Consider the following 144,179-nt stretch of genomic DNA (forward strand, 5'->3'; position numbering starts at 1 on the left):
ACTTTGATTGCTTATGACACCCCTGAAACGAAACGGCAATCGATGGAATGGAGGCACACTTCATCTCCAAGAAAGATTAAACTGAAGGAACTCTTGGCACCCAAAAAAATCGTGTGCACTGTGTTTTGGGACTGTAAAGTCATTTTACTGACTGACTTTTTACTACACGATGAAACAATCAGTAAGGATTCCGAGACTCTAAGAAACTGCGCCGCCCAATACAGAACAAGCGCAGAGGAATGCTCTCAAAATGTATGGTTTTAATTCATGACAACGCCTGACTACACACTGCGAATGTGACAAAACAACTCCTTCAGAGCTTTGGCTGGGACTTTTTTTGGAAATCCTCCGTTCACTTCCAACCTCTCTCCCTGTGATTTTCATATCTTTCGACGTCTGAAATCGTTCCTTGGTGGTAAGCGCTTCAACAACGATGAAGAGGTAAAAGAATATGCTACCATATGGTTGACAACACAGACGGCAACATTCGATAACGAAGGAATACATAAAATTATATCAAGCTATCATAAAAGTATGGAAAATTACGGAAAGTATGTTGAAAAAAGTGTAAATGTAATACATTTTTATGAAAGAAATTTCTTTATCTGTATTCGATTCTTTTTTTATTACCAAACGGAACATACTTTCCTAACTTCCCTCGCATTTTTCAAAGGTATGCCTTAGGATTACGAATATCATTTACTACTTAAAATGTAAAAAGAAAATATGGTTCTATGTTTTAAGTACACTTTCATATTTATGTTCTTCTGTTTCTCTACATTCCTGAAAATTATCGGTAATGAAACAAAACAAAAACAGATAACGTTTCCCGGTGCTAATTTAGAAATTTGCGCTCGAAGTTTAACACACGCGATATAAATACATATTTTTACAAGTCATGCGCCATCTTCGTTCAAGAAAATGTCATCAGAAGAAACCTTAATAGTCGCTCATCTCTCAGCAGTCTCTCAGCTACCGTGGCCAGCATTCTCGTATTTACTGACGATGCTGTTGTGAATAAGAATAGGTGAGCGTGAGTAGCTGCATAGCTATCCGGAACAGCTAGTGCAAAATTTTCAATGAGTGTGGCGCAATTTTTAATATTCGACCATAAAAAGTTCAAATTTCATAAAATATAATCTGAAAGATAAAATTATTGAAAAAACTACTATTTTTTGTTTTGAACAATACTATATTTTGTAAGAAGATTGGGCACTTTAAAATAACATCCAAATACGGTTAACGTTACGAAGCGATATAAAATATTATAGAGACACAAAGTGAGTTTCAGGGGGAAGGCGTAGTCGGTTGGTTGGTTGGTTGGTTGGTTTGGGGGAGGGGGCTAAACAGCGAGGTCATCGGTCCCATGGGATTAGGGAAGGATGGGGAAGGATGTCAGCCGTGTCCTTTGAAAGGAACCATCCCGGCATTTGCCTAAACCAGGATGGCCGTGCGCGGGTTTGAACCGTCGTCCTCCCGACAAGGCGTTGCGTAGGGTTATTCTGAGGAAGTTTAGAGAATCTTTCAATCGAACAGCGTATAAGCCTCATGCTTACTCTGTTTTTGAGTATTTCAAGGATATCTGAATAAACACCAGCTCGGACTGGAGAAACCGCTGGAAAGAATTTTGAAAATTATTACCTCCCTCTTGAGTCACCACGGATGGGTCACGGAGAAGGTCAGAGGACAAACATGGGACCGTTCAAAGTAAGACGGCATTCTTATCGCAGTTTTCTGAGGAATAAAAGATAAGTAATCTTTCCACATTCTGTTCGTGACGGAAATGGCGTGAAAAACGACTAAATTGATAAGGAAACTAGCTTAGTTACTCATCGAGTACATACGTACATGTAAAAATAAATAGGTGGTAATCTATAGCGAAGGTGATTCAGCCGACAGCTAGATGGTTTTCTTAGCATAATCACTGAGATAAACGTTCTATCCCAGTTGATTCTACGAACAAGTGTTCGTTAATGTGAATGACATCCAATAATGAATCGAAACTGCGTTCTTCCTCTGCAGGTGCTCTATTTCATCCCAGTTGATCCTTTTTCTATGTATCATGATATTTCATTGTCAGTACAGAAAATCATGCGTGTAGACTACGTGAACACCCGTCTGTTACAGTATAGTGCAATGATATCCAATAAACGAAAGAATAAAGATCTGCAATATAGAAAAAATGCCAGTACTATGACCGTCATGGCTGTCACTGGCAGTATTATAACCAAATGTGAACCACAAGACCTCTTCTGTAACAACTTCGCAATACTCTACACTGAGTTCATGTACTAGCAAAGGACACCCCATCGCAACATTGTGTCAAATGGTTCAAATGGCTCTGAGCACTATGGGACTCAACATCTGTGGTCATAAGTCTCCTAGAACTTAGAACTACTTAAACCTAACTAACCTAAGGACATCACACACATCCATGCCCGAGACAGGATTCGAACCTGCGACCGTAGCGGTCACGCGGTTCCAGACTGAAGCGCCTTTAACCGCACTTGTGTCAAATGTAAAGGGATACTTTGCTGCCGGCCGGTGTGGCCAAGCGGTTAAAGGCGCTACAGTCTGGAACCACGTGGCCGCTACGGTCGCAGGTTCGAATCCTGCCTCGGGCATGGATGTGTGTGATGTCCTTAGGTTAGTTAGGTTTAAGTAGTTCTAAGTTCTAGGAGACTGATGATCTTAGAAGTTAAGTCCCATAGTGCTCAGAGCCATTTTTTTTTGATATTTTGTTCTTGGACCATTATAGTGGGGGTACACTACGTGAACAGACCGATGGCTATATAATTAAGAGTTTTCTTTACTGTTTCCGTTCACGTCTTTGAGGACCTGCAGCTGGTCAGTGGCACCTGAATTACTGCCGCTAGTACGTCACTGTATTCTAGGGAACCTCTTCCGTTCGCCGAACCGAGTTACGGAGAAGAACATAACGTGAGGCTCCGGCAAGGAGAGAGCAGCAGATAACCCTGCTTAGTATGTAGCCGTGGTAAAACTGGTAAGAGTAAGAACAGGGATAATTTCACGCTTAAAGTCGCAGCGGCACACTTAACGTCACGGAGGGGAATAGCCTGCGTCACAAAGGCCTGAAAGGCGTGGTCCGCGTCAGGGCGTACTTACACAGTTTTGAAGGAACTTCGCAACGAGTCTCTGACACTAAGCCATATTTGTCGCGAATCGTATTAATGAATTGCCATTGTGTGGAACGTCTCCCCGCAATTCGATATCGTCGTACTCGCACAGAACGTCAACGTGTACGTGGACCGGGACGAGATTTGTGACGTCATAATGTGGACTTTCGGTTGCGGTGCGTCCTCGAGAATGAACGTGAAAACAGATCCCGTCGTATTTGCGCAACTTGCTACTAAACGTGAACCAGTCCGATGCAATGTCGCACGTCATACTGCAGTACAGCTTTCTCAAGTAAAGCTGTAATATTTCATTTCTCCGTGTTAACCTTAAACAGTGTAATGCGATGTTGGGTTTCGGTACTGTAAAGTAATCTATTTATAAAACACGGAAACAATTTTGCTAATGTACTGTACATCTCGGGCAACGGCCTTGCCGCAGTGGATACACCGGTTCCCGTCAGATCACCGAAGTTAAGCGCTGTCGGGTATGGCCGGCACTTGGATGGGTGACCATCCGGGCCGCCATGCGCCGTTGCCGTTTATCGGGGTGCACTCAGCCTCGTTATGCCAAATGAGGAGCGCCTCGACCGAACAGTAGTGGCTCCGGTCCCAAAAAACCATCATAACGATGGGGAGAGCGGTGTGCTGACCACACGCCCCTTCTATCTGCATCCTCATCTGAGGATAACACGGCGGTCGGATGGTCCCGATCGGCCACTTGTGGCCTGAAGACGGAGTACTTTTTTCTATTGTACATCTCAGTAACTGTAAAACAGGTTCTGAAATGACTTTAAAATACAGTCATATGTAGGAAAGGTGTAGTTGTTGAGTTAGTGTAGGCGGATACACTTAGACGAAACTTGTAGTTGGTGTGATGAATGACAGCTTGCTCTACATGCAGAAAAATAAAGTTAATGAACAAGAGTGCGAAAAACAATCCTGTAATGTACGTATACGGCATTAGTAGTGTGCTGTTTGATACTAACTGGCGTCGATAAAATATGTGAGCCTAACATTGCAAAGTGATATGCAGTGGAAAGAGCATGTAACTATGGTAGCAGCGATGACTAATGGCCGACTTCAGTTTATTGGGACAGTTTTGGGAAAGTGTAGTTCACCTGTAAAGGAGATAGTATATAGAATACTAGTGTGACTCATTCTTGTGTACTGCTCGTGCTTTTGGTATGTTCGCCAGGTCGGATTAAAGGAAGACAATGAAGAAATTCAGAGACGAGTTGCTAGATTTGTTACAGGTAGTATTGATCCACATGTACATATTACAGAGATCCTTCAGGAACTCAAATGGGAACACCTGAAGGGAAGGCAACGTTCTTTTCAAGGAACACTACCGAGAAAATTTAGAGAACCGGTATTTGGAGCTGATTATAGATCGATCATACTGCCACCAACATACATTTCGCATATGGACCACAAGGTAAGACAATCAAGATGATCAGGAAAGGAATACAAGGTTTCCTCTGTCATGCACCATACTATGGCTTGCAGAGTGTTGTATACAGATGTAGATATATCTCCACTGGGCTTCCTGACAAGAAAGTTTCACAGATGATGAAACAATTGGAAGTGTAAACCATTGGTTGAGAGTCGGATATAGTTCCACTGGGAATCCTGTTGATGGAATTTCATAGATGGTGAAGCTGTTGGGATTTACGAATCCAGTTGCAATTGGGTCTGCTTCCTCTGGGCTTCCTTCTGACGAAACTGATGAAGCAGTCAGGAGCGTAATCTATACTTTTGTAAAGGCATCTAGCTCCACTGGGGTCCCTGCTGACGGAGTTTCACAGCTGATGAAGTAGTTGGGAGTGTAAAATAATTTAGAAATGAGCCTACTTCCTCTGGATTACCTACAGCCGAAACTTCACATCTGAAGAAGCAGTTGAGAATCTGATCTCATCTTTTGAATCGGATCTCGCTCCACTGCTTTTCCTGTCGATGGATTCTCACACACGACGAAGCAGTTGGGACTGTAAATTCACTTACAATTGGGTCTACTTCCTCTGGGCTTCCTACAGACGGAACTTGTCAGCTGACGAAGCAGTTGTGAGTGTAACATACTCGTTCGCTACGCTTCCTACCGATGGAGCTTCAAACAATATTGGCTAGGAACTAAACATCTATGGTCCATTGCACGCTAAGACGACAGTACTGGCGAGCCCTTGAAACACAGCTACTACTGGTAACCCCAGATGCTCGACCCGCCGAAAAACGGGCAACCGCAGGGAAACCGTACTGTACACAGCACGCAAACCAGCCACAGACACCTCCTACACTGTGAGCCGATCTATGACCGATCGCCCACTAATGTATAACGACCTTTAACTGTTACAGGGACGCAGCAACTGCAGCAAGCCCCACAACAAGCTTCCGCAACGACAAAGGTAACGATGCACGATACCTCGCACTAACACAACCACACCTTGCATGCACTGTCGCAGCTAGCAAGCCGCTACTGCCCTTTCTACCCGTCCTACTGCCGCAGAGGTTTTTTTTCCCTTCGCGCTTGCCTTGGCACTTCTTTTCCTCTGCCCTTACAACCGCTACCCTTCAATCGCTTTCGTCTACTTTCTATCTCCTAATGGAGTAATGAGTAATCTTACCGAGACGCATGGATAACTCCTGATTCAAAAGCTAACATGTTATACGGATGTGACAGCAGAACTTATGGTTTGGTCACCATGCTGGTGTAGGCGTGGAGGGGCCCGATCCTTATTGCCCAAAGCTTCAAACTGGTGAAGGAGTAGTTGTTGTTGTCGTCTTCAGTCCTGAGACTGGTTTGATGCAGCTCTCCATGCTACTCTATCCTGTGCAAGCTTCATCTCCCAGTACTTACTGCAACCTACGTCCTTCTGAATCTGCTTAGTGTATTCATCTCCTGGTCTCCCTCTATGATTTTTACCCTCCACACTGCCCTCCAATGCTAAATTGGTGATCCCTTCATGCCTCAGAACATATCCTACCAACCGGTCCCTTCTTCTTGTCAAGTTGTGCCACTAACTCCTCTTCTCCCCAATTCTATTCAATACCTCATCATTAGTTATGTGATCTACCCATCTAATCTTCAGCATTCTTCTGTAGCACCACATTTCGAAAGCTTCTATTCTCTTCTTGTCCAAACTATTTATCGTCCATGTTTCACTTCCATACATGGCTACACTCCATACAAATACTTTCAGAAACGACTTCCTGACACTTAAATCTACACTCGATGTTAACAAATTTCTCTTCTTCAGAAACGCTTCTCTTGCCATTGCCAGTCTACATTTTATATCCTCTCTACTTCGGCCATCATCAGTGATTTCGCTCCCCAAATAGCAAAACTCCTTTACTACTTTAAGTGTCTCATTTCCTAATCTAACACCCTCAGCATCACCCGACTTAATTCGACTACATTCCATTATCCTCGTTCTGATTTTGTGGATGTTCATCTTATATGCTCCTTTCAAGACACTGTCCATTTCATTCAACTGCTCTTCCAAGTCCTTTGCTGTCTCTGACAGAATTACAATATCATCGGCGAACCTCAAAGTTTTTATTTCTTCTCCATGGATTTTAATACCTACTCCGAATTTTTCTTTTGTTTCGTTTACTGCTTGCTCAATATACAGATTGAATAGCATCGGGGAGAGGCTACAACCCTGTCTCACTCACTTCCCAACCGCTGCTTCCCTTTCATGTCCCTCGTCTCTTATAACTGCCATCTGGTTTCTGTAAAAATTGTAAATAGCCTTTCGCTCCCTGTATTTTACCCCTGCCTCCTTTAGAATTTGAAAGAGAGTATTCCAGTCAACATTGTCAAAAGCTTTCTCTAAGTCTACAAATGCTAGAAACGTAGGTTTGCCTTTCCTTAATCTTTCTTCTAAGATAAATCGTAAACTCAGTATTGCCTCATGTGTTCCAATATTTCTACGGAATCCAAACTAATCTTCCTCGAGTTCTGCTGCTACCAGCATTTCAATTCGTCTGTAAAGAATTCGCGTTAGTATTTTGCAGCTGTGGCTTATTAAACTGATAGTTCGGTAATTTTCACATCTGTCAACACCTCCTTTCTTTGGGATTGGAATTATTATATTCTTCTTGAAGTCTGAGGATATTTCGCCTGTCTCATACATCTTGCTCACCAGATGGTATAGTTTTGCCAGGACTGGCTCTCCCGAGGGTGTCAGTAGTTCTAATGGAATGTTGTCTACTCCCGGGGCCTTGTTTCGACTCAGATCTTTCAGTGCTCTGTCAAACTCTTCACGCAGTATTGTATCTCTCATTTCATCTTCATCAACATTCTCTTCCATTTCCATAATATTGTCCTCAAGTACGTCTCCCTTGTATAGACCCTCTATATACTCCTTCCACCTTTCTGCCTTCCCTTCTTTGCTTAGAACTGGGTTTCCATCAAAGCTCTTGATATTCATACAAGTGGTTCTCTTTTCTCCAAAGGTCTCTTTAATTTTCCTTTAGGCAGTATCTATCTTACCCCTAGTGAGATAAGCCTCTACATCCTTACATTTGTCCTCTAGCCATCCCAGCTTAGCCATTTTGCACTTCCTGTCGATATCATTTTTGAGACGTTTGTATTCCTTTTTGGCTGCTTCATTTACTGCATTTATATATTTTCTCCTTTCATCGATTAAATTCAATATTTCTTCTGTTACCCAAGGATTTCTACTAGCCCTCGTCTTTTTACCTACTTTATCCTCTGCTGCCTTCACTACTTCATCCATCAGAGCTACCCATTCTTCATCTACTGTATTTCTTTCCCCCATTTGTGACAATTGTTCCCTTATGCTCTCCCTGAAAGTCTGTACCACCTCTGGTTTAATCAGTTTGTCCAGATCCCATCTCCTTAAATTCCCACCGTGGGAAGTGTTGGGAGTGTAAATTCATATGGAAATGGGCCTGCTCCCTCTGGGCTTCCTACTGACGAAACTTCGCAGACGATGAAGCAAGTGAATACGCGGCGAGACTGCAGCTCGCGGGTCGGCGGCGAGGTCCTTGCCGGCCACTTCCCCGTTGGCCGGCGGCTAGCCCAGCTGGCCAGGTGCGCGGCCATCCATCAGGGCCTGTGACGTGCGCGGCCCGGCCGGCCGGCTCTGCAGGCGTGCCCGCAGCCCGCACCTCCGCCTTGTTATAGGTCGGTCCGCGCCGCCGCCGCTCGCCAAGGACGACTCGCGCGCCGACCACGTCCAGGTGCACCGCCCTCGCTCTGTCACCGCCGCCATGGCCGACCCGGACCACTTGCCGGTGCTTCGTCGGCCGTACACACTCGCGAGACGTGTCATTACGCCCGCCGGGTAATGGCGAAATTAAACGTCGCGTGCACCACGGACGCCGACTACACAAACTGCGAGTGACTTTTAGATCCTGCTGCGTCGTAAAGACGGCGTAAAAAAAAGACCACATTAATTGATGATGCTGAATCACAAAGGCAGACGTTTAAAGACTGCACGATCAAAATGCCAGTGATGAAAAAAAAACTCAGAGTTGTAATGTACGAGGCGTGTTTTTTAAGTAAGTACCGTTTATATGCCAACTAGCTCTGCAGATGACGAACAAATTGATGAAATTTGTGATGAGATAAAAGAACTTATTCAGGTAGTGAAGGGTGACGAAAATTTAATAGTCATGGGTGACTGGAATTCGAGAGTAGGAAAAGGGAGAGAAGGAAACATAGTAGGTGAAAATGGATTGGGGGAGAGAAATGAAAGAGGAAACCGCCTCGTAGAATTTTGCGAAGAGCATAACTTAATCATAGCTAACACTTCGTTAAAGAATCACGAAAGATGGTTGTATACATGGAAGAATCCTGGAGATATTAGATTCTAGAAGGTATCAGATAGATTATATAATGTTAAGACACAGATTTAGGAACCAGGTCTTAAATTGTAAGACATTTCCAGGTGCATATGTGGACTCTGACCACAATCTATTGGTTATGAACTGTAGATTGAAACTGAAGAAACTGCAAAAAAGTGGCAATTTAAGGAGATGGGACCTGGATAAACTGAAAGAAGCAGAGGTTGTACAGGATTTCAGGGGCAGCATAAAGGATAAATTGACAGGAATGGGGGAAAGAACTACAGTAGAAGAAGAGGGATGAAATACTGAAGGCAGCAGAGGATCAAGTAGGTAAAAAGACGAGGGCTAGCAGAAGAAATATTGAATTTAATTGATGAAAGGAGAAAATATATAAATGCAGTAAATGAAGCAGGCAAAAAGGAATACAAACGTCTCAAAAATGAGATCGACAGGTAGTGCAAAATGGCTAGACAGGGATGGCTAGAGGACAAATGTAACGATGTAGAGGCTTATCTCACAACGGGTAAGATAGATACTGCCTACAGGAAAATTAATTAGACCATTGGAGAAAGGAGAACCACGTGCATGAATATCAAGAGCTTTGATGGAAACCCAGTTCTAAGCAAAGAAGGGAAAGCAGAAAGGTGGAAGGGGCATGTAGAGGGTCTATACAAGGCCGATGTACTTGAGGACTATATTATGGAAATCGAAGAGAATGTAGATGAAGATGAAATGGGAGATATGATACTGCGTGAAGAGTTTGACAGAACACTGAAGGACCTGAGTCGAAACAAGGCCCCCGGGGTAGACAACATTGCATTAGAACTACTGACAGCCTTGGGAGAGCCAGTCCTGACAAAACTCTACCATCTGGTGAGCAAGATGTATGAGACAGGCGAAATAACCTCAGACTTCAAGAAGAATATAATAAATCCAATCCCAAAGAAAGCAGGTGTTGACAGATGTGAAAATTACCGAACTATTAGTTTAATAAGCCACAGCTGCAAAATACTAACGCGAATTCTTTACAGACAAATGGAAATGCTGGTAGAAGCAGAACTCGAGGAAGATCAGTTTGGATTCCGTAGAAATATTGGAACACATGAGGCAATACTGAGTTTACGACTTATCTTAGAAGAAAGATTAAGGAAAGGCAAACCTACGTTTCTAGCATTTGTAGACTTAGAGAAAGCTTTTGACAATGTTGACTGGAATACTCTCTTTCAAATTGTGACGGTGGTAGGGGTAAAATACAGGGAGCGAAAGGCTATTTACAATTTGTCCAGAAACCAGATGGCAGTTATAAGAGTCGAGGGACATGAAAGGGAAGCAGTGGATGGGAAGGGAGTGAGGCAGGGTTGTAGCCCATCCCCGATGTTATTCAATCTGTATATTGAGCAAGCAGTAAAGGAAACAAAAGGAAAGTTCGGAGTAGGTATTAAAATCCATGGAGAAGAAATAAAAACTTTGAGGTTCGCCGATGACATTGTAATTCTGTCAGAGACAGCAAAGGACTTGGAAGAGCAGTTGAACGGAATGGACAGTGTCTTGAAAGGGGGGTATAAGATGAACATCAACAAAAGCAGAACGAGGATAATGGAATGTAGTCGAATTAAGTCGGGTGATGCTGAGGGGATTAGATTAGGAAATGAGACACTTAAAGTAGTAAAGGAGTTTTGCTATTTGGGGAGCAAAATAACTGATGATGGTCGAAGTATAGAGTATATAAAATGTTGACTGGCAATGGCAAGGAAGAAGAAAAATTTGTTAACATCGAGTATAGATGTAAATGTAAGGAAGTCGTTTCTGAAAGTATTTGTATGGAGTGTAGCCATGTATGGAAGTGAAACGTGGACGATAAATAGTTTAGACAAGAAGAGAATAGAAGCTTTCGAAATGTGGTGCTACAGAAGAATGCTGCAAATTAGATGGGTAAATCACGTAACTAATGAGGAGGTATTGAATAGAATTGGGGAGGAGAGGAGCTTGTGGCACAACTTGACTAGAAGAAGGAATCGGTTGGTAGGACATGTTTTGAGACATCGGGGGATCACCAATTTAGTATTGGAGGGCAGCGTGGAGGGTAAAAATAGTAGAGGGAGACCAAGAGATGAATACACTAAGCAGGTTCAGAAGGATGTAAGCTGCAGTAAGTACTGGGAGATGAAGAAGCTTGCACAGGATAGAATAGCATGGAGAGCTGCATCAAACCAGTCTCAGGATTGAAGACCACAACAACAACAACCGTTTTGAAATTTAAAAAAAGACGTGCTAAGATACCTCAATAATTTTATTTTTACAAGAAGCCTGTACCTTAATCTACTTTTCTACGTAATTTTCGTCAACATCGAGGCACTTGTCATAACGTTGTACCAATTTTTGAATACCCTCCTTATAGACGTCTGCCGCCTGATTTGTTAACCACTACATCACCACCGTTTTGACTTCGTCATCGTCTTGAAGACGCTGGCCGCCCAGGTGTTTCTTCAAGTGCAGGAACAGATGGTAGTCACTGGGCGCAAGATCGGGGCTGTACGGAGGAAGATCTAGAGTTTCCCATCGAAAAGATGTGATGAGATCTTTGGTCTGATTCGCCACATGCGGACGGGCACTGTCTTGCAGCAAAACGATGCCCTTGCTCAACTTCCATGGACTGTTGCTTTGTTTCTGGTGTGACAATTTGGCGTAAGAAATCGTCACCGTCGTTGTGGTACCGCTCAATATTTTCGGTATCCTAGGTGCGCACAATTTTCGGTAATTAAAGTGCTCGGTCACAATGCCATACAAAACACTACGAGAAACTTATTGTCCACTTCCTGCACCAAACTTCCATTAACGACCGAAGCACGCCCAGTCCGTTGTTCATCATGCACATGTGTGCGGCCATCTTTAAATGCTCTCACCCACTTTCTTACCATTCCACAACGCATAATGTTTTCTCCGTAAACTGCACAGATCTCACGATGAATATCGATCGCTTTTAGGCCTATAGCACTAAGAAATCTTATAACAGCCAGTATTTCACAGTCGGTGGGACTCACGATTATCGGAGGATTGTTGAACACTCAGTACACAACGTAAACAAGGAAGAATCAGACTGTAATGGCGTCAGTGCTTAGATTAAGGTACAAACTTTCATGTAGAAATAAAATTATTGCGATATATTTTCACGTCTTTTTTAAATTTCAAAACGGTACTTTTTTAAAAAACACGCCTCGTAACTTTCAATATTTGGAACGCAGCCAAACTTTACAGAAAAGCGTAATGAAATCGAAATAACATTGTCAGGGCGTCAAAAGTACACAAAGAGAAAGTTTGGGCGAGGATGGGCGTAGGAGGGGGAGGGCAAAATACTACTCGTTATTATTCTTGGCATTCTGCAAAATATATTGTTATTTTAAGCTTCGCTGTAAGTATTTTTAGAGTGTTATATATAAGCTATGCAACCAGCTGATGAGTTTTAGCTCCGAGGGCAGTTGAAAATAATGATTAGACTGGTAGAAAAAGAAATTAACGTAAGAGTAAAACTGACAGGATGTGTTTTCGGTACACTAAAAAGAGCTTTCAAAATTAATCTCACACTGAGTAAGCACAGTAAAGTTTCTGCTAGTGTCTGCTGTCTATTTTGACTTGTAGTCATCGACATTTTCAGTCCGAAGACTTGCTTGATGAAGTTCCCCACGCCAGTCTCTCCTCTGCAAGCATCATCTCTGCATAACCCACAACCATTTCATCCTGTTTACGGTCTCCACGGTCTCCAAGTCCTTTCGTCCCTCTATAACCTTTGCCTCCTTCACGTCGCTCCATTACTATACTGACCAGCCCTTGATGCCCCAGAGTGTGTCCTACCATCCAAATCAATATTTTAGTCAAGTTGAACCTCAAAAATGTATAAGATGCGATTGAGTCTCGAATTAATACAATGTTCCAGGAAGTACAGAATTTACATTATTGGAATTAAAGTAGGGAATTGACCGACAAATCACTTTTTTCTCCCAATTCGATTCAGTGGCTACTCATTAGTTATTCTATCTACGCATTTAACATTCAGCATCCTTATTATCTTCCTAGTACGACACTTCATAACCTTCTATTCTCTTCTTGTCCGATCTTGTCCGAACTGCTCATCTTTCGCGTTTTACTTGCTCTATAAAGTTGATATGGACTTTTAAAGCAAAAAAACACCAGAGGTTTTCTTTGCGAGAAATGGAAGCATACGTGTTGGGATTTGCTAGGAGAGCCGGCAGCGGTGGCCGTGCGGTTCTAGGCGCTGCAGTCCGGAACCGCGGGACTGCTACGGTTGCAGGTTCGAATCCTGCCTCGGGCATGGATGTGTGTGATGTCCTTAGGTTAGTTAGGTTTAAGCAGTTCTAAGTTCTAGGGGACTGATGTCCTAAGATGTTAAGTCCGACAGTGCTCAGAGCCATTTGCTAGGAGAAACAGGAAAACAAACAAATGCGACAGCGAACAGACTGGAACGGAACACCTAATTATCGCCATTATAAAAATTAAACTCGAGTGTGTGGGACACGAAGGCTGGTGAATCGAAGGCAGATGGGCGAAAAAAGTTTTCCGTTGGATTCTAGGAGAATCTTCTCTGGCTGTCATCCGGTTAGCTGCGTCGAAATTTCAAGAAATTTCCATCGGTAAAACGATTAATTTTATGTACATCGACTGAAGTGCCGAGTGAAAATTTGTACCAACGCCGGGATTCGAACGTGGGCAGTTGCGTTAGCCTCTAAGCCACCTTGCCACAGTGGCTCACACAACTGCACAAATTACGCTGGCACACCTCAGTCCTCGATCAGATTGTCACTGCTACTCTACTTTAACTTAACTTTCTGTGTTGGGCTGAAATGCGTCCTATATAGTTTAAAAATAGTAACTGTTTGTATCTAGTCAATAACAATTTTTTTGACAAAACTCGTCGGTGGACGAGAAAAAGGTAATGTCCCCTACCCTATTCTTGCTGTGGGAAGCTCTCAGACTGGCTAATTCCAAAAACGGGGTGTGGCTTAGGGAGAACTTGAAACATGTGATTGGACAGCTGGTACATCACTAATAAACTGAACTACGACTGGGAGAGCTAAATACGTTATGTGCAGTGCAACTGGCTCACAGTGCTGTATACTACTTTACTCACAATGGTAAAGAGACGTGGGCTATAGAGCTGTGTGGTAGCTGTCGTCGTAGGAAATGTGGACAGGAACAGAAATGGTAAGGGAACAAGTTAACACAGTAAACAGAAGATTGGCTTAAGTTGTATATCTCCAAGCGTACGAAGACTCATTACAAATATTGATGCAAGAATTATAGAGTCCAGCTCGTACAGTAGCAACAAGGATGAGGCTTTCTGAACCCAGGCACGAACGACGGGGTCACAGCCGCGCGAGGCAGCATCCGTGTGGCATCGTGTAGCGAAGAGGCTCGAAATGCGAGTGGGCTGAGTGGTGTGCCGCCAGCCATCCTACGAGTATATTGCGGCAGCGGAGGGCGCTCGTATTCTAGAGCTGCTGGGGCGTGGCCCAGTGGGCGCGCACCACTGGCTCCTCCAGACCCCTCAGACCCTGCTGTCAGCGTCCGACGGATACTTGCGATTCCATTGCCAACCTTATGACACCAGTCGGGAGGTATCGACAAGTGGTACCACATACAGACTCAGTGACTGGTCCATTTCCAAGAGATTAAACACAAAAAGTGTGGAAGATACTAGGAGGCGAAGGGAAGGGGGAGGCGCATGGGTTAGGGAGGGTATGAGGAATGATGACATCATTTAGTTGCTTCCTGCCCTGCCCTGTCCCTGCATGTAGGCAACCCAAAGGTCAAATTTGATCCAAAGCCGCTATTGCATTCCCACTATTTGTTAACGTCCAGTATAAATGTTAGCAAGTCTTTTCTGAAAGTATTTGTCTGGAGTACAGTCTTGTATGGATGTTAAATTTGGACACGAGAGAGAATAGAAGCTTTTGAATTATTGTGTACAGAAGAATGCTGAAGTTTAGATGGGTAGGTAGGATAGCTAATGAAAAGGTTCTCAATCGAATTTGGAAGACAAAAGTTATGACACAACGTGTGTAAAAGAAGGAATCAGTTGATTAGACACATCTTGAGGCATCAAGGAAGCAACGCAATGGAGGTAAGTGCGATAGATGAAAATTGTAGACTGACACCAAGGGATGAGTACAGCAAGCAAGTTCAAATGGGTGTAGACTGTAGTAGTTATGGAGAGGTGAAGAGGCTTGCACAGGACAGACTGAAGAACTGCATAAAATCACCCTTCAGATTGGAGATTTCATCAACATCACCTTACTGCGTTTTCGTAACAGCTACTCGATAGTACCTTTGCGGATCCGTTAGACAGTAGCATGTTCCGTACATGATTTGAAAGACTCTTTTATCAAAGTGTTGTGCACTGAGTCAGTTCACAGGATATGTATAGGTAATCAGCCTTAATATTAACGAATATATACTTTTACTGTCGTAATCAAGCAACTACCTTTAAAAACAGGTTTCTTTTACAGGCTACTAGTTTTTAAACAAAAATTCGTCCATGGAATAGGAAGAGTTGACCAAGAGAACTGATATTATGCTGGAATTGAAACTTGCTTACTACCTGGGTCAAAAAAATTACACTTATTTAAATGATAAAATATTTTTGTTGCTATATACTGAATTATTTTCTGAAACACTGACAGCTTCGAAAATGGTAACAATGGTCACTTTTTTCTCTAGTATTGTAGGTCCAGAAATCACTATTCTTCTGAAATTGTGATGGATTATTTATGACTAATTTCATTAGGGCTATATTTGTATTGTGTTGATGCAATTAAAATGTCTAACGGCTTAATGAAGTGCTTACATGACCACCGCGGGTAAATATCACATATTACTCTTAACGCTCACTTTTGTAAAACCAGTAATTCCTTGCTAAATGACGAGTTAGCCCAGAAAATTATTCCGTAAGACTCTATTAAATGGAAATTTGCGAAATACGTCAAGAGGTGGATCTGTTTCTTTCCACAGTTAGCAATTATACGAAGAGCAAAACTAGCTGAATTTAACTGTTTGCGGATCTCAGTAACACGCTTCTTCTATTCAAGGTTTTTGCAGTATGTCCACCCAAAAATCTAGAGCGTTCTACTATGTTCACTGACTACTATTCGCGCGCTACATCGTTTGCTGGTATGTCTCTGTTTGTTGTACAGCACTGGATAGGATGTGTTTTGTCAAAATTAAGAGACAGTCCACTTTCAGAGAAACGGTTAATAATTCTTCGAAAAACGTCATTAGCAATCTCTTCTGTTGCTTTTATAAGACTAATACTGTCTGGAAAGAGTACAAATTCTGCTTGCGGAATGTTAAGAAAAAGGACATTTACGAATATGAGGAGTAGCTATGGACCCAGAATTGAAACTTGTGGTAGTCCTTTCGGGACTTCTCTGCAGTCACTTAAAATTCTCTCTCTATTCGACTTTGTTTGAATTATTCAGCACAGCTTAGCGCATTCTGCGTGTTAACTACGAATGTGTGTGACCCTGTCGCACAATAATTTACGATTCGCCGCAGCGCAGTAGCGTAGCTGTCCACAAGGCGACCTGGCCGAGGAGTCCGCAGTGGTGCTCCTCTGCGCGCATGCGCACTGCGATCCCATCTCTGACTCACTGCCAGCCTCCCACGGCTTTCTCCGCCGCGGTTCCCCGCAGCAATAGATCCTAGCGACACACTCCGCCGAGCAGGCGCCCCGAGCCGCAGTGTATAAAACGTTGCAACCTCGCAGTTTATTTCGCACAAAGACACATGCGCGCGAGATAGGCCGACCACGTGTCACGCTACCCTCGAACCCGGCACTGCATATATGCAGCCGAATACAGTTTCCTCGGCGGATGCAAATTCTTGAAAAGCAGACAAAGGGGACCGAGTGCGCCGGACACCCACCTGCCGGGTCGCGCGTTCGACAGCCGCTCGTATACATTTCAGTTTACGCCGCAGTAATCCCCACGGAACTGTGCCAAGGTCCAGCAATAAACATGGCGCACACGTCCGCCCGCCAGCCACTGTGCCACAGACCGAACAACTCACGGCACGGCCTGCTGCGTACTCACTCACATGCTATTCAAATGTTATTCTCCGAACAATGGCTCATTAGTCTCTCCCCGAGGTCCTTGACTATTCCGTTGCACAAGAAATATGCATAATGCAGAAGACTTTGCTTAAGCGACCTAGCATTCCGAGAAATGTTCAGCTGACTCCATTCGAAGACGTGGAAATACTAGGAAGTCGCGCCCTAAACACTTCGGAATAATGTCGCCATAAGTGCAAATCTAGAGACTAAAGCCGATACTCGTAACAAAACACCAGTGCACTCGTTATAATAATACCCAAGCCTACAGTTTAAACTTGTACTCGCCGTACATATATTTTTTTAGCTCAGCGAAATACTGAGTTGAAAGGTGAACTTCGGTTTCTGTGCCATATTTAATTAACGACATGTTTATGGGTTACGTGATGGTTCAAATGGCTCTGAGCACTATGGGACTTAACATCTGAGGTGATCAGTCCCGTAGAACTTTGAACTACTTAAACCAAAATAACCTAAGGACAGCACACACGTCCATGCCCACGGCAGGGCTGAAGCGCATAGAACCGCTCCCTCACCACGGACGGCTGGTTACGTGATGAATATTACTGCAGATTTAAGTATTTCACTGGGAGTTGTCATCTTTTGATGAACTCACTGCTGAGAAATCTGTTATATAGAAATCTTAATCACAAAGCAACTCCGCAACAGCTCAAAAAAAGAACTAGTCGCTTCGTGAAGTTTACCTACGCACATCCAAGGCAAAATAAGAGTGAAATGAGAGTAAAAAATATTACATAGGTACATGCACGTACATGTGTGCTCAGACGTAAGCGTAAATACACACACGCGTACACAAGCAGACAGGCATAAACAAACGCACGTGGGCGAGTGAAAAATCCATTACGAGCTCGTCAGCACATTGCTACAGAACCACGAGCTTGCGTGTGAGGCAGCAACAAGAAAATCTTCTTCCTCAGGGAGGCTCGCGAAATAAATTTACGAACACATACGCTGACCTGTAGAGGAAGTTACGTGAACGAGACATTCCGATTGTACTTTGTGCCGTTACGAAACAAAAGTAGAATTTTGTAGTAAATTTTTCGTATCGGACAGAGAATGCAAAAAGCTTCACTGAATCGGTAACTGCATGACGACAGTCAGTGTGCTGACAAATATTCAGTTCAAATGGTTCAAATGGCTCTGAGCACTATGGGACTCAACATCTCAGGTCATCAGTCCCCTAGGACTTAGAACTACTTAAACCTAACTAACCTACAGTCATCACACACATCCATGCCCGAGGCAGGATTCGAACCTGCGACCGTAGCGAAATATTGTCACAGGTACCTTCCACAAAATGAAAGTGAAAATCAGCGATGAATGCAATTACAAATAAGACATGTGCCCCCTGCAACAGTTATTGGTAGTAACTGTGAGAGAAAATCCTGGGGAGAGGACGGCACAGTTCTGGTAATGAATGACAGCTATGTTGGGAGTTCCTTACTTCCGAAATAAAGTCGGTACTTACAGACGGTTGAATAACGATAGGATCACTGTCTTACAACAGTAGTGTCTCCCAAAGCGTGCATGTTCGTAATGAATGTGTCTCTTACTGTAACGCTGAAGCTTTTCATCAGGCTGTGCATGCTTTCAACAGTCGCGAGTTTACTCAACAGGAGTCACTGCAAGCCGGCCGGTGTGGCCGAGCAGTTCTAGGCGCTTTAGTCTGGAACCGCGCGACCTCTACGGTCGCAGGTTAGAATCCTGCCTCGAGCATGGATGTGTGTGATGTCTTTAGGTTAGTTAGGTTTAATTAGTTCTGAGTTCTAGGCGACAGATGACCACAGATGTTAAATCACATAGTGCTCAGAGCCATTTGAACCATTTTTTTTGAGTTACTGCACGTGTGGGAGAGACAATGGATTCAGTCCAAGAGCGAATGACTAGGCACCGTTCTAGCGACTTGTTTGTTGACCGAAGGCGATGCTAGTGCTCGTGAGGTGAATGCCGTACTCACAGTCAGATGGATAAACGCCTTCCGAAAGGGCGGCGTCGAGTGAAGTTTCTTCCGAAGGACGTGCTGCAACTTCCGTAAATACTCACGGGCTCAGACAGGACGACACTGCACACTTGATCGGTTGGTCACCTGGCAGGAGAGAGACGACGCACGTCTAGCAGCGGGGGAGCCGCCGTCACAAAGCACGCGGGAACACAGAACAACACCGGCCGCACACAGAATACACTTGTTGCACACAGCTAGGTGGGACGGTGCTTCCCGGAGGCGACGGACACTACCTGTCGATCTGGTCGGAGCTGGCCCAGGGGCGCGCGGGGGCGGAGGAGCGGCAGCAGGAGGGCGCAGAGTCGGGCGGCGACGTCTTCTGGGCGGCGGGGGCGGAGCTGCCCCGGAGGCCGCGGCACTGCTGTAGCCAGCCGAGCGATCGCGCGCGCTTCATGTCGCACCGCGGGACGGAGCAGGCGGGAACGCTCCGGTGAGCCGGCTCGCCGCTCGGCGCAGACTGAGCTGGCTGGCTGCTGGAGAGGCTGGAGCGGCGGCTGCTGCTGGAGTGGCGCGCCGGCTGGACGGCTGGCAGGTGCCGCAGGCGGGGCAGAGTCGCGGCCGCAGCTTTCTCCGGCACCGGGCTTCACTCTGCGCCTGCATCGCTGCCGCCTCTTCCAGGCCGAGAGGCGGGCCAAAGATACGCACACAGTTCCAGAATGAACCTGTCAGTCTGCAGCGGAGTGTGCGTTGTTTTGAAACATCCCCGGCCGCGGTGGCCGACGAGCATGGAGACATAATAATACTAGAATGAAATTATCACTCTACAGCTGAGTGTGCGCTGATATGAAACTTCCTGGCAGATTAAAACTGTGTGCCGCACCGAGACTCGAACTTGGGACCTTTGCCTTCCGCGGGTAAGTGCTCTGCCATCTGAGCTACCCAAGCACGACTCACAGCCCGTCCTCACAGCTTTACTTCTGCCAGTACCTCGTCTCCTACCTTCCAAACTTTACAGAAGCTCGCCTGGGAACCTTACAGAACTAGCACTCCTGGTTAGAGCACTTGCCCGCGAAATGCAAAGGTCCCGAGCTCGAGTCTCGGTCCGGCACACAGTTTTAATCTGCCAGAAAGTTTCATATCAGCGCACACTCCGCTGTAGAGTGAAAATTTCATTCTAGAAACATCCCCCAGGCTGTGACTAAGCCATGTCTCCGCATTTCCTTTCTTTCAGGAGTACTAGTTCTGCAAGGTTCGCAGGAGAGCTTCTGTAAAGTTTGGAAGGTAGGAGACGAGGTACTGGCAGAAGTAAAGCTGTGAGGACGGGCCGTGAGTCGTGCTTGGGTAGCTCAGATGGCAGAGCACTTACCCGCGGAAGGCAAAGGTCCCGAGTTCGAGTCTCGGTCCGGTACACAGTTTTAATCTGCCAGGAAGTTTCATATCAGCACGGCAAAAACAATCCGATCGAGGTAGTCTCACAGTTTTTCGATTTGGTTTTAACCTGTGTAGTTTGGTGGGCAAGGGAGTGCGGTAAACCCATTCTGGTGCTATTCGAACCACCATAGACCCACAGGATGAGCTTTGTGGCAAGTCGCATTGTCCTGCTGGTATATGGGATCGTGCTTTGCATTTAGGTGTAGACACGCTCTCTAATAATACATGGTGAAAAGTATTTAAACCGACAAACTCTGGGAGGTTGTAGGGGACATCAAAACAAATATTTTTCTCCTAATGTCATTTTCTCCTATGAGGAGTATTTAAACCGGTAGAGAAAGATTTCTCTGGCGGCAAATTACCAGAGGGGGCATATCTGGGGATCGAGCAGGCCACCTCTGCCATTGCACTTTTCTGGGAACCGTCGGTCCAGGAATCGACGCACACGTCGACTGAAATGCGCCGGCGTCCCGTCATGTTGGAACCACATGCGTTGTCTTGTAGGGGGAGTGACGTCTTCCAGCAATTCTGGCAATGCTTTGGCGAGAAAATTGTAATAGTGGCTGCCATTTAATGGCCAAGGTAGCAGATACGGCCCAATTAAACACTCCCCAACAACACCGACCCACACATTAACGAAGAACCGCACTTGATGAGCGCTAGTAACTGTGGCATGTGCGTTACCCTCACTCCGAACATGCGAATTGAGCATGTTGAAGACTCCATCACGCCAGAACGTTGCTTCATCGGTAAACAACACAGAGGATGGAAATGTAGGATGCATTTCACACTGTTCCAGGTACTGTGCTCTGGGTGAATAATCAACTGGTTCCAGGTTGTGGACACTCAGTAAGTGAAATGGACGTAACAATTGCTCTCGAATGACTGTTCTTACATTCGTCTGATTCGTCCCCATGTTACGTGCAATTGCACGAGTGCTGATTGAAGGATCCCGCTTCACATCCTGCGAGACAGCTTCCTCGAATTGCAGCTTTTTTACGGTGCGACGGCGTAGCTGTCCAGGTAATCTGCAAAATGACCCGGTCTCACGCAGGCGTTGGTACACAGCAGCAAAGGTCGTATGATGCGGGATACGGCGATTAGGATATTGTTGTTGATGAACCCGCTGTACAGGTGGTCCGTTGTGGTGCGCTACGTAGTACACACCAACCATATCAGTGTACTCGCTCCAGGTGTATCGCTCCATTAGTAAACAGAGACGATGCACTACTACACTGGTGGACGGCAGTTGCCTACAACTGAAGAGCGTAATCTGCCTTCAAACAATTGAAGATCGTAATACGGCCTCTAACAACTGAAGAGAGTAATACGGCCTCCACCGGTTTAAATAATACTCATAGGAAAAAATGACATCAGGGAAAAATATTCGTTTTGATGTCCGCTACAACCTCCCAGAGTTTGTCGGTTTAATTACTTTTCACCCTGTAGATGCCTACTTGTGTTGATCCACTGCACCTTCCAGAATGTCGACGTCACCCAGTGAATGCCACGAAAACATTCGCCTTCCGACGATTTTTGTAGGACGTTTGATTTAAAACGTTACACGCCAACAGTCGTCTGTCCGATGGAACGTAAAACATGGTCCATCTGGAAAGGCTACCCGTCACCACTCTGCGGATGTCCAGCTGCGATATTGGCCTCCACACTCCGTGACGAACACCTGTCTGCGTGGGTGCATCCATCAGCCACCAGCTGCTGAGGCCCTAAAGCAGCAACTTTCGCTGAACGGTCGTCGAGCAGACTCTGCTGGTAGCCCCTTTGTTCATTTGGGCGGTCAGTTGCTCAACAGTTACACACATCTTCGCAGCCGTCGTTCACCCCTACCTATCATCTATAGCCCGTGGTGTACCACAATTGCCTAGGGGCCGGTTCTGCTTCTGATAACGCCATTTTGCCACGCATGATATACTTTAACCACTACAGCGTGCAGACGTTCGCCCACGGTAGCTGAGTGGTCAGCGCGAAAGACTGACAATCCTAAGGACCCAGGTTCGATTCCCGGCTGGGTCGGAGTTTTTCTCCGCTCAGGACCTGGTGTTGTCCTGATCATCATCATTTCATCCACATTGACGCGCAAGTCGCCGAAGTGGCGTCAAATGAAAAGACTTGCACCTGGCGAACTGTCTACCCGACGGGAGGCCCTAATCAAATGTTCAAATGTTTGTGAAATCTTATGGGACTTAACTGCTAAGGTCATCAGTCCCTAAGCTTACACACTACTCAACCTAAATTATCCGAAAGACAAGCACACACACCCATGCCCGAGGGAGGACTCGAATCTCCGCCGGGACCAGCCGCACAGTCCATGACGGCAGCGCCCTAGACCGCTCGGCTAATCCTGCGCGGCAGGCCCTAATCACACGACATTTACATTTAGCATGCAGACAGTTTGCATACTTAGCCGTTTAAGAAATCTTTGCACTTTTGGCCGGAAAGCCAGTAATCATGCTCTTTTGGACGTCAGATAGATCGCTCCGTTTCCACACATTACGACAATGACTGCACTGTTTACTCGCGTCCTCCCTCCCCCCCCCCCACCCCCCCCACCCATAACCCCTCCCAGACATGCTTTATGTTCCCTCCACTGCGAGTGCTGCACCTGTCATTTGCAAGTCGTTATTGCACGTTGACAAGAAACATAGGCGGTGGTAAAACTAACGTGACTGGACCGTGCATTGAGCAAATGTAGCTGGTCTGTGAAAGAACTGACTTATAAACACTTGCTCGACCAATTCCTGAAAATTGCTTCTGCCTTACCTGGTAGGAGTAATAGAAGAGATAGAGAAGATCCAATGATGAGCATCGCGTTTCGTCACGGAGTCCTTCAGTCGCGGCGAGGGTGTTACAGAGACGCTCAACAAATTCCTTTGGCAGATACACAAATTCTAAACATGTGTAACTATATAACACAAATACAGAAATGACAGTAAAATGTTTTTATTAATCCATATATAAAACATAAATAGTTTGGGCAAGAAGAGAATAGAAGCTTTCGAAATGTGGTGCTACAGAAGAATGCTGAAGATTAGATGGGCAGATCACGTAACTAATGAGGAGGTATTGAATAGGACTCAGTAGAAGAGGAGTTTGTGGCACAACTTGACTAGAAGAAGGGATCGGTTGGTAGGACATGTTCTGCGGCATCAAGGGATCACCAATTTAGTATTGGGGGGCAGCGTGGACGGTAAAAATCGTAGAGGGAGATCAAGAGATGAATACACTAAGCAGATTCAGAAGGCTGTAGGTTGCAGTAGGTACTGGGAGATGAAGAAGCTTGCAGAGGATAGAGTAGCATGGAGAGCTGCTTCAAACCAGTCTCAGGACTGAAGACCACAACAACATGCAAAACATATTTTACCTTTAAAAGTCGTGCCATGCCGAACGGCAAGGTTGTTTTCCCCACTTCCAGAGAGCCACTTTGAGCGAAGTATACGCAATAGTTTCGGTAAATACGTTGACGTCGCAAGCTCAAAATGTGGAAACTAAAGGGGTCAGTAAGTATATAAAGGAAGATGTAAATGTAATGGTCTTGGGGGGACTAGAATGCGGTTGTAGGATAAGAAAGGATTGCTGGAGATTGTGGGCTTGGTACTTGGAATGAGAGAGAACAAAGATTAATTGAGTTCTGCAATGAATTTCATTTAGTAACAGCGATTACTCTGTTCAAGAATCACAAGAAGAGGAGATATTCTTGCAAAATGCCGGGAGACGCGTAAAGATTCCAGTTACATTACATCATGGTCAGACAGAGATTCCGAAATCAGATACTGGATTGCACGGCGTGCCCATGAGCAGATGTAGACTCAGATCATAATTTAGCAGTCATGAGAAGTAAGCTGAAGTTTAAGAGACTAATCAGGAAGAATCAGTGCGCAAATAAGCGGGATACGGAAGTACTAAGGATGAGATACGCTTTAAGTTCTCTGAAGCTGTAGATACTGCGATAAAGAATAGACCAGCAGGCAGTTCCGTTGAAGAAGAATGTACGTCTCTAAAAAGGGCAATCACAGAAACTGGAAAGAAAAACATAGCTACCAAGAAGGTAAATGTGAAGAAACCATGGGTAACAGAAGACGTACTTCAGCTGATTGATGAAACAAAGAAGTACAAAAATTTTCGGGGAAATTCAGGAATGCAAAAATATAAGTCGATGAGGAATTAAATAAATAGGAAGGCCAAGTAAGCTAAGACGAAATAAACAAAGGTGGTAACATTAAGAGTGCAATAAGAATGCCACTGTTAAATGCAGAGGCGATAGAAGATACGAGGAACGAGTACACTAAAGGCTTGTACGAGGGGGAAGATATGTCTGATGTGATAGAAGAAGAAACGGGAATCGATACAGAAGAGACAGGAGATCCAGCATTAGAATCAGAATTTGAAGGACCTTTGGAAGACTTAAAAATCAATTAAGGAAGAATGGATAGATAACGTTCCATCTGAATTTCTAAAATCATTTTGGGAAGTGGCAACAAATCGATTATTTATATTTATGTAACTATGAGAGTGGCGATATACCATTTGAATTTGGAAAATATCATTCACGCAGTTGCGAAGACTGCAAGAGCTGACAAGTGAGAAAATTATCGCATAATTAGCTTCACAGCGCCTGTATCCAAGTTGCTGACAGGAATGTTTGTAGCCTGCTGTAGTTTCTTGTGGTAGCTGTCTGGTGATGGTAATAGTAGCAGACCAATGTGCAGTTGTGTTATGATCCCATACTAGTCTAAAAGCTGTTTTGCAACCTTATGTTTAGAAAAACTGAATGATTTATTCAAGGGAAATAGCTTCACAAATTGAGGAAGTCAACAATGCGTTGGCGTACACTTAACCATTATGCAACAGGCATTGACTGACAGTTCTTGGATGTCCTCCTGAAGGATAAATGCCCAAATTGTGTCCAATTGACGAATTGGATCTTGAGAGTTGCTAATCGTGGGGGGTCTGAACTTAGGAGATAGCCGGTGATCTAACTGGCCGAGGTAAAATTTAGCAAAGTACGAAGACAAGCAGTAGGAACTCTCGCAGTGTGCTGACGGGCATTGTTGTTGTGGTCTTCAGTCCTGAGACTGGTTTGATGCAGCTCTCCATGCTATTCTATCCTGTGCAAGCTTCTTCATCTCCCAGTACCTACTGCAACCTACATCCTTCTGAATCTGCTTAGTGTATTCATCTCTTGGTCTCCCTCTACGATTTTTAACCTCCACGCTGCCCTCCAATGCTAAACTGGTGATCCCTTGATGCCTCACAACATGTCCTACCAACCGATCCCTTCTTCTAGTCAAGTTGTGACACAAACTTCTCTTCTCATCAATCCTATTCAATACCTCCTCATTAGTTACGTGATCTACCCACCTTATTTTCAGCATTCTTCTGTAGCACCACATTTCGAAAGCCTCTATTCTCTTCTTGTCCTAACTAGTTATCGTCCATGTTTCACTTCCATACATGGCCACACTCCATACAAATACTTTCAGAAAAGACTTCCTGACACTTAAATCTATACTCGATGTTAACAAATTTCTCTTCTTCAGAAACGATTTCCTTGCCATTGCTAGTCTACATTTTATATCCTCTCTACTTCGACCATCATCAGTTATTTTACTCCCTAAATAGCAAAACTCCTTTACTACTTTAAGTGTCTCATTTCCTAATCTAATCCCCTCAGCATCACACGATTTAATTTGACTACATTCCATTATCCTCGCTTTGCTTTTGTTGATGTTCATCTTATATCCTACTTTCAAGGCACTATCCATTCCGTTCAACTGCTCTTCCAAGTCCTTTGCTGTCTCTGACAGAATTACAATGTCATCGGCGAACCTCAAAGTTTTTACTTCTTCTCCATGAATTTTAATACCTACTCCGAATTTTTCTTTTGTTTCCTTTACTGCTTGCTCAATATACAGATTGAATAACATCGGGCAGAGGCTACAACCCTGTGTCACTCCTTTCCCAACCACTGCTTCCCTTTCATGCCCCTCGACTCTTATAACTGCCATCTGGTTTCTGCACAAATTGTAAATAGTCTTTCGCTCCCTGTATTTTACCCCTGCCACCTTCAGAATTCGAAAGAGAGTATTCCAGTTAACATTGTCAAAAGCTTTCTCTAAGTCTACAAATGCTAGAGACGTAGGTTTGCCTTTTCTTAATCTTTCTTCTAAGATAAGTCGTAAGGTTAGTATTGCCTCACGTGTTCCAACATTTCTACGGAATCCAAACTGATCTTCCCCGAGGTCCGCTTCTACCAGTTTTTCCATTCGTCTGTAAAGAATTCGCGTTAGTATTTTGCTGCCGTGACTTATTAAACTGATAGTTCGGTAATTTTCACATCTGTCAACACCTGCTTTCTTTGGGATTGGAATTATTATATTTTTCTTGAAGTCTGAGGGTATTTCGCCTGTCTCATACATCTTGCTCACCAGATGGTAGAGTTTTGTCATGACTGGCATTATCTTACTGAAATGGAAGCCCAGGATGGCTTTCCACGAAGGGCAACAAAACGGAGAGTACAATATCGTCGACGGTGTTGCTGTGCTGCAAGGGTGCAGTGAATGAAGGCCGCCGTGAAAGAGGTCCCGCTATGAAAATACCATTATTCCTGGTTGTCGGACCGTATGGAAGGCGACAATCAGGCTGGTATCTCACCACCGTCCGGGGCGTCTCGAGACACGTCTTGGCCGGGGAGTCATTGACTGGAGCAGAATTGTCTTCAGTGATGAGTGTCGCTTCGAACTGAGCCCTAGTACCGGCGAAGACGTGACTGGAGATGCCCCGGACACTGGTGGGACACGAAACTGACTGTCGCCCGTCGTGCGTCCAAGAACCAAGAGCGATGATCTGAGGCGCCATTTTTTTTTTCACAGCAAGACCCCTTTGGTTGTGATCTGCGGCATGTTACATCACATCGATATGTCGACGGTATTCTACGCACCCTTTCGTTGCTGTTCACGGTAAGCGATTCTGGGCTTACATTTCAACAGGATAATGCCCGTCCGCACACGGCGAAAGTTTCTACTGCTTGTTTTTGTGATTGCCAAACCCTTCCTCGGCTAGCAAAGTCGCCGCATCCCTCCCCACTTGAGAATGTTTGAAGTATTATGGGCAGGGCCCTCCAATTGTAAGTAGGCTGTTTAGGTTTTCTTATTGGCAACGTTACGTAGCGCTCTGTATGAAAATCACTGGCTGTGCTGTGTGCAGTCTGTGGCTAGTTTGCATTGTTGTCTGCCATTGTAGTGTTGGGCAGCTGGATGCGAACAGCGCGTAGCGTTGCGCAGTTGGAGGTGAGCCGCCAGCAGTGGTGGATGTGGGGAGAGAGATGGCGGAGTTTTGAAATTTGTAAGACTGGATGTCATGAACTGCTATGTATATTATGAGTTTTCAACACTGTTAAGGTAAATACATTGTTTGTTCTCTATTAAAATCTTTCATTTGCTAACTATGCCCATCACTAGTTAGTGCCTTCAGTAGTTTGAATCTTTCATTTAGCTGGCAGTAGTGGCGCTCGCTGTATTGCAGTAGTTCGAGTAACGAAAATTTTTGTGAGGTAAGTGATTCGTGAAAGGTATAGGTTAATGTTAGTCAGGGCCATTCTTTTGTACGGATTATTGAAAGTCAGATTACGTTGCGCTAAAAAATATTATGTGTCAGTTTAAGCACAGTTATGTATAATTTATCAAAGGGGACGTTTCACAATTAGCTCGGATTTTGACGATCTAACGGGCCAATTGGACGGAAAAAAAGGCTCTGAGCAGTATGGGACTTAACTTCTGAGGTCATCAGTCCGCTAGGACTTAGAATTACTTAAACCTAACTAACCAAAGGACGTCACACACATCCATGCCCGAGGCAGGATTCGAACCTGTGGCCGCAGCGGTCGCGCGGTTCCAGACTGTAGCGCCTAGAACCGCTCGGTCAACCAGGCCGGCTACTGGACAGAATTCAGCGCGATATCCCTCAGAGCGACATCCGACAATACTATGAATAAACGCCAAACCGAATAAGTGGTTGCATAAAGGCCACAGGTGACCAACGCATTACTGACTTGCTCAGTTATTGGAGCTCTTTCGCGTGGATCATCCAACTGCTCTGCAAATTTAGCCATTTGTTTCCGTGTACATGTACATCACATCCACCGATTTCTGGGCCATTTCAATAACTCTTTCGTCATGCGTCGTCTTTTTGTCTTCGAATGTATCACTGCAAATAGTAGCCGGCCGAAGTAGCCGCGCGGTTCTGGCGCTGCAGTCTGGAACCGCGAGACCGCTACGGTCGCAGGTTCGAATCCTGCCTCGGGAATGGATGTGTGTGATGTCCTTAGGTTGGTTAGGTTTAACTAGTTCTAAGTTCTAGGGGACTAATGACCTCAGCAGTTGAGTCCCATAGTGCTTAGAGCCATTTGAACCATTTTTTTGCAAATAGTATCACCAGTGAAATACCAGGAAGTAAACGTCAGGAGTGACCGAAAGAGTGTAAGGTGGTTATAATTTCACACCTTACAAGCACTCATCTACATACTTTTCAGTGATTTACAACCGCAATTAGGTGTCGTTTGATAGGTTGTACATCGAATATATGAATATTTAAAGAAGACTGACATTGTCACGTACACATTGCAAATAGTTGTTAACGCTTATTGCATGAAAGGTGACGGAGTGTCTTTATTATCAAAACTGCGTAATAAATGATTGCCTATACTAGTAGAGGCTGGAACGCCAGTGGAAATGAAACGGTAGACGTTACTCAAGTCCAAGGTGGAAAAGCCCACACAGCTGTGTTGGTCGTGCTTAATACGGGAAGGAGCCCAAGACGCACGGTCGGTGTACCTGAGCGCTGAAGCGCAATACAGCGGCGGCCGGCCGGTTTGTAGCGGCGCCGGAAGGATAAAATGGTTCAAATGGCTCTGAGCACTATGGGACTTAACTTCTGAGGTCATCAGTCCCCTAGAAGTTAGAACTACTTAAACCTAACTAACCTAAGGACATCACACAACACCCAGTCATCACGAGGCAGAGAAAATCCCTGACCCCGCCGGGAATCGAACCCGGGAACCCGGGACCGGGAAGCGAGAACGCTACCGCACGACCACGAGCTGCGGACCCAGAAGGATAACCGGATAATACTTTAGAAACTCTGAGAATCTTGAACGCAGCAGAGAGGAACGAGGAAGCGTTACCTTGGAAATCACGCAGGCTGGGTTATTTCCGAGGATTTTTACTCTAAGAAGCATATCATTGTATGCCTTTCTAATTAACGAGGATAGGTATTTCCTCGCAAACTTTCTATGCTGGACGACAAAAGACTAAAATATGGTTGGTCAGCGTTCGGAAGAACCTTTAGAGAGGGAGAATATTCCGTGGTTTCTAGAATATGATTCGCCTTCTACAGTTACGAGGGAGGGGAGCCGAGCTTTGCTGGGAAGCCAGCATGGAGAGGAAGAGGTCTTCCGTTTTGAGCGCCCGTGTTTGACGGTCATTCAGTATCAGCTTTTGTTGGTACAGACGGACTTGCTGTCTTTGCTCTCAGGAGATTTTACAGTTAGAACGGTTAGGCACTGTACTGTTGCGAACTTATACGATTCTGGACTTCGCCTCCGGGTAGGGAGTCGTCGCTGAGTATGCAGCGTTCAGTGACTGAGAACACTTATTCTGCCTATACTCACGTTCAGACCTTATCTGAACTCCGTCCTTGTGACTCGGAGTTCGCGTTTCTCTTCTGTAGAACACAGAAAAGAGAAGACAGTATTACATTGTACTAGTCAGATGACCGTCTTTTTCCGTCCTATGAATGAGCTTTTTTTTAAATATTGTGTTGCTAGAATTTTCCGTCGAGGCAGACGTGTACGAGAACCATCGTTCCGACGCACCGGACGCAGTACATATAGTGATATTGCTAATTGCTTCGGCTTATTAGTGCTATAAAGCTAAACATCTGTGAGCACGTACATTTTTTTTCCGCTGAGGTTGCACACCTCTGTGGATCATCTGTGAAAGTAGTGTCTTCTAGTGTTTCGCACGTAGGTGATGTCAGTCATATCGCGTTATTTATATTAGGTCGCGTAGCCAAAAGAAGGGGCATATTTGGGCAATTGTTCAATCATATTTGTTAGGAAATCCAGTTGTAACTCTTTCTGTCCATTGGATAACATTTGTAATATATAAAGGGGTTTTAATCCACAGTAAATGTATAAGTAGAAACAGATCTATCATTTGTAGTTACTAGTTCCCTTTATGATTCATTTATGTTTATGTTGCAACTTACATGTTGAAGCCCAAAAACGGGGAGATAATATCACCATTAAGAGATTCTAAGATCTGCTTCAGGGGGTAGTCAGACAGGGCCAAATGTTCATTTTCGCATTCAGTATTTCCCGTTGCGCACATTCCCTTTACACGCGCCTTGGAGTAACATCTTGGAAGAGAAACGACCATATAAAATAAATTGTAGAAAAATCATATGCCGGGTTGAGACTCACTGGAAGAATTTTAAAGAGATGTAAGAGTAATTCATCCGCGGGGAAGTGAATCACAAAACACCTGTTTGACCGACTGTTGATCAGATGAGGCTCTTACCAAGTAGGCTTAATGGAAGAGCTAGAGGCGATCCAACGAAGAGCGCCACTTCTCGTCAAGGGATCGTTTAGTAGGCGCTACAGCAGTGGCTCCCAACCTTTCTTACAGTGTTACCCATGAGTGCAATTAGACATTAGCTGCTACCCTCGCTCTCCCCCCACTCCAGTCTCCTCCTCCCCACATTATCACCAACTAATTATCATCATCTAAGTAAACTGGAGACTGAATATTTTTAAGATGATGGAAGACGAATGCGCGCATTACTCCTCTCCACTACGGCACCTGCTTGACCTGCACACTGAAACACCACAGAAAATCAACAAAGTTAAGACTTGCGCACTATACTTACTGTTCGTCAGTCACTTGTTTGCTGCACTCTTTACTTCTGGACTGGCAGACATTAGACGCCTACAGATTGATAATGCCTTGCATCTAATTACTCTAATAATAATAATAATAATAATAATAATAATAACACTGTTACAGAACCATAGTAACCCTTACGGAGTTACTGGTGTGTCGTGGTCTCAATTAATTCATTTATCTGTTTCGAAGCGAGTAATGAACCAATTCCTGGATTACTGCAAGTGCTATCTGCAACTTGGAGAAGACATTTTCTTGAGATATTTAGCATTGGTTACGTACGAGGATTGGAACTTAAATAGAGGCAACTATTTATTCACAACCGATACAAAAGAGTTACATGTTTGCACCTGTTACTGTCCTTCGAAGTAGTCACCAGAGTTGTGTAGAACCCTTTGCCAGCGATGTGGAAGGCGTAGTATACCGTTAGCAGAGCCTGTTCAGTTGATGGTGCGAATGGAGCGGTCTAAAGTTATGGTGATTCTCGTGTACGACTGTGATGGTCTTATCCTAACACATTACGTTCCTCCACGACAGACCGTCAGTACACAGTATTACTGTTCGTTTTAGGAGCATCACCAGCGACCAGCTTTGCGAAAGAAGCGGCGACACTTTCTGCACAACCCACCCATCATTCTGCACGACAATGCGCGGGCGCAAACAGCGCAAGCTGTGGCTGCTCTGTTCGGTCGATGGGACTGAGAAGTACTGTACCATCCACCATACTCCCCAGACTCAAGACCTTGTGACTTTGATTTCATTCCGAAGATGAAGGAACCACTTCGTGGCATTCGCTTCAGTACTGTTCCAGAGATTGGACAGGCAGTAGACCGCTCCATTCGCACCTTCAACAGAACAGGCTCTGCTAACGGTATACTACGCCTTCCACATCGCTTGCAACGAGTTCTACACAACGCTGGTGACTACTTTGAAGGACAGTTAGAGGTGCAAACATGTAACTCTTTTCTATCGGTTGTGAATAAATAGTCGCCAATATTTAGTTCCAACCCTAGTATACGTCTCACTTTCATCGTCAGCCATGTACGGACAAAGCAAAACATTGTGTGTAGTGGGTGGACTATGTGAGGAACCAGTAATCTTCACCGTATTAATGCTACTAAATGAGCAAAATTAATTATTCATAACTCATATAATGACAAGTATAGTGTTCCATAATTGTGATAATAGTAATGATCTTATGAAAATAATTTACTTTCGTGACAAACAATCGAATCGTTTAGTTTTTACCCCTCAGCAAATTTCATTTTATCCCTGCGGGGGATATTATCCGCAAGTTGGGAACTACAATATTGGCCAATAAAAATTGCTACACCACGAAGATGACGTGCTACAGACTCGAAATTTAACCGACAGGAAGAAGATGCTGTGATATGCAAATCATTAGCTTTTCAGAGCATTCACACAAGGTTCCCGCCGGTGGCGACACCTACAACGTGCTCACATGAGGAAAGTTTCCAACCGATTTCTCATACACAAACGGCAGTTGACAGGCGTTGCCTGGTGAAACGTTGTTGTGATGCCTCATGTAAGGAGGAGAAATGCGTACCATCACGTTTCCGAATTTGATAAAGGTCGGATTGTAGCCTATCGCGATTGCGGTTTATCGTATCGTCACATTGCTGCTCGCCTTGGTCGAGATCCAATGACTGTTAGCAGAATATGGAATCGGTGGGTTCGGGAGGGTAATACGGAACGCCGTGCTGGATCCCAACGGCTTCATATCACTAGCAGTCGAGATGACAGGCATCTTATCCGCATGGCTGGAACGGATCGTGCACGCACGTCTCGATCCCTGAGTCAACAGATGGGGGCGTTTGCAAGACAACAACCACCTGCATTAACAGTTCGACAACGTTTGCAGGAGCATGGACTATCAGCTCGGAGAGCATGGCTGCGGTTACCCTTGACGCTGCATCACAGACTGGAGCGCCTGCGATGGTGTACTCAACGACGAACCTGGGTGCACGAATGGCAAAGCGTCATTTTTTCCGATGAATCCAAGTTCTGTTTACAGCATCATGATGGTCGCATCCGTGTTTGGCGACATCGCGGTGAACGCACATTGGAAGCGTGTATTCGTCATCGCCATACTGGCGTATCCCCGGCGTGATGGTATGGGGTGCCATTGGTTACACGTCTCGGTCACCTCTTGTTCGCATTGACTGCACTTCGAACACTGGACGTTACATTTCAGATGTGTTGCGACCCGTGGCTCTACCCTACATTCGATCCCTGCGAAACCCTACATTTCAGCAGGATAATGCACGACCGCATGTTGCAGGTCCTGTACGGGCCTTTCAGGATACAGAAAATGTTCGACTGTGCCCTGGCCAGCACATTCTCCAGATCTCTCACCAATTGAAAACGTCTGGTCAATGGTGGCCGAGCAACTGGCTCGTCACAATACGCCAGTCACTACTCTTGATGAACTGTGGATAGTGTTGAAGCTGCATGCCGGCCGAAGTGGCCGTGCGGTTAAAGGCGCTGCAGTCTGGAACCGCAAGACCGCTACGGTCGCAGGTTCGAATCCTGCCTCGGGCATGGATGTGTGTGATGTCCTTAGGTTAGTTAGGTTTAACTAGTTCTAAGTTCTAGGGGACTAATGAGCTCAGAAGTTGTCCCATAGTGCTCAGAGCCATTTGAACCATTTTTTGAAGCTGCATGGGCAGCTGTACCTGTACACGCCATCCAAGCTCTGTTTGACTCAATTCCAAGGCGTATCAAGGCCGATATTACGGCCAGAGGTGGTTGTTCTGGGTACTGATTTCCCAGGATCTATGCAACCAGATTGCGTGAAAATGTAATCACATGTCAGTTCTAGTATAATATATTTGACCAATGAATACCCGTTTATCATCTGCATTTTTCTTGGTGTCGCAGTTTTAATGGCCAGTAGCGTATTTTGCGGAAGAGAGTCACGCAGTTGCCCTACAAACTCCAGTGGCAGCCGTTATAGGAAATGAGTTGTGCATAAAGGAGAGAGTTTGTGTTGAAATGCCAAGAGCGCACTTATGAAGAATAGTCAGGCCACATACAACTTCCTGCCTCAAACGTCTCGCGGATTAACCATGACGAGAAAATCCGAGCGGAGAAGCGCGAAAACGATAGTAGTACCAGAGAAACCCTCTGCCGCATCCAGAAGTTTGGCTTGCAAGGAGTGAATGTAGAAGACTGGTTTCATGCAAATCTGCATGCTCGTCTATCCTGTGTAGGTCTCTCCAAGTCTGCACAACTCCTGCAGCCTACATACCCTTGAAACTGCTTACCGCAGTCACGTCATGGGTTTCCTAAACTCCTAAACAATTTTTACGCCTCCCCGAACTCCCTAGTCCCATACTCCCCACCGTTCTAATTTTTTCCTTGATGTACGTTCCTAGGAGGTCGCGGTTGGACACAGGCCATAAAAAAAAACTTCTGGGTTGTGGATTGTCATATTGTAGGAACCATCCTCTGTAGTATTAGATTGCTTCTACACGAAAAGCTGGAATCTGATTACGTCAGTATATATGGTGATATTCTCCACCGCGTACAAACTCAAGGGAGTGATCAATGAGAGCATACGGAACAAGAAAGTTCTAATGACCTAACGTCAGAAAATGCATGGTTTCCATGTTAGAGACCACTTAGTCAATCATTCATTCTGCGGTCTAATAGCGCTGTAATGTGCAGCCACTTACAGTATGTGTTGAAGGCGGTTTCCATGTAACACAATGGATGCGTGTACGAGCCGCAGTGTGTTCTTTCTCACACGTTCACATCGGCCACGCTGCATCGGAACTGCGTCAAAGGCAGCATGAATTCGTTGCTCCAGTGCCTCCACATCTGGAATGGGCTCTGCATACACGGTACTTTCGAGATGGCCCCATAACCAGAAATCGCTCGGGGTGAGGTCCGGTGAATGAGCACGCCATGCAACTTGACGCCCTCGTCCGGTCCATCGACCAGGGAAGACACGACTGAGATGCGTCCGAAGATTAATGGCGAAGTGGGCTGGAGAACCATCACGTAGCAGCCACATAACCCTTCGAATTACTAATGACGCGTCTTCCAGTAGGGGAGGCAAAGTCACCCGCAAGAAACACCGATAGTTCCGGCCTGTTAGGCGACGTGGAAGGAAGAGTGGACCCGAAATACGGTCGCCAGCTGTACCGGCCCTACCAATTACTATGGCAGAAGAGGGCGCTAGATCGTGACTTACGAGTAACGGTACCACCCTCTAGGAGGAAATCTTGCATACTGTAACTGTGTCTGCATGATACAGCGCGTAATAGACCACAGCCTCTGTAACAATGTATGACTGAATAAATGGTCTCTGCCATGGAAACTATGGATTTTCAGACCTAAGTTATTTAGGCCTTTTTTGTTCCGTACTGCTCCCTAGAGTTTGTACACGGTGGAAAAAAATCACTCAGTAATCTTATTTCATTTCACGGCATAGTAACAAAGTTGCCCAACACGTTGTTGCAAATAATTTTTATAGGGTAAACCTCAACCCCTTGACATGGCTTATTTCGTGATAGCAGACACATTCTTTGCCCTTAATTACTTAAGGCTTTCTACTCACAGTTGCAACCGTCCTCATCAAATGGCAGCAATGTCTTCGCACGGAAATAGCATTCTACATCTACATTTATACTCCGCAAGCCACCCAACGGTGTGTGGCGGAGGGCACTTTACGTGCCACTGTCATTACCTCCCTTTCCTGTTCCAGTCGCGTATGGTTCGCGGGAAGAACGACTGTCTGAAAGCCTCCGTGCGCGCTCTAATCTCTCTAATTTTACATTCGTGATCTCCTCGGGAGGTATAAGTAGGGGGAAGCAATATATTCGATACCTCATTCAGAAACGCACCCTCTCGAAACCTGGCGAGCAAGCTACACCGCGATGCAGAGCGCCTCTCTTGCAGAGTCTGCCACTTGAGTTTGCTAAACATCTCCGTAACGCTATCACGCTTACCAAATAACCCTGTGACGAAACGCGCCGCTCTTCTTTGGATCTTCTCTATCTCCTCCGTCAACCCGATCTGGTACGGATCCCACGCTGATGAGCAATACTCAAGTATAGGTCGGATGAGTGTTTTGTAAGCCACCTCCTTTGTTGATGGATTACATTTTCTAAGGACTCTCCCAATGAATGTCAAACTGGTACCCGCCTTACCAACAATTAATTTTATATGATCATTCCACTTCAAATCGTTCCGCACGCATACTCCCAGATATTTTACAGAAGTAACTGCTACCAGTGTTTGTTCCGCTAGCATATAATCATACAATAAAGGATCCTTCTTTCTATGTATTCGCAATACATTACATTTGTCTATGTTAAGGGTCAGTTGCCACTCCCTGCACCAAGTGCCTATCCGCTGCAGATCTTCCTGCATTTCGCTACAATTTTCTAATGCTGCAACTTCTCTGTATACTACAGCATCATCCGCGAAAAGCCGCATGGAACTTCCGACACTATCTACTAGATCATTTATATATATTGTGAAAAGCAATGGTCCCATAACACTCCCCTGTGGCACGCCAGAGGTTACTTTAACGTCTGTAGACGTCTCTCCATTGATAACAATATGCTGTGTTGTGTTTGCTAAAAACTCTTCAATCCAGCCACACAGCTGGTCTCATATTCCGTAGGCTCTGACTTTGTTTATCAGGCGACAGTGCGGAACTGTATCGAACGCCTTCCGGAAGTCAAGAAAAATAGCATCTACCTGGGAGCCTGTATCTAATAATTTCTGGGTCTCATGAACAAATAAAGCGAGTTGGGTCTCACACGATCGCTGTTTCCGGCATCCATGTTGATTCCTACAGCGTAGATTCTGGGTTTCCAGAACCGACATGATACGCGAGCAAAAAACATGTTCTAAAATTCTACAACAGATCGACGTCAGAGATATAGGTCTATAGTTTTGCGAATCTGCTCGACGACCCTTCTTGAAGACTGGGACTACCTGTGCTCTTTTCCAATCATTTGGAACCCTCCGTTCCTCTAGAGACTTGTGGTACACGGCTGTTAGAAGGGGAGCAAGTTCTTTCGCGTACTCTATGTAGAATCGAATTGGTATCTTCTGTTGAGTGATTCCAGTTGGTTTTCTATTACTTGGACACTTATTTCGGGAATTAACGCTGTGTGCGGAACAGGTAGTTTATTTACTATTTGTTTTGTGGAGGGAAATACATCGTTTGCTGCGTTCATCCTGTAGAACGAGTTCATTAACGTATGTTGTTTAAGTAATTAGTCACACACTTACATGCAATTGCATTACCAGTGGACGTACTTATAATCTTAGTCATCATATCTAGATTTAAATGCTTTCGCTTACGAAAACGACAACTTTTAAGTTTTGTGTACATTTCAGGAACAATGGCTTTATCTCCAAAGCAAATGTGCGAAGAAGGACAAGCCAATAACGGGTTATGGGAGGAACACAAGACAGTGCTTCAGAAGTTTTTGAAAGAGGAGTGGTCGATGCACCACTGGATAATCCACTTACCATTCTGGCACAGTGAAATTAGAGTCTCAGGGAAAACAGAAGTGAAAGAACAAAAGAAATAATGACATCTGCTCCATTGTAAAGAGAGCTACAGTTTGGATTCACTGTTAGTTTTATCTGCGCTGTTTCCATGAAAGTTGTATCCGTCGATTCACCTGATGCTACGGTATTTGTGCATAATATTTGTGCAAATGTTAGTGACTGTGACATCGATGACAGCGATGCAGAAAATGAATGAAAAATGCGTCAAGTGAATTTTAACACGGCAAAAAAAATTTTATCAGAGGTAAACATAAAATCACGAAGTTAAGTATATAGTGTCACAGAGTTAGATATGCTATAACGAAGTTAAACAGCATGCTCCCTTTGTTTACTAAGTTTTTCATTTGTCAAATGTTCTTTGTCGTGGGTTAGCAGAGTAACGTATTGACTTACGATCCTTAATATCACGAAGTTAGGGAGGTTGATCCCATTACCTGACGATTTATCAGGAGACTTGAAACCGGTAGTAAATATCAGCAGTTCTTCACGGTTTTGAAGGACTTTCTCAGATACTTACGAGCCATGGGCATCACTACTCAACAAGGGTATACAGCGCCACTGCAGTGAAGGAGATACGTCGTCTTGATAGTAATAGATAACGTGCCAAATAATACGTGAGGTACATCCAACCGTTAATTTTGAGTAGTCACAGCAAAGAATGAAATAACCCTGTTTGAGGGTGACGAACACTTGATACACTTCCTCTCTCGCCATTTCGAGCACGTAGGAGTTGGTCAGTTAATACGTGTTCCTTATCGCCCGGCGAGATGGTACAAGGCCGTCTTGTTTCCTTGCCGAGCAGAATATTGGTCTTTTACAAATAGCATACCGACACATGGGGGCACCCAAGACTGTGCTAAAGTTGTGGGGTACTTCACGTCCACGTGAATGTGATTTATCTGTCGACAGCAAGGTGGCACTTCATTTCTTTGGGGCTAGATCTATTATGTACCCCGAAGAGCACCCAACAAGCTTTCTATCCTTTAAGACAAACAAGCACATAATATGAAAGGGTGAATCATCAATTTGTTTCTTTTCTTTGTCTGAGCAGCTGCTTTCTTTTAGCTGGTACATTATTTATTGCGACCTGTTGCTGCTGTAATGTGATAATGTGATTTCCCCCCCCCCCCTCTCTCTCTCTCTCTCTCTCTCTCTCTCTCTCTCTTTCTCTCCGTGTGTGTGTGTGTGTGTGTGTGTGTGTGTGTGTGTGTGTGTGTGCCTGAGTCAGTCAGAAAGGAAGAAAAAGATTTACAGATTAGGTACCAGTGTTTCATTATATATATATGTAACTAATACAAAAAATATTTGAAGTGTGGCCGTCTCGTTTCAGGACGTGGGTTGACAATCTGTAAATCTGATGTTATTTCTACATTAACAGCGTACACGTAAGAATTGCTTTCGAAACACAGCGTCTCTCACACTAAATTAGGCTATCAGTGACTCAGACTAAATTTTGCATCAATTATTTCTGCGCTATTTATCGAGATAACTTTTCGCCACACACACGCTGGACGAAGTGTTTGTTTGTTAAAACACTTATCACGTGGTAACGCAAGTTACTGTTCCTTTTACCTTGTTAGATGCACCGAAAAGTCTTGATCAGTTCTCCTTGTGCGCGGTATTAAACAAATAAACTCTCACACGTCAAGTGTGTAAGTTATAATTTATACTACAGGGCATTTTTTTTTCCTTTCTCCCAGACTCTCACATCCTTTCTACATTCCATTTATTTTGTGCATTTAGTATCAGAAGCTCTTCCTAATGACCTTTTATGTTGGTACGAAGAACTGTGTGATAACTTATTTCTCCTTTAAAGGGTTAGGCGGAGCACTTATCTGATAGGATCTACGAATATGTAAAAGAAACTTCCATTTGTAAAAGTAAATGATAATATTCGATACATATCGGCGTTTCTCTTGGAATGCAAATATTCTCCTCAGACACCTGTTCTTGTTTATTTTGTTTTCCTCACGAACGTAATGGGTTTAGAAATTTCTAGTACAGAAAAAAATTAGACATTTCTAAATGCACCTACTTATTTAGCTATTATCATTACTAACCAGTATCTGCATGTCGTAAGCGATATATTTAATTCCATTGGACTTATCACGCGCGAGCGATCGCCCGGCGAGGAACAGGTCTGACCAACGGGCCGCTACTCGCAGTCCACTGACGTGGTCTCTGAATGAGTGGGGACACCAGTCTACACTTGGACTGCTTCGAAGAAAAGAGCGCTGCGTGTGGACTGCAGACTCGGCCGTCCCAAGCCCTAAGCGTTCTCCGAAGTCGAACAACAGCCGAATCAATTAAGTATCAAAAACAGAAAGTCACAGCTTACTACCGGGAAAACATCAACTTTTTGTAGTACTTCACATATCTCAACTGAACATTTACAGCTTCCTTAAACAACGTGCTTTTTCTTAGGTTTCCATGCCCAATTTCCAGGAAGTAGCATAGGACACAAAATTAGTCAGTCCCAGGAGAAATACCGTGTAATGCCTCCTCTAGTCTCGATAAAACCCCAAAATGGCGACGATGAGTATCCGTAAGTTTCATCAGATATGCCATATCGAGGTGAAGCCTCTAATTGATGATTAGATCTTGTAACTTGTAAATTTACGAAATTTTGGAGATCTTGATCTACATTTTATCCGCTGTTTCAAACAGCCTATACGCCGGCCGGGTATCGAACACGGGGACCGTAATTCAAGAGTCAGCACCGCAAAGTACATGACCACGAGCTGCTAAAGGTTTTCCCGCTGTCCATTACTTACTTACGAACGACTCTGTGCCCCACAGGTACGTCCTTGCTCAAATTAAACTGCACGTTTGACGCAAGTGAACTTCTCTTAGCGACGAGGGACCACTTTACTTGTTCTAGTCGTCTTCTTAAGTCCTCCTTGCTTCGTCCGTGTTGCATTACTTTACTTTCAAGGTTGCAGAACTCCGTCTCTAAGTCTATTACTTCGTCCCCCATTTTGATGTTACGTTTAACACTGCTCTCGTATCTGCTACTCCTCATTATTTCATCTTTCTTCGGTTTACTCGCAATCCGTAATCTGTGTTCTGCAGACTTTCTCCATTCAACAGAGCTTTTATTTCTTCTGTACTTTAACAGATCATATCAGTTTAATCAGTAAATCGCTTGACAAACCTTTACCTACATTTAAATGTCTAATTTGCGCTTCAAACTGATTTGCCTCGCAGAGGGTTCATCGAACCACTTTCGGACTATTTCTCTCCCCTATTTTTCTACCGTAATTCTCGAAAATCGAGCGAAAAAAAAACATTTAAATCCGTCCGTGCTTTGTCTGATTTCCCTTATTTTGTTACGACGATCGTTACGCCCTACGTACGTTGGCGCCAATTAAATATATTTTGGTATTCAGAAGAGGAAGGTAGTAAAAATTCATGAAATGATCTCGCTGTAAAATAAGATGCCTTTGTCCTAATGATTGCCTCTCCAAATATCGAATCATATTTCTGACACTCTCTGCCGTGTTTCGCCCAATACAAAACGAATTGCCCTTTCTTTGAACTTTTTCTATTCCTCCGTAAATACTGTCTGCTATGGTTCGAATTCCGCGCTGCAATATTCCTGAAGAGGACGAACAAGCTTAGTGTACGCAGTCTCTCTAGTAAATCTGTTGCATCTTCTAAGTGTTCTGCGACTCTTTGGTTTGCTTTACCCACAACATTAAGTGATGTTCCAATTGAAATGTTCGTAACTGTAATACCTAGATACCTTGCTTAAATTATTTTCCAATTGGTTTCGATCTTCTAATGACTTCATTAGGTGGTAAATAACAGGATTATCTGCAAACGACCTAAGAGGGCTGACCAGGTTGTCTCCTAAACCGCGTTTATATACAGAGTGGTCCATTGATAGTGACCGGGCCAAATATCTCACGAAATAAGCATCAAACGAAAAAACTACAGAGAACGAAACTCGTCTAGCTTGAAGGGGGAAACCAGATGGCGCTATGGTTGGCCCGCTAGATAGCGCTGCCATACGGCAAGCGAATATCAACCGCGTTTTTTTTAAAAATAGGAACCCCCATTTTTTATTATATATTGGTGTAGTACGTAAAGAAATATGAATGTTTTAATTGGACCACTTTCTTCGCTTTGTGATATATGGCGCTGCAATAGTCACAATCTTATGGCTCACAATTTTAGACGAACAGTTGGTAACAGGTAGGTTTTTTAAATTAAAATACAGAACGTAGGTACGTTTGAACATTTTATTTCGGTTGTTCCAATGTAATAGATGTACCTTTGTGAACTTATCATTTCTGAGAACGCATGCTGTTACAACGTAGATTAGGAACAGTAGAGAACCAATAGTAGTTCCTTGGGGAACCTGACGTATCACTTCTGTTTAACTCGACGACTTTCCATCGATTGCATTGAACTGTGACCTTTCCGACGCGAAATCACGAATCCAGTCGCAGAACTGAGGCGATATTCGGTAGGTTCGTAATTTGATTAGAAGTCGCTTCTGAGGAACAGTATCAAAAGCCTTCTGGAAATTTAAAAATATGCAAAACAATTTGAGATCCCCTATCGATAGCATTGATTACATAGTGTGAATAAAGATCTAGTTGTGTTCCACAACAACGATATTTTCTGAATCTGTACTGTTTGTCAATAGAGGTTTTTGTTCGAGGTAATTCACAATGTTCGAACACAACATACCGGTACGTTTCAGAATCCTATTGCAAATCGACAGCAGTGATATGGGTCTGCTGTTCAGAGAATTACTATTTCTCTTCTTACGTACTGGTGTCACCTATGCAACTTTCCAGTCGTTAGCTAGGAACTTCCGTCGAGCGAGCGGTTATATACACAATGTGTCGCAGACCCGTTAGGACTGTGGCTGCTAAAAATAAAAGACATGGATTATGTTCACAAAATCGTTATATTCATTCAAAAAAGCCTCCACCTGAACCAAAGCACAGCTGAAATAGTTTCAAAAATGTTTTGAAACAGTCACTGTAGACCTTTTTCGGAGGAGATGCATTTAGTAGTGCGTCATAACGATGTCCTTTCATTGCCAACTTCAATTTGCGGAACAACTAGTAGTTGGCTGTGGCCAAATCCGTCGAACCCAGCACTGTGATCCATTTGCTGGCCACAAACTCGAGCACGGTCTTCACTTTGTGGGCTGGTGTGTCGCCATAGAGGAGCGACAAGGAACCTGTCTCTCGTTACTCGGGTCGAATCGACAAATTCTCGCCCACAACTCTGGAGGACTCAAAAAACTTGATGTTGCCTCACTTCTCCACTGCCATTTTCCAACAGTGTTAAACACGCACTGTTACATTCGCGGCCAGCATGCCGGCTGCAGCTTCAGCAGCGCCAGCACTTTGGTTTTCTACACAGCTGGTTTTGAAACTCGAGGATCGCAACGCCACACTCGCCTCGAGATAGCATCGCATTTTGAAATTTCACGCAAGCAGTCCTAACCGAACTGGGTCAGACTTTGTATGATTGTTAACTTCAGACCTATTAGCAGCAGACTCTGAAAGGAATCTAAATGCTATACAATCTGCACCGGAAGACTTGCCATTGTCAAGTGATTTAATCTGCTTCACTACACCTAGGATACCGCCTTCTCAGTTACTCTTCTTAGCAGCTGTTGTTGGTCCGAATTCTTGAACATTTAGCTCGTCTTCTTCGGTGAAGGAATTTCTGAAAACAGTATTTAATAATTCCGCTTTAGTAACAATGTCATCGGTAACATTACCATTACTGTCACGCAGTGCGTACTTTATATACACGACCCGAATATCTTTGGATTGTCAGCGAGATTTGGAGACAGAGTTTCGTTGTGGAAACTATGAAAAGCATCTCGCATTCACGTTCGGGCTAACTTTCAGGTTGTGCAAAACTTCGCCAATCTTGGAGGTTTTTGAGGTGTTTGAAATTGGGCCTGCTTTTTTCGTTGCTTCTGCAACAACGCTCTGGCCTGTTTTGTGTACCATGGGGAATCAGTGTCATCTCTAATCAGTTTATTCAGTGTATCTCTCTCAACTGACGTTGGTGCCATTTCTTTGAATTTATCTGCTCAACGCTATCGTAGTCAAATTGGAAGGAATGAAGACTGTCTCTTAGGAAGGCGTCAACGAATTTTTATCTGCCTTTTTAAACAGACGTATTTCGAGGCCATATTTGGTGGGTTTTGATGTTACAGTATCTAGTCTCGCTATAACAACTTTGTGGTCACTAATCCCTGTATCCGTCACGATGTTCTCTATCTGCTGAGGATTATTTCTTGCAAAGTGGTCAGATATGTTTCTGCAACCATTTATGCTTTGGGTGGGCTCCTGAATTAAATGTTCAAAATAATTTTCTGATGAAGTATTCAGAACGATTTCGGATGACGTTTTATGCCCACTACCGACTTCAAACATATCATGTATTTTCGCCAACATACGGACTGAAGTAGGCCTAACTACCAAATGTAATTATATGAGTGTAATACCTATTTGAAATGAGGCAGTAAGACTCAAGCGCTTTTTCTTATTTTTTTTTTATAGTGAGGCAGGGGTCGGTAAAAGGAACCAATTTTATAAGGTTGTCAAATATAACCCTTACCCAAATTATCTCATACACTTTCTACTTAAATGTCTCTAGAAGATGACCTACTACTAACAGCGACATACACGTTACCACCAACTGTATTTACCCTATCCTTCCCAAACACCTTGAGGTCCTTTGTAAAGAATTCGGTTGAACGGTGGACTTTAGCCGCCTTTCAGTACCTATAACCATTTTAGCTTCAGTGTTTTCTATTGGCGCTTGGAGTTCTGGTTCTTTTGCAACACGACAATTTACAACTACAATACCGGTTATTGCTGGGGCTCCCCTCGTCCCCTGTTTGAACTACAACCTTTGAGACTGGACCTCCTTCCGTATTTTCCCGATACCCTTAAACCTAAAACACAGCCCAGTCCATCCCACACAGCCCCCGCCACCACGTTGTCGCCCCCTGTATGTAATGGACCCAGACCTATTGATTAGGACAGGTAACACCGACACCCTGTTGCAGAAGTAGATGAATCTGCAACCTGCACGGTCGCAAAACCGTCTGAACCTCTGATACAGACCCTCCGCATGGCTTTGTACCAAATGTTCTCTGTCAGTCTTGTGGACGATGCTATTCCTAAGATCCCAATCTCGAACAAAGCTGAAAATTTTCTTGACATCTTTATCCTTTCCGAGATACAGAGGCTCCAGGTTATCCTACTTCTATACGTAAAATGTCCACATAAAATCCGGTATGAGGTGAAATCTAAATAATAATAAATAACCGCAGAAAATTGCTCAAATTTTAACTGCATATTCTCCAGGCATTTACCTAAAGTGCCGTTTTCACTTTTTCAAACATTTTTGCCCGCTATCGAAAAACACCGCAAAAACTTGGCTTTTTAGGCATCAAAACCGAGCCGCTGATACCAAGACGGCTATGCACACCAAACGGCTGTAATTTTTGCGATATACTCCTAAGACACCGATCTCGAACAATCTCGAAAATTTTATTGATATCTTTAACCGTTCAGAGATACAGAATGTCACAGTTAGCCCACTTGCACACGTAAAATCCGGTGTGAAACGAAATTTAGTTGACAAAGCGCCACAGCACGTATAAATATGTTGCAAAGTGCCTCCGTTATCATCTCAAGGCTTCTGGGAACCCCAAGTTGTAGTACTAAAATACATTCAAAAATTTGTTTGGTCATAAAATCCAATCTGAGGTGCAAAATTAGTTGTGCCTTATTTCAGTATGACAAACGTGAACTACATTTACTGTCCCATCAAGTTCTTTTAGTATGAGTAACGTGCTCTGTTTTAGCGGGAAAAATAAGGGAATATCCTAGTGGAGCACGAAAAGGTTAAGCTTCTGTTTAAAAGATTGACTGAAAAGTGGGGTACCACATGCCTCGTTCTACCGTCCTATGCAGCCTTAAAATTTTTTCCAGAACTTTTGGCTTTTTATGCTAAGAGAGAAAGAAGCGATGACAGTGGGAAAGAGAGGGAAAAATAATAAATACTTCAATATAGTAGACAGTAGTTGTGATGTAGAAAGAACGTAAGAGACAATGGCAATATAACAGAAAGAGAGGGATGCAGTGGCACTGGAACAGTGCTAAGAAAAGAGTGAAGGAGACAGTGTCAGTGGGAGAGGAATAAAGAGAAGAAGAAGATGGATGCGGTAGAGAGCCAGTGATGATGAGAGACAGAGTCTAAAGATTGCGCCAATATGTTCGCATGATAAAATTTTTGGGAAAAATTTTAGAAGTGCAGAGGAAGGAGCAATGAGGCTGCCGGTACCCCACTTTTCAGACAAAAGCTTTTAAACAGTAGCATATTAGCTTTTTTGTGCACCGATAGGAGCGTTTATCCGCTGGCATTATTACTGCTTCGGCGTATTTAATTAAAATCAGCTTTGGTAACGGACGCAAAACAACTGAACCCAACATCAGGAGGAGAACTTACTGTAGCTTCACAGACAATATGAGCGCACAAGTGTTCGATGGTGTACCTGCATAGAGACAGTATTTAAATCGGACTAAATCATTCTTCCCAAAATAGAGAAGAATGATAATTGTTATGATGGTTTAGACATTTTAACTTTAATAGTATGTTTCCTGTTATGCAAACATGTGGATTCCAGCTATCATTGCGTTACTTAAACATCAACACTGCGAGGTACGTTGGATGGACTGACCAAAATATTTATTGATAATTTCTGGATTCGTATCATCTTTTTTAATACACGATTTTAAATCGTCGTTTATTCATTAAACCGTAACATTAGGACGATCTGTGGCGAACTGTTCTTGCAGACTGTCATGCACAACTTATACCAAGAAGTCAGGGCTGCGAGAAGATGTATTCGTTCGCCACATACACCATTGGCAAGAAATTGACGTAAGTCTTACGTTAGAAACACCACTATCACCTTCAGGCTCGTAGGAAATAATTTCTGTTACATACAAAGCCATTCAGAAGTTCTTCCGTCTTGTGTTCTGTCATTATTCATTCTGGTTTCGGGTGGGCGATTGGCAATTTCCATTTATTGCAAATATTTCTAATTTTGCTTAGATTTCGATGTTGTTTCACGCATTATAAATGAAAACATGTATGACACTGGTGTAACATTCTATACCAGTGTCATGTGTGTTCTCATTCATAATGTAGAAAACATTCTAGTAAGAACCGATGGAACAGTCAACCAATTATTCTTTTATCCTGATCTTGGTGTGCATGTTACGCGGTGTGTCACAGAAAACACTACAGAACCACGGATACATGATACTTTTGATTTTGTTACCAGTCACATCTTAATTACAAACATAAAGGCTTCTTTCTATGAAGTTTTATAAAATTGTATAAGGTGATAATTTTATTTTGCGTTTTTCTTTTTCTTGTCGTACAGCCTCTCGCGTTCAATTTTTCGATTTTACGAGAGGTAGCCACAGGTTCAAACAACACCTCGAAAAAATAACGTAATTAAGTTTCGTTTATTTATAAGCATATATCTTTAGTCCTAATACGCATTCAAATCCCTGCCTCCGTTTCTAAAGTGATCTAATGCCTCGTTTCCATTGACGTAGTTGTCGATGTGATTTCAAATCGTGGGGAAAAATTAGAAATAATCCGCATCAAAAAAATTAAAAAGCGAACATTTTTTTTGTCACTGTTTATTTGATGTTAAACATTTACGGAAATGACAAAGTTACGTCCGCATATACGAAAGATGTATTCAGAATTTTGATAAAATGCGCAAACCCCATTCTTTCTGTAGCGTATTAACAAATGCCGCCTAAATTCGCACAGGAAACTCAGCATAAAGTTCTGTGTTCGTTATTTGTAAGGAAAGACAACCGTTGACCACAGCATACCACGAAAAGGCTGGCTTTCGGGCACTGCCCAAAAAACGTTATAATACCAATTGAAATTACCTTTGTTTTGCACGGTTCTTTTCACAAGTTTCTTCTCAAACAGATGTGCAAGTAACTCCTGCCTAACTTTTGCCATCCCGCGATTAGTGCAAAAAAGAAATTTTCATATCGAACAAAGATTATTGTTTCTAAAGGCAGTGCAGTATTTATTTATTTATTTATTTGCTATTTTCTTTAGTCTTATCTATATGAAAGAACAGTCCGAATGTTGTACATTAATTAGCATAAATATAGCGCATAATATTTTAACGTGATTTCAAATGTGTTAGTAATAACTATTATGCTATTTAAGATGAGGGTAAGAAACTACATAGAACAAACAGCCAGTACACATGCACCGTAAGAAAATTGGTTATGTTGTTACGTAATGAAAAATAAACGACGTTTTAATAGCTCTGTGGCAAGGATAAGTCGCCGACAAAATGTCATGCGAAAGAAGAACATAAATGTCCTCAGCAGAAGCGCATTATTGTAAGATGCAAGTCACTTCTTTTTTTTTTTTTCCTTGGTGCAGCTTTCTAAATTCATGTCTTTATCGCCTTCTTGTTGCATAAAGTACAGCTTAGTTTTTTACGAGCTGTCGCCGGATCTTTTATGTCTTCGTATGTTTATTTGTGTATTCGCGCTAAATGTGATCATTACATCGTAGCTGTGGATCGCTATTACTGCTAAATTTCGTTGTATTCGTTGCGCAACTTTTTACTGTCATAACTTGATTTTTATCCCAAAATTGTGCCGGTAGAGAGAGAGAGAAATGTGCGTTCTTAGACCTTATACATAGCAGCTAGTGATATCTTAATATTCACGTACAATTGTGAAACAATTTTGTGTCGATGTGACGTTTTGCGGGCAACACCGTAAGAACGCTCTCCAAGGTTACTAACTGCTTTGCTGCTTTTGTTGAAACACTTCCGCCGGCCGCGGTGGTCTCGCGGTTCTAGGCGATCAGTCCGGAGCTGCGCGATTGCTACGGTCGCAGGTTCGAATCCTGCCTCGGGCATGGATGTGTGTGATGTCCTTAGGTTAGTTAGGTTTAAGTAGTTCTAAGTTCTAGGGGTCTGATGACCACTGATGTTAAGTCTCATAGTGCTCAGAGCCATTTTTTGAAACACTTCCAATGTATGGCATTTCATTTGCAAATGATACCTTTATTCCGTTGCGCAAAATTGTTCAATGGCTGTCGCTGTCATTTATTTTTTAATTAATTACACATAGAACTTCTTTAATTGCACCTCAGGATGCAATCCAAACACGTTTCAGGATGTAATACTTGTTCAGGGTATTAAAAAAAGCGTTCCATAATTTGAGAGGCGGTAGTTTGGACTAAAACAAGAAAAAATATCCAGTAAAAAAGGGCTGTAAAGTGCAAATCTTAAGAACTACGAGCACTTGTGCATCTTCGCTACTGTAAAACACATCAGCACTTTGCTATTATCAGTGACCTACACAATGAAGTAATAGAAATAGGAGAGCTTCTAATGTAATCTGCTTCCTGTTACATAGGATCAGCACTTGTGAGCAATAGCTAAACAAGATGCTATACACGGTGGTCCACTGATCGTGACCGGGCCAAATATCTCACAAAAAGCGTCAAACGAAAAAACTACAAAGAACGAAACTTGTCTATCTTGAAGGGGGAAACCTCAGATGTTAAGTCCCATAGTGCTCAGAGCCATTTGATCACAATCTTTTCGAAGAGTCCAACACTAGCCGTACGGAGGTGGTGCAAACGAACAATTAAATTTGCCGTCACATCTTGTAATGTCTCAACGGAAATGCATTCATATGACGCACAGATCGCCGATCCAAGCTCGTCCAGCGTGGTGGGTGGTTCAGTAGGTAGCGTCTTTCAGTGTGCCCCCAAAAAGTAGACACGAGGAGCGTTATCTGAAGAACATGGAGGCCAATACATCCCTGTGTCTGCAATAATCCAACGCAATTTCGAATGGACACATACGTAGCCTCGGTCTCAGTACTTTCTGAGTGTTGGAACGCTTCAAACCAGTCTCAACTGCAGTTCTTTGGACGGATTTCCTTGCATTTTGCTGAATAATTCTACAAAGAGTGACGACATTTTCAGCAGCAACGATTCCCGAAGTATTCATCAAGAAAACTAAACCCCTTTTCGGTGTGGTGTGGTCTGCCCCATCTTGTAAGAACCACTCGGAGCCTGGTCGAATTACCAACACTAGCTGTGTGGCAACAAACTGTTCCAAAACTGCAACGTAACGTTCACTAGTGATCGTTCCTCTAATGAAAAAAGGGCCAATAATGCCTCTGGTGCATACCGCAGCCCAAAGAGTAAATTCAGGAGAATGCAGTGGTATCGCTTCACACAAATGGGGACTTTCGGAACCCCAGAATCCATTCTGTTTCTTCACGAAAAACGCATTGTTCGAAGGAGTACATGATTTCAACCTCTTCATTCGATGTGCTAATCTTCTTTCACATTCCCGCTGTGGAACTAATCGCTCTAAGCTCCGGTGCACTATTTATAGACACTATGGATTGTGATTACAGCACCATATGTTACCAGGTTTTCAAACTATTTCGAAACTTCTGCATAAAACTCTTACGGCTTTCACAACAAACATAACGTCTGTTGCACTCTGATACTCATTTCGTAATACTTAAATGTGTATTTGTCGTTGATGAACTTCTCTTTTTCAGAAACGCTTTTCTTGCTATTGCTAGCATGCATTTTATGTCCCCTCTGCTTCGGTCTTCCGTAGTTACTTAATTGCTGAAATACAAAAATTCATCGACTAGTTTCAATACTTCATTTCCTAATTAATCAGTGTCATCCGATCTAATTCGACTATATGCCCTTACAAGTTTTTTGCTTTTGTCGTTATTTATCGTATACCCTCTTCTCAAGACACTAATCATTCCGTTCAACTGCTCTTCCAAGTCATCGGACCACAACAAAGTTTTTATTTCTTCTCCCTGAACTTTAATTCCTTTCAAAATTTCTGTTGGTTCCCATCACTGCTTGCTCAGTACATCTACATCTACATTTATACTCCGCAAGTCACCCAACGGTGTGTGGCGGAGGGCACTTTACGTGCCACTGTCATTACCTCCCTTTTCTGTTCCATTCGCGTATGGTTCGCGGGAAGAACGACTGTCTGAAAGCCTCCGTGCGCGCTCTAATCTCTCTAATTTTACATTCGTGATCTCCTCGGGAGGTATAAGTAGGGGGCAGCAATATATTCTATACCTCATCCAGAAACGCACCCTCTCGAAACCTGGCGAGCAAGCTACACCGCGATGCAGAGCGCCTCTCTTGCAGAGTCTGCCACTTGAGTTTGTTAAACATCTCCGTAATGCTATCACGGTTACCAAATAACCCTGTGACGAAACGCGCCGCTCTTCTTTGGATCTTCCCTATCTCCTCCGTCAACCCGATCTGGTACGGATCCCACACTGATGAGGAATACTCAAGTATAGGTCGAACGAGTGTTTTGTAAGCCTCCTCCTTTGTTGATGGATTACATTTTCTAAGGACTCTCCCAATGAATGTCAACCTGGTACCCGCCTTACCAACAATTAATTTTCTATGATCATTCCACTTCAAATCGTTCCGCACGCATACTCCCAGATTTTTTACAGAAGTAACTGCTACCAGTGTTTGTTCCGCTATCATATAATCATAAAATAAAGGATCCTTCCTTCTATGTATTCGCAATACATTACATTTGTCTATGTTAAGGGTCAGTTGCCACTCCCTGCACCAAGTGCCTATCCGCTGAAGATCTTCCTGCATTTCGCTACAATTTTCTAATGTTGCAACTTCTCTGTATACTACAGCATCATCCGCGAAAAGCCGCATGGAACTTCCGACACTATAGAGACCGAATAATAGGGGAAAGAGGCTGTAGCCCTCCCTCCCTTCCTTCCCAAAGTGGTTCAATTTCATGTCCGAATCTTATAACTACAGTCTGATTTCCGCATAACCTGTAGATACCTTTTTGCTCTTTCTGTTTCACCCCTACTACTTTCAAACTCTCAAAAAGTGTATTCTATTTAACACTGTCAAAAGATTTATCTAAACCCACAAATGTTATAAATGTAGGTGTGCTTTTCTTTATGCTGCCTTCTAGGTTATGTGATATTTGCAATGTGACCTCGCGAGTTCATACATTTCTACGGAACTGATCTTCGCTGACAGGCCAATACCGACTCCGTCGTTTCTTCAGCTGAGTAGAGCCATGGTCAGTGGGAGGTGCGGTGCACCACAGCGAGTGGTGGCAGAAACAGGGAGCAGACGCGATGAGGTTTTGTAATCCATAGTTTTATTGCGGCGACAAAAATTAATTTTTATTGAATTTTGATATTGTTTTGTTTACGCTAAAAATAACTATAGTCTAAGTACATTTTCTGGTGCGTCTTTTACCATGCGTTTTGTAACTTTTCGAGAGTTAGCTAAGACACTAAAGTCTGGTCTCCGCTATGACGTCCGCGTGGAGTAATATTGACAGACGAATATAGGAGAATGTCGACAGTGAGTCATTATTTTCGCATGGTGTAAAGTTCAGGAAAAAAGGTGTTTAGACTCGAGTAAGACTTTATATCTAATTTCAGATGTCGAGGAGAAGAAACAGTCAATTAGAGAGTGCTAAATGGACTGAAAAAATTCCTGAAAAACGCATTAAATTATTAGGTTTAGTGAAGTCAAGGATATCAGCCATGTGACTACATCGGCACAATTACTCTGTGTAATTTCCGTAGCTGAGTTGCGAAAAATTGCCTATGACCTTGCCCGAAAACTTGACCTTAGGCACAGTTTCAATAAAATTATCAAAACGGCTGGAAAAGACTACATTTATTGTTTTAAAAAGGAAACCCCTAAAATAAGCTTAAGGAAACGAACGAACAAGTATCAAGAGAGTTCTAGTTTCAATGAAGCTGGTTTAATTTTTTGCAGCTTGAACACCATTTGCGAAAACTTGGCGTACATGTGATTTGACACATGTTGAGCTAAAAAAATGTGTCACTTTCTTAGAGCGCCGGCAACAGCCTTGCCGCAGTGGTTACACCGGTTCCCGTGAGATCACCAAAGTTAAGCGCTGTCGGGCGTGGTCGGCACTTGGATGGGTGACCATCCAGGCCGCCATGCGTTGTTGCCATTTTTCGGGGTGCACTCAGCCTCGTGATGCCAATTGAGGAGCTACTCGACCGAATAGTAGCGACTTCGGTCAAGAATACCATCTTACGACCGGGAGAGCGATGTGCTGACCCCACGCCCCTCCTATCCGCATCCTCCACCGAGGATGACACGGCGGTCGGATGGCCACTCGGTTGGCCACTGGTGGCCTGAAGACACGGATTACTGCCTTAGAACAGGAATTTTATTCACTGTACTTCATACCGTTGCCTTGTAAAAGTCTCAGAATTACCCTGGTACTTAGGGAAACACCGACAGGTTGCAGATTTGGGAAATGTTTATATAATTTCAAAGATGTTCAACATTTTTCGATTTTCCTGGTACTGCAATAGTCTAACAATCTGGGGCACAGAGGGTGTCATGAATTTTTCCATGAAAGTGACAGATTCCCTAACGAAAGGAAAAATCTCTTAATGTGCCAATATTTCCCAGATCTGCAGTACCCCAAATTTTTCCCTTCCTCTGTAAGTAATTCGTGTCAGTCTTTTGAAATCACGACTTACGAAACTAAATGTCAAATCAAAAACACCTTCGCCATCTTTATTTCCAATTACATTTTATTTTTCTACCATTCTCGGCGTTACATAACACCATCTCCAGGCCCCTGACCGACGTGTAGGAGGAACACACCTCTTGTACAATTCAAAGAGGGGACAGCCCATATCCGTAGATTTCTTTATAACAACGCAATCCCTTCGATCATCGCTTGCAGACTACTCATTGGATTTTACAAGCGGTGGCATTCTTCCTACACGTCGATCAGGGACCCTGAACACGGCGTAATGTAACACTGAAACTGGCGACAAAATAAAATATAATTGTAACTGTAGACCGCTTAAGGTGTTTTTGAATTGACATTTTATACTGAACAGCCGAGCTCTAGGTATCCCAAACATCCAGGATAAAGATGGGCTTACAGAGAATTAAGCTGATGGTTCGATAGTTTTCACACCTGTTAGCACATGCCTCCTTTGGAACAGGAATCATCACATGTTAATTACTCTTAGTCAACAGGACGCATTTGAATTTTATTGTAACCCAGGAGAATATCAAACGCGCAATTTTTTTTTCATAGTGGCGTATATGAAGAAAGACGGTGTAGCTCAGACAGAGAAAATACGAGGGGAGACCAGAAGCTGCAGCATTGATCGCGACTGCCGTCGGTTTACGACTGCCGGCGCCTGGAAGCCGGACGCCGCGGCGTCGGCGTCGGGACGCTGCTGGGGGTCTGGCGCCGCCGCTGGAGCCGGCGTTGGCGTCGGCGTCTGCAGTGGCAGCGGCGCCCCCCCCCCCTCCCCACTCTGGGCCTGTCCTCTACTGTTCCACCCCAGCAACAGCGGAACCCACTCTCGTGGGACAGACAAGCCCTCTGTATCCACTGGGAAAACAAGGCCCGTGACACAAGCTGCAGCGGTAAAGTGTACACTCCTGGGGTTGTGTTAAGCTCCTACAGTGTGGTGTCAAAAGTCACTGGGTGGCGATATGCACGTATACAGTTAGGGGTGGTATCGCGTACACGAGACACGAGGTGTAAAAGGGCAGTCCATTGGCAGTGCTGTTTGTGGTAGATTCTTTTATGTGTATGTCTTTTTTTTGTTTGTCTGTTGTCGATGTATTATGCTCGCAGTAAAAGGTAGTAACAACGCGATAAAATTTTCTCTGATAGTGCTGTTAAAAGAATTACTGTGTATTGCGCGTATGAAGAGTCTTGGGAGAGACGGCTGGATATTTTTAGCAACTATTCATACATGAGATTGCAGGTTCGAGTGCTGTTGTCCACGTCTCTTCCCATACACGTCGCATTCAATCTGAAACAATTCTGTTATTTCAATACTTCCAAAAATACTAACAAAGGTCGTGACGCTCACCTTCGTTCTCATGAAATAATAACGGTTTATTGTGTCTCTTGTACAATTCTCCACATAACATCAAAAGAAGCGAACAGAAAATTCTAGTTACCCTTAGTTACGAGTAAACCACAGAGAGAGTAATATTCCGAGTCCACGATATAATTATCATAGAGTCTCTCAGATAACGTCTTTGCCACTTAGTTTTCTCACAGTCGATTCAGTACATTACATATTTATTACACTACAACATTTCTTGCGGTTTCGCCTGTGTCTACAGTAGATTTCCGTTGCGCGTGTCGATAGTCGTTTGTTTGTTTGTTTCGAAAGCTAGCGGTCGCTCGTGGGCAGTGGTCAGTCAGACAGCACCCGCCAGCCGAGACACAGCGGGAACAGGGTAGCAACCGATTTTGCAACATTTTACCAGTTCCTAATTAGTAGCAAGTTACATTGTTTTATCTCTGTGCTTTAGTAGTTCCGTTTTTGAATCTCTGAGTGTTGATTTAATATTTAATAAATACGTGTTTTATATCGGATAGTAATCGTTTTTGTGACATCTTTACAAGTTCCCAACCAGGAACGTATTATTAAGTTTCACCTGTATGCTTTGTTAGTTTAGTTTTTGAATCTCTGTGTTTTAATCTGATTCATTAGACACAGTTCTTGCCTTTTCGTCAGTTTCTTAACAAGTGTCGATTGTCGTTTGTTTGTCTGTGTAGTGTACTCTTTCAGGGTCATTAGTACGAATAGGGACTGCGAGCGCTGTGTGCGGACGCGAGCTGAGTTGGTGACACTTCGCTCTCAGCTCCAGGCTGTGTTGGCTTTGGTTACGCAGCTTGAGACTGCAGTGGATGGGCACCACTGTTGTGGACCGGCCGTGGGGATCCAACGGACGGGCAGCACGACTCACGAGTCCGCCAATAGGTCTGCACCGGTGGCCAGCCCAGTTGCTGTTCGCACTGACGTTGACCCCTCACCTGTGGTCGAGTGCGAGGTCGCGCCGGAGCGTGGCTCACTGCAAAAGACTTCACGTGAGTCCAAACATAAGGCCTCCCCGGTTAGTCTGACAATCAGGTTCTAGGTGCTGCCGGTTCTTAGCAGTGTCCCTCAGCCAGATGCCATCGCCTGTCCTGTTCCAGAGGAAACCTCTCAGCCTGGAAGATCCAGGCAATCACAGAGGGTGGGACTAATGGTAGCTGGGAGCTCCAACGTTAGCCGCGTTATGGGGTCACTTAAGGACATGGCTGCCAAGCAGGGGAAGTAACCCAGTGTGTACTCCCTGATGGAGTCATTCCAGGCGTGGAACGGGTCCTTCCGGATGCCATGAAGAGCACAGGGTGTAGCCTACTGCAGGTGCTGGCTCATGTCGGTGTGTATCGCTTTGGCTCGGAAGAGATTCTCTCTGGTTTCGAGCGGCCATCCGAAATAATAAAGACTGCCAGTCTCGCTTGCGAGATGGAAGCAGAGCTCACTATTTGCAGCACAGTCGACAGGGCCGACTGCAGACCTCTTGCTACAGAGCTTAGTAAAGGGACTGAATCAGAGGCTCAGACGGTGTAGGCTGCAGAAATTTCGACTTGGGCTATAAGGTAGCGGGGTTTCGGATTCCACTAAAAAGGCAAGGAGTCCATTACGCGCAGTAGGAAGCGACGTGGATATTGGTGCTGTGTGGCGTGGACTCGGCGGTTTTTTAGGTGAGAGGGTCTCAGGAAAACACAATAAGGACTTCAGTTTCAAAGAGTGCAGCTAGAACACAGGTTGGACGTAGATCTAGGAACTATCGGTAAAACTTTTGTAAATTGTTGCAGCTGTGTTGGGAAAGCACCAGAGCTCCAAGCGTTGATAGAAAGCACTGATTCTCAAGTCGTTATACGCACTGAAAGCTAGCTATAGCCGGAGGACTTTTGCTAAGAACCTAACGGTGTTCAGAAAAACAAGCTAAGTAGAGTTGGCGGCGGCGTGTTTGTTGCTTTTAGAAGTAGTTTATCTTGTAACGAAATTGAAGTTGATAGTTCTTGGCAACTGGAATAAAACAATTGCTGAAAGCCACGATCATTCCACTTTCCAATTATAACAAATGGCTTTTTACACAACTACTACATCAGTGTCTCCAAATCTGTAGACGTAACTGTAGCGAACAGTCAAGACAATACAACTCTGAAGCGCTGATGCATGCATCAAAGAAACGAGGACAACGTAACATCGCGTACAGCCAACAGTACCCGGACTAGAAGGCTTTGGTACAGCCCGGCCGCGAGGTTAGCACGGTTCCAGAGTTCGTCGGAAGCGAGGCAGGTTCCCGCGTGACCGGCCCCCACCCCTGCAGTTTCCACAACATTTCCTTCCGATCCGCGGACGGCCGCCTTAAGTGGGGGCCGGTCCTCGCCCGCCGTCAGCTCTGCCACGCCCAAGGCTGTCAGGCGAAGCGATTTCATCCAGTGTGCGCTGCGGGTCGGCAAGTCGACTGGCTGACTCACTCCCAAAGACGTCGATGGAAGCCGTGTTCACCAGAGAAATAAGCTCAGCGGATAAAATATTAGTCATCTTCGTAACAGAGTGTACTGGTCGCTGTCGAGTGCTGTGACGAGATGGAACTACAGTCGTCCAGCCACAACTGTGGGTTCTCTGATTGCCCTGAAAGAAGGCTCATCATACTAAAACACATGAACCATTAGTTGTTATTAAATAAATTAATAAAAGATTTACATAACTTTGGTTGGTTGGTTGGTTGATTTGGGGGAGGGGACCAAACAGCGAGGTCATCGGTCCCATCAGATTACGGAAGTATGGGTGAGGAAGTCGGCCATGCCCTTTCAAAGGAGCCAACCCGGCATTTGCCCGAAGCTATTTAGGGGAATCACGGGACGTGGGCCGGGTGTGGGTTTGAACTGTCGTCCTCCCGAATGTGAGTCCAGTGTGCAAACCACCCTGCCACCTCGCTCGGTTACTTAACTTTGACACAGATGTTTGTCACAGGGTTGCTTGATAAGTTACAACTGTAATTGACTATTAAAGCATCACTTGCTGCACAGATAACAAAATGTTCTCTGCAGTAGAATGTTCCACATTTAAATGAACCAGTCCATCAGAAACTTTAACCGTCACATTGATCCTACATCAAGAAGCTGACCACTTCAGATGAGGTCAGGGTTCTTGTTAGCTCGACACTATACTGACGTCTGTGTGAGGGCGCTGTTGTTCCTGAAAAGGAGGCGTCGTCTTCTGGAGCGCTTCACGAGCATCGTTGCGGATTTCCAATGAGCCCACGCCAATGGCTGTGGTATCTATTCGCGATGCCAACTGAAAAGTAACAGCCCATTAAGACCGATTTAAAACGAACATTTCCCAGTATACTTCAGGATCGCACATGTAAACAAAATATGTAACTCGCCTAGCAAAATTTATATCTGAAAAAATAACTGTTTAATCTATTTCAGTTCAAAGTGTAGAATCTCTGTAAATGAAGGGAATAATTCCCACGAAGGGAGTCTCTAGTAATTAATAAAAAATATAAATGTATTATTGTAATTTCTTATTTGAGAGTTTAATCTCTAATGAAATAACAGACATGTACTAGTATCATAGTGTACTTATTGTCCTGAGCAGACATACGTTTATATATATATTTTCAGTTTTTATATGTAAATTTTAATTGTTAATTAATCAAAAAAATGATTTTAAACAATTTGGTGATTGGTAAGAAATTATAAATAGTGACTGACATGTTGGCAGAGTCTGTCAGCTTGGTTTTGGATTTTAGACAGAAAGCAAGTAGCTTGTTGTGCATGATTTATTTCATTATTGTAAGTATATTACAACTTGTTTCACATTTGTCAAGATTCTTTTAATTAATTTGAGATTATAACAAATTTTCAGTGGAAACAACGAACAGGATTAATTATTTTAAAAAATGGTTCAAATGGCTCTGAGTACTATGGGACTTAATATCTGAGGTCATCAGTTCCCTAGAACTTAGAACTACTTAAACCTAACTAACCTAAGGACATCACTCACATCCATGCCCGAGGCAGGATTCGAACCTGCGACCGGAGCGGTCACGCGGTTCCAGACTGAAGCGCCTAGAACCGCTTGGCGACACCGGCCGGCCTTAATTATTTAAAAAATAACTTTTTATATATATATTTTTATGCTGCGACAGATTGCCAGATACCATGAGTAAAACAACTCCTAAGAATGTTATACAACTCTGATGTGGTAACGCGATCTCCGTATGATGTCACACAAAATGCGGACACGTCTTTTCTGGAAAGAATCATCATCGATGACAAGACAGGGTGCTACCAGTACGAACTTACAACAAAACGACAAAATGCAGATGGTTACATGAAAGGTAAACATTTAGACGATGTAACAGTCATTCAAGTCAATATGTCGTGCGAGTTGAACAACATTCATAGAAGGACTTTTCCGACACTTCACATGTCGTATGAATGTTTTGTGTGTTGTACTTAATTGGGGGAAGAGAATGTAGAACACCTGATGCACTAAAACCACAATCATAATGTTTCTCTATTTCTTTTTTTATTAATCTAGTCTGGAAACTCTTTTGAACGTATGAGGAAGGACGCTCTTTGAAATCAGCATAGAAACGAGCTGTCGTGTTCGGACGTGGCCATGGCCAGACAGTGAATGCAGCTGGTCATTTTGGCGGCGTGCCTACGCGGATTGTCCAACGTACCTACATCTACATCTACATCCACATCCATACTCCGCAAGCCACCTGACGGTGTGTGGCGGAGGGCACTCTGAGTACCTCTATCGGTTCTCCCTGCTATTCCAGTCTCGTATTGTTCGTGGAAAGAAGGATTGTCGGTATGCCTCTGTGTGGGCTCTAATCTCTCTGATTTTATCCTCGTGGTCTCTTCGCGAGATATACGTAGGAGGGAGAAATATACTGCTTGACTCCTCGGTGAAGGTACGTTCTCGAAACTTCAACAAAAGCCCGTACCGAGCTACTGAGCGTCTCTCCTGCAGAGTCTTCCACTGGAGTTTATCTACCATCTCGGTAACGCTTTCGCGAGTACTAAATGATCCTGTAACGAAGCGCGCTGCTCTCCGTTGGATCTTCTCTATCTCTTCTATCAACCCTATCTGGTACGAATCCCACACTGCTGAGCAGTATTCAAGCAGTGGGCGAATAGGCGTACTGTAACCTACTTTCTTTGTTTTCGGATTGCATTTCCTTAGGATTCTTCCAATGAATCTCAGTCTGGCATCTGCTTTACCGACGATCAACTTTATATGATCATTCCATTTTAAATCACTCCTAATGCGTACTCCCAGATAATTTATGGAATTAACAGCTTCCAGTTGCTGACCTGCTATATTGTAGCTAAATAATATGGGATCTTTCTTTCTATGTATTCGCAGTACATTACACTTGTCTACATTGAGATTCAATTGCCATTCCCTGCACTATGCGTCAATTCGCAGCAGATCCTCCTGCATTTCAGTACAATTTTCCATTTTTACAGCCTCTCGATATACCACAGCATCACCCGCAAAAAGCCTCAGTGAACTTCCGATGTCATCCACAAGGTCATTTATGTATATTGTGAACAGCAACGGTCCTACGACACTCCCCTGCGGCACACCTGAAATGACTCTTACTTCGGAAGACTTCTCTCCATTGAGAATGACATGCTGCGTTCTGTTATCTAGGAACTCTTCAATCCAATCACACAGTTCGTCTGATAGTCCATATGCACTTACTTTGTTCATTAAACGACTGTGGGGAACTGTATCGAACGCCTTGCGAAAGTCAAGAAACACGGCATCTTCCTGGGAACCCGTGTCTATGGCCCTCTGAGTCTCGTGGACGAATAGCGCGAGCTGGGTGTCACACGATCTTTTTCGAAACCCATGCTGATTCCTACAGAGTAGATTCCTAGTCTCCAGAAAAGTAATTATACTCGAACATAACCTAGAAAGAATGGTGTAATAACCGCAGCTACGTAACACGCTGTAAGAATACAAGCCGTAAAAATATTCTATCTGACGGGGACTGGAGACAAATGTCTTGCCTCCTCAATTATAATCAGTTTCATACGAAACAGAACTTGCCGCCGACAACGAATGCAAGTACAGACATTGCGGATGGAACTGCACCCAATGGATATTTGGGAGTCGGGTGCCTTTTAAATGTCACGGCCCAGAGGGGGGAGTAAAATTACAAAGTTACATGGCTCCAGTGGTCCAAACAAAACAGAAACTTTACAGTAGCTGATCGGAGCACTGCACAGTAGTCCAACGACTCGCAATTTCACTTCTTTTCAAATGAGGCAAAGCCACGAGAGGCGTTTAATCTACTATGTGCGGTGGGAATAACTCAGACTGAAGGTAAATGGAAATGAGCGTTTGGCGTAATTGGCCGGGAGACCCCTTACTGTGTAGGTCCGGCCGCCTTGGTGCAGGTCTTATTACATTCGACGCCACAGTGGGCGACCTGCGCGCCGGATGGGGATGAAATGATGATGAAGACAACACAACACCCAGTTCTTGAGCGTTGAAAATCTCCGACCCAGCCGGGAATCGAACTCGGGCCAGTAGGACAGCAATCCGTCACGCTGACCACTCAGCTAACAGCGGACAGACAAAAGGTGATCCTGTGTTGGCGGTGTTTCGTACCCTGACTTCAGTTCACTCATTCAGATTACAAGGATTTTCGGTGACCCAATGTGTGCTTTCTTCTACATCTTCGCGAGGAGTATGTCTTGTACACTCCAGTCGTCCAAATGACAACAGTCGTTTTCATCAGGTGGCACGCATACGTCCGTGGTTCGACAAATATTCAGGCATCCTTTCGTTCCTCGAATCGCCCGCTAAATCACTTGATCTTAATCCCACACGAATTTTCTGGAACTACTCTGCTCTGCAAAAATTAAGGATGGACAGATAATGTGACCACTCCGCGGAAATCAATGAAAGAGCTTGTGGGTGATGTTGCCTGAGGACTGCTAGCCACGCACAGAAACGTGGCTGTCAGCGTGAGATCAGCGTAACTATTCCGCCAAGGCTGGCCGAAGTGGCCGAGCGGTTCTAGGCGCTACAGTCTGGAACCGCGCGACCGCTGCGGTCGGAGGTTCGAATCCTGCCTCGGGCATGGATGTTTGTGATGTCCTTAGGTTAGTTAGGTTTAAGTAGTTCTAAGTTCTATGGGACTGATGACCTCAGAAGTTAAGTCCCATGGTGCTCAGAGCCATTTGAACCATATTCCGCCAAACGGAACTGGTTCCGCAACACGAGGCAGTTGAAGGAACAGAGAAAAGAGAGACTGTATCAATCAGCGAGTAGTTAGCGTGCACTGTGGCTGTGTTCTTCAGTACAACTTGGCCCGCAGACAAAATTTGAAAGACTTCACGGGGAGGGAAGGGGGGGGGGATCATAGGGAAACTGAAAAAAGGACTAAGTGTGACGAGTGTGGCCAAGGAATTACCGAGCGAGGTGGCGCAGTGGTTAGCACACTGGACTCGCATTCGGGAGGACGACGGTTCAATCCCGCGTCCGGCCATCCTGATTTAGGTTTTCCGTGATTTCCCTAAATCGCTCCAGGCAAATGCCGGGATGGTTCCTTTGAAAGGGCACGGCCGACTTCCTTCCCCGTCCTTCCCTAAACCGATAAGACCGATGACCTCGCAGTTTGGTCTATTCCCTCAAAACAGCCTAGCCCAGCCAAGGAGTTACATAAATATTGCTTACAGCATTGTTTCACGTGCATGGGGAGCGTTCCGAACCTCGGGCACTGCATTCCGAAAGAGATGAGATGGTCAACTACAGTAGCATATGACCGCTACATTGAACAACACGCAACACGGGACCCACGTCAAACAGCGAGCGAAATTGCAACCACATTCAGCAGGAGTGCAAGGCACGCAATCTCACGTTCCTCAATGGCACGGAGACTGCATGGGGGTGCTCTCTTTGCTGGATGACCAGTACGTTGTGTTCCGCTCACACCCCCACATCGTCGGCACAATTTGCGATGATGCCAAGAGAAAAAGGGACTGGACTAACGAGAAACGATGTCGCAGGCTATTCTCGAATGAGAGCAGATTCAGTCTGAGTAGTGATTCTCGACGTACCCCACATGTGGAGGGGTGAGAACTCGTAATCTACCCAGGGACATTGTCGAACGTAGTCATTTGGTGGTCCACATATAATGATCCGGGAGGCATAACGTTTTTCGGGCGAAGTGACTTTGAACACGCTACACTCACTCCTCAGCGTTATTGTGACGCTGTACTCATTGGCCATGTGCGTCTTTCCAAGGGCATTTTTAAGGATGACAAATGCACGACCACATCGATCAGGGCAGGTGAAGGAGCTCTCGGAACGATGTAAGGTGGCTGTAATTTCGCAACTTACAAGCGCTCATCTACATACTTTGCCGTGATTTACAACCGGAATTAGGTATCATTTGATAGGTTGTACATCATATACAGGGTGAGTCACCTAACATTACCGCTGGATATATTTCGTAAACCACATCAAATACTGACGAATCGATTCCACAGACCGAACGTGACGAGAGGGGCTAGTGTAATTGTTTAGTACAAACCATAAAAAAGTGCACGGAAGTATGTTTTTTAACACAAACCTACGTTCTTTTAAATGGAACCCCGTTAGTTTTGTTAGCACATCTGAACATATAAACAAATACGTAATCAGTTCCGTTTGTTGCATTGTAAAATGTTAATTACATCCGGAGATATTGTAACCTAAAGTTGACGCTTGAGTACCACTCCTCCGCTGTTCGATCGTGTGTATCGGAGAGCACAGAATTATGTAGGGATCCAAAGGTAACGCTGATGGACCTTAGGTACAGGAGAGACTGGAACAGCACATTACGTCCACATGCTAGCACCTTTTTATTGGTCTTTTTCACTGACGCACATGTACATTACCATGAGGGGTGAGGTACACGTACACATGTGGTTTCCGTTTTCAATTACGGAGTGGAATAGAGTGTGTCCCGACATGTCAGGCCAATAGATGTTCAATGTGGTGGCCATCATTTTCAATCTCTGGCGCAATGAATGTCGTACACGCCGCAGTACATCTGGTGTAATGTCGCTGCAGGCTGCCACAGTACGTTGTTTCATATCTTCTGGGGTTGTAGGCACATCACGGTACACATTCTCCTTTGATGTACCCCACAGAAAGAAGTCCAGAGGTGTAAGATCAGGAGAACGGGCTGGCCAATTTATGCGTCCTATGAAACGCCCGTCGAACATCCTGTCCAGGGTCAGCCTAGTGTTAATTGCGGAATGTACAGGTGCACCATCATGCTGATACCACATACGTCGACGCGTTTCCAGTGGGACATTTTCGAGCAGCATTGGCAGATCATTCTGTAGAAACGCGATGTATGTTGCAGCTGTTTGGGCCCACGCAATGAAGTGAGGACCAATGAGGTGGTCGCCAATGATTCCGCACCATACATTTACAGTCCACGGTCGCTGTCGCTCTACCTGTCTGAGCCAGCGAGGATTGTCCACGGACCAGTAATGCATGTTCCGTAGAGTCACTGCCCCGTGGTTTGTGAAACCCGCATCATCGGTAAACAGGTAGAGCTGCAACGCATTCTCTGTTAATGCCCCTTGACAGAATTGCACTTGATGATTAAAGTCATCACCATGTAATTGTTGATGTAGCGACACATGAAACGGGTGAAAGCGGTGACTATGCAGTATACGCATGACACTACTTTGAGTCAGTCCACCGGCTCTCGCAATGTCCCGTGTACTCATATGTGGGTTCATGGAAACAGCAGCTAACACACCAACTGCACCCGCTTCTCCTTTGACGGGCCTCTTACGGACCCGTTTGCGTGCTACGACCATACCTGTTGCATGCAGTTGGCGATAGATGTTTTGCAATGTGCGGCACGTTGGATGCTCTCCGTCCGGGTACCGTTCTGCATACACCCTGCAGGCTTCAGCTGCATTTCGTCAAAAAATGGTTCAAATGGCTCTGAGCACTATGGGACTTAACATCTGTGGTCATCAGTCCCCTAGAACTTAGAACTACTTAAACCTAACCAACCTAAGGACATCACACACATCCATGCCCAAGGCAGGATTCGAACCTGCGACCGTAGCAGTCGCGCGGTTGCATTTCGTCGACACTCGCCATAGATGAGTATCATCTCCGCCTTTTCAGAGTTCGAATACACCATGGTCACAGTTCCTACAACACCACACTATCAAAGACGTCTGGTAACACGGTGTACTACAGTTGGTCTGCGTGCGGATGCGAATGCAGAATAACAATAGCAGTAAGCGCTACATGCGGACACTGCGACAGCTAGACCAAACCACAACAGTGCACTACAGCCACACTCGTAAACACGGTCATCATCGTAAACATGTCCCTGCAGATGCTGCTCGCCGACCGTGGCCCGTGTTTGTTACAACACGAAACTGAACGTCGGAGGTTTCAAGCGTCAACTTTAGGTTACAATATCTCCGGATGTAATTAACATTTTACAATGCAACAAACGGCACTGATTACGTATTTGTTTATATGTTCAGATGTGCTAACAAAACTAACGTGGTTCCATTTTAAAAAACGTAGGTTTGTGTTAAAAAATATACTGCCGTGCAGTTTTGTATGGTTTGTATTAAACAATTACACTAGCCCCTCTCCTCACGTTCGGTCTGTGGAATCGGTTCGTCAGTAGTTGATGTGGTTTACGAAATATATCGAGCGGTAACGTTAGGTGACTCACCCTGTATATGAATATTTAAAGAAGACTGATATCGTCACTTATACCTTGTAAATAGTTTTTAACGCTTATTGCATGAGAGGTGACGGAGAGTCTTTGTTATCAAAACGGTGTAATGAATGACTGCCTATACTAGTAGAGGTTGGAACTCCAGTGGAAATGAAACGTCAGGCGTAACTCAGACGCTGAGTGGAAAAGCCCGCAAAGGTGTGTTGGTCCTACTTAACAGAGGAAGTAACCCTTGCCGGACGGTCGGGGCACCTGAGCGCTGAAGCACAATAGAGTGGCGGCCGGCTGGTTTTGTAGCTAGGCCGGAAGGGTAACCGGAATCTCTGAAGTTCTTGGACGCACCAGAGAGGAACAAGGAAGCGTTACTTCGGAAATCACGCAGGCTGGGTTATTTCCGAGGATTTTTACTCTGAGATGCGAGCCATTGTATGAATTTAGAATGGGAGGAGGGATTTCCTCGCAAGCTTTCCGCGCTAGACGACAAAAGACTAAAACATGGTTGGTCGGCGTTCGGAAGGATCTGTAGAGAGGGAGAATATTCCGTGATTTCGAGTATACGATTCGCTTTCTGCAGTTACGAGGGAGGGGAGCCGAGCTTAGCTGGGAAGCCAGCTGTGGAGAGAAAGAGGTCTTCCGTTTTGAGCGCCCATGTCTTACAGTCGCTCAGTATCAGCTTTGTTGGTACAGACCGAATTGCTGTCTTTGCTCTCAGGAGATTTTATAGTTTGAACAGTTAGGCACTGCACTGTTGCGAGTTTATTCGATTCTGGATTTCGCCTCCAGATTGGGAGTCGTCGTTGAGTACGCAGTGTTCAGTGACTGAGAGCACTTCTTCTGCCTATACTAACGTTCAGACGTTATCTGAACCCTGTCCTTGCGGCTGGGAGTTCGCGTTTCTCGTCTGTAGAACACAGAAAGGAGAAGACAGTATTAGATGATACTAGTCAGAGGACCGTCTTAAGCTGTCCTAGTGTTTGAATGAGTTATATATATATATATATATATATATATATATATATATATATATATATATATAGGGTGTCCAGAAAAGGGCTCCCTGATTTCAAAATTAAATATCTTGAAAACAAAGATCGATAGAGGAATGCAGTAAACGGTATGTTTATTGTGAAAGCTGTAAGAAGTTTATGCAGCAGTTTGAAATAATAGTTACAAAAGCTGCTAACAGATGGCGCTGTACGCTGTACAGCTCATATGAGCATACATAAGTGAAATAATCGTATGAAAACAATCTTTGCAAACAATCACATCACAATGTTTTCAAAACGTTCACCATTGGCACTAGAGAGGTGGCGCAAACGAAGAATGAAATTCGCCATCACATTTCGTAGTGTCTCAACCGAAATGAATTCACATGCCACAGAGATCGCCGATTCAAGATCGTCCAGCGTGGCGTGATGCTTCGGGTAGACCATGTCTTTCACTGTGAACCACAAAAAAAAGTCACAGGGAGTCAAATCCGGCGAATATGGAGGCCAATCCATGCCTGCACCACTAAATTTGGGATATTCCAAAGCAATGACTCGATTCCCGAAGTATTCCTCAAGAAAGCGAAACACTTGTTCGGTCCGATGCGGTCGGGCTCCATCTTGCATAAACCATTCAGTACCTGGTCGATCATCTAACGCTTGCTGTGTGGCGACAAATTGTTCCAAAATTGCAACGTAACGTGCACCAGTGACCGTTTCTCGAATGAAAAAAAGGCTAATAATGCCTCTGCTGCATACTGCAGCCCACACAGTAACTTTAGGAGAATACAGGGGTTTCGCTTCACACCAATATGGCTTTTCGGAACCCCAAAATCGCCAGTTCTGCTTATTCGCGTATCCATTCAGCTGGAAGTGTGCTTCATCTGTAAACCAGATGCAGCCAACATCAAATCCTTCACTATCAATCAATGGAAGCATCTGATTAGCAAAGGTAACCCTTTGTTGCACAGCTCGTACGGGTATGGCCTGGTGCGTTTGAATTTTGAATGTGTAGGCTCTTTCTCAGTATTTTCTGCGTGCTGGAACGCTTCAAACCAGTCTCAGATGCAATTCTACGGACGGATGACATTGGATTTCGCTGAATAATTCCAGAAACTGTGACGATATTTTCAGACGTAACTGCGGTTTGCTTGCGGCCAACATGCCCCACTAGATCATCAGTTACGCTGCCTGTTCGTTGAAATTTTGCGAAGAGCGTACGAATGGTTTTCGCATTGGGTCCTTTTGGAACATTAAATCGTGTTTGAAAACTTCGCCTTGTTGCCGTAGGACTCTCTTCTAACCTGTGGTACTCTAGCACCAGAAAAACGCGTTGTTCAATGGAGTACATGGTTTTAATCTCTTCCTTCAGTACGCTAACCTCCTTTCACGTTTCAATAGTGGAACTGATCGCTCTGTGCTTCGGATCACTATTTATACTAGGCATTACGTATGGCGATTACAGCGCCATCTGTTAACAGCTTTTGTAACTATTATTTCAAACTGCTGTATAAACTTCTTACAGCTTTCACAATAAACATACCGTTTACTGCATTCCTCTATCGATCTTTGTTTTCGAGATATTTAATTTTGTATATGTGACTGGAGTTCTTCCGTCCGTCGATGCAGACGTGTACGAGAACCATCACTCCGACGCAATGGACGCAGTACATACGGTGACATTCCTAATTGCTTCAGCTTATTAGGGCTATAAAGCTAAACAGCTGTGAGCACGTAAATTTTACTTCCACTGAAGTTACGCACCTCTGTAGATCATCTTTGAAATTAGTGTGTTCTCATGTTTGGTACGTAGTTGATGTCAGTCAGCTCGCCTTATTTATATCAGGTCGCGTAGCCCTAACAAGGGAACCTCCCCATCGCACCCCCCTCAGATTTAGTTATAAGTTGGCACAGTGGATAGGCCTTGATAAATTGAACACAGATAAATTGAGAAAACAGGAAGAAGTTGTGTGGAACTGTGAAAAAATAAGCAAAATATACAAACTGAGTAGTCCATGGGCCACATAAGCAACATAATGGACAAAGTGAGCTTAGAAGCGCCGTGGTCTCGTGGTAGAGTGAGCAGCTGCTGAACGGGAGGTCCCCTGGTTCAAGTCTTCCCTCGATTGAAAATTTTACTTTCTTTATTTTTGCATAGTTATTAGCTGTCCGTTCGTTCATTGACATCTCTGTTCACTGTAATAAGTTTAGTGTCTGTGTTTTGCGACCGCATCGCAAAACCGTGCGATTAGTAGACGAAAGGACGTGCCTCTCCAATGGGAACAGAAAACATTTGATCGCGAGGTCATAGGTCAATCGATTCCTCCACAGGAAAACACATCTGATATATTCTATACGACACTGGTGACGGCATGTGCGTCACATGACAGGAATATGTTGTCGACCCACCTAACTTGTACACTTGGCGAATGGGTAAAAAGATTCTTCTACCTTGCCCGATTTAGGTTTTCTTGTGGATGTGATAATCACTCCCAAAAAAGTGATGAAAACATAAGAGTTTGTCAGATAAACTGAAAATAAAAAATTGAACTATTCACTCGATGGAAGATTTGAACCAAGAACCTTTCGTTTCGCAGCTGCTCACGTTACCACGAGACCAAGGCGCTCCTGCGTTCCCATTGTCCTTAATGTTGCTTATCTTCCGTTGAACTACTCAGTTTGTATATTTTGCTTATTCTTTCACAGTTCTACACAACTTCTTCCTGTTTTCTCAATTGATCTGTGTTCAGTTTTTCAAGGCCTATCCACTGTGCCAACTTATAACTAAATCTGAGGGGGGTGCGATGGGGAGGTTCCCTTGTAAGAAGGGGCAGGTTTGGACAGTTGATCAAACATATTAGTTAGGAAATCCATTTGTATATCTTTGTGTCCATTGGACATTGATATTTAAACATTCGTAATATATAAAGGGGCTTTAATCCACAATACATGTATAAGCAGAAAGAGCATTTATCATTTGTAGTTACCAGTTCCCTTAATTATTCATTTATGTTGATGTTGTAATTTATATGTTAAAGAGCAAGAAGGAGGAGATATCAGCGTTAAGAGATCCTAAGATCAGCTTCAGGGAGTAGTCAGAGAGGACAAATCTTCATTTTCGTTTCAATATTTTCCGTTGCGCACATTCATTTTACACCCGCCTAGAGTAGCATCTTGGAACGAGAGCACATTCGTCGAATGGACTAGCCTATCGTTCCACCGACTCAAATTCCATCGAGCATGTTTGTGACGCGTTGTGGAGAGGCGTTGCATCACGTCCGCTTGCACGAACGACCGATCATCCTACTGTTGTCAACCACGCCGGTGGAGGAATAGAATGTCCCTCCGTAAGGACTCCTTGCCAGCGTTGTGGTGCGTGGAAGCAAGTTTCACAGCACGCATAGCCGCCCGTGATCATACACACTATTGAGAACCATGCTCCGGCTTTTGTAATGTCCAAGAGCATCGTAAGTCTTGTGGCATATTTCTTTGTTATCTTCCATACTACACTGCGGCAGTTCTTTCTATGTAAGGTCCAAGTTTCATCGAGCTATGTTACTTGGCAATGACACACCATGTGAAAGTTAGTTGTATGCTCAAATGTTTCTCGCCAGTGTGTATATATGGCTGTAGAAGATTCACGCATAGTGTACATACTGCGGCCACATTGTTCAACAAGTGCTAACAAAAAAATATATGGGTGCAAACAACTTTGAATCGAAATCCAAAGATTCAATATTGAGTGGCAAAAAAATCTGATGAGAGAGTAGTTGAGATTAATAAAGCGAAGCGTCAAGAGAACATACATCTAGAGGACTATAGCTTAACAACCGTATCAGCTAACGGCGTAATACACACTGGTTGGCAGGATAATGGCAAAGTAACACCAAAAACTTTGAGGCATATTATCACTGACGTTGCGCAAAGATCGTCTACAGACAGAGTGCCACAGAGAGATGAAGATGGATAATAACATCAGTGGAATCAAAAGACTGATGGCTATAAGCATGTAGAAAAAGAAATAGTAAAAACTTGTGGCAGACTATCACTGACGTTGCGTTTAGATCGTGTACAGACAGAGTGGCACAAAGAGATAAAGACAGAGGATAACATCAACAGATTCAAAAGACTGATGGCTATAAGCATGTAACAAGTTATTATTCTTACTGGAACACAGAGTATCTATAATTTTCAAGAGGATACAATAAGTTGGATTAAAATTATCAAATGGTTCCTTGGTATTTCTGAACTGAAAATCCGTCTTCCTATTCCTCGACGAGCATGGGTAGCATACCTCTCCAGAGCCGTGAGGTCATTCCAGCAGTGTGAAGCCCGCCATATTCTTTAATGTCTCACGAACAATTTTAGCGAACCGTTTGCAGCGGTTATTAGTAATGCTTACGGCTCCCTAATGTGTCTAAATGATTGTATTCGTCCTGCTAAGAGCGTAATTACGTACGCCAGTCTGCAGTACTGTGTAATTTAGAGCTCTTTTAAATAATTGCCCCCTCTTTTTTAGTTTTCTTGTTTCTAAAATCTGATGGGCTGCCGAAGCGTGAGACAGCTCAATCCAGCAGACTTTAGGACAGCATTCCTGCACCCTTACTGAGAGCGAATATTTCTAATCTGATTCTTGGGTCTTCACTGTGTAAGGTGTGTGTTTATAATAAACTGGATCGATCAATTAAATAAAGTACTGAATTATTAACCTGTGCTGTAACATGTGAACCTGTTTATTCCAGAAATCAAATTGGAGACACTGTCTGACAGGGAATATTTATTGGAATACAGACAAGCGCTTAATTAATATATGCAAAACGGAAATGAAATTTGCGTTTACAACTGTTCAAACATGAAACAATAAGTAATTTCTCTCCAAGAAACAGACGAATAATTGGTAAGTGTGTTTGCTTTTGGCTTATAGCCCCAAACAGTGCAAATGAAGATGCTACCTAATGTTTGTACTCACTGAATGTAAACATGAAATAATGCTTTCTTGAACCACCAAGATCAGAACACAACAAAAATTCCTCCCATTATTGCAAACAGAAAGGCCCTCGCTACCATATATTCGACTTTCACACATCGTATTCAAAACTCAGCAATTTTCCGAAGAGCTGGCGACGACATAACTTTCCACATCTGAAACCTAACTTCTTTCAAAGAAACAGCATTTTTTTTTCTAATGGTTTGAAATTACAGGAGGTAGTTAAGTTAGTTAATTGTTCGTGCCTCCTCAGAGCATTTTCGTGAAAGCGTTGTCTGTAACAAGTATGAACAGTGTAGTGGCACTGCAGGATGTAATTGTTTTGAGCAAAGACAATGAATGGTTTGGACGAAATAATTTAGAGAAAATGCTATAAATATATACATTGTTCTCAAAGCAGTGCAACAGTGTTACAGAATCCACATGGGTCCTCAAAACAGCAGATACAAATAATATTTTCACACAGAGTAACCAAACCACACAATTTCAATACACAACTTCAGGTAAGATGATAACTCTTTTATAATGTAGAATAGGATAACTTCGAACCTACAGCACGGTGAATTAAAATGATAATCTTCGACCTTACGCTTAGTTTCCGTTTAACGAAAAGTGAGCAATTAGTAAGGTTCCATTTCACCACGCAGAATAGCATCGCACTTGTGAACGAGGAGTGATCGCAAGTTAACTGCGTCGATATTTAGAAAGCACTTCTAAAATAACCTATATATTCCACAATATTCGCCACAGCAAATGACTGAAAAGATGTCACTCTATTGCGTCATCCATGTAGGAATCTAAACCGACACAAGACAAAGAGAGGCTGCCTCCCTAAATTAAACAGAGCTCAACGAGAATTAGCAACGGAACGGAACAACACATATACTAGAATGGCGACTCAATTCGAACAATGGCACCTCGTGATTCGAAAAGTCTTTCGAACGTTTCTCATTGGCCTATGGCCTAAAGAGAGCTCCAAGGATAAATATGTCAGTGGAGGCACAAAGAAACTGCTTAAGCTGACTATAGCAGCAACAGATGAAGAATTGCAAAGGCAATTCGCGGTTGAAGAAAAGTAAAAATCGTATTTCTTATATTTTCCGTCTTTCCCTTGGTTGCTTTAAATTCGTGAAGGTATGTACCACCTATGCAACTAATTTTAGTCAGTTTTCTAATTGCCAAACGCGTTTCGCTTCTTATACTTGGGAAGCATCATCAGTGACAATTTCCATTTAGTGACCAACATATGTTGATCACAAAATATAAAGTGCAAGTGATATATGCAATGTGACAAATGTGGGTGAAAGAGCGCCAGAAATCGGCCAGCTGGGATGTGGAAACTAACGAATACATCTCCAGGACCAGACAAATGAGTTAACAGCGCTGGAAATCGCCAATGATAATGCTTTCCAAGTAAAAGAAGCAAAACGCGTATGTCAGTAAACAAACTGCCTACAATTAGTTGCGCAGACGGTGCATATCTCCAGGAAAAGTAAAAATATTGTGAGCAAAAACTGAAACTCCGAAAGAACAGTTGTCTTTCGATTAGCTTCTCAGTATTAAGTGCAACATATTGCTGTTTCAGTGTCGCTGTGACTTACGAACAGTACTGCAGTTGGATGTATTTTTTCTATTTGATACCCGTCTAATATCGTTACCACATCATACACGTATATCACCGTTTTGGTGTGAAACATTGCTTTACCTCGTTGACTGCCAAAAGTATACTAATTCCCTGTTTGTTTGTCTGTTTCAAAGATGGAAAAAAGAGAACCGATTGTTTGTTAATTTATTGGTTTTATGTGGCACTTTTATAAGAGTAAGTTAAAGTTTCCAAAAACATTACCTCTGTATATACTGATACATTTGTTTACATTTACGGAATCTATGCGTAGAGGTGCTGAACACTAGTGGACAATAAGACATAAAATGTCACTGACTGCAGATGAAGCTCTTCTGTGTTGACACAGACCATGAGTCAGATACAACTTCCCTCGACGAATCATCACCACATCACTTTGAAAATAATTTTAACAATCTAAACGACAGTAACCACACCGGTACTTCGTGAAATACTCTGGAGGAGTTCCGAGATTTTGTACAACAAAACTTAGCTCCTTTCTCAAAATTGCAGTTTGTTGTTTCAAGAATTATAAACGCTAACGTAAACGGTAATAGTAAATAATCAATGGAGAACCGCTCATTTTCTTCGGTAAAACAAACAAAATAACTCAGACTTTTAATGTAGTACATGAACAGGAGTCAATAAATAAGATACAATATCCCAAGATTTTGTGTGTACACAATGGTGAAATCACAAAACGAAGAACCATTTTATTGAACTTCTCGAGTAGCTAAGTTAAACAGCTCTTCTTCCCCCAATAATTTCTAATGAGTACAACAAATCACCATTCTCAAATGTTTTCAAAATTACTCCCTTTGACATTATTGAGTGGAAATACGCAATATATGTCAGGAGGTTGATACCTTTGTTTCCAAAATTAGCAGTTATACAAAGATCGAAAGTAGGAACTTAACTGTTTGAGAAGCTCAGTACTATACTTCTTCTAGTTGAAGTTTTCATCAACATGTACGTCCAAAAATGTAGAGCAATATACCCTACCTTCTGACTTCGGCTCATGTGCTGCATCATTTGCTGGCACGACTCTATTTGCTGAACAGATCTAAATTTAGAGCGTTTTTTTTTTTTTTTCAAAATTTAGGGAGAGTCAATTTTCAGAGAACCACTTAATAATTCTTTGGAAAATATCATTTACTAACTGTTCTGTTGCTTTCTCTGCAGTGGTATTTATTTATTAAAACACTAGTATAGTCTGCCAAAAGTACCAATTTCGCTTGTTGAATGTTAAGAGTAGGGTCAGTCACAATTTTGTATAAGCACAGAAGTGGACCCAAAATTGAACCCTGTGCGACTATCTTTGTAATTTTACCCCAGCCACTAAAATTTTCCACCTTGTCTGAATTATTCTGTTTTTCAAGTATGACTAAAACTCACTGTGTGTGAAGCCATAAGTTCCGTAAAACTTGATATTTCCGAAGGGAGTATTGTGGTCTGTATAATCGAAGGCCTTAGAGAGATCACAAAAGATACCAACATGTGATATATTATTATTTAAGGCTTTTACTCGTACTATTTAATGAGTGAATGTATAAATAGCATTCCCAGTTGGGCAACATCTCTGGAATCAAAACTGTGATATCCTAAGTTAATTTCTTCCATTTAAATGTGCGACTACTCTTGAGTACATTACTTCTGCGAATAGTTTGGAAAAAAATATGTTAGGATAATTCTTTAAGTCTGTCTTGTCACTTTTCTTATGAAGTGGTCTAACAATTGCATATTTTAACCTGTCTGGAGAAATTCCCGGTATCTGTGATGCACTGCATGTACCATTAAGGACATGCCTTATTAAGTTGGAACAATTTTTCAGAATTCTGTCTGAAATATTATCCACCTCACAAGAGCTCTTGCTTTTAGAATTTTCAGAAGTGTATTAACTTCAGCTACTACTTCTAATCACTTAAAGTTTTGTGGAATGAGGTTTTTAATGTGTCCTCTTGCTCCTTCAACTGAACCACTTAATCCTCTGTTTGCTGCTACATTTAGAAAATGAGTGATAAAAGTATTTGGAACTTGTGGATTTTCGGTTGGATTGTTGTGAGGGATGAGGCCAGACAGGGAGGTCATTGGTCTCATCGGATTGGGGAAGGACGGGGAAGGAAATCGGCCGTCCCCTTTCAAAGGAACCTTCCCGGCATTCGCCTGGAGCGATTTAGGGAAATCACGGAAAACCTAAATCAGTATGGCCGGACGCGGGAGTGAACCGTCGTCCTCCCGAATGCGAGTCCAGTGTGCTAACCACTGCGCCACCTCACTCTGTCTAATTATCAGTCACAACATTGTCAGTTAGTTTAATTGTTATGGAAGCTGGTAGTAACACTTCTCATCGGCGTCAGACGCGGAACATCAGCGTGTGGGTCAGTTGGAAGGTGTGAAACTGACAAGTCGGGTGAGTTTGAAGAAGAGAGAACGTCCGGTCTCCAATGCATGTCGTCGTGTAACGCACGCCTGTGTGGATGGACAAGCATTGACGAGCGAGCACTATACGACTCACTGTGAACACAATGTGAAGTGAAAGTCATGCAGGTGCCTTTCGTTTTCTAACGGTATTCTTCATCTTAACCGTGCGCGCACGTGGCGCTTTAGCAAACTAAATGTGCGTGCTGCTGTTGTATGCTCGTTCAAGTCTAACCACACCACGGTACAGTTTATAGCAATCCTTCACCTTCTGACGGCAAATAGGCTGCATTCATTCACTGCTTATACTGCAACAGGTCGTACCTGAAAGCGTTAACTTCGCAGGCGGCTAGACGACTTTCGAACAGCATTTCATTCTGCGTTGCAGAGCGAAAAGTTCATTCTGGAAACATCCACCAGGCTGTGGCTAAGCGATACCTCCGCAATATCCTTTGTTACAGACGTGCTAGTGCAGCAAGTTTCTCTGGAGAGCTTTTGTGGAGTTTAGAAGGCGAAGTTGTGAGCAGTGGTCGTGAGTCGTGTTCGGTAATTAAGTTGGTAGAGGACGCTCTCGAAGAGCAAAGGTCCTGTGTTCGAGTCGCGGTCCTACACATTCATTGAAATAACCAATTGGATCGTAGATTTGAAAACGGTTAATTAAGTGTGTGGTCAGATTAAATTCTTGGTCACTCATTATTGCATGAGTAAGTCCAAAATAATTGGCTACTTGGTATTGCAATACATCTTAAAAAATACTGGCGTCATACTATCGGTTAGCTAGTTTCCGTACAACAGGCACAATTCAGTCTGCTGCTGTTGTAACGTAGCAAGTTATTACGAGATGACATTCATTGCAGTAAGGTAAGCAGCCGTTTGGTACGGTGGCTGCAGGATGGCAATATTTTTTGTCGCATAGCGTAACAGTCAGTCAATAAGAAGATTCATACCCTCTACGAATCTAAATAATCCACATTAGTTATTATCCGATTTTATTCAAATTTGGTACACGGCCTTTGGTTATTAATGGAATGATGCTGTCAAAATTTCATATTTTTATTTATTATAGCTTTGGAGATTAAGAAAATTACCTAAAACTCCTAAAACCTACGCTTCTTTTTTTAAAACTATGTTAGGAACAAATACAGATTGCCTAGCATTATCATTTGAAGCCATTAAAAAGTTACCAGAGCATAAAAACGAATTAATTAGAATTTTCTTTTTTAACACTTAAGTCACTGTGTATTACGTAATACAAAAATGGGTCAAAATTATTATTTGATTATATTTTCTTGTGTGGGTGCGTGAGAATGTTAGAGAGTGTGTGTGCGACATACGTTGAAACTTAATATATCAGTTTTCATGAAACCTTGTACAAATAGACCGTGGGAACGTCATGGTACAACCATGATTCAGATGATGTATATCGGTGTGAGCCTGCTTTTGTATAAAAGCAGCCAAAATGAAAGTTAGAGGCGGAATAAGTTTATCTATCAATTTGGAGAATAATTCGTACTTCGTTTATTTTAATTAAACAATATACTAGTATTTGAAGTTTTAATGACGTTAATTACTATCAGATTATTCATTGCATAACGCAAGTTTTGCCGCGAGAGTGATCTGGAAGGCAGACTCTGATTGGTCGTTTAGATCAACCGCCAATCAGAATTAAGTTGTTCCCGCGAGAATATAGTCGGGTGGGCAGTGAGTAGAATAATTCGAGATAGTCTCTTGCTAGCCGGCCTACGGATAACACCATGTTATATAGCTCCGTAAAAATACTCTGAAAAATGAAGAAATAGTGAGTTAAATGCGGCTCGAATACCTCGTGACTGAAGCGACTGGAGTTACGAACATTTTAATGAGAGTTTGGTGGTTCTAAATTAAATAGTTTGAAAATTATGAGTGTGTGAACTTTCTGGTCGTAGTAACAATTCCGCGTGATATGCTTCGTGCTCTGTATGCAATACTTTGGCGAGCCCTTTGAATCGTCCCCTTAGAAAAATTATGAACTACAGTGCTGGAAAACTACTTCTACGTTATTTGATTTTCAAACAGCTGAGCAAAACTGAACGTACTCAGACAGTTCTCTCTTTATTTATTCTCATCATCACTAAACTGACACACAATATTTTTAGCGCAACGGAATCTGACTTTCAATAATCCCCACAAAAGAATGGCCCTGACTAACAATATCCTATACCTTTCATGAATCACATACCTCACAAAAATCTTTGTTACTCTAACTGCTGCAATACAGCGAGCGCCAGCTAAATAAAAGATTCTAACTATTGAAGGCACTAACTAGTGATAGGCATAGTTCGCAAATGAAAGATTTTGATAGAGAACAAACAACGTATTTACCTTAATAGTGTTCAAAAGTCATTATATATATATGTTCATGACGCCCAGTCTTACAAATTTACTGTCTCTGATGGACACACGTCCAGATCGTCCGCTCTCAAAACTTCGCCATCTCTCTCCCCACATCCACCACTGCTGGCGGCTCACCTCCAACTGCGCAACGCTACGCGCTGTTCACATCCAACTGCCCAACACTACAATAGCGAATATTCCAACAATGCCAACCAGCCACAGACTGCACACAGCACAGTCAATGATTTTCATACAGAGCGCTACGTGGCGTTACTAACATACAAACCGTAACAGCCTACTTACATTTTAATGACGATCAGAATAAGCAAAGAGAGAACTGAGTACGTTCACTTTTGCTCAGCTGTTTGAAAATCAAATAACGTAGAAGAGGTTTTCCAGCACTGTAATTCATAATTTTTCTAAGGGGACGTCAACTTCTTACTAAGAAGACCACTGAAACGACCGAACGTTTAACTCGCGAATACTTGTGGGACTGTGACTGTCAGCACGTGAAAATTAGTCGGAACAGACTTGCAAAAATTCTGGCTGCTTTTTGGGTGAAACTATGTTGTACAGACAGTGAACTTTGAATGATAGAGCATTACCATATTAAATACGGATTTGATAGCCATTTCATGTGTTTCCATATGAATGAAAAGCATCATCATCATCATCATTTAAGACTGATTATGCCTTTCAGCGTTCAGTCTGGAGCATAGCCCCCTTATAAAATTACTCCATGATCCCCTATTCAGTGCTAACATTGGTGCCTCTTCTGATGTTAAACCTATTACTACAAAATCATTCTTAACCGCATCCAGGTACGTTCTCCTTGATCTGTCCCGACTCCTCCTACTCTCTACTGCTGAACCCATGAGTCTCTTGGGTAACCTTGCTTCTCCCATTCGTGTAACATGACCCCACCACCTAAGCCTCTTCGCCCTGACTGCTACATCTATAGAGTTCATTCCCAGTTTTTCTTTGATTTCCTCACTGTGAACACCCTCCTGCCATTGTTCCCATCTACTAGTACCTGCAATCATCCTAGCTACTTTCATATCCGTAACCTCAACCTTGTTTATAAGGTAACCTGAATCCACCCAGCTTTCGCTCCCATACAACAAAGTTGGTCGAAAGATTGAACGGTGCACAGATAACTTAATCTTGGTACTGACTTCCTTCTTGCAGAAGAGAGTAGATCGTAGCTGAGCGCTCACTGCATTAGCTTTGCTACACCTCACTTCCAGTTCTTTCTCTATGTTGCCATCCTGTGAGAATATGCATCCAAAGTACTTGAAAACGTCCACCTGTTCTAACTTTGATCCTCCTATTTGTCACTCAATCCGTTTATATTTCTTTCCCACTGACATTCCTTTCGTTTTGGAGATGCTAATCTTCATACCATAGTCCTTACATTTCTGATCTAGCTCTGAAATATTACTTTGCAAACTTTCAATCGAATCTGCCACCACAACTAAGTCATCCGCATATGCGAGACTGCTTATTTGGTGTTCAAATATCTTAATCTTACCCAGCCAGTCTATTGTTTTCAACATATGATCCATAAATAATATGAACAACAGTGGAGACAGGTTGCAGCCTTGTCTTAACCCTGAAACTACTCTGAACCATGAACTCAATTTACCGTCAACTCTAACTGCTGCCTGACTATCTATGTATAGACCTTTAATTGCTTGCAAAAGTTTGCCTCCTATTCCATATCTCGTAGAACCGACAGTAACTTCCTCCTTGGAACCCGGTCATATGCCTTTTCTATATCTATAAAGCATAGATACAATTCCCTGTTCCACTCGTAACACTTCTCCGTTATTTGCCGTAAGTTAAAGATCTGGTCCTGAAAACCTCTAAGAGGCCTAAACCCACACTTATTTTCATCCAATTTGTCCTCAACTAATACTCGCACTTTCCTTTCAACAATACCTGAGGAGATTTTACCCAAAACGCTGATTAAAGAGATACCTCTGTAGTTGTTACGATCTTTTCTGTTTCCATGTTTAAAGAGTGGTGTGATTACTGCTTTTGTCCAGTCTGATGGAACCTGTCCCGACTCCCACGCCATTTCAATTATCCTGTGTAGCCGTTTAAGACCTGACATTCCACCGTATTTGATGAGTTCCAACATAATTTCATCCACCCCAGCTGCTTTATTGCACTGCAATCTATTGACCATTTTCTCCACTTCCTCAAATGTGATTCTATTTCCATCATCATTCCTATCCCATTCTACCTCGAAATCTGAAACATTGCTGATCGTATTTTCACCTACATTGAGCAACTCTTCAAAATATTCCCTCCATCTGCCCAAGGCATCCACAGGATTCACCAGCAGTTTTCCTGACCTGTCCAAAATACTTGTCATTTCCTTCTTAACTCCCTTTCGAAGACTGCTAATTACACTCCAGAATGGTTTTCCAGCAGCTTGACCCATAGTCTCCAACCTGTTTCCAAAGTCTTCCCAAGATTTCTTCTTGGATGCTGCAATTATCTGTTTGGCTTTGTTTCTTTCTTCAACATACCGTTCTCTGTCTACCTGAGTTCTAGTATGTAGCCATTTTTGATACGCCTTCTTTTTCCTTTTACAGGATGCCTTGACTGTGTCATTCCACCAAGCTGTTTGCTTCATCCTACTTTTACACACTACTGATCCAAGACATTCTTTAGCCACTTCTAGTACTGTGTCCCTGTACCTTGTCCATTCCTTTTCCACTGAGTGTAATTGACTACATTCAACTAACTGGTACCTTTCTGAGATCGCTGTTATGTACTTGTGCCTCATTTCCTTATCCTGAAGTTTCTCCACTCTTATCCTCCTACATATGGACCTGACCACCTGCACTTTTGGCCTCACAATCCCAATTTCGCTGCAGATTAAATAATGATCAGTGTCATCAAAGAATCCCCTGAATACACAATGAAAAGCAGATTCAATCTAATTTTAAATGCTTTCTGTAAGTAGACTGCATCTTCCGAATGCCTGATTTTTTAAAAATGAACTTTCAGGAACTGACTTTCAACACGAATTACGGGGCCTCTGTGTGGTAGGTAGTAGGTAGTGTTTTCATCAACACTGCTTTACACTGTGTAGCACGTATCTGCTAATATAGAGTGAAGGGACGTCGGAAAGAAGCATATCTAGGTGAAAGAGAGAATGCAGAGACCGACCCCGCCCCGCCGCACTGTCACTGAAGATGCTCAGAGTTACGATCACAAATGTAGCAACAGTAATTGGTTGTCTTGTGTGCCTAAGCACTGCACGTGGCAGCGCCCTTCACTTACTAACGGATTCAACACACACATAGAAACATCCGCCCGATTCTTCATAATGTTTATGACCACATTGCAATAAAGTTTGTAACATTAGTGGAAGCATTACGATCTTCCACACTACGCGGTGTGCTTTCCGAAAAGGCACTGTCTCGCTATGAGGACGGCTTTTGTCTCACTCCAGTCTGTGCTAGCGGTAAATCCTAAGAGGATCACTCCAAAGGAAATGCGCACTTTTTTTTAAAATCCATCTTTTATACGACATGTTTGAAAGTTTTACAGTGTGTAGGTACATCCTTTAGAAACAATATTTTCATTTCTCCACGTTATTTCCATCCCTCTCAACTGCCTTTCGCCATCCTGGAACCAGCGCCCGTATACCCGCACGGTACAATTCTGGACCAACTTGTAGGAGCCACTGTTTGGCAGCATGCACAAGGGAGTCATCATCTTCAAACCTGGTTCCACGAAGAGTGTCTTTCAGTTTCCCAAAGAGATGTTAGTCACATGGAGCCAGGTCAGGACTGTAAGGCGGGTGTTTCAGTGTTGTCCATTCGAGTTTTGTGATCGCTTCCATGGTTTTTTGACTGACATGTGACCGTACATTTTAGTGCAACAGCAAAACATCCTGCTTTTGCCGATGTAGTCGAACACGACTCAATCGAGCTGGAAGTTTCTTCAGTGTCGTCACATATGCATCAGAATTTATGGTGGTTCCACTTGGCATGATGTCCACAAGCAAGAGTCCTTCGGAATCGAAAAACAGTGTAGCCATAACTTTTACAGCAGAATGTGTAGTTTTAAATTATTTTTTCCTGCGTAAATTTGCATGATGCCACTCCATTGATTGCCTCTTCGTCTCTGCTGAAGAATGATGGAGCAATGTTTCATCACCTATCACAATTCTTCCAAGAAATTCATCTCCACCATTCTCGTACTGTTCCAAAAGGTCGCTGCATACCGTTTTTCTTGTATCTTTGTGAGCCATTGTCAACATCCTGGGAACCCATCTGGCACAAACCTTTCTTAACGCGAAAACTTTCAGTATTCTGCAAACACTTCCTTCCCCTATCCCAACGTAGCGTGACAATTCGTTCACTGTGATGCCTCTGTCAGCAGTCACGAATTCGTTAACTCTCTGCACATAGTCTGGAGTGTGTGCAGTACGAGGCCTGCCGCTCCGAGGACAATCCTCAATATTGCCGTGCCCGCTTTCATCACGTAACCTGCTTTCCCACCGACTAACTGCACTGCGATCGACAGCAGCATCTCCATACACCTTTTTCAACCTCTTGTGGATGTTTCCCACTGTCTCATTTTCACAGCACAGGAATTCTATGACAGCATGTTGCTTTTGACGAACGTCAAGTGCAGCAGCCATCTTGAAGACATGCTGTGACGGCGCCACTCACGGGAAGAGGTTGAACTAAGTTTGAAAAAAAAAAGCGGGAAGGATGTATCTACACACTGTAAAACGTTCACACATGCAGAATGAAAACTGTATTTTTACAAAAACAGTGTGCATTTCTTTTGGAGAGGCCCTCGTTGTTCCGGCGACACTGGCTAGAGCTGTCACGCTACTGAAATGTTGAAGTGCTGATTAGGGTGGGATAACTATACACACAATTATCTTGTCTGCTTGGTTTGACGGACCGACCAGCTTCGTCCACAGCGAAAAAGGGAAGGAAATGATCGTACGGCGTTGGTGGCCGGGAAGCCCCGCCTGTGGTAGTTCGGCCTCCGAGTTGCAAGTCTTTTCTGGTGACGCCACAGTGGTCGACTTCCGTGTCGATGATGATGAATTGGTGGTGAGGACAACACAGCATCCAGTCCCCGAATGGAGAAAATCTTCGACCCCCTGCACAGTAGTCAGACGTGCTGACCACTTAGTTACAGAGGGGAACCGTCCACAGTGCTGACTAGGTGCTTAATCGATGGATCGGCTGTGGACCTGTATTTGTTTATGGCTGGACGCTCGTTGCTGTGGCCCGGATCAGTTGCATACATCCTATTGTGTTCCCCCCAGTTGTCTAGAAAGCACTGATCCCAAACCGTAATACGCGTATGGTAATCTGTAGCGTCTTGTGGCGGGCCCCGCTGCAACATGTAAAGGGCGCACGAAATAAATTGGCCTGTAGCTGTGCAGGCGATGCAGTGGACGAAGGAGTGACGGTAGTGGTGGGGGCTCCATTGTGAACAACCACTACGCGGCAGGGGATACGGAGTGTGGCAGCTGAAGCCTACGCAGAACTGTGTGCCTCGCATAACTTGTAAGCTATAGCTAGGGAGCCTGAATATGATCATATTAACAGATTATGTCAAATACCAATAATTGCACAGATTCAGGCGTCAGTCTACAATTTCTCACTTGAGTACTAAAAAAGAAACAATCCCATAAATAAAGGATCAACAAAAGCAAATCGAGATGAATCATGCACTGCCAGAAGGAAATCCCATAAAACGAAACAGGGATGTAAAATGTACCTTAGCTTGTGACGGTACCTAACGGTTAATGCTAGTGGTATGCTCTTCTGAACACCATCCCATACTAGCAAACCAGTTCCGTCTTTACCTGTCGTTACTCATACTTTAGGTACTTAGGCCATGCACAACCCTGTTTAAAATGGTTCAAATAGCTCTAAGCACTATGGGACTTAACATCTGAGGTCATCAGACCCCTAGACTTAGAACTATTTAAACGTAACTAACCTAAGGACATCACACACATCCATGCCCGAGGCAGGATTCGAACCTGCGACCCTAGCGGTCGCGCAGTTCCAAACTGTAGCGCCTAGAACCGCTCGGCCACCCTGGCCGGCGGTGGAATTCCAGCTCGCCCTGAAATTTCCTACTTTCGATGCTCCCTTCCTGTTATTTTGATGCTGACAGGGTTTGCGAGTGTGACATTCAGTTCTGCAATAAGTTTTGCTGCTCTTTGCGACTTATCGGATGATCCAGAATGAGATTTTCACTCAGCAGCGGAGTGTGTGCTGATATGAAACATCCTGGCAGTTTAAGACTGTGTGCCGGACCGAGACTCGAACTCGGGACGTTTGCCTTTCGCGGGCAAGTGCTCTACCATCTGAGCTACCCAAGCACGGCTCACGCCCCCTCCTCACAGCTTTACTTCCGCCAGTACCTCGCCTCCTACCTTCCAAATTTTACAGAAGCTCTCTTGCGAACCTTGCAGAACTAGCACTCCTGAAAGAAAGGATATTGCGGAGACATGGCTTGGCCACAGCCTGGGGAATGTTTCCAGAATAAGCATCCCCCAGGCTGTGGCTAAGCCATGTCTCCGCAATATCCTTTCTTTCAGGAGTGCTAGTTCTGCAAGGTTTGCAGGAGAGCTTCTGTAAAATTTGGAAGGTATGAGGCGAGGTACTGGCGGAAGTAGAACTGTAAGGACGGAGCATGAGTCGTGCTTGGGTAGCTCAAATGGTATGTCACTTGCCCGCAAAAGGCAACGGTCCCGAGTTCGAGTCTCGGTCCGGCACACAGTTTCAATCTGCCAGGAAGTTTCTTATCGGATGATGTTTTCCCGCTTTCCCTGTAAGCCGTGCAGATATTCCGTACGGTGTCCCAAATACTTTGGCTACCTTCGTTACCAAAGAACCCACCACACGAGCACCAGCAATTCGCCCGTGTTCGAATTCACTTAGTTCCGACACAATGCAGAACATAGATCTGACCACAACTGACATTTGAAACGTATTGAGGACATCGCACAGATGCTGGTAGTGGTCAAACACAGCTTCGCAACCTGCAGTCTTAGCTGGGATTTGCATATATGTGCAAGCATGTACTTATCGAGGTGTTTCCATACTTTTGTCCATTCCCTCTATGCCATGCTCTGTCACGGTAATCGCAATCTGGCAGCCTGTCTTGTTGTGCGGGACAGCAGAAAACGACCACTGAGTAAAATATTGAGGACAATATAAACAGATTCGTGGAGGTATTTTCATTCCAAGCAGCTAAGGAAAGATGGAAAACAGAACAAATCAGGAGAATATAAACAGATGTTTTAGATCTAGCGGTGTTGCCAATCTTTCAGAAAATCATCAAGACAGTGCTGGAAGAATGTTCAGATCTGTTTCAGAGAACGAGAAGCACCGCTTCTTCCCTGGCATGGACGGTCGCGTCACGCTCCACACAGTGAATATATGTGGGTTATGCCTGGTCGCTACTTGTTCATCACATCCCTCTAATAACTGCTAATGATACTTTGTAGACTCGCATATCCTCCTCAAGTCTTGAGCGTAAAATTTATGAATGAAAAGTTGTTACTGGTGGTAAAAACTGGTGTGATTCACTAAAATATTAGAACATCTTCAAATTCAATACCATACATGTTACAAAATAACAAACATGTGCTATACTAAGAAAATATCCTGAAAAATTATAGGATGAATGCCTCTTGAATCTGAAAGCACAAGTTGGTGGCGACTGTATGTGTATTGTTGTGATGAAATTCTCAAATCACTTTTTCAGTAGTGTAGCGTATATTTGCATATTCCAACATGTTCTAAACAAATCAATGTCCAAAATTACTGAAATCAAACATAAATTACTTTTATTTCTCGAAAACATGCTGACACTGCAATAAACAGTTTTACTTAAGCAGATACTGCCATCTGCTGGAAACAAGCAGAAACGAAAACAAGTATTGCTCCGAAATCGCATGGCCTGACGCATGTACTACAGTCAGGCACAGCGCGTTTGATTTGCTCCCTGTGGTAGAAAAAAATATCATTTGGATGTAGCATACATGCTACAGAATGAGTGAGGAGGATGTAAACCGAGTAGAGGCAGATTCCACAGGAACATACGCAGCCTCTCTTAGATTGAAAGCTATGGCTTTTTAGGGATTTCGAAATCCTCTCCTCACCCGATTTAATAGGGTTAGGTTTTAAATTTGAATTTTTATTGTTAACATTTCATTCAGTCAGTAACAGTTACCACATACACTGAAGAGCCAAAAAAAAAAGAATTGTACAATGATTTAGGGCCCTAGCGGGCACGCAGATGTGCCGCAACACGAAGTGGCATGGACTCGACTAATGTCTGAAGTAATGCTAGAGGGAACCGATACAGTGCAGGGGTGTTCAGAAATCTGTAAGAGTACGGGGGGATGGAAATCTTCTCTGAACAGCACGTTGCAAGGCCTCCCGGATATGCTCGATAATGTTCATGTCTGAGGAGGAGGAGGATATTAGTGTTTAACGTCCCGTCGACAACGAGGTCATTAGAGACGGAGCGCAAGCTCGTGTTAGGGAAGGATGGGGAAGGAAATCGGCCGTGCCCTTTCAAAGGAACCATCCCGGCATTTGCCTGAAGCGATTTAGGGAAATCACGGAAAACCTAAATCAGGATGGCCGGAGACGGGATTGAATCGTCGTCCTCCCGAATGCGAGTCCAGTGTGCTAACCACTGCGCCACCTCGCTCGGTCATGTCTGGAGAGTTGGGTGGCCAGCGGAATAGTTTAAACTTAGAAGAGTGTTTCTGGAGCCACTCTGTAACAATTCTGGACGTGTGGGGTGTCTCATTGTCCTGCTGGAATTTCCCAAGTCCTTCAGAATGCACAATGGACATGAATGGCTGCAGATGATCAGACAGGGTGCTTACGTACGTGTCACCTGTGAGAGTCGTATCTAGACGTGTCAGGAGTCCCATACCACTCCAACTGCACACGGAACACGCCATTACAGAGCCTCCACCATCTTAAACATCCCTGCTGACATGCAAGCTCCATGGATTGATGAGGTTGTCTCCATACCCGTGCACGTCCATCAGGTCGATACAATTTCAAACGAGACTCGTCCGACCAGGCAACATGTTTCCAGTCATCAACAGTCCAGTGTCGATGTTGACAGGCCCAAGCGAGGAGTAAAGCTTTGTGTCGTACACTCATCAAGGGTACTGGAGTGAGCCTTCGGCTCAAAAAGCCCATATGGATGATGTTTCGTTCAATGGTTCGCACGCTGACACTTGTTGATGGTCCAGCATTGAAATCTGCAGCAATTTGCGGCACGGTTGCGCTTCAGTGGCGTTGGACAATTCTCTTTAGTCGTCGTTGTTGCCGTTCTTGCAGGATCTTTTTCCGGCCGCAGCGATGTCGGAGATCTGATGTTTTACCCGATTCCTGATATTGACGGTAACCTCGTGATATGATCATACGGGAAAATTCCCACTTCACAGCTGCCTCGGAGATGCTGTGTCCCATCGTTCGAGCTCTGACGTTAAAACTCATTTAAATCTTGATAACGTGCCATTGTAGCAGCAGTAGCCGATCTAACTTCTGCACCAGACACTTGTTGTCTTATATACAGGGTGAAAAGTATTTAAACCGACAAACTCTGGGAGGTTGTAGGGGACATCAAAACAAATACTTTTCCCCAGTGTCATTTTTTACTATGAGGAATATTTAAACCGGTAGAGGAAGATTTCTCTGGTGGCAAATTAACTAAACCAACGAACAAGAGGCAACATATTAACACAACCCAATTTCAATTACAGTAGATTTTCAAAAATGCCTTCATTGACAAGTAAACGAAGGTTAAACCGTCGGATCATCTTCTGTTTGACACGGGCAAAAACCCCAGGATTATCGTGTATTGTTCCTGCTGCTGCTACTATCCGGGCAACCACATCCTCTTCTGATTCAACAGGAGTTGCATAAACAAGGTTGTGCATCTCTTCCCACAGAAAAAAGTTCAGAGAGGAAATATCTGGGGATCGAGCAGGCCATGGTACAGGACCACCTCTGCCAGTCCACGTTTCTGGGAACCGTTGGTCCAGGAATCGACGCATACGACGACTGAAATGTGCCGGCGCCCCTTCATGTTAGAACCACATCCGTTGTCTTGTAGGGAGCGGGACGTCTTTCAGCAATTCTGGCAATGCTCTGGCGAGAAAATTGTAATAGTGCCTGCCATTTAAAGGCCTAGGTAGCAGATACAGCCCAATTAAACCGTCCTCAACAAAACCGACCCGCACATTAACGAAGAACCGCACTTGATGAGCGCTAGGAACTGTGGCATTTGGGTTATGCTCACTCCGAACATGCGAATTGAGCATGTTGAAGACTCCATCACGCCAGAACGTTGCTTCATCGGTAAACAACACAGAGGATGGAAATGTAGGATACATTTCACACTGTTCCAGGTACCACCGCGAAAACTGTGCTCTGGGTGCATAATCAACTCGTTCCAGGTTGTGGACACGCTGTAAGTGAAATGGACGTAAAAATTGCTCTCGAAGGACTGTTCGTACATTCGTCTGATTCGTGCCCATGTTAAGTGCAATTGCACGAGTTCTGATTGAAGGATCCCGCTGCACATGCCGCAAGACAGCTTCCTCAAAGTGCAGCGTTCTTACCGTGCTACGGCGTCCTTGTCCAGGTAATCTGCTAAATGACGCGGTCTCACGCAGACGTTGGTACACAGCAGCAAAGGTCGTATGATGCGAGATACGGCGATTAGGATATTGTTGTTGATAAGCCCGTTCTGCAGCTCGTCCGTTGTGGTGCGCTATGTAGTATGCACCAACCGTATCAGTGTACTCAATCCAGGTGTATCGCTCCATTAGTAAACAGAGACAATGCACTACTACACTGGTGCCTACAACTGAAGAGCGTAATACGCCTTCTAACAATTGAAGATCGTAATACGGCCTCTAACAACTGAAGAGCGTAATATGGCCTCCACCGGTTTAAATAATCCTCATAGGAAAAAATGACATTAGGGAAAAATATCTGTTTTCGTGTCACCTACCACCTCCCAGAGTTTATCGGTTTAAATACTTTTCATCCTGTAGGCGTTGCTGACCGCAGCGCCGTATTCTACATGTTTACATATCTCTGTATTTGAATACGCATGCTTATACCAGTTTCTTCGGCGCTTCAGTGTAACAATGTCAAAAGCGAGCAGGCCTCTGTTACTACAAGCACAATTTCGTCCCAGAGTAGTCTCATTTCGAAGCCGCCATCAGCAGCTGCAATTACAAGGACAGATGGCGGTGTCTAGGCAGTAACCAGACGCAGTGTTTGGACTGTTTCACAAGACCAGATGTTTTTGCAAACAACACGTGTGGTGGTTCCGCAACTTGTCATAACTATTGACACCGGTACTGGCTGTATGTCTCAGTCGACCGCCGCCCCCAGAATCCATTAGGGCCAATAGCCGCACCTCTGGCACGAGCCACCGTTCGCGGCTCTAGGCGGCGGTGGCCCGTTAACGAATCGGACCGTCGTGACTGGTCTCCGTGAGAGGTCGCCGCGAAGCAATTTGCGCGGCTGACGGGCGACCAGCCGGCCATTAGTCAGCAGCAGCAGCAGCAGCAGCATAGGCAGCGACCGCGTGCTGTACCACGCGGCTCTGTGCGGCCACGGAGCCGCCGCCCCCGCCGCCGCCCCCGCCTGCGCCGCGGGGCACGCTTTCTCCGGCCGCCTAAGCGCCCTTCTTTCTCCAGGTCAGCTCTCCGGAAGCTGCGAGTCACCGGAGAGATCTCCATCGACGCGCGCTACTGTAGCTGGAGCCTTCGCGAGGCGTTCGCGTCTTTCACAGCACTCTACCCATCTCGACGATTGGCATAAATAGTTGTGAACTGCATTATACATCTCATTTCCACATTTTTCCAGATCAGCTCTGCCCGAGACAGCTTGAGTGCTCTCAGTAAGGAAAGTGGCAAATGACTGTAATTTTAATACATCCCTGTATTAAAAAAATGCCATGTCAATTGTAGCACAAAGCAGCTAGACCGGAAGAGGAACTACCTTGTTGCAGGGATTGGCAGTTGACTCTCCACATGACCAAATGTAACACATTGCAGATAAATTAAAATCGCTCAAAAGAGGAAAGGCCGCTGCACCTGATGGGATACCAGTTCGATTTTACACAGAGTACGCGAAGGAACTTGCTCCCATTCTTGTAGCGGTGTACCGTAGGTCTCTAGAAGAGCGTAGCGTTCCAAAGGATTGGAAAAGGGCACAGGTCATCCCCATTTTCAAGAATGGACGTCGAACAGAGGTGCAGAACTATAGACTTATATCTCTAACGTCGATTTGTAGAATTTTGGAACACGTATTGTGTTCGAGTATAATGACTTTTCTGGAGACTAGAAATCTACTCTGTAGGAATCAGCATGGGTTTCGAAAAAGACGGTCGTGTGAAACCCAGCTCGCGCTATTCGTCCACGAGACTCAGTGGGCCATAGAGACGGGTTCCCAGGTAGATGCCGTGTTTCTTGACTTCCGCAAGGCGTTCGATACAGTTCCCCACAGGCGTTTAATGGACAAAGTAAGAGCATATGGACTATCAGACCAATTGGGTGATTGGACTGAACAGTTCCTAGATAACAGAACGCAGCATGTCATTCTCAATGGAGAGAAGTCTTTCCGAAATAAGAGTTATTTCAGGTGTGCCACAGGGGTGTGTCGTAGGTGCGTTGCTATTCACAATATATATATAAATGACCTTGTGGATAACATCGGAAGTTCACTCATGCTTTTTGCGGATGATGCTGTGGTATATCGAGAGGTTGTAACAATGGAAAATTGTACTGAAATGCAGGAGGATCTGCAGCGAATTGACGCATGGTGCAGGGAATGGCAATTGAATCTCAATGCAGACAAGTGTAATGTGCTGCAAATACATACAAAGAAACATCCCTTATCATTTAGCTACAATATAGCAGGTCAGCAACTGGAAGCAATTAATTCCATAAATTATCTGGGAGTACGCATTTGGAGTGATTTAAAATGGAATGATCATATAAAGTTGATCGGGGTTGATAGAAGAGCTAGAGAAGATCCAACGGAGAGCAGCGCGCCTCGTTACAGGATCATTTAGTAATCGCGAAAGCGTTACGGAAATGGTAGATAAACTTCAGTGGAAGACTCTGCAGGAGAGACGCTCAGTAGCTCGGTACGGGCTTTTGTTGAAGTTTCGAGAACTTACCTTCACCGAGGAGTCAAGCAGTATATTGCTCCCTCCTACGTATATCTCGCGAAGACACCATGAGGATAAAATCAGACAGATTAGAGCCCACACAGAGGCATACCGACAATCCTCCTTTCCACGAACAATACGAGGCTGGAATAGAAGGGAGAACCGATAGAGGTACTCAAGGTACCCTCTGCCACACACCGTCAGGTGGCTTGCAGAGTATTGATGTAGATGTAGATGTAGAACGGCCTTGTTGCAGGGATGGGCAGTTGACTCTCAACATGAGCAAATGTAACATATTGCAGATATATAAGTAGAAAGATCCATTCCTGTAAGACTGCAGAACAATCATTGGAGACTTCCATAAAATATCTAGGACTATGCATAAGGAACCATTTAAAGTAGAACGACCCGAAGAAGGCAGATGTCAGACCTCTTGAAAGAATCCTCAGGAAAGGCTATCGACCACAAAAGCGGTAGTTTGCAAAACTCTCATTCGATCAATATTTTAACATTGCTCGTCAGTCTGAGATCCGTACCAGACATGATTGATGGAGGAAATACAGACAACCCAAAAGAGAGCAGCGCGTCTCCTTACAGGTTCATTTAATAAGTGCGAAAGCGTCACAGAGATGCTTGGTCAACTACAGTGGCCGACATTGCAAGAGAGGCATTCTGTCACACGGTGTGCTAAAATGTTGAATTTCCGAGAGCGTACGTTCCTAGAAGAGTCAACCAGTATGTTGCTTCCTCCTACCAACATCTCGCCGGCTGGTGTGGCCGAGCGGTTCTAGGCGCTTCACTCTGGAACCGCGCGACCGCTCCGGTCGCAGGTTCGAATCCTGCCTCGGGCATGGATGTGTGTGATGTCATTATGTTAGTTAGGTTTAAGTAGTTCTAAGTTCTAGGGGACTGATGACCTGATATGTTAAGTCCCATAGTGCTCAGAGCAATTTGAACCATTTTGAACCTACAACTCGCGAAAATACCACGAAGGTAACATTAGAGAGATTCGAGCTCAAACGCAAGCTTACCAGCAATCTTGCTTCCCGTGAAAAATTCGTGACTGGAACTGAAAAATGGGGGGGGGGGAGTAACTATAACGTCCAAAAAGCAGTGTGTGTGTGTGTGTGTGTGTGTGTGTGTGTGTGTTCAGACATGCACTAGTACGTAAAAGAGATGGAGGGGAGGAAGTATCATGTTAGCAAAGGAATACAGTCAACAGAAGAGAGGATGTACATATGTTAAAACAACAACCTAATAACCTATATAACAATTTCAATTAAACAATAACAAAAACAAAGTTAATAAAAAACAAAAATACTGAAGAAAAGCTTGTAGCGATACTAAATATGGAAGGTGATGGAGAAACGAACTAAGAGATAGAACTGACAATTGTAACAGGAAATACATAAGCTAAATGACGTATCAGTGGTATGAAGAATTTATCTTACTGTAGGGGAATTGTACGTACATATTACAAAACAAAAGAGTGCATGGCTGTTATTCCTTGACATTGTCAATGTAGAGAACGCGCTCTGTTGATATACAGCATGTTTTGATCAATAAAGGAAACTTGCGATCTTAACGTACGATTTTTATCCCGACATGTTTTAGAATATATTGAATACATAATCACGATGCAATAAATAAATACACGAAAAAGTGAACAAATAGAATGGAACAGACAGTGTGGGAAGAACTGGAGAAATATGACCTTAAGTGAGGCTTAGAAGAGGGACAGTTTTGAGTTGTGTTTGGTCATTTAATGTTAAATCAGGATTGTGGCCCGATTTTTATTGATTTCCAGGACTTCAGATTTTTGGCCTTCATTTACTAAGAGGAGGAGATCGGACTGTGGCTGGTACATATAGCCTTCACTCAGCACATGCTCAGCAAATGTGCGGTCAGAATTCTGTACCCTCAAAAAAGCCGTTAGCTACCAAAATAGTCATTTATAAAGATACAATATGTCTTCTTACGGCTTCAAAATATCACTTTTCCCTAGTACATGGGCGATAAAACTAGCTTGAGCCTCTTCAAATTGATCTTAATAATAGAATGCACGATCTAGATGTCCTGTCTGATTTAGCAGGGATCGTCTTAGGATGTCTGCAGATAACGCTGTTCTTTGTTGTTGTTGTTGTGGTCTTCAGTCCTGAGACTGGTTTGATGCAGCTCTCCATGCTACTCTTTCTCCTGATAACGACGTCCTCTTGAGTAGTCCCCGCCCGGAGATCCGAATGGGGGACTATTTTACCTCCGGAATATTTTACCCAAGAGGACGCCATCATTATTTAATCATACAGTAAAGCTGCATGTCCTCGGGAAAAATTACGGCTGTAGTTTCCCCTTGCTTTCAGCCGTTCGCAGTACCAGTTCAGCAAGGCCGTTTTGGTTAATGTTACAAGGCCAGATCAGTCAATCATCCAGACTGTTGCCCCTGCAACTACTGAAAAGGCTGCTGCCCCTCTTCAGGAACCACATGTTTGTCTGGCCTCTCAACAGATACCCCTCCGTTGTGGTTGCACCTACGGTACGGCCATCTGTACCGCTGAGGCACGCAAGCCTCCCCACCAACGGCAAGGTCCATGGTTCATGGGGGGACGCTGTTCTTTACCGACAAGTAAAGTCATCAGAAGATCAAAACAAATTACAAAACGATTTAGAAAAGATTGTATGGTGCGAAAACTGGCAATCGACCCTAAGTAACGAATAGTGTGAGGTCATTCACATGAATGCTAAAATGAATCCGTTAAACTTCGGTTACACGATAAATCAGTCAAATATAAAGGCAGTGAATTCATGTAAATACCTCGGAATTACAATTACCAACAACTTAAACTGGAAAGAACACACAGAAAATGTTGTGGGGAAGGCTAAGCAAAGACTGTGTTTTATTGGGAGGACACCTAAAAGATGTAACAGATCTACTAAAGAGACTGCCTACACTACGCTTGTCCGTCGTCTTTTAGAATACTGCTGCGCGGTGTGGGATCCTTACCAGGTAGTGTTAACGGAGTACATCGAAAAAGTTCAAAGAAGGGCAGCAGTTTTTGTATTATCGTGAAATAGGGGGGACAGTGTCACTGAAATGATACAGGATTTAAGGTGGACATTATTAAAACAAAGGCGTTATTCGTTGCGGCGGAATCTAGTTGCGAAATTTCAATCACCAACTTTCTCCTCTGAATACTAGAATATTTTGTTGACGCCGACCTACATAGGGAGAAACCATCACCATAATAAAATAAGGGAAATCAGAAGTCGCACGGAAAGATGTATATATATGTTTTTTCGGCGCGCTATACGAGATTTTAGTAATAGAGAATTGTAAAGGTGGTTAGATGAACACTCTACCAGGCACTTAAATGTGATTTTGAGAGTATCTACGTAGATGTAGATGCAGACCGTGCTGTTAGCATCTGTTTTCTTCTGTGAAACTGACAATATACACTCCTGGAAATGGAAAAAAGAACACATTGACACCGGTGTGTCAGACCCACCATCCATGCTCCGGACACTGCGAGAGGGCTGTACAAGCAATGATCACACGCACGGCACAGCGGACACACCAGGAACCGCGGTGTTGGCCGTCGAATGGCGCTAGCTGCGCAGCATTTGTGCACCGCCGCCGTCAGTGTCAGCCAGTTTGCCGTGGCATACGGAGCTCCATCGCAGTCTTTAACACTGGTAGCATGCCGCGACAGCGTGGACGTGAACCGTATGTGCAGTTGACGGACTTTGAGCGAGGGCGTATAGTGGGCATGCGGGAGGCCGGGTGGACGTACCGCCGAATTGCTCAACACGTGGGCGTGAGGTCTCCACAGTATATCGATGTTGTCGCCAGTGGTCGGCGGAAGGTGCACGTGCCCGTCGACCTGGGACCGGACCGCAGCGACGCACGGATGCACGCCAAGACCGCAGGATCCTACGCAATGCCGTAGGGGACCGCACCACCACTTCCCAGCAAATTAGGGACACTGTTGCTCCTGGGGTATCGGCGAGGACCATTCGCAACCGTCTCCATGAAGCTGGGCTACGGTCCCGCACACCGTTACGCCGTCTTCCGCTCACGCCCCAACATCGTGCAGCCCGCCTCCAGTGGTGTCGCGACAGGCGTGAATGGAGGGACGAATGGAGACATGTCGTCTTCAGCGATGAGAGTCGCTTCTGCCTTGGTGCCAATGATGGTCGTATGCGTGTTTGGCGCCGTGCAGGTGAGCGCCACAATCAGGACTGCATACGACCGAGGCACACAGGGCCAACACCCGGCATCATGGTGTGGGGAGCGATCTCCTACACTGGCCGTACACCGCTGGTGATCGTCGAGGGGACACTGAATAGTGCACGGTACATCCAAACCATCATCGAACCCACCGTTCTACCATTCCTAGACCGGCAAGGGAACTTGCTGTTCCAACAGGACAATGCACGTCCGCATGTATCCCGTGCCACCCAACGTGCTCTAGAAGGTGTAAGTCAACTACCCTGGCCAGCAAGGTCTCCGGATCTGTCCCCCATTGAGCATGTTTGGGACTGGATGAAGCGTCGTCTCACGCGGTCTGCACGTCCAGCACGAACGCTGGTCCAACTGAGGCGCCAGGTGGAAATGGCATGGCAAGCCGTTCCACAGGACTACATCCAGCATCTCTACGATCGTCTCCATGGGAGAATAGCAGCCTGCATTGCTGCGAAAGGTGGATATACACTGTACTAGTGCCGACATTGTGCATGCTCTGTTGCCTGTGTGTATGTGCCTGTGGTTCTGTCAGTGTGATCATGTGATGTATCTGACCCCAGGAATGTGTCAATAAAGTTTCCCCTTCCTGGGACAATGAAATCACGGTGTTCTTATTTCAATTTCCAGGAGTGTATTATATGCCAATAAAGAGAGGAATGTGAAGTCCACACCTTCATAGTAAAGACGATTATTTGTTTGATGTTTTCAATACAACTTTTTTGATTACATTCTAGCGCACAAAGGTAAGAGAACAACATGTCACCTACTGTTTTTAGTAGATACGATAGGGGATTAGAGTCATGTTTATCACAGAATACATTCTTACAAAATGGTTCAAAAAAATGGCTCTGAGCGCTATGGGACTCTACATCTTAGGTCATCAGTTCCCTAGAACGTAGAACTACTTAAACCTACCTAACCTAAGGACATCACACACATCCATGCCCGAGGCAGGATTCGAACCTGCGACCGCAGCAGTCCCGCGGTTCCGGACTGCATCGCCTAGAATCGCACGGCCACCGCGCCCGGCCAAAATGGTTCAAATGGCTCTGAGCACTATGGGACGTAACATCTGAGTCCATCAGTACCCTACACTTAGAACTACTTAAACATAACTAACCTAAGGACAACACACACAACCGTGCCCGAGGCAGAATTCGAACCTGCGACTGCAGAAGCAGTGCGGTTCCGGACTGAAGCGCCTAGAACCGCTCGGCCACAGCGGCCGGCTACATCCTTACACAGGGAGACTGATTAACAACGACAGCACTCCGAATCAGCGATACCGACAGCCTGCAGGATGAACGTAGCTAACAACGAAGTATTTTCAGGGCAAGCTGCTGTAGAGAGTCCCATAAAGAATGCTGTGGAAGTATGATATACGTGCAAGAGCACTCAGGAAGCCGTCCGCCTACAATACACTGAGATCGAATCAAACCTGTACACAACAACAACAGAATGTGACATTTTCCAGGTTGCACTAAAGACTCAGTGGACAAGATCTACAAGCCAAGAGTAGACGAGTTTAGCTACGATTCTAGACTGGTTTATATGGGTGGGACAGGACATGCCATCAACACAAGTACTGCGGAGCACGAAGCACGAGCGATACATACGGCTTGGTCAGCATACAATGGGCCGAACGCATAAGCGGAGCTGCCCCACCGTGCGACGTAAGCACCATACTGTCCACAACAGGCTGCACCCGCAGTTTAGTGATGCAGACGATTCTCTCGCTCGGCTAGTCTGCTGGCGCCACGACGGGTTATCCAACCGTAACGCCAGAAGGTACGGACACAGCGTCAGCTAAATGCCGTAGGAGCCCTCTTCGGTGCCACCGTTCTACAGCTAGCTACGAGGACTACATTCTCTGTGAGTAGGCACTCCGCGAGTCAATGAGACCACGGGGAGATGCTCTCTATCCCCGATTCCGCTGCGGACCTGATACTGTACCGTTACGTTACGTTACGTATCGTACAAAGAAAGTTGCCACATACTTTATTTGACATGTTTGACATGTTTGACATGAGCTCGCTTCCATTGCCTTCGAACCAGTCTTGTATAAATTCAGACCAGCATCAGCAGCTAGGTCGTGTAGAGAGCTGCCGGTATCACGCATTCACGGACGCTGACGTGGTAAGCACTGTCACGCTTGGTTCCCTTTGTGTCCGGGTCCTGTACTTCTCATGGCCAGCCTCGATCTCTCTTGGCCGGCCGCTGTGACTGAGCGGTTCTAGGCGATTTCAAATGGTTCAAATGGCGCTGAGCACTATGGGACTTAGCAGCTGAAGTCATCAGTCCCCGAGAACTTAGAACTACTTAAACCTAGCTAAGCTAAGGACAGCACACATATCCATGCCCGAGGCAGGATTCGAACCTCCGACCTTATCAGACGCGCGGTTTCGAAATTCGCGCCTAGAAGCGCTCAGCCACCGCGGCCGGCTCTAGGCGCTTTAGCACGGAACCGCGCTGCTGCTATGGTCGCAGGTTCAAATCCTGCCTCGGGCATGGATGTGTACGATGTCCTTAGGTTAGTTTGGTTTAAGTAGTTCTAAGTCTAGGGTACTGAGGTCTCAGATGTTAAGTCCCATAGTGCTTAGAGCCATTTGAATCATTTGATCTCTCTTGTGAGTTAGTCTCAGTAGTTCTAGTTTCACTGAATATAACTCTCTAGGGACTGGACTGTGTTATTCTTTGTTGTATACTGTTTCTCACATTATTAGCTTTACCTGCTGAAGAACGGCTTACCAAGAAGTAACCGGGAATTGTGGGGTTCAAATGTGTGAAATCTTATGGGACTTAACTGCTAAGGTCATCAGTCCCTAAGCTTACACACTACTTAACCTAAATTATCCTAAGAACAAACACACACACTCCTGCTCGAGGGATGACTCGAACCTCCGCCGGGACCAGCCGCACAGTCCATGACTGCAGCGCCTAAGACCGCTCGGTTAATCCCGCGCGGCGAATTGTGGAGTGATGTCATTCTGTAGTGTGATGATGATGATGATGATGTCTGGTTTGTAGGGAGCTCAACTGTTCTGTCCTCAGCGCCCGTACAAAGTCCAACTTTTCCCACAGTTCAATCTAGCGACAGTCACAAATGATGATGATGATGATGATGATGATGATGAGGACAACACAAACACCCAGTCCCCGGGCAGAGAAAATCCCCAACACGGCCGGGAAATCGAACCCGGGACCCCGTGATGCAGAGGCAGCAACCGCCTTGATCCTGTCACCCAGTCTAAACTTAGTATGCCAGAAAGCCCAGCCATTTTCAAATAATAAAAAATGGTTCAAATGGCTCTGAGCACTATGGGACTTAACTTCTGAGGTCATCAGTCCCCTACAACTTTAGAACTACTTAAAACTAACTAACCTAGGGACATCACGCACATCCATGCCCGAGGCAGGATTCGAACCTGCGACCGTAGCGGTCGCGCGGTTCCAGACTGAAGCGCCTTGAACCGCTCGGCCACCCCTCCTTTTCATCTGTGGCAATTTTCGCTACCAATTGCGAAACACTCTGTAGGAGTGTACGTACTTCGAAGTCCTATGAAGAAGGAAACAATGTACAAAACACGCACGTCAACAGTGTAGTAACAAATAAACACTTAACTAAACGACACAAATTAAATGTGGTACCACGCAACATATTAGTCTATGGCTGCGGCATTATCTACACTATCTGACCAAAAGTTCCGGGCGGCCCTATGTACTGCGGAATAAACCACTAGACGTCGCGACAAACGAAGCAGCCAGTACAAACAATCGCTTTTCCGTTGGAGAGGCAGTAACGGCAGAATTGTTCTGTCAGAAGAGCTAAGTGGATTCCAACGTGGATGTCACCTGATTAATAAATTCATCTCAAGTCGACTGTCAGTGACGTGGCTGTGAAGTGGAAACACGAAGGAACAACCACAGCCAAATCGAGACCAGGCAGACCGTATGCAATGACTGAGAAGAACATCGAGCACTGCAGGATGTGGTTGCAAATAATCGCACGAAACAAATGGAAGAAATCACTGATGAGTTCCAGACTGCTACCAGCAGTCCACCTGGCACAATGACTGTGCGTACGGAGTTAAAAAGAATGGAATTGCTTCTCATAAGACACACATTTCTTTAGTCTATGATAACCGACGATTGAAGTGGTGCAGAGCCACTGGACAATGAATAACTGGGAACAAGTGTTTTGGAGTGATGAATTGCGCTATACCCTGTGGCAACCTGATGGAAGAGTTCGGGTTTGGCGAATGCTTGGAGAACGTAACCTGCCATCACATGTAGTCAAGCATCTGTCGTCACATGTAACGAACAGTGAAATATGGAGGAGATGGTGTTGTAGAAAGGGGTGTTTCTTGTGGTTACGGCGTGGCGATCCTCTTATTTCACTTTAGAATGCGATAAATGCGGAAGGATATGAACACATTTTACAGCACTCTGTACTGCATACAGTAGGGGATCAGTCCAGAGATGATGATTGTATCAGAATGACAGTGCACTATGTCAACAAGCAGCATTGGTGGGGCAATGATGTGAGAAGAATGACACTAATGATATGAACTGGCCTGCCCTGGACCCAATGGAACATCTTTTTAATGAGTTACAGTCTGTGAAGGAAGATCGTAGTCAGATTAACCAGTAGACGAATGTGGTTGACAACAAACTAAGACATATACATCAAATATGAACAAAAGAAAAATTCAGTTACAATTAATAACATTTCCAGTCACCCGCAGCGCCGAAAATTGTTGGGCTTCTCCGAGGCATCCTCGAAAACAAGTTTTTCGCGTATTCGTGTGGCGAAGATCTCGAAATGAGCCGAATTTGTGTTTACAGCTGTTTCAAAATGAGGATCTTTTTTTCTTGCAAATTTCTTTTTATGTAAGACCACACCTTTTCAATAGGATTAGCGTCAGGCGACTATGAGGGCGAATCCTGTACATGCACAGTCGCTGCAAAGCCTGCTGCGATGCCGGCTCCTGTGGCCAAGCGGTTCTAGGCGCTTCAATTCGGAACCGCGCGACTGCTACGGTCGCAGGTTCTAATCCTGCCTCGGGCATGGATGTGTGTGATGTCCTTAGGTTAGTTAGGTTTAAGTTATTCTAAGTCTAGGGGACTGATGACTTAAGATATTAAGTCTCATAGTGCTTAGAGCCATTTGAAACATTTGAACCTGCTGCGGTGCTTCGGTCGTCCTCCAGCAGCATCCAATCTGCAATTTTATCGATGAACCAACGTTTGGCAGTCAGCGTCAAACTTCTTCGATAAATGCGACGTGTAAGCTCCACTCGTGTCTCTTCTTCTGGCTCTCAGTCAACAGTTCAAAGTAAACTAATGCTTTATGGACACTACATGAAGGACAAATGTTCTCCCTGTCGGGTTGGGAAAAAACTAAGGCGATATCTTTCACCATCTGTGTGTAATGCCGACCACGCTCTTACGTAACAGTCTATAAAACGTCGACTTCGTTCCAGACACCAGCCTCCAATATCACTATCTTCTCTCACATGCCGCGACATGTTCGCGAATGCAACAGTTATCCAGGAAGTGTAGGATAAATTTCTTTATTACCGTCTGTGATGAAAACTTGTTAGGTCCTCTGACTACCGGTTTCGGTTAGCAATGACCATCTTCAGATCTGTTTCAAAGATAGTGGCATCGACAAAAGAGAAATACAAAATCAGCTCAGCATCGTCGCATATATATAAAATGCTGTGCTGTTATCGTTTTTCTTTTCGCGATACCACTATGACTTCATTATATTATGACGTATTTTTAAAACACATCTGAAGATGGCCACTGCTTACCGAAACCGGTAGCCTGAGGACATAAGAAGCTGTGATTACAGACGGAAACAAAGAAATCTAAAATCTATTCTGTTACCTTCTGTAATTGCGGTTCTTGAGGAAGGATGGGCTGTCATTCCTCCACAGATCGAAATACATTCATATACCTACTTGAAAGTGCCACCAGCAGAGTTCAAGGCTTCATAAAGGCCAAGAGTGGACACACGTCATATTACTGTCTACTAACAAGTGTCTGGTGAGTGTAGTAGGAGCTTGTATCTCCGTGTAATTCCTTTTCTAGTAGAAGACAAGTGACCTAGTAAGTGCGAGCCTTCATACACCTATCAGCCAGAACATTATGACCACTCACCTACTACCGATATAAACCCCTCCAGGCGATAACAGCGTCACCTGGCGAGGAATGACTGCTCGTTAGACACACGCAAGATGCTTGTAGTGTCTGTGAGCGCGCTGTTTGTGTGTAGATTGGGGAAGGCGCGCGATCTGTCTGAGTCTAGCCGAAGGCAGACTGTGATGGCCTGGACACTCGGAACGAGCGTTTCGCACACTGCACGACTTGTCGGGTGTTCAAGGAGTGCAGTGGTGAGTCTCTTCAACCCTGGTGAAGCCACTTCCATATGTAGAGTTGTCCGGCCACTCCTCATTACAGATGTCGGAGATCGTATGCTGGACAGACTGATAAAACAGAACAAGCGACGAATTGTGGTGGAACTAATTCCAGACATTAATGGTGGCAGAGTAAATGTGTGTCTGAACACGCATTTACCAAATGCTCCTAACGATGGGCTTCCGCAGTCGACGACACACGCATGTGCCAATGGTAACACCACAACATCGGCAACTAAGACCATAATGGGCATCTGGGGATCGCCAATGGACTTGACACTTCATGGTCTGATGAATCCCAATATCTTTTTTATCACGCCGATGGGAGAGCGTGAATCCACCGTCTTCCAGGGGAACAGCACCTTGCCACCTGCACTGAGGGGCGGAGACAAGCTGGCGGCGGTTCCATTACGTTATGGGAAACATTCACGTGGGCATCCATAGCTCCAGAGGACCTCGTGCAAGACCCCATGACAGCCAGTGAGTATCGTACACTGGTTGCAGACCACGTACACCCCTTCGTGATGATTAGGTTTCGCGACGGCAATGGCATTTTTCAACAAGATAATGGCCATCAAGGCCGAGACTGTGATAGAGTGGTTGGAGGAAGACAGTTGCGAATTCAAATTGATGTGCTCCCCCCACCCTTCCCCCCCCCCCCCCAACTCGCCAGATATCTGAGCCCAGTCGTACGCAATTGGCATATGACTGAAGTGAAGGTGGAGCTCATGGCCACCCTCCCTGGAATTTTAGCGGAGTTAGCTGGCTGTTGTTGTTGTGCTCTTCAGTCCTGAGACTGGTTTGATGCAGCTCTCCGTGCTACTCTATCCTGTGCAAGACTCTTCATCTCCCAGTACCTACTGCAGCCTACATCCTTCTGAATCTTCTTAGCGTATTCATCTCTTGGTCTCCCTCTACAATTTTTACCCTCCACGCTGCCCTCCAGTACTAAATTGGTGATCCCTCGATGCCTCAGAACATGTCCTACCAACCAGTCCCTTCTTCTTGTCAAGTTGTGCCACAAACTCCTCTTCTCCCCAATTCTATTCAATACCTCCTCATTAGTTATGTGATCTACCCATCTAATCTTCAGCATTCTTCTGTAGCACCACATTTCGAAAGCTTCTATTCTCTTCTTGTCTATTTATCGTCCACGTTTCACTTCCATACATGGCTACACTCCGTACAAATACTTTCAGAAACGACTTCCTGACACTTAAATCAATACTCGATGTTAACAAATTTCTCTTCTTCAGAAACGCTTTCCTTGCCATTGCCAGTCTACATTTTATATCCTCTCTACTTCGACCATCAGTTATTTTGCTCCCCAAATAGCAAAACTGCTTTACTACTTTAAGTGTCTCATTTCCTAATCTAATACCCTCAATATCACCTGACTTAATTCCACTACATTCCATTATCCTCGCTTTGCTTTTGTTGATGTTCATCTTATACCCTCCTTTTAAGACACTGTCCACTCCATTCAGCTGCTCTTCCAAGTCCTTTGCTGTCTCTGACAGAATTACAGTGTCATCGGCGAATCTCAAAGTTTTTATTTCTTCTCCATGGACTTTAATACCTACTCCGAACTTTTCTTTCGTTTCCTTTAGTGCTTGCTCGATATACATATTGAATAGCAACTGGGAGAGGCTACAACCCTGTCTCACTCCCTTCCCAACCACTGCTTCCCTTTCATGCCCCTCGACTCTTATAACTGCTATCTGGTTTCTGTACAAATTGTAAATAGCTGTTCGCTTTCTGCATTTTACCCCTGCCACCTTCAGAATTTGGAAGAGAGTATTCCAGCCAACACTGTCAAAAGATTTCTCTAAGTGTACAAATGATAGAAAAGTAGGTTTGCCTTGCCTTAATCTATCTTCTAAGCTAAGTCGTAGTGTCAGTATTGCCTCAAGTGTTCCAACATTTCTACGGAATCCAAACTGATCTTCCCCGAGGTCGGCTTCTACCAGTTTTTCCATTCGTCTGTAAAGAATTCGCGTTAGTATTTTGCAGCTGTGACTTATTAAACTAATAGTTCGGTAATTTTCACATCTGTCAACACCTGCTTTCTTTGGGATTGGAATTATTAGATTCTTCTTGAAGTCTGAGGGTATTTCGCCTGTCTCATACATCTTGCTCACCAGATGGTGGAGTTCTGTCAGGGCTGGCTCTCCCAAGGCCACCAGTAGTTCTAATGGAATGTTGTCTACTACCGGGGCCTTGTTTCGACTTAGGTCTTTCAGTGTACTGTCAAACTCTTCACGCAGTATCATATCTCCCATTTCATCTTCATCTACCTCCTCTTCCATTTCCATAATACTGTCCTCAAGAACATCGCCCCTGTATAGACCCTCTATACACTCCTTCCACCTTTTTGATTTCCCTTCTTTGCTTAGAACTGAATAATCTGGTTGGTCATGTATAGCTAGGCGTGTCTACATGGATGAGCACGCGCGCTCGGCAAACTCGTCGACAGGACAATGCTCAGAGAATGTCCAGTCGATATGATGCCCTTACAGGTCGCCTTACTTCTCCTGACAGCTACATGTCGCAGTTCGTGTTACAGTAAAATGATACGAATGGCTCACGAGTGGACTGGAGTGTGAGCGTCGTGCTCGCAGGTGTCGCCGCTCAGCGGCAGTGGTGCCCGGCTGCGACCTCCATTACGGGGCTGATGTACTCTCGCGTCCTCAAGCCCAGGGCCGCGGCGCGCCGTAAAGCTGCGCGAGTTACGACCGCCGCCGCCGCTGTCCCCGCTTTACTCGCGTCCTGTCCCGTCTTCGTCCTCGTCCTCTTTGCCAGCCGTGCCTTCCAGTATGAAGCGCGCGGGCGGCGCGCCGACCCTGCACAAGTGGTCGCCAATTGCTGGCGATCCGTGTGACCCGGCACATCCGAGGCGCGTGTCCCGGCGCCCGCTAACGGTACACGGGCGTGTTGTGCGCGAGGAACGCTCTACTACACCCGGTACACCGACAACGCATCGCCTCTGCGACCCTGCGACACGGCGGTATCTGCATGCGCATCGCTCATTCGCAATGCAAATTCGAACGCTCGCTGGTGAGCACACCGAAAACGGCAACTGGCGTCCATCCCTAATGGCTTTTGTCTCCTTTAGGGAGGTGGTCACGCTTTTTCTCTTTCCGTTTGCTGCCGGTATGTCCCCACTGACATGAGATGCCAATTGTATCGCTTACTCGTACGCTGTCACTTTTAGTACACGACTTCCCGTTTCAGTTCTTTTATAATGATTGTTACTGTGCGTTGTACGTCAGCCAGTGGGTCAGGTGGTCGAGAATGGATACATCCAAATGAATCTTTCCTTGAATTTGTGCGAATTGAAATAAAACTATTTCAGTTACACCATGATTTTATTGAACTAAAATAAATCAAAGAACGAAACTTCCTGGAAGATCAAAACTGTGTGCCCAACCGAGACTCGAACTCGGGACCTTGGCTTTCACTGGCAAGTGCTCCACAGACTTTTTTTTTTAATCTCATTCTGTTCGCTTTTGTTCGTTGCGTCTGCTCGGGGCGGACGTCGTAAGACATCCGTTTAAGTTCGTTGATGATCGATTGACTCAGTTTTTTTGTTACAGAGGGCACGTAACCCTCTGACCGAACACGCTGAGCTACCGTGCCGGCGTCTACTGAGCTACCCAAGCACGACTCACGCTCCGTCCTCACAGCTTTACTTCTGCCAGTATCTCGTCTCCTACTTTCCGAACTTCACAGAAGCTCTCCTGCGAACCTTGCAGAACTAGCCCTCCTTGGCAGAAAGGAAGAAAGGAAGTTCTGCAAGGTTCGCAGGAGAGCTTCTGTGAAGTTTAGAAGGTAGGAGACGAGATACTGGCAGAAATAAAGCTGTGAGGACCGGCCGTGAGTCGTGCTTGGGTAGCTCAGTCAGTGGAGCACTTGCCCGCGAAAGGCAAAGGTCCCGAGTTCGAGTCTCGGTCGGGCACACAGTTTTGATCTGCCAGCAAGTTTCATATCAGCGCACACTCCGCTGCAGACTGAAAATCTCATTCTGGAAATCAAAGAACCTTCAACATCGCAGCGCGTCAGAAATCGTTGGTTAATATATTAAAAAACTAAAAATCCGCCTCGATTCCGAAAACAGCACCTAGTGTTAAAATGTTAACCCAGGTTTCGGCGTAGATAACAACACCTTCTTCAGAACAACAATAAAACCCACAAGTGGCTAAAAAGATCTTAGGCCTAAGGTCTTTTTATCCACTTGTGGGTTTTATTGTTGTTCTGAAGATGGTGTAGTTATCTACGCCGAAACCTGGGTTAACATTTAACACTAGGTGCTTTTTCGCAATCGAGGCGGACTTTCAGTTTTTTAATATAAAATAAATCAGTGTTCATTGTTTTGATAATAATTTGTTAGTGCTTTTATCGTGTTCATCACAACGCTTGGTGATGAACCATATCTTTTGTCTTTCCATCCGGAGAGAAAATGACTAGCGCCAATGTTTTACCGACTCTCGAGCACACCCATGGCAAAAACACGGCATCTCGATATTTATTCCACACACTTCCAACGACTGGTCTTGCGATTTATTAATCTTCATTACGAATGCAAGGCCAGTCGTAAACTGGACACGATTAAACTGAAACGGGAAGTCGGTTGGAAGCACTGGTGTTCTTGAAATCAGAACTTCCTCACCTTTGAACTTTCCTACGATTATCGTTACTTCAGTCACGTTGTTCATTGGTTTCTTAACAGCGAGACTTGCTCCACTGCATAGTTTCCGTTGGTTCAGATTGCGTAACATTATCACCGAGCCGACTTGAGCTGCAAATTGTGGCCGCGCGGGATTAGCCGAGCGGTCCAGGGCGCTGCAGTCATAGACTGTGCCGCTGGTCCCGCCGGAGGTTCGAGTCCTCCCTCGGGCATGGGTGTGTGTGTGTGTGTGTGTGTGTGTGTGTGTGTGTGTGTGTGTGTGTGTGTGTTTGTCCTTAGGATAATTTAGGTTAAGTAGTGTGTAAGCTTAGGGACTGATGACCTTAGCAGTTAAGTCCCATAGGATTTCACACGCATTTTTTTTTTTTTTTTTGCAAATTGTGCTGCGGCATTCCTGACAAGTGCAATGAATTCAGGAATTCAACTCTATAATTAACGACTTTATCTGCATCGGCAATGGAATCTATCAAATTAAACGAATGCGTCGGTCAGATATTAGACTTTGCATTACTATGTTCAAATCGTTTACGTCCTTATTCCCGCCGCAATTTTTCTTTGTTACGAAAAGCTGCGGCCCCAGAACTGTCAAACTGAACGTAACTTTATTTAATCATGAAACCATGAAACAGCACAACTGTCAAACCGACCGTCACAATTTTTATCGAAAGTTTCACGCAAAAATACTATCCAAATCTCCGCCTTTTCTGCTGGATTTTGCAGAAATTTTCTCTCATACAAACCTTGTCTTGAAAATTACGAACACGATAAAAAATCGGCCAAATCGTTCAAGCTGTTCTTAAGTCATCTCCCATACATTCGGCTTGTGATTTCTTTCTTTTTCGTTTAATTCACGTATGGGCCCAACAGGACCACGCGAGGTGCCGTCAATGAAAGTCGATTTTGATGGTCGGCCTTCCTTTGTGTCCAAATTTGTTTCATCGTTTCATAAATCTCTTCCTTTCATCAGACCACGGTCTTCCAGCCCGTTTTCTAATTTCCCTCTTATCAACTTTCCAATCAAATATCTATTCTCTGAATGTTTTCCTGTCTGTAATGTTTGCCTGAGTTGAACCGCCTACTTTAACATTCTCTTAATCGCAGCAATCCAGCTTATTTTTGGCCTTACTTCTGTTTTCGTAGAATTCTACTCTTTGCCATTCCTTTAATGTGTCCATAAAATTTAAGGTCTTCGTTTGCTCATGCCACCATGTATGTCTGTACATTCTTTTATTTCCTTATTACTTCTCAGCCTATAAGTTTCTCCAACAGTAACTCTTGGGGCTTAATATTTTATTAATAATCTTTCCTTCTTCCTTTTCAATTTCTTCAATAGCCGTCTTTCTACTTAAAATTGAAGTTTCTGCCCCGTAAGGACGTTCAGCGCTGTAATGTCTAAATGTACTGAAGTTAGAAAGTGATTTTTACTATTAACATTCTGTGTTACTCTGAATGCAGTTGCCACTTTTCGACAGCGAACTTCGTTTGCAGCTTTTCCAGACCGTTTTCTTGTATGATTTCCCCCTAGTATTTAAACTAAGAAACTCTTTTTATTTTTCCATATTTCGTGTTCAGAAACCATCGGTAACTGATTAGGCCCCGTCCACACCTTTTCCTGCTTTCCCTAAGTCCGACGTTTCAATGACGTTTCGAAAACTGGATGAACATCCATTGACTAACAGCACCAGTTCCTGTGTAGTTTACGTTGAGGTGACAAAAGCGATGGGATAGCGATATGCACATACACAGATGGCAGTAGTATCGTGTGCACCAGGTGTAAAAGGGCAGTGCATTTCCAGAGCTGTCATTTATACTCGGGTGATTCACGTGAAAAGATTTCCGATAATATTACGACCGCACGATGGGGACTAACAGGTTCTGAACGCGGTATGGTAGTTGAGCTAGATGCATGAGATACTCCATTTCGGAAATGGTGAGGAAACTCAATATTCCGAGATTAACAGTGCCAAGACTCAGCCGAAAGTCCAAATTTGAAGCATTATATCATATATTATATTATATTATATTATATTATTTTATATGAAGTAGTGAAGGCAGCAGACGATCAAGTAGGTAAAATGACGAGGGCTGATAGAAATCCTTGGGTAACAGAAGAAATATTGAATTTAATTGATGAAAGGAGAAAATATAAAAATGCAGTGAATGAAGCAGGCAAAAAGGAATACAAACGTCTCAAAAATGAGATCGACAGGAAGTGCAAAATGGCTAAGTAGGGGTGGCTAGAGGACAAATGTAAGGATGTAGAGGCTTGTCTCACTAGGGGTAAGATAGATACTGCCTACAGGAAAATTAAAGAGACCTTTGGAGAGAAGAGAACCACTTGTATGAATATCAAGAGCTCAGATGGCAACCCAGTTCTAAGCAAAGAAGGGAAGGCAGAAAGGTGGAAGGAGTATATAGAGCGTTTATACAAGGGCGATGTACTTGAGGACAATATTATGGAAATGGAAGAGGATGTAGATGAAGACGAAATGGGATATAAGATACTGCGTGAAGAGTTTGACAGAGCACTGAAAGACCTGAGCCGAAACAAGGCCCCGGGAGTAGACAACATTCCATTAGAACTACTGGTGGCCTTGGGAGAGCCAGTCCTGACAAAACTCCACCATCTGGTGAGCAAGATGTATGAGACAGGCGAAATACCCTCAGACTTCAAGAAGAATATAGTAATTCCAATCCCAAAGAAAGCAGGTGTTGACAGATGTGAAAATTACCGAACTATCAGTTTAATAAGTCATAGCTGCAAAATACTAACGCGAATTCTCTACAGACGAATGGAAAAACTGGTAGAAGCGGATCTCGGGAAAGATGAGTTTGGATTCCGTAGAAATGTTGGAACACGTGAGGCAATACTAACCTTACGACTTATCTTAGAACAAAGATTAAGAAAAGGCAAACCTACGTTTCTAACATTTGTAGACTTAGAGAAAGCTTTTGACAATGTTAACTGGAATACTCTCTTTCAAATTCTGAAGGTGGCGGGGGTAAAATACGGGGAGCGAAAGGCTATTTACAATTTGTACAGAAACCAGATGGCAGTTATAAGAGTCGAGGAACATGAAAGGGAAGCAGCGGTTGGGAAGGGAGTGAGACAGGGTTGTAGCCTCTCCCATACGCTATTCAGTCTGCATATTGAGCAAGCAGTAAAGGAAACAAAAGAAAAATTCGGAGTAGGTATTAAAATTCATGGAGAAGAAATAAAAACTTTGAGGTTCGCCAATGACATTGTAATTCTGTCAGGACTTGGAAGAGCAGTTGAACGGAATGGACAGTGTCTTGAAAGGAGGATATAAGATGAACATCAACAAAAGCAAAACAAGGATAATGGAATGTAGTCTAATTAAGTCGGGTGATGCTGAGGGAATTAGATTAGGAAATGAGACACTTAAAGTAGTAACGGAGTTTTGCTATTTAGGGAGTAAAATAACTGATGATGGTCGAAGTAGAGAGGATATGAAATGTAGACTGGCAATGGCAAGGAAATCGTTTCTGAAGAAGAGAAATTTGTTAACATCGAGTATAGATTTAAGTGTCAGGAAGTCGTTTCTGAAAGTATTTGTATGGAGTGTAGCCATGTATGGAAGTGAAACATGGACGATAACTAGTTTGGACAAGAAGAGAATAGAAGCTCTAGAAAAGTGGTGCTACAGAAGAATGCTGAAGATAAGGTGGGTAGATCACGTAACTAATGAGGAGGTATTGAATAGGATCGGGGAGAAGAGAAGTTTGTGGCACAACTGGACTAGAAGAAGGGATCGGTTGGTAGGACATGTTCTGAGGCATCAAGGGATCACAAATTTAGCATTGGAGGGCAGCGTGGTGGGTAAAAATCGTAGAGGGAGACCAAGAGGTGAATACACTAAGCGGATTCAGAAGGATGTAGGTTGCAGTAGGTCCTGGGAGATGAAGAAGCTTGCACAGGATAGGGTAGCATGGAGAGCTGCATCAAACCAGTCTCAGGACTGAAGATCACAACAGCAACATATCTCACCACGGACAACACAGTGATCGAAGGCCTTTACATACCGACAGAGAACAGCAGTGTTCGTCTAAAGTTGTCACAGCTAACAGACAAGTAGCACTGTGTGAAATAACAGCAGACATCAATGTGGGACGTACAACGAGCGTATCCGTCAGGACTGTGCGGCGAAGTTTGATGTTAACGGGCTGCGGCAGCAGACGACCGACGCGGTTGCCTTTGCTAACAGCTCGACATCGGCTGAAGCGCCTCTCCCGGGCTTGTGACCTTATCGGTTGGACCACAGACGACTGAAAAACCGTGGTCCGGTGAGATAAGTCCCTATTTCAGTTTGTAATAGTTTATGGTAGGGTTCGAATGTGGTGCAGACACCACGGAGCCATGGAGCCAAGCTGCCGACAAGGCAATGTGCAAGATGGTACTGGTTCCGTAATGGTGTGTTCTGTGTTTACATGGAATGGACTGGGTCTTCTGGCCCAACCGAACCGATCATTGGCTGGGAATGATTATAGAAATAATTCAAAAGCCAAGATCGCTTGAATACTGTTTACTGGATAACCGGTTTCAACACGCTAAATGTGCCGTCATCGGATCTGAATGTAGATAAACATTTATAAACCATTTGGATATAATGGTACATGAGGCAGACCAGCTGATACAAAATCATTGTCATAAAAACTGAAAAACTGCTCTCATGGTCGTTATTTTCCATACGATACGTACAACCGAAGTCACAGAATAAAACTATTTGCTACATGACCGCTGCTCGACTAACAACCGTCGGCATCACACGTATCGTATGGAAAAGAATGGCCATGACAGCAGTTGTCTTTTTATTTTTTGTGACAATGATTTTATATCAGCTGGTCTGTCTCATGTATCGTTATATCCAAATGGTTTGTAAATGTTAATCTGCGTTCAGTTCCGCTGTTGGCACCTTTGCAACGTCCCCTTAGAAAAATTATACATGACTGTGCTTAAACTGACACACAATATTTTTTAGCGCAACGCAAGCTGACTTTCAATAATCCCTACAAAAGAATGGCCCTGACTAAAATTAAACTATACCTTTCACAAATCACTTACCTCACAAGAATCTTCGTTACTCAAGCTACTGCAATACTTCGAGCGCCAATACTGCCAGCTAAATAAAAGATTCTAACTACTGAAGGCACTAACTACTGATAGGCATAGTTATCAAATGAAAGATTTTGATAGAGAACAAACAATGTATTTACCTTAATAGTGTTCAAAACTCATAATATATATAGCAGCTCATGATATCCAGCCTTACAAATTTACTGTCTCTGTCCAGATCATCCGCTCTCAAAACTCCGCCATCTCACTCCCTACATCCAACACTGCTGGCGGCTCACCTCCAACTGCGCAACGCTACGCGCAGTTCACATCCAGCTGCCGCTGCCCAAAACTACAATGGCAGTCAACAATGCAAACTAGCCACAGATTGCACACAGCACAGCCAGTGATTTTCATACAGAGCGCTACGTGGCGTTACCAATAAAAAAAACCTAAACAGGCTACTTACACCTTTAGTGTGTTGAAACCGGTTATCCAGTAAACAGTATCTAGCGATCTTGGCTTTTGAATTATTTCTGCAACAGATAGATCGCCCCACTACGCACTGTGTGTTCACTGGGAAATAATTATGTACGGCTGCTTTGAGACCATTTGCAGCCATTCATGCATGGAATTTTTGTGGATGACAATGCGCCCTGTCACGGAGCCCCGGGCCCCTCCAGTACTCCCGACACGAATCCCATTGAACATTTATGACACATAACCGAAAGGTCACTTCGCGCACAAAATCCTGCACCGGCAACACAATCGGAATTATGGACGGCTGTAGATACAGCATGGCTCAGTATTTCTGCAGGAGGCTTCCAACGATTTGTTGGAGTTGCTGCACTGTGTCGGGCAAAATGAGGTCCGATACAATATTAGGAGGTATCCCATGTCTTTCGTTACCTGAGTGTAAAACTCACTGCCATTGTCAGTGTGTGACATTCGTCTCAGTTCTGTGTCGGTTAGAATCTTTCTAAGACCACTGTTCTTGCGCCGAGTGTATATCCAAACATACCAGCTTCTTTCTGCCATTATGTTGCGTCTCCATCTGATTGCGCTGATTCCATAGAACTGACTGTCACGTACAGGTCCCTTCTGCCCTTTTAAGGACATAATTAATGGTTATACCAGTGAGTTTCGTTGTTATGTCACCTCTACGTCGACATCACAATACAGGGCGCGGTAGCTCGCATTAGAAAGGGTGTGACATGTCCCGAAATTGTGTAATGTTTCTGCCTTAATTATCCCTACAGGTTAAATATAACAGCCAAACTGTTTCAGGGGTAGACTTCTTTAAGATGCGATAGTCTGGGCACCGTCTTGCGCTTACAGTCACTTGCTTTCAGTGCGGTGAGTTGCATGACATTATAAGGTAACGATACGATTCTTACCTCCCACTGTAGACAAAAGTATGTTGAAGGCACAGCAATAGACCCATCGCATTGCTATATATGGACGTGTCATTTTTTCGTGGTTTCGAGCATTGACTGAATAAGAAAGGAGAGGCCTTTGCTAATCTGATGCAACGTAAAGCACGGTCAAAGTACGCAAATGCGTTAGACTCGGCGGCGCATCTGCGAATAACACAGATTAGTGAACACAACAGCATTCATATTTTGTGTAACAGTACTGTGTAATTTTCTATACACCTGTCAATTACTCACGTGAAATAAGTCGTCACGATGATTGTGAATAGTTTTATTCATTTTGTTGCTGCGGTAATAGACTCTCGAGTCCGATATGACCAGTGTGTGTGTGTGTGTGTGTGTGTGTGTGTGTGTGTGTGTGTGTGTTTATTCATTTTAACAGAAGTTTGGTCCTTTGTACCGCTCAATAAATAAAGACCTTGCCATCCTAAATCGTTAGTTTAAAAACTCGTCATCCGCGATTTAACCTGTTACTTTGGAGCGATCATTGTGGGATCAAAGGTGAATGATTAACAATCTGGCAACTACGCACTCCCTACTGTGACAAACGTATGTTCACTTGCGACAACCTACCTGAACGATAGAACTGTTACATTTAGTCGCATTCTCATGTCGTTGGCAGCAATATCATATTTAATCTAGAGGATATCTCAAAAAAGGTTTAGCTTTATTTTATTTCATTTGTTCTTACTTTGGCGTCCAGTAGTGCTTTTCCGACAGTCATCCGTGACGCAATTTGGAGCTTTGGTCAGTGTGACCTCAGCAGAGCACGTTTATGTGTAAAAGTCTTCCCATGTATACCAAACACGTAGAGCCAATCAGTGTTAGACCTCACACAGACGTTGTACATTCATTTACTGAAATTATTCCACTTGATAACGGCTTCCCTTGAGGCCAAAGCCGATCGTGGTTTGTCAACAAATATATCAATTGTAACTGGCACTGTCGTGTTAAACTTAAGTAGCTTACATTTTGTGAAACACGTCGTCGTTCACACAGTGAAGAAGCTGATTAATACTAAAAGTGCCCGCGGCCGACAGCGCTCTCATGTCATGAACCTTGAAAAAAAAAAACTCAATATAAGCTTCCTTCATTAATCGGCCAATACTCCATAAGATTAGAGTAGTAGTTATGAACTAAGTTACTCGAATCTTGCTGTAGGTAGCAAGGACGTGCTGTCATTGGTCATATATATCAGCCATCTTGGATCATCAAAGAAGGGAACGAGATCTTCCGCCAACTTAGGAGTGTGTTTGCGTGTTAAGCACTCCAGTAGGAAAAATCACCTACAGTTTGATATATATAATTTACCTTCATCACCATATATGAGTATCAGCGTATCGACCGCATTTTATGTCCGTTCACGACAGGAGTGATTGCGGCAAGGGTTGCTGCTGAAAGCGGTTTGGAATGGCTCGTTTACTGAGAGTGAGGCGAAAGCTTGAGAACACAGGCCGACGGCGGTCGACTGCGATCGAATTTTGTGCAAAGAAGGAGTCAGAAGGAACATTACACGGGACTGTAACGGCAAGCACCGAGCACAAATCGTAAAAGGGTACGTAAAGAAACTGTACGGCATTCGCCTAAAATGATTTACGAAAGTTAATCAGAGAGGCAGATTTGGTGTTCCAACCTCACAATTACCAAACGCAAGCTCAGGATTTTAATTTCTGCAACACTCAGATCAGATTCAGAGTCAAAATGGTTCAAATGGCTCTGAGCACTATGGGACTCAACTGCTGAGGTCATTAGTCCCCTAGAACTTAGAACTAGTTATACCTAACTAACCTAAGGACATCACAAACATCCATGCCCGAGGCAGGATTCGAACCTGCGACCGTAGCGGTCTTGCGGTTCCAGACTGCAGCGCCTTTAACCGCACGGCCACTTCGGCCGGCTAGTAATCAGAGTCCCTATCGATTATTCGTTCATGTACTGCAATATAAAACGATTTTTTTTTTCTGCTGACGACAATCCATTTTTGCTTTGTCACGTTTCCACATCTTTCAAAATCCTTTCACTATTGTGAAGCTGAATGTTAAGATATCTATGGCAAGGAAGGTTTGTATGCATTTTATTCACATTCTGTCTTACGAGTAAAAGCTGAAACTGTCCACAAGTACAACTTCCACTTACTACTTCCACCAGAGAAAGCAATAATTCTGAGATCGTATCGTTGAACGTGTGGTTCCTGAAGAGGAGCAGCAGCCTTGTCAGTAGTTGCAGGGGCAACAGTCTGGATGATTGACTGATCTGGCCTTGTAACACTAACCAAAACCGCCTTGCTTTGCTGGTACTGCGAACGGCTGAAAACAAGGGGAAACTACGGCCGTAATTTTTCCCGAGAGCATGCAGCTTTACTGTATGGTTAAATGAGCTGCATCAAACCAGTCTCAGGATTGAAGACCACAGCAACATCGTTGGACCACGTCATAGATGGATCGCCTTCTGGAGTTGATCAACCCAATAATGTCAGCTTGTACGATGGCACTCGTCCACAGGTAACCGGTTCGGTATCTGAGGGATGAAGAATTTTTCACCGCCAATAACTGACGTACAAGGGAACAAAACTTGATTACTACTCACACGACTCATGTGCTGACTTCAATCCAAAACCTCTCCACAGTGTCTTGTGGAGTGAAGGCAAGTGATACTGTTGATGAAGCTAAAAAGTCTTCTTCAAGCTCATGAAGATGAGAAAACGATGTGTCAGGGTTTCTCCCTTCCTTGCACCACTTTGAAAGCCGTCGGCCGAAACGACTTCCTTGCTATGGGCCAGTAGAAAAGTTTCAAAGCATACGTATGACCCAAAAGCTTTATAGTTCAAGTTTTCGTCTGCTAAATTACCCTTATATTTGGTTGAGTAGTGAAAAACGTGTCTCTCTCTCTCAATAGTACTACGGAGATTAGAAGTCATATGAGGCTATTTTCCAGTTATAGTGTGATACTGCATAGCCACATGATCCGTTACAAGACATACGTATGTGTTATTCAGGAGTTTGTCTTTTCTGAACAATAACTGAATTTAAAATCAAAACCCTTCATGAATTATTTTTCTGCCTAAGTCATCTTACAACCTACGATCTTTCATGCTCGTTTGCACATGTGCTCATTTATCCATTGTTCATACATACACTCCTGGAAATGGAAAAAAGAACACATTGACACCGGTGTGTCAGACCCACCATACTTGCTCCGGACACTGCGAGAGGGCTGTACAAGCAATGATCACACGCACGGCACAGCGGACACACCAGGAACTGCGGTGTTGGCCGTCGAATGGCGCTAGCTGCGCAGCATTTGTGCACCGCCGCCGTCAGTGTCAGCCAGTTTGCCGTGGCATACGGAGCTCCATCGCAGTCTTTAACACTGGTAGCATGCCGCGACAGCGTGGACGTGAACCGTATGTGCAGTTGACGGACTTTGAGCGAGGGCGTATTGTGGGCATGCGGGAGGCCGGGTGGACGTACCGCCGAATTGCTCAACACGTGGGGCGTGAGGTCTCCACAGTACATCGATGTTGTCGCCAGTGGTCGGCGGAAGGTGCACGTGCCCGTCGACCTGGGACCGGACCGCAGCGACGCACGGATGCACGCCAAGACCGTAGGATCCTACGCAGTGCCGTAGGGGACCGCACCGCCACTTCCCAGCAAATTAGAGACACTGTTGCTCCTGGGGTATCGGCGAGGACCATTCGCAACCGTCTCCATGAAGCTGGGCTACGGTCCCGCACACAGTTAGGCCGTCTTCCGCTCACGCCCCAACATCGTGCAGCCCGCCTCCAGTGGTGTCGCGACAGGCGTGAATGGAGGGACGAATGGAGACGTGTCGTCTCCAGCGATGAGAGTCGCTTCTGCCTTGGTGCCAATGATGGTCGTATGCGTGTATGGCGCCGTGCAGGTGAGCGCCACAATCAGGACTGCATACGACCGAGGCACACAGGGCCAACACCCGGCATCATGGTGTGGGGAGCGATCTCCTACACTGGCCGTACACCACTGGTGATCGTCGAGGGGACACTGAATAGTGCACGGTACATCCAAACCGTCATCGAACCCATCGTTCTACCATTCCTAGACCGGCAAGGGAACTTGCTGTTCCAACAGGACAATGCACGTCCGCATGTATCCCGTGCCACCCAACGTGCTCTAGAAGGTGTAAGTCAACTACCCTGGCCAGCAAGATCTCCGGATCTGTCCCCCATTGAGCATGTTTGGGACTGGATGATGCGTCGTCTCACGCGGTCTGCACGTCCAGCACGAACGCTGGTCCAACTGAGGCGCCAGGTGGAAATGCCATGGCAAGCCGTTCCACAGGACTACATCCAGCATCTCTACGATCGTCTCCATGGGAGAATAGCAGCCTGCATTGCTGCGAAAGGTGGATATACACTGTACTAGTGCCGACATTGTGCATGCTCTGTTGCCTGTGTCTATGTGCCTGTGGTTCTGTCAGTGTGATCATGTGATGTATCTGACCCCAGGAATGTGTCAATAAAGTTTCCCCTTCCTGGGACAATGAATTCACGGTGTTCTTATTTCAATTTCCAGGAGTGTAGTCCGTGTACGAGAGCAATCTATTTAACATGAATTGTCTCAGCAGAACTAATTTGCCTGATTTCGTCGTATTATTTTATGTTACCATTTTATGTACGATTTTCAGACAAATGAGGTGGTTGGAAGCCACAGTGAACTTCGAGACACTTGCTGCAGCAATGAATGTATGGAGACTGTGCATTCAAATGTATCATTTTCTTTCCGATATGTGCTACAGCATACACTGCAGTTGCATCACCATGGAATGTGAATCTTCTGTGAGAAGGCATACACTTACACTCAGTCGAGTGGCAGCTTTCGTAACTGAATCAGCCTGTCAAAGTACATCGTTCCATTTGTGAGTTGACACAGCTTCTCGTACGAAGCAACTTCTTCTGAATCTCCTCTCTGCTCTTTACTTCAAACTCTTAAATTTCGTGCGTGTTTCTGTGTTTATCAGGCAAAGTTCCTTGTGTTAATAAGTGCCTAGAGTATATTTCGGTTGACTTTAGTGTGGAAAAGAATTGTGATTGCTGTACTCGGATAAAATCTGAAGTGATGGCTATTCGCTCGCACCTCCAGGCGATGTTGGCTTCAGTTATGCGGCTTGAGGCTGCTGCCAATGGGCGTCACTATGGGGAGCGGGGGGGAGGGGCGGTAGATGTGGGGGGGGGGGGGGATCTGAGGGATGGCCAGCGCGTCCAGTGCATCCCAGGTGTCCCTACATCGGTACAATACTGTGGCCGCCCCAGGTACTGATCGCACTGAAGTTGACCCCTCACCCTTGGTCGAGTTGGAGGTCGTTCTATGGTATGGCAGGCAGCAACGAAAGACTTGCATGGGGCGGCGGGAGGGTGAAGGGGTGCGATAGGATGGCCTAGCCAGCAGTGTCAGGTGCTGAATGTGTCTGATAAACATGCTAAGCCATATGCAGCAGCTTGACCTCTTTCAGGAAAAGCCTCTCGGCCTGCAAGATCAGGGCAGTCGCAGAGGGTGGGATTACTGCTAATTGGGAGATCAAACGTTAGACGCATATTGAGGCCTCTTCAGAATATTGCTATCAAGGAGGGGAAGGCTTCCAGTGTGTGCAGATCGGGAGCAGTCATTCCAGGTGAGGAACAAGTGCTTCCAGATGCAGCCAAGACCAGGTGGTGATTCACGTAGGTACTGACGACGCATGGCTTTGGATTGGAAGAGATTCTCTTTGGTTTTCGGCGGCTAGCCGAAGGGGTGAGAACTGCTAGTCTTGTTTGCGAGATGAAGGCGGAGCTCACCATCTGTGGCAGCGTCAACGGGACAAACTGTGAATCTTTGGTACAAAGCCGAGTGAGAGCCTCACAGAGTTCTGTAACCGTGTGGACTGCAGATTCTTCAACTAGAGCTGTAGGGTGGTGGGTTTTCGGATTCCGCTTAATAGCTCAGGGGGCCACTACAAACAGGTAGCGACTACACGGGTAGCGGGGGCTGTGTGGTGGGTAATTGGCTGTTTTTTTTTTAGGTTAGAGGATCTCTGGAAACTTCAGAAAGAGCGTCAGTCTAAAAGGATGCATGGCAAACACAGGACTTTCATATTTGTAAAAGGAGACTTAGAAACAGCACCCAAGCTGATAGAAAGCTAAGTGCCTCAAAATCGTAAAATGTTGTTTACAGTGTGCCAAATTAATTAAGAATCAAAGCAGACATACTTACTTTCTTGTTCTTGTTCTTTTTTTCCTTCACTCTGGCCCTGCAGTCCTTGATGTGTCCTGGTCCCCTCAACAGTCTATTCTATAAATTTCTGCTTTTCTCTTCCATCCTCGGGCCTCGACCATGGAACTGAGCGAGGTAGCGCAGTGGTTAAATGTGTGTGAAATCCTATGGGACGTAACTGCTAAGGTTATCAGTCCCTAAGCTTACACACTCGAACCTCCGGCGGGATCAGCCGCACAGTCCATGACTGCAGCGCCCTGGAACGCTCGGCTAATCCCGCGCGGCGCAGTGGTTAGCGCACTGGGGGATGACGGTTCCAATCCGCGTGCGGTCATCCCAAAAGTACTCCTGGCAAGTGCCGGGTTGGTTCTTTGAGAAGAGTGTGGCCTATATCCTTACCGATCCTCGAAACAAACTGAGCTTGCCTCGTTGTCTACGGGCACTAAATCCTAATCTTCCTTCCTTCTCACTTGGTAGGGTCATCCAACCGACTGTCCACCCATTTGCCTCCTGGTCGGTACTTCCTTCTAGTTGAATACAATCTGCCTTTCATTATTCGTCCTGGCATCCCGCCATCCTTTTCATATGTCCTAACCAGAGTACTCTATGAGATTTAGTAAATTTTACTGTCTCTTCCCCTTATAACAACTGCCGTTTTCCATAGTTGAACCGCACTCTACAACCCTCTGCCTCTCTGACAAATTCACAAATTTTCGCAGTATTTTTCTTGAAGTGCCCTTACATTGTATACATATGTTTCTTCATCGTACACATTTCTAACCTATACATAACAACCTGTAGTACAATTTTGTTGATCTTGCAGTCAGAAATTCTTAAATAACTGTAAATTTTAATATGGTTTATTTCCTGATTGTATCCTTCCGGTAATACATTGTCCGCCATTATTGTCAACCGCGCGCGGTGGCCGCGTTGTTTGAGGCGCCATGTCACGGATCGCGCGGCCCCTCGGGCATGGGTGTGAGTGTTGTCCTTAGCGTAAGTTAGTTTAAGCAGTGTGTAAGTCTAGGGAGCGATGACCTCAGCAGTTTGGTCCCTTAGGAAGTCACACACATGCGTCATTATTACTGAACACTCTAACAATACCACCACTTGCAAAGCCGGCCGCGGTGGCCGACCGGTTCTAGGCGCTTCAGTCCGGAACCGCGCGACTGCTACGGTCGTAGGTTCGAATCCTGCCTCGGGCATGGATGTGTGTGATGTCCTTAGGTTAGTTAGGTTTAGGTAGTTCTAAGTCTAGGGGACTGATGACCTCCGATGTTAAGTCCCATAGTGCTCAGAGCCATTTGAACTACTTTTTTGAACCACTTGCAAAGTAGGTTAGAAATCAGATTAATAATGTTGCTCACGCAGCATATGTTCACTTTATCGTGCAACAACAAAGTTATTGACTGTGGATGGTATCGCCAGAATGGAAATAATGAAGTGACAGTAAAAAAGTCATTAATTTTGGCACTTAATTTGAATGGATTCCCATGTAGATTTCGTCGAAGTTGTTATGGCTCATCTTGTTGATTCTAGGGTGATTCCATTTTGACTGCTAGAAGGTCCAGATCTGTATTTTAGCGATATTTGAAGACCTAACAAATGCGTTTTTCAGGAAATTCCTAATGATCAAACAATCCCAGATCAGAACAATGGTATGGTAGAAATAAGTTTTGACTTGGTGTTCACGATCCACATTTTTATTAAACTTCCTGTAAATTCGCATATACTTCTTCTTAATTGTCACATCATCAAGAAAATAGCTTTGTATCAATCTTCATATATTTAATTTCCACTTTAACCAAACACAAGACTTGACTGTTCTTTTACAAAGCGAAATAACAACTTAACTTCTGCAAAGTGAAACAAAGACTGCTCTGTCCGCATTCGTGCCAAAACGGTTACAAGTAAGTCAAAGATTATGACAGTCTCACGGAAATGAATACACACAAGAACCGTATCACTATAATATATCGATACATCGGAGTACCTATACATTAATAAAACCAAATGAGAATATTGTCACAAAAAATATGTCTGTTATTTCGCAGAAAAGTAGTACGATATTACTGGTATCGAGAACTGGGGTTGGATTGCCGTAATGGTCACGTGCCGGCCGGGGTGGCCGAGCGGTTCTAGGCGCTACAGTCTGGAACTGCGCGACCGCTACGGTCGCAGGTTCGAATCCTGCCTCGGGAATGGATGTGTGTGATGTCCTTAGGTTAGTTAGGTTTAAGTAGTTCTAAGTTCTAGGGGACTGATGACCTCAGATGTTAAGTCCCATAGTGCTCAGAGCCATTTGAATGGTCACGTAAATAAAGAACCATTACAACACCTTCATGATGGAAGCGGCTGGCACCTATAAAGCATATTTAGAAGACTTGAGACCATGCGAAGTGCTTCTAGCTCTTTTAACATCTCAAACTCTATGTGCCTGCACAGTAGCACAAAAAGTAAAAAGGAATTTTAGCTTACACGAGCTCTATCACTCAGTAAATCGAGAAGAGGAGTGCATTAGTTTCACTTCGAGAATTTACAGTCTAAACGAGCTACAACTTTCAGCACACACCGTTTTAAGATTTTATTTTGAAATACAGCACTGAGACGTTGCACATCGTACAGATAAGTTCGGTGCGGTATCTGAATGAGGAGACAGAAGAGGCCACACGAAGTGACGCTTCTGTGGTCGCATGAATAAAACATGCTGCACTGAATGACTTGCGGAGACAACAGGTGCTTAGATTTGCATAACACATTCAGTAACTGGGACGCAGCGCGGAAGATGGCCGCAGCGTGCAACCTCCGCACTCACGTGTATGTAACACGTCGCCTCTGGCATTACATCAACTGCCGAAAAAGTAGCGAAAGCCCAGCACTATTGCTCTTGCACACTCTCCCAGGTTAACAATACATTTACATGTTTCTAACTGCACGAACATTATACTTTATAATTTTATCGTAACACCAAAACGAAGTGTGCCAGCAGTGAACAGCAAAGAATAATTAGTCTCCAAAGCGACGAATGCTAGTCTGCTAGTGAAGAATATTTTTCGAAGGCTTGGACGTGCAAATAATTATTAGTCCGCAGATCTGTCGAGGGACTGGACAGCTATTAGCACAATCCCGTCTGTGTCACACTGAACGAATAATCCTACAAGAACAGGGCATCAAACACCGTAAATAAATGTTTTAATTGTTTATGATTAATGCGATATTATATTCACATTGAAACTGAATGCAGTTATAATTTACTATCTGCAGGTAAATAATTAAAAACACTTATTACATAGAACGAATATACAATAATTCGGACGCGTGTTAGTACATATTGTCGTTTATCTGGACTAGTGTTTTCTAATTTGGTGTCACGACACCCAATAGTAGCATAAAGAGTCTCGTGAACTAGTAAACTGAAAATGTAAAGCAAACAAAAATTTTTTTGATGAGATGTGCACTGAAAACATTTGTATGTTTGAAAAGGTGTTTAATGTATAATTATACTGTATTTAGACATTAAATGTAAAGTTTGCAAAAACAGACATAATGTCTGCAGGGATACCGCAATCACTTTTTATACACTATTACTTATAATCCGTCTTGATCGCAAAAAATTTTTTTATTCACATGACTGGTTTCGGTTCTTCTAGAACCATCTTCAGATCTGCAATTTCGATTACAGGAGTAACCCGTCCACACTCAGCAACCTTCACATTTATGTGACGCAGCATGTGAAGCTTGCTGAGTGTGGACGGGTTACTCCTGTAACCGCAATTGCAGATCTGAAGATGGTTCTAGAGGAACCGAAACCGGTCATGTGAATAAAAAAATTTTTTGCAATCAGGACAGATTATAAGTAACAGTGTATTAAATGTAAAGATTAATATTTCTTTAAAATAACATTTGTTACAATGGAATGTCTTTTACTAATATTAGTGAAAGGGTGTCTCGTGATTGTACGCATTAGAAGAATACCGGAACGAGGAAAAGTTTGGAGGGCTCTGATCTAGACAAACATTTACTGAGAGCCTTAGGACTCAGGATAACCGATAGATGTACTGAAGATTACATTGTGTTGACAGACTGGTATCCCACTAAGGTACTCAAAACCTTAGCGTTCCATTTCAGTTACTAGTTAACGGCACGCAAACATCAGATTTAGCAGCTGACCGCAACACATAGGCTTACACTAAACCCAACGTAGCAATGCAGCTGGTGAAATTCCATAGAATTACTACGAGCTGCTGAGAATTGTATTTAACACACATTCTCTAGTGGAATCAATACATAATAAATTGCCTAGGCTCAAAATGGCTCTGACCACTATGGGACTCAACTGCTGTGGTCATTAGTCCCCTAGAACTTAGAACTATTTAAACCTAACTAACCTAAGGACATCACACACACCCATGCCCGAGGCAGGATTCGAACCTGCGACCGTAGCAGTCGCGCGGTTCCGGACTGCGCGCCTAGAACCGCGAGACCACCGCGGCCGGCAAATTGCCTAGGTCTTCATCAAAAGTCGTCACCATCTGTTAGAGACAGAGGCACATCTGTTACATTAACTGAGCGTCAGAGTGTCCGAATTCCACACAGAGGAGCTGTATTCGATCCCCGACATTGACAAGTATTGTTCCTTGGTGAATGGGTTGTAACGGAAACTATTCATTCTTCTGTAGCATTCGGAGCTACTTGCAGTAGCTGCTCCGGTTGATTCGAAGGGCGGCAGTTCAACGATCAAATACAGGGTGACAGTTATTGAACTATATGAAAAAAAACGTAAATTAAATACAAACTATGGCGTGCACATATTTTATTCGACATGTAAACGTCACTACACATATTCGGATTTTGGTTATGATATGTTTGATATGCCTGCCATCATTGGCGATGATGTGGCGTAGACAAACAGAGAAATTTTGCGTGAACCTCTTAAGTGTCGGAATCGATGCTGTCGATGACCTCCTGAATGGCTGCTTTCGGCTCAGCAATGATTTTGGTGTTATTTCTGTACACCTTGTCTTTAATATAGGCCCACAAAAAGAAGTTAGATATGTTCAGATCCAGAGAATATGGCGGCCTATCGAGGCCAATCGCGGCCTCTCGGTCCCCAAAGTGCTCCTCCAGAACATCAAACACTCTCCTGCTTCGATGGGGCCGTGCTCCGTCTTGCGTGAACCACATCTTGTCGAAATCGGGGTCACTTTGGATAATGGGAATAAAATCATCTTCCAAAACCTTCACGTGCTATTCGGTAGTCACCGTGACATCAAGGAATATCGCACCGATTATTCCGTAACTGGACATTCCACACCACACAGTCACCCGTTGAGAGTGAAGACACTTTTCGTCGCCAAACGCGGATTCTCAGTCCCCCAAATGCGCCAGTTTTGCTTATGAAAGTGGGCTTCGTCGCTAAACCAAGTCATAATTGTGCATACTAATTCCCATCATGCCTCGCGGCCAACCCTGCAGTTTGAACGCCCTAATGCTAACCGTTCAGAAGTTATGACGATTTTATTTCATATAGTTCAATAATTGTCACCCTGTATGTCTCAAACAAGTGAAATGTCGTTTAAGGCACAGAAAGCCAAAAGGGTCGAGGAGTTTTTGTATACATTCCGTCACTTGGCTCTCAGAAAATGCGGCACTAGGTAATTCTAGATCTCCCAAACGTACCAAAATTTCTAACAGTCTCCTGGCGGTTTTGGAATGGTGCGACGTTCTGGCAGGCTGAGTTGTTGCCGACAGACAAGACGCAGTAGAAGACAGACACCAGGAGTTCCGGAGGATGGCAACCAGTCAGATTACTGAAACATCGCACCACATGGACACTGCCACTCGGTGAATATCCATTGCCGGCCGCTGGTGGCCGAGCGGTTCTGGCGCTACAGTCTGGAACCGCGCGACCGCTACGGTCGCAGGTTCGAATCCTGCCTCGGGCATGGATGTGTGTGTTGTCCTTAGGTTAGTTAGGTTTAAGTAGTTCTAAGTTCTAGGGGACTTATGACCTCAGCAGTTGAGTCCCATAGTGCTCAGAGCCATTTGAACCATGTTTTTTTGAATATCCATTGTCGAGGTGTCTGCAATTTCTTATGATGGAACAACGACACACTTTTCTTTCCACAAGAGTATTGTCGGCTAGCAATCTTATAGTTCTGCTGATTGATAAATCGCTTTTATTCGTGATTAATAATGTCACAGAACAGTTCACAGATAGCAAGAGCGTAAATCAAGGTTTCTCTTTATATTTCGTGTTCGCAAGTACTTGTAACGACATTCGCATTGAAGAAAGCTTACTAGTTTCACCAGTACAGGCAACCCAGTAGAAAAATTCCAATTAATAAAAAAAAAAATGGTTGAGCACTATGGGACTCAACATCTGAGGTCATCAGTACCCTAGAACTTAGAACTACTTAAACCTAACTAAGGACATCACACACATCCATGCCCGAGGCGGGATTCGAACCTGCGACCGTAGCGGTCACTCGGTTCCAGACTGTAGCGCCCAGAACCGCTCGGCCACACTGGCCGTCCCAATTAACACATTTCAAAATATAACTATCAAGAAAGAATGAATTCCTCTTACATTTCGTGGAGCAGATACTTTCGCAATTCAATGACATTTTGCTTCATTTTGCTTCTTAATATGGAACTGGATAGTTGTAACTTGATCTCCACTTTACGACATGGAAGACGAGTCAAGGGAATGATCGAGCGATTCCAAAGAACATGGAAATCGATTCGGACGGATGATAGCAAGCGAATCGGTAGCAGCGCGGCGTGCGTGGTGTAGTTTGATAATGCTGACATTGACAAATCGGGTCTGATTAGGGCCGACTTTGTTACGCCCGGTTCCACAGCTGCGAGCTAGTTTGATATTGGAAACGTGCGTGCTCACTACAGTGGATTCTAAGGAGTGATATCTAGTTTTACGAAAGCACATTTGTGGGCAGGCAACCACTTTGTATTTACTAACATTTCTTGTACGAAATCTTTCTCCTCCATCCCGCTGCATTTTTATTTTACACATAGCTTTTATTTCATTCACAAGTATCTAGATTCACCCCTTCGGCAGCATCAACCAACAACATCTAGTAAATGTTCATTTGTCAGGTGTATGTTACGATCCAAGGAACAATGTGGAACTAAGTACAATGTAAGGAAAAAAAGTGCACAAATATCCTGTCAGATCTTCATAAGATTTGAAAGTGGTGCCAGGACTCGCAGCGTGTTTTAAATGTTCAGAAACGTAAATATGTGCACTTTACAGAAGGCAGGAAAGTAGTATCCTAAGCTACAACATCAACGAATCACCACTGAAATCAGTCAAATAATACAAATACCTGAGTGTAACAGTTTGTCCGGATTTTGGAAATGACTGCAACCAATCGTCTTTTGTGATGATAGAAATTTTTATTTTATAATTACCATCATCTGATGCTAAGCAGTTGTTAGGGATGGTTTATAGCATTCTGGAGTGGTATAAGTTGGATGTTTCTATTGATAACTGAGGACAGTGTAGTGAACAGCATTACGTCACAGTTTACTTCATTTGTAGACTAATAATTATGGCTGTTACCAGTAGTATATGTTTAGGCTTGTTAGTATCTCCAAGTGCGCATGGTACAAGCAAACCATTAATGTTATAACCTGTCGTGGGCAGCGACATACTTTAGAAGCTCACGCTCAGATCAGAGGTGACGCAGGATTTTTGGACATCCGCTTCTTGGTAAGCGAGCTGCTATGTGCAGGGTTGAAACAGAGACGTGAAAAGCTCAGATTTTTCAGGTCTCTGTAGATGGAGACTGGTGTTAAGCTAAGGAGAGATATAGTAATGACAGAGCAATTGAAATTCTGGGCTGGCTTACAGGCCTGCTTTATATTACTTCTTCACGTGTTAGCAAGAAACATGCAGAAGGACACAGACACTAGTTCATAACTTCAGTAAGCGTAAAATATAGATGAGGCTTACAACCAATAACTAGAACAAGAGGCCACCCCGGCCTATAACTTGATTAAGATGCGGGTACACACAGTAATGTATGACAGTACAAACCGCAAACCATGGAGGTGCAATATTCTATTGTTCTATCAAACTATTAGGGTCAAGAACTCGTGACAATGTGACACATATTGGTACATGTAGATAAATACACGATGGAAACCATTACCATAATCCAGAGGAAGGTACACGCAAACTTTTGCAAGCCCTCTTAGTGCACAGAGTGCCAACGTTTCGTGGTTCGGTCATTACATTCTTTATTGTGCCCTGAGCAGCAGTTCTGGTATTGAAATGTGGATGCGTGGACGCAAAAAAGATGGTCTAGACTGACGTTCGTAGTCCACTTCATGACGCAGGTACGACCATGCGGAAAACATCAGGTAGTAAATTGTGTGGTGTGTTTGTGGGAAGACTCACACTGAAGTGGGTACATGTTATGGCACCAACGACCACAATACCTGCACCTACAAACACACACACACACACACACACACACACAGACACACACACACAGAGAGAGAGAGAGAGAGAGAGAGAGAGAGAGAGAGAGAAAGAGACAGACAGAGAAAGAGAGTGTGAGAGAGAGAGAACCGGAGGGGCGGGGGGATGGCATCCTATACTACTAACACAAAATAAATATATATATATGGTCACATTCAATTATTTAATGCGCAAGAACCAAACATTGTATAAATATCATACATATGTCATTTTGAAGAGCAATCCTGAAAGTTTTTTTTTCATGTACGAGTATATCGCCACAGCGTAGTTTGGTAAGTTGCCGCTAGTCAGCGCTAGTCGCAAACATGGCGAGTGCAGGTGCCGTGCTACAGAATGGGACAAGCGTTTCATGAAATGGCCTCCCCGATCACCAGATATGACTCCGTATGACTTTTTTCTGTGGGGACACATTAAAGATCCGGTGTCCGCCCCCGTTAGCTGAGTGGTCAGCGCGGCGGAATGCCACGTCAAAGGGCCCGGCTTCGATTCCGGTGCAGGAGATTTTCTCCCCTCAGGGACTGGGTGTTGCGATGTCCTCATCATCATTTCATCCCCATCTCCGACGAGGCAAGTCGCCCAATGTGGCGTCGAATGCAATAAGTAGTTGCCCTCGGCGGCCGAACTTCTCCGAATGGAGGGCTCCTGGTTCACAATGCTGTACGCTCATTTCCAGGATCTGATGTATGTACCGCCTCTACCACGTGATGCAGCAGAGCTCCGGGAGAGATTACGGGAAGCGACTGCCACAGTGGACGATGCCATGCTGGAACGGGTGTGGCAAGAATTCGATTACCGTACTGACGTAAGAAAGGTCATAGTAATTAATAACCGACGAAAAACCATCGCCTAAAACAGAAGTTATATCCGGCGTTCCCCAAGAAAGTGTTACAGGCCCTCTGCTGTTCCTAATCTAAATAAATGAGTTAGGAGACAATCTATTCATCCTTTAGATTGTTTGCAGATGATGCTGTCACTTGTCGTCTAGTAAGATCATAAGATCGAAACCAACTGCGAAATGACAATACCTGTGGGGTGCGAAAATTGGCAATTGTCTTTCATTAAGGAAATGTGTGAAAACATGCGCATAAGTTCAAAATGAAATCCGTTACATTTCGCTTACACAATGAATCAAAAAAGGCTGTCAGTTCGACTAAGTACCTAGGAACTACAATTACGAACAACTTAAATTTGTACGATCATGTAGATAATGTTTTGGAGCAGACAAACCAATGACTAGGATTTGTTGGCAGAACGCTTATAAGATGCAACAGGTGTACTAAGGGGACCACTTACACTACGCTTGTCCGTCCTCTATATCTACATCTACATGAATACTCTGCAAATCACATTTAAGTGCCAGGCAGAGGGTTCATCGAACCACCTTCACGATAATTTCCTATTATTCCAATCTCGTACAGCGCACGGAAAAAAACGGACACCCATATCTTTCGGTGCGAGCTCTGCTAGAGTACTGCTTTGTCGTGTGGGATCCTCACCAGATGGGATAGACGGAGCATATCCAAAACTTTCAAAGAAGAGCAGCTCGTCTCGTATTATCACGAAATAGGGGAGATATGATAAACGAGTTGGGATGCCACTTACGACAGCAAAAGCGTTTCTTGTTGCTTTAAGATCTTTGCAAGAAATTTCAATCATCACATTTCTCCTCTGAATGTGAAAATATTTTATTCAAAAATGGTTCAAATGGCTCTGAGCACTATGGGACTCAACTGCTGAGGTCATTAGTCTCCTAGAACTTAGAACTAGTTAAACCTAACTAACCTAAGGACATCACAAACATCCATGCCCGAGGCAGGATTCGAACCTGCGACCGTAGCGGTCTTGCGGTTCCAGACTGCAGCGCCTTTAACCGCACGGCCACTTCGGCCGGCAAAATATTTTATTCTCACCAACCTACACTGTGAGAAATTGCCATAATAAAACAGGACAAATCAAAGCTCGTACACGAAGATTCAAGTGTTCATTTTTCCCACGCGCTGTTAGAGAGAGTGGAACGGCAGAGAATTAGTCTGAATGTGGTTCGAAGAACCCTCTGCCTGGAACTTAAGTGTGAAATGCAGAACATTCATGTAGATGTAGATGTAAATATAGACATAGAGGGTGAATCAAAACTACACCGACAAGCTTTCCGTGGAGGTAATGTGAAACACAACAAGAAAACAAGTCCAGTAAGCATGGACTCCACAAGGCGTAAATTAAGAGCTATGAGAACCTGTTCACCTTCGCTGCTCTGAAACACATCTCTTCTACTGAACACGTTCTCACCGTTCTTCAGGTATGCATTATAGAGCCAATGTTTAATAGACACCATTTTTTCTTTTTGGTCGATAAGTGGAAATGCCGTGTGACTAGCGCCTCCCGTTGGGTAGACCGGTCGCCTGGTGCAAGTCTTCCGAGTTGACGCCACTTCGGCGACTTGCGTGTCGATGGGGATGAAATGGTGATGATAATGAAAACACAACACCCAATCGCTCAGCGGAGAAAATCTCCGACCCAGCCTGGAATCGAACCCGGACCGTTATGTATGACATTCCGTCACGCTGACCACTCATGTACCAGGGGCGGACTTTTTGGTCGATGATAGCACCTACTGAGAGTTCATTGGTGATGTTCGGGGCATGTTACCGCCTATGAAAGCTTGTAGTTGGACTTCCGTCCCTTCTACTAACTATGAACCTTTGTCGTTGACTTTCTGGATACATTAAGGACGGTTGCAGTGCCCAGGGCGGGTAAAGTGGTCACTTCGTTTTATTATCTTGGTGATTGCTGCACTCTATTGGCGAACATATGAAACTATACTAAGCGATTTCCTTGGTTTTGTCGCCGCGTGGTTAGAGGCGCCATGTCACGGACTGCGCGTGCGCGGCCCCTCCCGTCGGAAGTTCGAGTCCTCCCTCGGGCATGGGTGTTTGTGTTGTTCTTAGCCTAAGTTAGTTTAAGTAGTGCGTAAGTCTAGGGACCGATTACCTCAGCAGTTTGGTCCCTCAAAAATTCACACACATTTGAACATTTGGTTTTGTCACCGAGTTTCGTGGCCACAGCTGCGCATAGTTTCAGCTGCATAGAGGGAATAAGGGCACATTTTTGGATCTCCTTGAAGAATGGAGATCTCCCTTGCAACAGCGCTTAATGAACACTGGCCATGAGAGGCTCCCAGTTTTGAGAGCTTTTCGAGAACCACCTTATTACTGGTTTCATATATCTAAAGAGGGACACAAACACCATGTAAGCACGGTCCTATATAGTGCTGCGGAATTGCCCACTGGGTGAGAATAAAATTCATAGCTCATGAACCAAGATGATTTCCCAGTAGAGACTGACAGTAAGCGCGTCTGTATTATTATTATTATTATTATTATTATTATTAACGCGAAACCAACTTACTTACTTACTCACTGGTCATTACCGCAGCAACGTATTTTCGCCATCTGTCCCTGTCTTGAGCTATTTCCTTCCATTCACCTTCAATACCTAGGCTGCTCAAATCAGCCTTCACATTGTCCTCCCGTCTACGCCTCGGTCTCCCCACAGGACGTGTTCCCTCTACGTGCCCTACCAGTACTCTGCGCGCTGCCCTGCCCTCATCCATTCGAGCTACGTGACCCGCCCATCGCAGCCTACGTGGTTTAATAATACTGATTATGTCAGGGTTTGAATAGAGTTCGTGAACCTCTTCGTTATGCAGTTTTCGCCACTCTCCGCTAATGTCATCCCTTTTTGCTCCGAAAATTTTCCTCAAAATTTTGTTTTCAAATACTCGAAACGGCTTTTCATTTTGCACAGTGAGAGACCAAGTCTCACACCCATACAGCATAACTGGTAGAATAATAGTTTTGTATATTGTAATCTTTAAATTCCCAGACAATATCGGTGATGAAAGTAATCTCTTCTTCAGTTCGGATTCAATCTCATTTCTCGAAGTGATGTCCACGTCTAGATACTTAAATGTGTTCACTTTTTCAAACTGCATGTCTCCAACTCTTAACATTTCCTGATCTACTGCTGTTGGCATTCTAGTAGTAACCAGGTATTTAGTTTTGTCTTCACTTATCCTTATACCTACACCTTCACTAGCCTTGATTAACGAATTCGCTTTTGCTGTTACAGATTCTTTCCTATCGCTAATGATGTTTAGATCATCCGCATACCCTAATATCTTAATATTTCCATTTAACTCCACACCCTCTGAATTATCTGCTGCCATTCGTATAATATATTCTAGGACTAAATTAAAAAGTAGCGGAGACAGGGCATCTCTCTGCTTAAGTCCGTTCTTTATTAGAAATTCTTCTGACTCCAATTTCCCCACGCGTACTCTACCTTATGTGTTTTTCAAACTGGATTCTATAAGTCTAACATACTTCTTTGGTATTCCAAGTTCCAAAAGAAACCAACTTACATATGTTTTTTTTATAAAAAAATATTGATAAGATTTTATAAGTCACTTTTCATGCTGCATTTTCCTTGTGACAGCAACACAGGCTTATATCTGACAACTATGTAATAATGTATAACTTGTTTTTTAATATTAATATGGTTTTAGTTTTCAATAGATAATGTTATTAGTATTTTAATTTGTACCACCTACAAGTGGACCGTTCCTTCTTGTTGTAATATAACTACGGAATGTAATTTAGTAAGAAGAAACTTTCGTAATTTTATACATTTTTTGACTTTTAAATATTTTTAAAATGTATAACAGTGTCGTATCTTAACAGAGCAACGATGTAAAACAGGGGCTTTGAGGTAAGTCCTCAGTTTGCGAGAGGTGAGAAGCAAATTCAAAAGGAGGTATTCCTGGTGATGGCGGGTTGATGACTTGGATCAGTGCCAAATACTGTCAAAGGACACCCACGATAGGCGCGGAGTTTGGGACTCGACAGTATGCTCGCAGCAGGAGACTCATAGAATTCAGAGGTCTGATTAACACTGCTTATTAGCCGTCAGACAAACTACTACACTGAAGGATAATTCTAAGCATTAGAAAAAGCGAAGGAGGCAACTGGTTGCAAAACGGAAGTCAGTGTCTGAATCCAAGGGCGTGGATGCTAACAGAAGTAGCGTACAATAGCAGCATGTTGAGTACAAACTCCAGGTGAGGGAAACAGACATGTTGGAGCTTACCGAAGCTGGCCATCAGCGACACGGAGCCGGTGCCCCAACGACCTGACTGAGAACTCTCTCTGGACACAAAAACATTGGTTTTTTCAAAAATCGTGGCTGCCCACTATGTCTACCTTCGTATGGTTGACCCACCAATCCACCGGCACTTAACAAGCTTCGGCCAATCTGGCGAGTCGGTTTGCAGCTCCAGTGCGCCTCTGGCCAAGCACATTTATATTCCTCCCCTTCTCGGTAGTTTGGTAGCAACAGCGTTCAGCTGAAAGCTAAACGTCAGTTCTCTGGAGCAAGTATCAAGCGTTCGGCCCGTGCTAAGATCTGCCTTTTCATGGCCATCTTCTACGGTGACGTCTTCCAACAGCGTCTAGGCGGTGGATGGAGTTACTAGTTAATTCTCTGAAGTGAAACTTCTCCCCTGGGACAGTTGCGCACAGCGTCTGCAATTTGCAGAGCTCTGGTGTTACTATTTAGCTCCGGCGACCTAAACGCTACCACTTTTGCCTGTTCTCTGCATTGTTTCTCTGATTTCCTACCCTGCAGTGCCCTTGATGGCTCCCAATAGCCTTAAGCCTAACAACGCACAAGGCATTTACGTCGTCAATGCACAATAACAGTAACGGCAATAATAAAAAGAGCGCTAGTTACTATTGACGTCACATGCTGAGGTTAGCTGCATGGAAATGTAAGCATCTAGCTCAGTTTCGATGATGCTTCTTATTTGTAACGTCAAGTGGTTCCATGTGCTACACTACTGGCCATTAAAATTGCTACAACACGAAGATGACGTGCTACAGACGCGAAATTTAACCGACGGAACAAGATGCTGTGATATGCAAATGATTAGCTTTTCAGAGCATTCACACAATGTTGGCGCCGGTGACGACACCTACAACGGGCTGACATGAGGAAAGTTCCCAACCGATTTCTCACACACAAACAGCAATTGACCGACGTTGCGTGGTGAAACGTTGTTGTGATGCCTCGTGTAAGGAGGAGAAATGCGTACCATTACGTTTCCGACTTTGAGAAAGGTCGGATTGTAGCCTATCGCAACTGCGGTTTATCGTATCGCGACATTTCTGCTCGCGTTGGTCGAGATCCAATGACTGTTAGCAGAATATGGAATCGGTGGGTTCAGGGGGGTAATACGGAACGCCGTGCTGGATCCCAACGACCTCGTATCACTAACAGTCGAGATGACAGGCATCTTATCCGTATGGCTGTAACGGATCGTGCAGCAACGTCTCGGTCCCTGAGTCAACAGATGGGGAAGCTTGCAACACAACAGTTCGACGACGTTTGCAGCAGCATGGACTATCAGCTTGGAGACCGTGGCTGCGGTTACCCTTGAGGCTGTATCACAGACAGGAGCGCCTGCGATGTTGTACTCAACGGCGAACCTGGGTGCACGAATGGCAAAACGTCATTTTTTCTGATGAATACAGGTTCTGTTTACAGTATCATGATGGTCTCATCCGTGTTTGGCGACATCGTGGTGAACGCACATTGGAAGCGCGTATTCGTCATCGCCATACTGGCTTATCACCCTGCGTAATAGTATGGGGTGCCATTGGTTACACGTCTCGGTCACCTCTTGTTCGCATTGACGGCACTCTGAACAGTGGACGTTGCATTTCCGATGTGTTACGACCCGTGGCTCTACCCTTCATTCGATCCCTACGAAACCCTACATTTCAGCAGGAAAATGCACGACCGCATGTTGCAGGTCCTGTACGGTCCTTTCTGGATACAGAAAATGTTCGACATCCTCCAGATCCCTCACCAACTGAAATCGTCTGCTCAATGGTGGCCGAGAAACTGGCTCGTCACAATACGCCAGTCACTACTCTTGAACCGAGCGAGGTGGCGCAGTGGTTAGACACTGGACTCGCATTCGGGAGGACGACGGTTCAATCCCGCGTCCGGCCATCCTAATTTAGGTTTTCCGTGATTTCCCTAAATCACTCCAGGCAAATGGCGGGATGGTTCCTCTGAAAGGGCACGGCCGACTTCCTTCCCCATCCTTCCCTAATCCGATGAGACCGATGACTACGCTGTCTGGTCTCCTTCCCCAAAACCATCCAACCAACCAACCACTACTATTGATGAACTGTGGTATCGTGTTGAAGCTGCATGGGTAGCTGTACCTGTACACGCCATCCAAGCTCTGTTTGACTCAATGTCCAGGCGTAACAAGGCCGTTATTACGGCCAGAGGTGGTTGTTCTGGGTACTGGTTTCTCAGGATCTATGCACCCGAATTGCGTGAAAATGTAATCACGTGTCAGTTCTAGTATAATATATTTGTCCAATGAATATCCGTTTATCATCTGCATTTCTTCCTGGTGTAGCAATTTTAATGGCCAGTAGTGTATTATATTTACGATAGTTTGTCATGCTGTAAGTAGGCTGTTTAGGTTTTTATGTTGATAACGTCACCTAGCGCTCTGTATGAAAATCACTGGCTGTGTTGTGTGCAGTCTGTGGCTGGTTTGCATTGTTGTTTGCTATTGTAGTGTTGGGCAGTCGGCTGTTAACAGCGCGTAGCGTTGCGCAGTTGGAAGTCAGCCGCCAGCAGTGGTGGATGTCGGGAGAGAGATGGCGGAGTTTTGAGAGCGGATGATATGGACGTGTGTCCGTCAGAGACAGTAAATTTATAAGACTGGATGTCATGAACTGATATATATATATATATATATATATATATATATATATATATATATATATATATATATATATGACTTCTGAACACTATTAAGGTAAATATATTGTTTGTTCTTTATCAAAATCTTTCATTTGCTAACTATGTCTGTCAGTAGTTTGTGACTTCAGTAGTTAAAATCTTTTATTTAGCTGACAGTATTGGCGCTCGCTGTATTGCAGTAGTTCGAGTAACGAAGATTTTTGTGAGGTATGTGATTCATGAAAGGTATAGGTTATTGTTAGTCAGGGCCATTCTTTTGTAGAGATTATTAAAAGTCAGATTGCGTTGCGCTAAAAATATTGTGTGTCAGTTTAGTGATGATCAGAATAAGTAAAGAGAGAAATGTCTGAGTACGTTCAGTTTTGCTCAGCTGTTTGAAAATCAAATAACGTAAGGGGTTTGCCAACACAGTAATTCACTAAATTTTCTAAGGGGACGTTTCAACGCCTTGGATATAGTGGTGTGTAAATTTACGTTGTACAAGCTGATATAGATGTGACAAGCTCTTTATTTATGTTTGACAGATTCATTCTTGTTATGTGCTTGTAGTCATGTACCATCATTGACAATTCCTACATTCGGACATTTTGTACCACGGATGGCATTCTCTGTCTCACTTTCTCCGTTCGGTACTGGTCCAAGCGAAATGACGCTGTCTTGATGTGACGTCTGGAGTGAATACCCCAAGATTTGACAGTGCCGTTGCGTTCCGCTGCGATGACGTCCAGTGTGTGAATCGGCCTTTACTCGTTAGCACGCGCCTTCCCAGCGCTGATGTGACTCAGATGCGTGATGGCCGTCGCTGACGCAAAGATAGCGTAAAACGTCAGAACGAAGAATCTCTCTTCTGTTTATCTGCCGTGTCTTAAACATTAGTACGGAGCGTAGAGGCGACGGAACTGATGGAAACAGTTGCTTAAGAGAAGAAAAGCTTCATATCGCCTTTATATAGCTGCGTCATTGACGAGTGCCGCAAAATACAGCGTTCAATTTATTACTTGTAATCAAAGAGCGGGTCTCAACAAATGACACGATTAGCCTTGGCGAGTACAATGACGCGTCCCAGAGAAGACGTGTCGTCATAACTTCAAACGAACGCAAGAGCAGTTACTGACAAAGTGCTGCTTAAATTCGTAATGGCGATGAAAGGTACTTGGAAATTACACGCTGAGCAACGAAAACATCAACATCTAATTGTGAGATGCTAGTGAGAGAAAAAGGGACGTAAATAATAGCCCTCCCCCACCCCTCACCACAGTTGTTCACACACGTCTCCGCAGTCTTCCTCTAAAGCGCGTAGAAGCGATACCACGTTTTAGGTTATTTCACAGACTCGAACCGGTTCCTCCACCGCCTAAGGCACTGATAACGGTTTTCTTGGGATTTCTGGACAGTCGTCCTTCTCCTCCTTGTGTCCTTTTCTTCTTCTTTTTCTCAGACCCTCGCAGACGTGTAGGAGCTATTTCTCGTCTCGGCTAATTTTACAAAACCAGTTTGTGCAGGTGCCTGACGTAAATAACGGCCATTTATGGAAGATATCCCATCAAGCAGCTACTGCGAAAGGTCCTTTCCTCGTTCGTCGTCTCCATCTTCTTCCCCTTTCTCCTCTTTGGTCCACGTTTATTCACGTTTTTACATTACCATTTGCATCGTTTTCACGTTTTGTAGCTTCTCTGACTTTGCTGAATTTATTTCCATGTACGCAGCTTCGTAAATTACCAAAATATTGTTTATTTCACCGTCGTCCCATTTGTCTTGTGCCACTGAAGCCCAAACAGCTCCTGGCAGATGAGAAACATTAATTTGCGCACACACACACACACACACACACACACACACACACACACACACACACACACATATATATATATATATATATATATATATATATATATGCACACGCGCATTTTAAGATTTTCTATGTGTGCAGGAAGTACGGTGGAAAGCATCATCTGGGTTGAAAGGGTGAGGAGCATTTTCATATATAAAGAACTAGAAAATAGGCGGAAAGGCACATCCTGTACTCCTCCATATCGCTCCAATTTTCTGGCGTCGCAACCTTTCTGTACACAGTAACATAATCAACTAACAGCCTCATGGAGCTTCCAAATTATCCGCTTTTCATGTTTCTGTCACATCATAAAGAAAAACATTTAGAAGAACTGTCGATAGGTCTAGTTTATTTTGCATCGCTATTGTGCAGCTATCACTCAACCATTCTGTAGGTACTTTATCCTATATATGAAAGGTTGATATAACGCAGTCCTGCTTCAGATAACCGCTTCCGAACAGCTTCAGCATTTTGATTAGATACTGCAAATAAGGGCAAATAAATGCGAGAAATATCGTACAGTCAGATTAACTGCCCATTCATCCAAGTTGCTGACAAGAATAATATACAGAAGAATGGAAAACAAAATTGAGGATGTTAGACGACAATTAATTTGACACCCGCCGCACCAGAGAGGCATATATGATGCTGCACTTGATTATGTAAAAAAAGACATCATATCAGTCGACATGCATCTACATCTACGTGATTACTCTGCTATTCACAACAAAGTGCCTGGCAGAGGGTTCAATGAACCACCTTCAAGCTGACTCTCTACCGTTCCACTCTCGAACGGAGCGCGGAAAAAACGAGAACTTAAATTTTTCTGTGCGAGCCCTGATTTCTCTTATATGATCGTGATGATCATTTCTCCCTATGTAGGTGGGTGCCAACAGAATGTTTTCGCAATCGGAGAAGAAAACTGGTGATTGAAATTTCATGAGAAGATCCCGTCGCAACGAAAAACGCCTTTGTTTTAATGACTGCCACTCCAATTCACGTATCATGTCTGTGGCACTATCTCTCCTACTTCGCGATAATACAAAACGAGCTACCCTTCTTTGTACTTTTTCGATGTCATCCGTCTGTCCCATTTGAGGATCCCATACGTCACAGCAGTACTCCAGAATAGGGCGGACAAGCGTGGTGTTGGCAGTTTCTTTAATAGACCCGTTGCACCAAGTGCTCTGCCAATGAATCTCAGTCTTTGGTTGGCTCTACCCACATTATCATCTATGTGATCGTTCCAATTTAAGGTATCTGTAATTGTAATTCCTAAGTATTTAGTTAAATTTACAGCCTTCAGATTTGTGTGACTTATCGCGTAATCGAAATTTAGCGGATTTCTTTTAGTACTCATGTGAATAACTTCACACTTTTCTTTATTCAGGGTCAATCATTTTGCAGTTCGTTTTGGTCATCTGATGACTTTACAAGACGGTAAATGACGGCATCATCTGCAAACAATCTAAAACGGCTACTCAGATTGTCTCTTATGTCGTTAATACAGATCAGGAACAATAGAGGGCCTATAACACTTCCTTGGGGAACGCCGGATATTACTTCTGTTTTACCCGATGACTTTCCGTCTATTACTACGAACTGTGACCTTTTTGACAGGAAATCACGAATCCAGTCGCATAACTGACGCGATATTCCATAGGCACGCAGTTTGGTTAGAAGACGCTTGTGAGTAACGGTGTCGAAAGCCTTCTGGAAATCTAAAAATATGGAACCAATTTGACATCCCCTGTCGATAGCACTCATTACTTCATGTGTATAAAGAGCTAGTCGTGTTTCGCAAGAACGGTATTTTCTGAAACCGTGCTGACTACGTGTCAATAAATCGTTTTCTTCGAGGTACTTCATAATGTTCGAATACAGTGTATGTTCCAAAACCCTACTGCAAATCGACGTTATTGATATGGGCCTGTAATGTAAAGGATTACTCCTAATTCCCTTTTTGGGTATTGGTGTGATTTGAGCTATTTTCCAGTCTTTAGGTGCGGATGTTACTGTGAGCGATCGGTTGTATGTAATTGCTAAATATGGAGCTATTGTATCAGCATAGAATAAAAGTCGACAATGTAACATGCTGGAACATATTCGCAATTTTGAAAAAAAGGTGTAAGCTATAGTAAAAGACGGGCTATATATACTACACTCCTGGAAATTGAAATAAGAACACCGTCAATTCATTGTCCCAGGAAGGGGAAACTTTATTGACACATTCCTGGGGTCAGATACATCACATGATCACACTGACAGAACCACAGGCACATAGACACAGGCAACAGAGCATGCACAATGTCGGCACTAGTACAGCGTATATCCACCTTTCGCAGCAATGCAGGCTGCTATTCTCCCATGGAGACGATCGTAGAGATGCTGGATGTAGTCCTGTGGAACGGCTTGCCATGCCATTTCCACCTGGCGCCTCAGTTGGACCAGCGTTCGTGCTGGACGTGCAGACCGCGTGAGACGACGCTTCATCCAGTCCCAAACATGCTCAATGGGGGACAGATCCGGAGATCTTGCTGGCCAGGGTAGTTGACTTACACCTTCTAGAGCACGTTGGGTGGCACGGGATACATGCGGACGTGCATTGTCCTGTTGGAACAGCAAGTTCCCTTGCCGGTCTAGGAATGGTAGAACGATGGGTTCGATGACGGTTTGGATGTACCGTGCACTATTCAGTGTCCCCTCGACGATCACCAGTGGTGTACGGCCAGTGTAGGAGATCGCTCCCCACACCATGATGCCGGGTGTTGGCCCTGTATGCCTCGGTCGTATGCAGTCCTGATTGTGGCGCTCACCTGCACGGCGCCAAACACGCATACGACCATCAATGGCACCAATGCAGAAGCGACTCTCATCGCTGAAGACGACACGTCTCCATTCGTCCCTCCATTCACGCCTGTCGCGACACCACTGGAGGCGGGCTGCACGATGTTGGGGCGTGAGCGGAAGACAGCCTAACGGCGTGCGGGACCGTAGCCCAGCTTCATGGAGACGGTTGCGAATGGTCCTCGCCGATACCCCAGGAGCAACAGTGTCCCTAATTTGCCGGGAAGTGGCGGTGCGGTCCCCTACGGCACTGCGCAGGATCCTACGGTCTTGGCGTGCATCCGTGCGTCGCTGCGGTCCGGTCCCAGGTCGACGGGCACGTGCATCTTCCGCCGACCACTGGCGACAACATCTATGTACTGTGGAGACCTCACGCCCCACGTGTTGAACAATTCGGCGGTACGTCCACCCGGCCTCCCGCATGCCCACTATACGCCCTCGCTCAAAGTCCGTCAACTGCACATACTGTTCACGTCCACGCTGTCGCGGCATGCTACCAGTGTTAAAGACTGCGATGGAGTTCCGTATGCCACGGCAAACTGGCTGACACTGACGGCGGCGGTGCACAAATGCTGCGCAGCTAGCGCCATTCGACGGCCAACACCGCGGTTCCTGGTGTGTCCGCTGTGCCGTGCGTGTGATCATTGCTTGTACAGCCCTCTCGCAGTGTCCGGAGCAAGTATGGTGGGTCTGACACACCGGTGTCAATGTGTTCTTTTTTCCATTTCCAGGAGTGTATATGCAAGAATGAAGCGGGAGAAGTAAGACCAAGAATGAAATGCGTGGATTAAAAGGGTGTAAGACAGGGTTGCAGTACTTCGCCCCTATTGTTCAATCTGTACATGGAACAAGCAATGATTAAAATAATGTAATGGGTACAGAGCGGGATTAAAATTCAGGACGAAAGGATATCAATTGTAAGATTCGATGATGCAGTAGCTATCCGAGAGAAAGCGAAGAAGAATGACAAGACGTCTTCAATAGTACGTACAGTCAGATGAATACAGAATATGGATTGAAGATACACCGAAGAAAGACGAAGTGAATGAATTCTCTCTCTCTCTCTCTCTCTCTCTCTCTCTCTCTGTGTGTGTGTGTGTGTGTGTGCGTGTGTGTGTGTGTGTGTGTGTGTGTCTGTCTGTCTGTCTGTCTGTCTGTGTGTGTGTCTCCCCGTCCGAACAGGTCTTGGTATGCGGAATGCCGAACAATACCGACCGACAGCCGTGTCATCCTCAGCCGATAGGCCTCACTGGATGCGGATATGCAGGAGCATGCGATCAGCACACCACTCTCGCAGCTGTTGTTAGTTTTCGTGACCGGAGCCGCTACTTATCAGTCAAGTAGCTCCTCGATTGGCCTCACAAGGGCTGAGAGCACTCAGCTTGCCAATAGCGCTCGGCAGACTCAGACGGTCACCCATCCAAGTGCTAGCCAAGCCCGACAACGCTTGACTTCAGTGCACTCCGCTCCACACCTCCCTGCCTCAGAAATATCCGAGGAGGTACCGAGAGCCGAACCAGGGTTCTTCCGCGGCGGAAATGGCGACGCTATCATTCGATTGCGGAAGCGGTCACGTGCGAATCGAGGACGACGTGAAAAGCAAACAGGGCAGATTGGCCAAAAGAAAATTGCTAGCATAAAGCATAGCCCTTAATTTAAGCAAGACATTTCTGAGAGTACGTCTGGAGCACAGCATTGTATTGTAGTGAATCACAGACTGTGAGAAAACCTGAAAAGAAGAGAATCGAAGCGTCTGAGCTGTAGTGCTATAGAAGGATGTTGAAAAAAATTGCCTGCCGGAGTGGCCGTGCGATTCTAGGCGCTACAGTCTGGAACCGAGCGACCGCTACGGTCGCAGGTTCGAATCCTGCCTCGGGCATGGGTGTGTGTGATGTCCTTAGGTTAGTTAGGTTTAATTAGTTCTAAGTTCTAGGTGACTGATGATCTCAGAAGTTAAGTCGCAAGGTGCTCAGAGCCATTTTTTTTAATGGATGGACTGATAAGATAAGGAACAAAGTGGGTCTCAGTAGAATCGGCGTAGAAAGGAACATACGGAAAACTCTGAGAAGAAGAAGGGACAGGATGGGAGGACATGTGTAAGACATCAAGGAATAACTTCGATGGCACTAAAGGGAAGCTGCCGTCGTCTTTGTTTCCCCGTTATCTGTCACCAAGTCGGGTTGGGATATTTGCGGTACGTCTCCACTTCCCCTGCCTTTCCACCACCCTTCTTCTATAACTGTTTTGTCCCAGTCGATTCTTTTGGTATTCCTTTATCTTCAATTCTAGTGATATTTGTTGACTTACTCAAGGCTTATAACAGTGTCCCCAGAGAAAATAAATGGGAAACCTTGGAGAGAAAGGGACTTGGAAAACAAGCAGCTGAAATCCTTCAAGCAATGTATGACAAAAGTTTCAGCTGTGTCCGGACCCAAGTTCTAAGAACTGATTGATTTCTTTTCTTCTTTTTCTTTTTTTTAACTTGTCAAGTTTGTTTATTTGTCATCACAGAGTACAAATAATGGCCACATATTACAAAACTTTCAGTAGTCAAAACACACATATAAACTATACCGTGGCCAGAATATAACTGATGACATTGTTAATATTCAATCATTCATATATATTACTCATTTTGTCTCTATGAATAATCATAGTCGTCTCATGGCACGTGAAGGCTTCGGGCTGCTCCTTGCGATAGTGACCGTCGGTCAGGTGAAGATTCAGTCCAGTGAAGGAGGGTTGCCGTGCCGCGCGAAGAACAGCCGTCAGCTTGCGTGTCAATTGTCCTCCCGAGCTACAGCTATAAAAATGTTTCTTTCGGGCCTGATTCGAATCTGCGACCTATCGATTTCTGATTACAGAACATCTACAGTCCACCTAAATTCTTCAAGTCCTTAGTTCTAATTTTAATTCCTTTCTGAGTACTTCGTCATTTTGTTCGTAATTATTTGTGGTGTTACCTGATCAGCGTGTGAAGGATGACATTTCAGGACTCTGCTGAGGCCTTCACGGCTACCGTAACTGCCTCTGAGCCCACGAAGGCCCCACCGTACTCCGCCCTCAGCACCTATCCCCTGCTTGTTGCCATCACCCCTACACGTTCCACAACAATAAATTCAGCAGGTACATGTTTCCTGGCCTACACCCAACTTTTGGAAATGGATGTTTAGCTTATTGATTTAGGAATGTTACGGAGTTGGGACACGCAAGTGTGGTGTCGCCATTATTATTTACATTGATGATGGATGGAATTGTGAAATAGACAAAATAAAATCTTATAAGAAGAAAGACGAAGTTACTGCCATTTGCTTATGATATTGTGCTGTAGGACACCAACAGTAAGGATGTACAAGGACAAATACACACCTTAAATGTAAAAAAAATCGGTAAACGTGGAATGAAATTCACTGGGGAGAAAAGCAAGATCGTGGTGTTATTAAAGCACAGGATACTGAATTTGGAGAAAATAAAGACTCTAATGTTATTAAAGGACAGAATATTAAATTTGTGGATAACTTCAAGTATCTGGGAAGTACGGTAATGGGGAATGCAATAATAAAGCCAGAATTTAGCAAAAAAGTACAACAGAGCAACGTATTTCACCGGTGTTTGAGGGGCTTAGCTTGGCAAGGGAGGTGCCAGTAGAAAACAAGAAAGTGCTGTATAAGACGTAATCTACAGCTATGTTGACATATGTATCGGAGACCTGGACAATGACAAGAAGAGAGGAGAGCAGA

The 144,179-nt window shown here is 44.3% G+C and overlaps 1 protein-coding gene and 2 pseudogenes across 1 annotated transcript; all 3 read left to right on the forward strand.

Moving 5' to 3' along the window:
* The first annotated feature begins 3,557 nt into the window (after positions 1-3,557).
* Positions 3,558-3,675, forward strand: LOC124616959 (annotated as a pseudogene).
* Positions 3,676-8,089: 4,414 nt separating this feature from the next.
* On the forward strand, positions 8,090-104,873 carry LOC124615618. Its single transcript, XM_047143624.1, has 6 exons — positions 8,090-8,190; positions 8,249-8,393; positions 19,285-19,439; positions 19,547-19,716; positions 89,703-89,852; positions 104,614-104,873. Exons 1-6 carry the CDS (start codon positions 8,090-8,092, stop codon positions 104,871-104,873), a joined length of 981 nt encoding a protein of 326 aa, XP_046999580.1.
* LOC124617453 lies at positions 52,957-53,074 on the forward strand (annotated as a pseudogene).
* Positions 104,874-144,179: the final 39,306 nt, after the last annotated feature.

Source organism: Schistocerca americana, chromosome 5 (assembly GCF_021461395.2).
Source record: "Schistocerca americana isolate TAMUIC-IGC-003095 chromosome 5, iqSchAmer2.1, whole genome shotgun sequence".
In the NCBI taxonomy this organism is placed as follows: Eukaryota; Metazoa; Arthropoda; class Insecta; order Orthoptera; family Acrididae; genus Schistocerca; species Schistocerca americana.

What these genes read in the sequence shown, in the direction of transcription:
- LOC124615618 (XM_047143624.1), top strand. Translation starts at nt 8,090, where the DNA reads ATGAAGCAAGTGAATACGCGGCGAGACTGCAGCTCGCGGGTCGGCGGC. An exon ending in CGCCTCTTCCAGGCCGAGAG is followed by an intron (nt 19,717 to 89,702) that starts GCGGGCCAAAGA and finishes GCCGGCCATTAG; the next exon opens with TCAGCAGCAGCAGCAGCAGC. An exon ending in AAGCGCCCTTCTTTCTCCAG is followed by an intron (nt 89,853 to 104,613) that starts GTCAGCTCTCCG and finishes TCGTGCTCGCAG; the next exon opens with GTGTCGCCGCTCAGCGGCAG.